This window comes from Acinonyx jubatus, chromosome A1, assembly GCF_027475565.1.
Source record: "Acinonyx jubatus isolate Ajub_Pintada_27869175 chromosome A1, VMU_Ajub_asm_v1.0, whole genome shotgun sequence".
NCBI lineage: Eukaryota > Metazoa > Chordata > Mammalia > Carnivora > Felidae > Acinonyx > Acinonyx jubatus.
This window is the reverse complement of record NC_069380.1, coordinates 92,242,236-92,386,414: the sequence shown is the minus strand read 5'-3', so window position 1 is coordinate 92,386,414 and position 144,179 is coordinate 92,242,236.

Sequence of the window (144,179 nt, the reverse complement as noted above, 5' to 3'; positions counted from 1 at the left end):
GTCCAGACTTCATTAGGATTTCAGTAGCATTTCCACTAACACCTTTTTCTATTTGAGGGTCCAGTCCCGGAGGCCACAATGTGTTGGGTCATCTTCATAGTAGTATCTCCCTTGGTTTTTCATGAGCTTGAGAATTTGGGGAAGTACAGATCAGATGTCTTGTAGAATGTGTCTTAACTTGGGCTTGTCTGAGTTTTTGTTTCTTATGGATAGACTGGGATGGTGGGTTTGGGGAAGAATGCCATCAAAGTACAGGGCCCTTCCTGTCATTCTATATTGAGAAATCACAGTATCTACATGCTTTGTCATCAGCAGTGTTAATCTTGATAGTCCAGCCAAGGTAGAGCTTGTCAGATTTTCCACTGCAAAGTGACTCTTCCTCCCTCTTTCCATTCTCTGTTTGTCACAAGCTAGTCACTAAGTCCAAAACACATTCAGTCAGGGTGTGGGGGGTAATGGTGGGATGGAGTAGATAGATCAGTAACAGTAAGGTCCATCTCCTTGAGGGGGCTGTCTGCATACATTTCTTGAATTTCTTCTGTAAGGTAGATTTTTCTCTTGTCCACTGTAATGATTCAATCATGTATTTATCAGTGGGGACTCGGGCTTATTTATTTTATACTTTGGCGTATAATCTGTCAATATATCATTTATTTTTAGTCAAAATGTTCCTGTTTTGGCCATGGGGAGATCTTTGGGGTTGGCTCTGGTCCCTTTCATATTTCATTATCCTTGTGTTTTTTTGAGTACTTTCTTACTTTGTGCTCCGTGTTCCACTTGTATTTTCTCTGCCCTCGACCCAGAATCAGCCATTTTCCCAAGGTTCTCTATTTCCTCTTAGAAGAAAATCATATTTAGAAACCAAGATCTGGGCAACCAACCATCTTGTGACAATTTCTAAGCTCAGTTATAACATTGTTGCTTGAAATATCTCTTGAGTTAACTCTTGGCACATATCCATCATGATTCCTTGTGATCAATGCCCTAGAGATGGAATTGCTGGATTAAAGGGAGTAACGTCACATTACAAGTTTTCAACATATTGCCAGGTTATCTTCTAGAAGGAAAATTTTCATTTATATTAATGAGTGGTATAAACACTTTTGGTCTTGGGTTTTGAACACCCAATGAACTTCTCTTCGCTACCAAATGTATACCTTAACTCATGTTCACTGCCAATACTAGTCTGGGCTACACTTGGTAGATTACTGCAGCAGACTTTTAATTAGTCTTCCCTTCTTGTATTCTCCTTATCTACATTCTTTAGAGAAAAATCGGAGCCGTGTTTTTACAATATAAATAAATGAGACAACATTGTGATTCTGCTTTGAAATCTTTTAAGAGTTCTCGATGCAGAGATAATATAAAATGTTTAATACGGATATAAGGCCGGGGTGCCTGGATGGCTCAGTCGGTTGAGTGACCGACTTAAACTCAGGTCACGATCTCACGGTTTGTGAGTTTGAGCCCCATGTTGGGCTCTGTGCTGGCAGCTCAGAGCCTGGATGGAGCCTGCTTCTGATTCTGTGTCTCCCTCTCTCTCTGCCCCTTCCCCACTCATGCTCTGTCTCTCTCTGTCTCAGAAATAAACATTAAACAAAATATATGGATATAAGGCCACGGGTCTGTCTGGGTCCTGTTTACCTCTCTGGTATCCTCTTAGGCCCTTGTCCCCCTTACAAGACTACATCAAGGAAGCATTGGCTTTCCTCATGTTTCTCCACTGTGCCAACCTATTTCCTGCTTCATGGCTTTTTATGAATTCTCCCCCTTGCCTACAATCTCTCTCCAGCACTCACGTAGTAAATTTCTAGTAATAATTCTGGTGTCAATGTAAGTGTTAATTCCTTAATTCTATCTGAAAAAAGCAATTTTCACAGATTATAATTGTTTAGTTATTTAATATCTAACCCTCCAATCTATTTTAAATCCATAAAAGCAAAGATGGTATCCAGTTTGATCAACACCTAGAAGAGCTCCTGGCACATAGTAGGAAGTCAGTGGTTATTTGTGGGATGAATGTATATAGCTTGAGTCTTGAATTCATTCGGTTAAACGTATTCCAGGGAAAAAAAATCTGCATTAAATGAGGTGTTATAAAACCTCACTTTAAAAAAAAATTTTTTTAATGTTTATTTATGAGAGAGAAGGAGAGAGAGACAGAGACAGAGCATGAGCAGGGGAGGGGTAGAGAGAGAGGGAGCCACAGAATCTGAAGCAGGCTCCGGGCTCCGAGCTGTCAGCACAGAGCCCGATGTGGGGCTTGAACTCGTGAACCTTGAGATCGTGACTAGAGCTGAAGTCGGATGCCTAACTGATCAAGCCACCCAGGCACCCCTCAAATATCACTTTCTTATACTTGCAAGATCATTAATTGATGCATTTGAGAAGTGAAATAGACCTATTTTTTATTTAGAATATGATCTAGAGGCAAAAAGTTTATTTTAGCAGGTAACGGCCAAAACAGGAACATTGATGACACCACTGGTTCACATTGCCAGTTTTACCTTCAGAAAGATACCAGTTTACATTTGGCATTCTTTGAGAGCACGCATCTTTTTTCTATGATTTCTCTGTGGCGAATTATATTTCCTAAGGATGGCCATAATAGAACCTCCCTTCTCACCTGGGCTTTATACAATGACATTTTGACACTCCTCCCAGAGTAACGGCCTCTCTTCCTTCCCCGTGAATCTGGGCAGGTTTGTGACTTCACTTGATTTGATAGGTGACTCCCAAGGCTGGGTCATAAAAGGTGGTCAGTGTCTACCTGCTTCCATTGGGACCTCTGTGTTTGGAGGCCTCCACACCAAGCATCATGGGTATGACACATGTGGTATTTGGGCCCACAGCCCCAGATCATTTTTTTTCACAGCCATGTGAGAGAAGACCACTCCAAGAGATTCCTGGCCCCAGCTTCCAGTCACCTCTAGCTTTTGACTCTTGTCAGCTGGGGCCCCACATACCAAGCTGCTCTGCTGTGCCCTTTCTGAATTTCCTGGCCCACAGAATCTGGGAACAGAATTAAATGGTGGTTTTAAGTGGCCAAAGTTTGGAGGAATTGGTTATGCAGCAGTAGGAACAGAAAGAAATTTCAATATTGTGATTTTCCATTTTTCTTAGTCTGAAAATAGAAGCCTATCATTTACATTTTTATCCCTTTGGTTACTAGTAAGATAGAATGTGTCTTTATACAAGTATTAACCAGCTATATCTTTTCGCCTCATAATTACCTTTCCCATTTTTCATGGATACTTCTCTTTTTGGATTTGAAAGAGTTCATTATTTATCAAGGATAAACTTCTTTTCTGTTACGTGCTCTGAATATTTTGCTGTTATCTTGTGTTAGGTTGTTTTCACTTGTGTTCATTCTTTAAAGTCAGACTTGAATATTTTCTAGTTGTTCTTTCTTGTGAACTCATGGCCTTTCAGTCACTGTCTCTCTCATCCCAAATCAGTTATTTTTAATCTTCGCTTGTGTGTTAAGAGCACCGCTTTTCCTCAGCTAAGAAGATGATCTCCCTACCACTTCTTATTTTTCTTACAACTTTAGTTAAGTGTATTTTCAAAGTTATATTTTAGTAAAGCTTATATTTATTTATAATAGTGAGACCCTCTTTGAGAAGAGTGATTTAATATAATCTTACAGTAAAAAAAAGCCTCAGTTGTAAATTGACGGAAGCCAGATATTAGTTAAGAGTGTTGTGGGAATGCAGAAACTTATAAATGGAGTTGGTAAAGGGCACCTTGGTGGCTCAGTCGGTTAAGCACCCGACTTCGGCTCAGGTCATGATCTCACGGCTTGTGAGCTCGAGCCCCACATCGAGCTCTGTGCTGACAGCTTGGAGCCTGGAGCCTGCTTCAGATTCTGTGTCTCCCTCTCTCTCTGCTCCTCCCCCACTTGCGCTGTCTCTCTGTCAAAAATAAACATTTAAAAATTTTTTTAAATAAATGGAGTTGGTAATATGCTTCTAAATTTAAAAAATGATCTATGAGGAAATTATTGGTAAGAAAGCAAAAATCCAGAGGAGGTGTGACTGATCTCTTCTTATAAATGATGAAATGGTGGGGGAAATCTAGGTGCAAGGTGGGCAGAGCAAGCATAGCAGAAATTTGGAGGATGATAAAATCCAAATATAAAAGTCTGTTCCATTAGTAACGTTTTTGGAGTCACTGGATAATTGGTGAAAGCCATAGGCAGATATGAAAGGTAACTCCTTTTGATACCAAAGTACCTGTATCCCTGAGTTGTAGAGTTAAAGCCATGGGTGAACTCTGGAGATGTATCCACCATAGGATATTTGACTGCAGGAAGAATGATCAGAGTTGGTAGAAAGACACATACAGTTCAATTCTGGCTCTGAAATTTGGGCATATGTTCTACCATGAGTATTGGTAGTTGGAGATTAACAGCAAGACATATTAACTACCTGTGAGTTTATATTTCTTTTTTTAAATGTTTATTCATTTTGAGAGAGAGAGAGAGAGAGAGAGAGAGAGAGAGCAAGTGAGCAGGGGAGTGGCAGGAAAATCCCAAGCAGGCTCTGCACTGTCAGTGCAGAGTCTGACGTGGGGCTCTATCCCATGAACCAAACTGTGAGATCATGACCTAAGCCAAAACCAAGAGTTGGATGCTTAACTGACTGAACTACCCAGGGATCCTGAGTTTATGTTTCTTTAAAATCATGTTCAAATGAATCTTTGCAAGAGTGGTATTTTCTGGGTCTTGGCTGATTGCTTTCAGTTATAGAGAAAAACCAATGTAATTGAGACAAAAGACAGCATTTATTTTGCCTTCAGATAATGTTACAGGAAATCTAGGTCTTTAGACCTTCAGGTTTTAACAGCTAAGGATCCCTGCTATTTCCCTACATCAGTTTATCCTAACTGCAAACTGGATTCTTGGAGGAACTAGCTATGTCAATGGACACACTAAGAATCAGCAAGTATCACACTCTTGAGACAAGCATTAGCAGTAGCATCAACTGCTACTCAGGAGAAATCCATCCAGAGTGAAAGGGTGATCCATTAGCACATCGAATTCATTTGCAAAATTAGAAAGAAATATAACTGACAGTAAGCATGTATGTAATTTTAAAATCCATTTCTACATGATTCAACATTTGTTGATTTAAGGGTGTTTTTGAAGACACTCAAATAGCGTAATTTCTGTTTCATTTAAGGACTTTAACCATGTAGTATTCTTAGGAACAATGGACAAAGAATTCTCTGTGCTTCCCATTATATTAAAGGAGCTTCATCTATCAGCCATGATTCCTTTTAAATAAAAATGTTTTCCCAACAGTGGCTAGTTCCCAGCAGGTGTGAAGTGGTATCTTGTGTGTGTTGCTTTGCATTTCCCTGATGGCTAATGATGTGGAACATCTTTTTATGTGGCTTTTGACCAGTTGTATATCTTTTTTGGAGATGTACCTATTCAGATCACTTACCTATGTAAAATTTTTAGTTTTTATATCTTTTTATTATTGTGTTGTGAGCATTCTTTATCCGAGATAAAAGTCCCTAATCAGATAGGTGATGTGCAAGCATTTCTCTTATTTTGTGGGTTAGCTTTCTACTTTCTTGATGGTATCCTTGGAAGCACCAAATTTTTAAGTAGTGATAATGTCCAGTTTATCTTTTTTTCCTTTTTAAAATATTTTTTTCTTCTTGTTGCTTATATTTGGTTTCCTATCTAAGGAGGCTTCGACCATGCTCAGATCGTGAAGATGTTGTACCATATTTTCCTTATAACTGTTAGCAAAGTTGTTGGGGAATAGCTAACCCTCACCCATCTCAAACTTTTGGGAGACTACCACTGTCTTCCAAAAATAAAAGTTATGCTTGATCAAATTGCCTAACGTGAGTTTGGAACACCTCTTTGAGCCATAGAATGGAAACTTAATGAATAGTTTAAATCAAAACTCAAGGTCCAGATGTGACCAGTAACATGGTTTTGGGAAGAAATGGAAACTTATAATTTGCTGCTCACTCAGGTTGCCATCAAGTTACTAAGTAATACCCGTCATACTTGCGTGGACCATCTTGTTATATTCCCCACACAAACTCCCACGGTCCCTTTCTATATATTTAGGTGAACAAAAACTGATAAAAAAAAAAAAAGGAAAATGTCAATGGCTACCTAGGGCTTAGGTTGAAAAGGTCCTAAGTAGCCAGCACTCTTGTTAATCAAAATTATCATGGCTTTAACAATTCACAACAGGGATTTTCAAATGAGTCCAATGAGTCAAAGCCTTTTTTTTTTTTCTATGTGAGCATAAGGGACTTTTGAGATGAGGTCACTTCCCTGCATAACTGATTAAAATCCAGGCCTTACTGTGGTGACAGTCTAATTTCCTTGATCTTAACCCTTCCCCAGGTATCCTACATGGGAGAGTTGCTATGAATATCTGCAATTATCAGATATGTTAAGCCTCTGAGCACCATAGAGGGAACACAGGTGAGGCCACACTGATAGTCTGAGTATGAACACTAGAGCAATCTCTTCCCATGACCTAGCTGCCATATATGAAGCCCATGGGTTTCCTATCAAGTTAGACTGAGCTCAAAGTCACCCACTCACTTATACATTAGAGACCAGTTAGTTGGACCCTCCGACTCTACAGATGAGGAGATTAAGAATCTGAGGAAGTGAGGAAGTACAAAAAAGACAAATACTTTTAGTTGACTCTTGAGCAGCATGGGTTTGGACTGCGTGGATCCACTTATGTGGATTTTTTCCAGTAAATTTTGTATGGTACTGTAAGTGTATTTTATCTTATGATTTTGTCAACATTTTCTTTTCTCTAGCTTTATTACAAAAATACCGTATGTGAGGGGCGCCGGGGTGGCTCAGTTAAGCGTCCGACTTTGGCTCAGGTCATGATCTCGTGGTTTGTGAGTTTGAGCCCTGCATCGGGCTCTGTGCTGACAGCTCAGAGCCTGAAGCCCACTTCGAATTCTGTGTCTTCCTCTCTCTGCCCCTCCCCTGCTCATACTCTGTTTCTCTTTGTCTCTCAAAAATAAATGTTAAAAAAAATAAAAAGAATACTGTATGTGATGCATATAGGCATACAAAATATGTGTTAATCAACTCTTCAGGTTATCACTAAGGCTTCTGGTCAGCTGTAGGCTATTAGTAATTCAGTTTTGGGGGGAGTCAAAAGTTATGTGTCGATTTTCCCACAGTACAGAGGACATTCCTCTTAATCCTGTATTGTTCAATGAGTAACTGCGTGTACATGTATATTATGTATACAACATAACCAACTTATTTGAACTCCATCTTATTTACACAGTTTTTACATTTCAAATCCCATGAAATCTCCCTCTCAAAAAGGATGTGAGACAATAGAAGAAAATTATGTAGCAATATTCAGTCATCAAATAGTCCAATATTTTGAGATACATACAGTATTTTATAGATATGTAACATATATCCAATGTCAATATAATTTATGATTAATGATGCCCTACCAATTTACTTTTCTTTATGCTTCCGGAAAGTGATGAACTTAGTGGGGTGCCTGGGAGGCTCATACAGTTAAGCATCTGATTTTGATTTCAGCTCACATCATGATCTTCTTGGTTCATGGATTGAAGCCCCATGTCGGGCTCTGTGCTGACAGCATGGAGCCTGCTTGGGATTTTCTTTCTCTAACCCTCCCCCACTCATGCTTTCATGCTCTCTATGAATGAATGAATGAATGAATGAATGAATGAATGAAGTAGCTTGGAAAAACTTTTTAGAGATTTAGGATCTTCACAAACGTGGATGTCTAAATCTCTCCCCAGATTTGGGAAGTTCTCAGCCATCAATTCTTTAATTAACTTTTCTGTACTGCCCCCCCCTTTTTTTTCTTCTTCTTAGACTCCAGTAATACGTGTAAATTGTTTCTCTTAATGGTACCTCGTACTTCACGTAGTCTTGACTCTTTTTCATTTGTTATTATCTGACTGGACAATTTCTTTTTTTTTAAAATATAATTTATTGTCAAATTGACTAACATACAGCATGTACAGTTTGCTCTTGGTTTTGGGAGTAGATTCCTATGATTCATCACTTACATTGAACACCCAGTGCTCATCCCAACAGGTGCCCTCAATGCCCATCACCCACCCACCTCTCCCTCCCACCCCCCATCAGCCCTCAGTTTATTCTCAGTTCTTAAGAGTCTCTTATGGTTTGTCTCCCTCCCTCTCTAACTTTTTTTTCCCTTCCCCTCCCCCATGGTCTTCTGTTAAGTTTCTCAGGATCTACATATGAGTGAAAACATATGGTATCTGTCCTTCTCTGACTGATTTATTTCACTTAGCATAATACCTTCCAGTTCTATTCATGTAATTTCAACTCACCTATCTTGTACTTCACAGATTCTTTATTCTGCTTGATGCAGTCTGCTGAGAGATTCTTTACTGCATTTTTCATTTCATTCATTGTATTTTTCAGCCCAGAATTTATTTGGTTCTTTATGATTTCTGTTTCTCTGTTTAACTTGTTTTGTGTGTGTATTGTTTTACAAATTTTGTTAAATTATCTTTGTGTTTTCTTGTAGATCACTTACTTTCCTTAAAACAACTCTTCTGAATTCTCCATCAGGCAAATCACAGACCTTTGAGGTAAGAGACTCGGAAATTATATTCGTTTTGCTGGTGTCATATTTCCTTGATTTTTCCTGTTCCTCAAAGCCTTGCTTCGCTGTCTTACATTTAAAAAGCTGTCACCTCCTCCAGTCTTTACTGATGGGCTTTGAGAGAGAAATACCCTCCATCTACTGTGTTAGGGATTCTGAGGTTTTCTCAGACCTTTCTTTGTATATTCCTGCTCTACACTTCTTATTCCCCCTTGGCAGGGAATTCTTAAGATTGTATGCCTTCTCTTGATCCAGTAAAGTCAGGCCAGTTGCTGACAGCCTCCTGTTTGCTTTCCCTGTGGTGGTAATGAATGCACCCTGTGTGCTTTCTCCCAAACTGACAGAATCAGGCCACCTTTCTTTCCTCACATGCTCACCAGTCGCCTGCAAAGACTTACTCTCGTTGCCATTGGGGTGTGCTTAGGGAGCTGGCCACAAGATCAGGGTGTGTGTCGGTCAGTTGTGCAGAATGTTGGGTGCCTGCAATGCAGGTGGTGGGATCTGTAGGGGAGGCTTTCCCAGTGGTTTGTGGATGGGCCTCCTGATGGAGTTCATGAAAAGGTTACTAGGATTTGTGTCTCTTTGATCTCCCAGCCAGTCTGTGTCTCCCGGTCACTTGGCACACCTTAGAATTCTGGATGGGGTGAGAAAGAAATGGGACTCTTTGGCAGCATCCTGCACAGCTGGGGAAGCTGGGTGCTCACTTACACACCCTTGCTTCCCCTATGGGAGAAATCATGAGACGTAAAGGTGTCTCTCAGCACTGCAGTGCCTTGGGGGAGGAATGGCAGAAGTAAAATGAAACGGTTGTCTTTATCCTCTTCAGTACATGCAATCTTGAATATTTTTTTGCTCCAATGCTGTGCTGGAACTTCTCCACTAGCCTCCCTGCCTTCCACAGAGGCACTCTCTGGGTAACTGTTAAAAGTGACATTCTTTGTAGGAGATGGTAGAAAACTCCTATTCTGCCATTTTGATGACATTAGCTCACAAGTCTTAATATCACTCTTTTCACAGTAAAAGTGTAATATTGAAATTGCTTGTACTCGTGCAGAAAGCCTCTGGGATTGGCCAAGATAGGGATGCAAAGCTGATTCTCAGATGAAACATAGCTGTCCTCTGGAGAGTGTATCAGCAGTGAGGGCAGTCAGGTGTTTTTTGGAGTGTTGATTTAACTCTCATGTTCCTTATGTAACACTGTAGTGATTTAAAAGTGATTTACAAACACTGTAACTAGGTGGTTGGAAGTTGCACAAGATTGAAAATGTTCTTTCTCAAACAGCTTATGAAATTAGAAGGAAATACATGAAGTTGACATTTAAAAAATTTTTAATTTTATTGTTGAAGTTACAGATAAGGGAGATCTAACAGATTCCTCTAAATCTAATAAAGAGTAGAATTATGCCTCAAACTTAGGCACATCTGCACAACTCTGTAAGCAAGTGAGACTTTGGGGTCAATGGACTAATACAGAAGCCTGATTATAGCTTATATTGTGTTTTCTCATAACAGTTAAATTTCATCTTCATACAGTAAGATGCCAAATTGTAAATGCTCTGATTCTCCAAACTTTGATCAGGATGCAATTATTAAGATTCTTGGGTTTTAAAACATCTCCATTTACAGAAATATATTTTAAAAATTTTTTAAAGTTTAAAGTTTATTTTTAAAGTTTATTTATTTAGAGTACAAGCAAGATAGGGATAGAGAGAGAGGGAGGGGGGGAGAGAGAATCCCAAGCAGGCTCCACACTGTCAGCACAGAGCCCGATATGGGGCTTGAACCCTTGAACCATGAGTTCATGACCTGAGCTGAAACCAAGATTCTGACACCCAACTGACTAAGTCACTCAGGTGCCCCTAGAGAATAGTTCTAAAGAGTATTTAAGTGTTGCATCAGATTAAGTCTTTCAAACATTTTTAAAAATTCTGGTGTAGTTAACGTATGGTGTTATATTAGTTTCAGGTGTACAATATAGTGATTCAACACTTTCCTACAACACGGGGTGCTCGTGACAACAAATATCTTCCTTAATCCCCATCCCCCCCTCATTACTCCGCTGTGGTAACCATGAGTTTGTTCTCTATTGTTAAGAGTGTATTTCTTGGTTTACCTCTTTCTCTCTCTTTTATTTTTCCTTTGATCATTTTTGTTTCTTAAATTCCACATATGAGTGAAATCATATGGTTTTTTTTTTATCTTTCTCTGATTTATTTTGCCTAGCATTATGCTCTGTAGCTCTATTCATGTTGTTGCAAATAGCAAGATTTCATTCTTTTTTTATGGCTGAAAGATATTCCATGGCACATATGTATATATGTGTATGTATGTATGTGTGTGTGTGTGTGTATATGTATATATATATATATGTATATATATTACACATTATATATATATAAGTTGAAGTTGCAGATAAGGGAGATCTAACAGATTCCTCTAAATCTAATAAAGAGTAGAATTATGATTCAAACTTAGGCACATCTGCACAACTCTGTAAGCACAACTCTTATATATACAATGTGTCATTTACACACACACACACACACACACACACACACACACACACACACACACCACATCTTTATCCATTCATCTATTGATGGACACTCAGGCTGCTTCCATACTTTGCCTATTGTAAATAACACTGCTCTGCACATAAGGGTGCAGGTATCCCTTTGAATTCATGTTTTTGTATTCTTTGGGTAAATACCTAGTAGTCTGATTACTAGATCACAGGGTAGTTCTTTTTGTAACTTTTTGAGGAACCTCCATACCGTTTTCCAGAGTGGCTCCACCAGTTTGCATCCACACCCACAGTGTAAGAGGGTTCCTTTTTCTCTACATGCTTGCCAATGCTTGTTGTTTCTCATGTTACTGAATTTAGGCGTTCTGACAGATGTGAGGTGATACCTCATTATAGTTTTGATATGTATTTTCCTGATGATGAGTGATGTTGAGCATCTTTTCATGTGCTTGTTGACCACCTGGATGCCTTCTTTGGATAAATGTCTGTTTGTGTCTTCTGCCCAATTCTTAACTGGATCATTTGGGGTTTTGGTGTTGAGTTGTGTAAGTTCTTTTTATGTTTTGGATAGTAACCCTTATTGGATATGTCATTTGCAAATATCTTCTCCCATTTGGTAGGTTGCTTTTTAGTTTTCTTGATGGTTTCCTTCATTGTATAGAAGTTTTTTATTTTGATGTAGTCCCAATAGTTTATTATTATTATTTTTTTTGCTATTAACATGTATCACATGCTTTCTATGGAAGAGAATTCATTAGTAAGCACTGGGGATATGGAGGTAAATAATATGCTAGCCATGCTTTCAAGGATATCACCCTCTAGCAGAGGAGAAGGATTGGTGAACAGATCATTAAAATGCGATGTAAAATGTGAAATGCACAAAGCACATCGGTATGTAGAGGAGCCAAAATTGCCATGAAAGGGCAGATTGGGGAAGCCTTCTCAGGAAGACACCTGATTCTAGTTTTGGAGGCTAGGCAGGAGCAAAGGATAATCCAAGTAAAGGGCCAGCACAGTGAAGGCAGGGAGTTCCAGCACACAGTATTAGAGGGACCAATGTTAGTGTAGGGTTGCTGGGTCATGAAGCCCTGTAGAATCATGGCTAGAAGTTGGGTAGGTAAGTGCTAGGTTATAAGTGGCTTTCAGGGTCCATGAGTGAATCCAAGAAACAAGAAAAACTATTTCCATTATTTCACTTAGATACTGAGGATGTCTTTAGAGGTACTGGCTTTCCACTGAGTCATAGAATTTTCTCTTCTAAACAACTACGGTGCAAAACATGACAAACAGTCATGATGAAGAAAGTTAAGGATCTTAATTGAAACAATCAGTGGTACAGTTGAGAAGGTGGTGGGATTTGACTTCAGGTAGTTTGCCACCAGTATTTCCAGGACCCTTTTACAGCTTCCTGAGCTCTGGTGGGTGGTTTCATTTGGCTTTCTCTTCTATGAAAGCTCAGGTTCCCATTTCCTTCAACTCTCCTCTTCTTTACTGATTTTATCAAGCAGGGTGTCAGTATCAGTGGCTCACTTGATCACATTAGGCTGTGAAGGTGAAGAGGTGAACAAAATATTGACCAGAATTCCTGCAAGAGAAAGCCTTGACTTTGGAGGAAGTACTTGGATATCCTACATGGAAATGGTATAACCACAAGGGCATGTTCAGGAAACACAGTGAACTTAGAGTCAGCTAAGGCTAAGAAAAGAGGAGCCATTAGTTTTGTTCCAGAGAGAGAACGAAAGGGAGGGAGGGAGGGAGAGGGGAGAGAGACAGGGAAGGAATGGGAGATCTAGGTTGGGGGAGAGAAATGGAGGATGTGGGAAGGAAACATGGGGTTGGAGAGAAGGTAATAGAAGACTCTATCTCTGTGAGGTCACCCAAATCTTCAAGTAAAAGTTGACTGAACTCCCAAAGTGCTAGGTAAGTGGATTGTGTATGTGCAACTTTGTAAATCATTGTAGAGGATCACATGACAATCCATGTTGGAGGAGGAGAGGAGATTTAGCCAGAAGGACATAAGCCCTTTGAACATTAGTTAGAAATCTTCAGAACATTACCTTCCTCCTGACTGCATTACAGCCAATCCCACTCAGGTTTAAGGAGGGTTGGAATGGCGAGGATTCTCATCTAACATCTGGACTGCAGTTGCATTTTAAACATGGCTTCCTGGAAATAACATACCAAATGAAAGAATAACTATAAAGTTGAGAATTTCAGGTTGGGGGCAAGCAGGCTTTTCAAAACTCCTTTGTTCAAAACTTGGCTCACATCAGCAGACTGAACATGTATTTTCCACTCATTACAGCCAGCCTAAAGTACTTGAACTAGACCCTCAGGTGAACTTTGGTCCTGGGGGATTTTGTGTTCTTTGGTAACGGTATCTCTGTATTCTACAAGAAACTTGTAGGACAGCCCTCTCCTCTTCTTGTGTTGCTCAAATGGCGTGACCTTGAACCTCTGCCTTCCCAGGGCAGATACTTCACAAGTAAGAGGAAAAACTATCTGATCAGGTATCCCCTTCTCTGCCCCCTCTCTCCTGCTGCAGAGAAAGTGATCAACCAGCAGCAGGTACCAGCCACAGTTAAATGTACCTGCTTGGAGCTTTCAAAAAGCTATTTCTGCAGTAATGAAGAAATTCGCATTTCACCTCCCTCCACACAGGACTCACTGGAGAAAGAGGTAAGGAAGTTGATATATGATCCTTTTAGATGCGCTCTGTTATACCCAACTGCTTTCAAAGGATGGATTTTGAAACTAGAGAGTGAAAGAAGAAAAAGAACAAAGACTTTAAGGTTCTGAGAGATACAAAAAAATACACTTCGATTCTTGCCCTCTGGCTGGGGAATCCTGCTGGCTGACTTATAATTTGAAGAAGAGATTTCTTTTAGGCTTTTCTTATGAGATTTCCCACATTTTCTTGTACTTCTGTATGACATGGTAACAAATAGAAAAGTTTAAATTCAAATTCCATGAGAATAAATGAATATAAGAATCATTGTTGCAGTGGTGATAGTTCCAAATACAGTTCATAAAGTAGCTTAATTTTTTACTGTGTTACTTTAATACTATAAATAAGTGAACCATTAATTATGCTTTGATAAGTTGGCCAAATACATTCCTGATGAAATTGTATTTATTACTGTGGAGTTTGGCATATGTAATAAAGATCAGGACAGCAAATAACTAGAATTTGTGAACTTGCTAAGTACTCACCATTTTGCTGACTTTTTCCATTATGAAGAAATAGGAGATATTAGATCATATGTTCATGAAATATGAACATGTTTTCATTTTTTGTTGGGGAGAAAAATGTAAAATGTAAACCACATAGTGCCTGATCTGAAGGGAATCCCAATACAGAAGAATCAGTGAAGGCTGAGATCATCAGGGAAAGAGGGAATTTGAGCTGACCTGGATTTGGAAAAAAAGGACGTTTTGAATGAAAAAAGAGTATGTGATAAAGAAATACTATTGGAGGGCTTGTAAGACAGGATAGGCAGGTACCCTTGAGTGGGAAGCATGTCTCCAGGAGCAGAGAATGATACAGGATTGTAGGGAACATCAGATTCACAGGTGCCTTGAAAGACCGATTGGACTCTGGTAGGATGTTGGTGTCATTGAATGTTTTTGAAAAGAAAACTCACTGAATTAAATTGATGGGGGTTTCCCATCAACAGAAAAGTCCTTTCACACATTCAGTGAACTTTAGTGATGCTGAATAGTTCTGCTAATAGGTATCACATGTGGTCTCTGCTGCTACTTAAAACATTTGTACATTGGAGGAGGCAGGACATCCCTGGATTTATGTATTTTCCCAGCCAAAACTCTCTCTCTCTCTCACGTGTACTGTATTCCTTTTTTTCTCCACTTTTTAATTTAAATTCTAGTTAGTTAACACATAGTGTCATATTAGTTTTAAGAGAATTTAGTGATTCATTACTTATGTATAACACCCGGTGCTCATCACAATGTCCTCCTTAATACCCATCACCCATGGAGCCCATCCCCCCCACCTCCTCTCCAGCAATCCTCAGTCTGTTCTCTGTAGTTAAGAGTCTGTTTTATGGTTTGCCTCCCACTTGTTTTTTTTCTGTCCCCTATGTTCTTCTGTTTTGTTTCTTAAATTCCACATGAGTGATATCATATGGTATTTGTCTTTCTCTAACTGACTTCACTTAGCTATTATCACTAACTCCATCCATATCATTGCAAATGGCAAAACTTCATTCTTTTTGATGACTGAGTAATATTCCACTGTGTGTGTGTGTGTGTGTGTGTGTGTGTGTGTGTGTGTGTGTGTGTATTTCTCCATTCACCAGTTGATAGACATTTGGGCTCTTTCCATAGTTTGGCCATTGTTGATAATGCTGCTGTAAACATTGTGGTGCATGTGCCCCTTCAAATCAGCATTGTATCTTTCAGGTAAATACCTACTAGTGCAATTGCTGGGTCTAGGGTAGTTCTATTTGTAACTTTTTGAGAAAGATTCATACTGTTTTCAGAGTGGCTGCACCAGTTTGCATTCCCATCAACTGTGTAAGAAGGTTCCCCTTTCTCTTTACCAATATCTGTTGTTCCTTGTGTTGTTAATTTCAGCCATTCTGGCAGGTGTGAGGTGGTATCCCACTCTGGTTTTGATATATATTTCCCTGATGATGAGTGATGTTAAGCATTCTTGATTATACTTCCAAACTCACTCCACATGGAATTATCATATAAGAAGAACTAGGTTTCAGTGCTGAGGAAGGACTGGCACAGAGTGGTTAATAGGTTGAATGCAGGATGCTTGATGTACATTCGGTCTGAGGACATTGCCATTTAAAATTTTTATTTATTTTTTTAAAATATTTATTGTGAGAAAGCATGAACACATGTGTGTATGCACACACTTGTGTGCATGTGAGTGGGGGGAGGGGCAGAAACAGAGGGAGAAGGAGAATCCCAAGCAGGCTCCGCTGTCTTGCAAACCCATGAGATCATGACCCAAGCCAAAATCAGGAGTTGGATGCTCAACTGACTTGAGTCACCCAGGTACCTGACTTTGCTTTTTTTAAATAAAATATTTAGAATTAGAAATGCCAACACTGATTTCTCAGACCAACAGTCTCCTTGATTTGGTTCATTTATGGTCCAAAAAGAAAGAAGATTTTTCAAGTCATAAAGATCGTGTCGTCCTCTGATTCCAAACCAGGAACACAGAGTGATTGAGGCTCCTCCAAGTGTACTTCCCAAGTTTTGCCTCGAATTCATCATTATTGCCTCTGTTGTATTGTCTCCCCATGGAGTAGCTTCATTGAGAGCCAAGGCTGCAGGAAGAGCCTGTTACCCTAACTCTTCTGACTGGATCCTCTCTTCTCCTCAAATCTGCATACCTTGCTCCATTTTCCACCTGAACTGTAGACAGAGGACATGGGTTTGAGTTTAGTATGACACTGTTGGGATTTCAGTTAGGCAAAGTACCACTTCGGTACTATAAAGGTGGTTGGTTAGTCAGTCTCCCTTTTGATCTCCTACTGTGTTGGAATCCTGACAGGCAGTGAAGAGGCTGACAGCCTGGGAGACTTCACATCATGAGTTAAAAAGACCCCCATTTTTCTACTGGAGTTTGAGATTGCAAACACTTTCCAGTCCTGTGAATCTCTAATGAGGCTGTTGCTTTGTCTTATGAAGGAATTGTCCAAATCTGGATGCACGCCCCCACTCGCCAGCCCCCACTCCTTTTTTGTTTGTTTGTTTTTTTAAGATTAATGTCCCTGGAGAGGTGAACATTTTCCTTTTTAGTAGACTCTTCTCTAATTCTTACAAGAATAAACTTTCAAGTTTACCTCACTGAGACAACCCATTTCCTTTTTCAACTTTATTTGGTTATTTCTCTCCCTGTATGCTAGTAGGCTACTAGGCCACAGTTCTTGGCTTTGAATACAGCTCTGAGTTTTTGTCAAAGAGAAGATTGATACCATCAGCTTCCAGGGATTCATGTGGCCCTGGAGTCATTCAGGATTAATTTACTAAATTAGCAAACCTGTCAGTTAATTGCCTATTCATTGGAGTCTGAGAAAGAAAATTTAAACTCACTAGCAATTTGACATCTTAGGAGGACAAAGAAATTATATACGTTTAACTCTAATAGCATTGCTATTGCTATATTGTGAGTCTTCCTACTATAAGTGGTTGAAGCACCATTTGGCATGCTAAATAATTGCACTGCATGCCATTTCTTTGAAAATAAATATTAATACAAGCACAGCTAATAAATATTGCATTCAGTTATAATAGTAAATGTAGTAAAATTGAGTCTCTGTTGATGAGATTGATCCTAAATAATTTTTATTGAATTTAATGAAATCATTAGACAGCCTTTAGGATCTGTCAGAGTATGCATTTTCTTTGAAGAGACTTTATCATCTAATACGAATGAACACACATTATTATAAACATATATTAGCATATAATACATACTTATATATAAAAATACATAAATATAAAAATGTATATTTGTCGTGGCGATGGTGGTGGTAGTACAGTCTTACAAAATGAAAATCTTACAAAGACTGACAAAATAAAAATATGGCTCACCATTTTTACCTTTCCATTATCTTCTAAGCATCCCTAGTAAGATTTCTCTTTTACTGACCTAAGGAATAATAAAGAAAGTCCTGGATTGATTTTAGGAGGTGTGGATCACATGAGGAGTTCTGCCTCTGATGAGCTGTGGAAATTTGCATGAGCCATATTCTCTCTGTAAGTCCCATTTTGTCACCTATGAAAGTGGGTCATTTGGCCAATGAATAGCAAAGAAGGGAGACATGGGCCCTGTTCTCAGGGAGACAATACTGCCAGGGAGTGATGTAGACAAATAATGAGCAAGATGATCTCAGATGTTAGTGCTGTGTAGATCAGAAGAATAACAAGCTGGTTAGTAACTGAAAGATACTTCTAGACTGGGTGATCAGAGGAAAGCTCTGTGGCACAGTGACATTGGAACTGGGACTCAAATGACAAGGAGGAGCCAAAGCATGAAAGAGCTGGAGGAGAGGCATCTGGGACAGCAAAGGAGAAAGCCCCATAGCCAGAACACACATGGTTTGTTCATGAATAGAAAAGAGATTATTGTGCTTGGTGCTCACCATGGAAGGGGGCAAGATGGGGGGAGAAGACTCATAGGTCAGAGTGGGGCAGTAACTGATTGTGTAGAGTCTTGGAGGCCATGTGAAAGATATTATTTTAAGTACAAGAGAAGCCATTGGAAAGTTCTGAACAGTGAACACCATCAGATTGGTTTTACAGAACCCCTGCCTGCTCTGTGGGAGAATGGACCACAGAGGGACATGGAGGCAGGGAGGAGGCTGCTGAAGACGATTGCACCCTAATCCCATTGGGAAGTAATGGGATCAAACTCTGATCAACCCTTCATTATCCTTGAGGGTCCAGATCTTCTCTCTCTCTCTCTCTCTCTCTCTCTCTCTCTCTCTCTCTCTCTCACACACACACACACACACACACACACACACACACAAGGCTCAAATCCACTTGCCTAGCTTTAAAAATTCTCAGGGCATTATTGTACATCTTGAAGGCCATCCATGGCTTGCTTCCAGCCAGGAGTGGACACTGTACGTTGCCTGCATCTTCTGATATGCTGTTTAAATATTTTCTGAAAGGGGGGTTATTGACATCTTTCTGCATATTTAGATTCCCATGAATATCAGAGAAAAAAGAAACAGAACAAAAAACAAACAAACTAGGTTTGTTAAAAGTTCTTTTTGTTCTTTGACTTGATTTCTTTCATTAATGCATAAATCACTACTAAGGTTTTGCGTGTGACATTACAGCAAGTTAATTTTTTAGGGCCTAAGGCATTTTACCAAGGAGTTTCATCATTTCTGGTACTCAGACACTTTGTAGTCAGTTTTATTACTGCCCCTTTTAGAAGTAGGTGATACCATAAGGGCAGGTAAGGAAGACATCACGTTTTTATGATGAGATGAAAAAACATATTCACTGTAGTCCCCTTCCTTTAAATACACGAAATAATAAAAGTAATAAACAGAAAAAGTAACTCCAAGAAGCTCAAATAACAAAAAACAGAGAAGAAAATCCACCTTGAGTGAGGAGGGAAAAAAAATAGAACACAGCCACAAACCCCAAACATAAAGCATAAAAATGATCTGCCAGACAGAGTACAATGTGGACTCAGGGAAAGATGATTCAGGCAACACAGTACAGCTCCTCTAAACCCAGGGGCCAGGGGACCGGCCAACTCTGAAGGGGGCTGACTGCAAGGCAGTAGGGAATAGGGAGGGTGGAAGTGAATGGTACCCCCATGTAAAGAGAACAGCCATAGCTCAGATCTAGCCAATTTTTGCCATGCAGAAAAATTACCATTGAGGATTGCCAGATATCTGATTTTTTTTAACAAACTGGAAAGATGGATTTTTATATGAAATGTTCCTATCTTTCAAACACTGTGTGGGCCAAACAAAATTATCTGCCAGCTGGATTCCATCTGTGGGCTGCCAATCTGTGATCCCTGCTCAAAAAGTAAGTGGCATAATTCTCAAAAGCCCATGTAATGATTCTTTGATTAGATGGATGAGACATATGAGTGGAAGAGAAGAGTCCCCAGAGATAGCTAATTCTCCATTACGATGAGATGGGGAGGTAGAGTTGTTTATGGCTGGGTTTCTAGGCAAGGGATTGCATTAGGTGAGGAGGGTGAGAGGGAGCCATAGCATTGATGGACAGACTTTCTGGGACTTTAAGGGCACAACGTGAGCTTCCCTGACTCCCCCAGGTATGAACACGGGGTTGGGGGGTTGGGGCTCATGGCAGAAGACACATCCAGCTTAGCTGAGTGTCGGAAGCAAACCCAAACCCAAGCTGGAACTGCTTTAGATCCTTGGCCTCACCCTTCCCGTCCCATTCTTTAGCAATAGTTGGCCTGGATGGAAGTGATGCAGCAAAGATTAATAACTGAAAGGCAGCAGCACAGCATCTGTGCAGAAAGCAAATGTGAGCAAGTCAACCAGCACACATTTCCGCCAACCTTAAATAAAGAAGAAGCAGAGGGAGGAACAGCATCTCTTAGGTCGGGACTCTTCCTAGAAAATAAGGAAGAATTCAGACTGATGCCCTTCTGTAGTTTCCAAGACACTCAAGACAACAAATAGCCTTCAAAACAACAGGATTTACCTTTCTGACTAGAACATTCTTTCCTTCCAGTTGTCTTGTTCCTTCTTTCCATAATCACTGGTCTTCCGACTCACAAACACTTTATTCCATTGATGTGTCTACTTCATTCTCTGCTTGCCTTCCTCTTGAGGCATATCTCACAAGCCATTGTTTCCACAATGCTATCATTTGGGAGATTAACGTTCCTTATATTACTTGTGCTTTGGATACCAACCTTACCCCCTTTCTCCAAAAACAGAAATTAATGATTATATTTTCTCTCTTGTCTGCATTCATTCTCTCCCTCTCGTCAGTAGTTTATCATCTTTGAAAAAGGCTCCAATATCTCTTGTTAAAACAACAACATAATGACCCCAACCAAAGTAACACAGGCACCCACATCCACTGCCAGCTACCAAACCTCTTCCCTTTTTACTGCTGTGCAATTGCCTGCCTCTTTGTCCTCAACTTTCTGGCTTTTTGTCCTTTGCCCCACCTCTCCACCATGTTGTTTCTGCTAAAACCAGCAGTGACCCTTATGTCTCTTTATCCAGGTGACATTTTTCAGTCAGCTTGTCCTCTAAGTTGGATTCAACATTGCAAACCACCCACTTGAAACCCTTTCTCCTCTTGGCTTCTCAGGCTCCACACATCTTGTCACTCAGCCTGTCTGGCCTTTCTTCCTTTGTCTCCCTTCTCAACTACCCATCGCACACTGAAGCTCTTTGAGGCTTCTTCTCAGATTCCGTCCTCTATCCCCAATTAGTGGAAACAATAATCACCACTTCAGTCATCATGCATGAGCTTGATACTCCCAGAGTCCACATTGCCAGCCTCACCTCATTTTCTCCCATGCTCCCCATCTGGGGGCAATTCACATTTTCCTTTTGGCTGGGCCAGTGCTCCACAGACTATCTGTGTTGAAAGAATAGTTGTTCTTTAATTTTCTAATCCATCACAGACTGATGCTTTTATAAGGATAATAAAAATGAAATACAAGAAATATAAAATGAATAAAAAAGACACAAAATACAAGCTTTGCATTTTATTAGATCCAAGAGATAGAAAATGACTCTGTCAGATTGCTCTGAAAACTTCTAAATGCTTCTTCTCAATTACTGTATTAATGTTGTTGCAGAATGGTAACAAACAGTTCGAAGACTGGAATGCGTTTGAAGGCTGGTTTACATCCAACTCTTGTCTTCCTTTGCCTGGTGCACCCATTAGACTGCAGCTCAAAAACCTCTAATATAGGAAAGCCTCCTCTGAGCCTCCTAAGTCACTTACACCTCTTATTTATCCTCAAAGCCCATGTGCTTTTCTCTTATAGGACTTTCAGCAATTATTACACCCGTAACCTTTTTATCCTCCATGTAAATTCTATGACTGCTAGAACAGAGTTTATTCTTTTTCTGCTCACTCTTGTGTTCTTGGCACGTACTGGGCACCCCAAATTACTTACTCATTGTGTAGAGAGAACAGGCACACACAGGACTAGGTAAATACAGAGGCAGTAGATAATTCTGCCCAAAGGTTTTGGGCAAATTGACATTTGAATAAGGGTTCCAGGTGCAGATGGTGGGAGGAAGCATTTCAGGTACAGATATTGGTGTCTGGAAAAGCACAGAGCTTGTCTGAGAAATGGTGAGTATTTTCAGGCACTCAGAGCATGGGATATGTTGGGGTGGAGAAAAGGCTGTGATAACGTAGTGTGGGAATAAAGAGGAGACAATAGAAAGTCCACTGTTAGAGTCTTCAGATGCCAAACTAAGGAGTTTAAATTTTACCACCTGAAGATACAAAGTCATTAAATAATTTCTAGCAGTAGAATTCATTATTACATTTGATTGTGTCAAACATAATTGGTGGTGATGTGTGGAGGCAAGATTGAAAGAGTCAAGGCAGGAAGCTCTCAGAATGGTCTACTTCCTGAGAACCTGGGTACCCATGGAGAAGGAAGGGCAGAGATGGGCTGGGGAGGTGTTTAAAAGGTGAGAACTCCACGATGAGGCTCCCAGTGTCTTGAGGATCTGGGGACAAGGAGGGGCCACTCTGGATTCATATTCGCAGTGCTGGGATGATAGCATTGTGGGTTTCTGCTTTATGACTCCAGCTCTCTAACCATGGTAGTCATTGCCTCACAGCATGAAGAAGTGAGTTCTTGGAATATACCTTTCATAAACCCTTAAGTCAGAATCCTAGCACAATTAACCTTACACCAGCTGATTGGTAATGTTGACAATACCTTATGCTTCTTCCTATGAATGTGACACACATCTTTATCAAAGATAATTTCCTCTGAGTAACAGTAGGCAGTGGCCAAATTAGTCTCTTATGCCTGGTTGATACTCAGATCTACATTTGTCTATGGTCCCACAGCCTTTAAAATACTGGCATCAGAGTGGTGAATTGTACCTCCAAGATTTGAGGACTTTGTCCCTTTTCCCCCTAGATAATCATCTCATCTTTGTCAGTCATCCTGTGCTGCTCCAGAAGAGCTGGCAGGGACTTTGACCAGCCATGGGTCCCCAGACGAAAGCCAGGATATCATCTGGGAATGCAGCCTGGGTAGAAGTCATGTTGAAGAGGGAATCTCTGAACTCCGGGTGCTGCCTTCTTGATCTCAGATAGGTGGTTAATAATGCTCCCCTCTAGCCTGACTTTCAAGATACCTTACTGCGACTTTTTGATTTCCTATTTCAGCTGCCTTATTCAATATGTGTCTTTTATTAAAATCCACTTCCTGCTCTCTTAGAAGTTAGTGGGGGTGAGTTTCACACATAAATATCTGCGCCATCAAAATTTTCATAGAGGTTGTGTGTAAATAACTCTAAATCCTTTGACACAGTCTGCTGTACTGTTTTTTTGAAAGGATGGTTATTGTTCTCACTCCCATGTTTGATACCTTTCATGAAAACTGGAAGAAATGGACTGAACATAAGAGGCATTTTCAGCCTCGAAGGATATTGTTGTGGGAAAATTGGACTGACACAGATGAGCTGATGCAGCTTGGTGTAGTAGTGAGAAATTTACTGTGCCTTACCTAAGCGATGTTCCATGCATCCTTATGGACTTGTCTATCCTCGTAGAACCAGATCTGAGTTTGCTTCCCTAAAGAGGAATGGCAGATATTAAGATAACGTGCTGAAGGTGGGGGGAGTGAGAGCAAAGCCTAGGAGTCCAAAAAAATGTAATTTTTTTCTCTTTTTTATTTTTACTACTTGAATTTCTGTTTCCTGGGAGGGGGCTTAACTCTGGAATTCTTCCTGCTCTTGTCCCGGTGGACTCTTTAGTTGTTTGCATTTCCCCCCGCAGGTCAATGAGGTTTTTGCTTTGACTTCCTACTGCTTCCAGATGGAGACCCATCCTGAAAAGTAAACCAAGCAGCTTCTCTAGCCTTGGGAGGCAACAAGCTCTAGTTAGTTTGACCTCAAGGAACAGAGTCAGCAGATTGAGTGCTGATGGGTTGGCTGGGAGCCCTCACTCCTGTCTGGGCAAAGTCAGGGTTGAAGGGGAGAAAGGTGGGAGCCCTCCCCACTCTCTATAGCAGCAGCTACACTGAAGACTGTCAGCTCAGGTGAAAGTCTCTGGGAGTGGCAGGCAGTGTTCATAAGGTGTAGAAAGTCACAGCTGCCCATATGTGCATGCTGGGAATTCTCCCATCTCCTCATGCAGCTAATATCAAGTAGCACTTGATATTCAGGTTAGGATGAAAAACATCATAGAGAATACAGACTCAATAATAAAGCCACACTTCTTGGTTTGGGGATAGTCTGTCCAAAGCAAACACCATTAGTGATCTCTATCAGAAAAGGCTGAGACTCAAGTTCTCTGTCTCCAGCCATTCTCCTTTGGAGCCAGAGCTATCTCAGAACACACTGCAGAAGTAAACCTTTCTTCCTCTCCTCCCCACAACACTTGGTCCTTGTGTTCATGGGACACTTAGCACATTGTAAGATTATCCCTTCTTCTCTGATCAGAGTCCCTTGAGGGCAGCAAGAGCTACTTCTTACTCATCTTTATGTACTCGGGTTTTATGGGGAACAAAGCCCAGAGTTTGCATTCTAGAAGCATTTGTGTAATTATTTTAATGATATTACTGCTCTTGAAAGTTTCTTGAGGGATATTAAGACCACTTGGGTTGTTGATAGCATGTGGCCTCTCTGTGGGAGGGAGTCCTCAAGACTGTGTCTGGAAGTAGGGTCATTCATCCGTGATGACTCACCCTGCGTTGAAATGAGTCATGTTCACGTGCCCTGATCATTTGTTCTGAAAAATCTACTGGGTTCTTTCCTAGCCACTCAGAGTCCGTATTGCTAGCCAAAGCAATGTGTATTTGCATGCTTAGGAAAAAATGGGTCTCTCAAAGTTTTGTGGCTGGTCTAATTAACTTGCTGGTGATGGAACACAGGAGTTGTGTGATACAGATAGTATTTCTCTGATGGCTCTTTGTATCTAGGCCTAAAGCAGCTGGAAATCATTGATGGTCACATTGGTCCTTCTTCATTAGTTTATTTGTGTTATTATTTTATTAATGTTAGTTTTCCCTTCACCACCCCCCTCCCCCAGTGGGATGTATGCTCCATGAGAGTAAAAACTGTGTCACTTTTTGCTCACCATTGTTGTACAGTGCTTCACACAATGCCTACAGATAGTGGTCACTCTAACTCTTGGAAAGAAAGGGGAGGAAGGCAGGAAAGGCACATGATAGCATACTTTGGCTCAATTCTTTGCCATACATCCACTACCTCTTTTTCAAATCCAGCCACTTCATGTCCTTCTATCTCACAGAATTCCACAGATCTTACTTGTACTTAAAGTGGGATTTTCTCCTAGTATTGTCTATCCACCAGATGTACATATTATTTAAGTAATCCCTTTGATCCCTTTCAATGGGACAGGGTTGTGTTGAGTTACAGTCTTTCTTCATAATTAAAAAAATGAGGAGGAGACCATGACTTTCCATCATGCAGAGTTAATCTGTTCATTCTAGATAAGGAGATAGCGGGTTTGGAGATTGACATCTTTGAAGAGAGCACATGGCAGCTGTCTAATGTAATAGTATTCAATAGGGATGCTCTTGGTGCTACTTCGGTTAGGAAATTCTCCCCTGGCAGCTTGCTTTACTGGCACATTGCAGGACATTTAGCATCACTGGCTGACATTCACTGAGTGCCAGCAGCGCCTCTCAATCATTGTGACCACTGATGAAAGTTTCTCATGTAATTCCAATTGTCTCTTAGCGGGAGGAACGTGGTATTTACTGTGCTGGGTTGAGAACACCAGGGGGAGACTCTACAGGAAATAGAGATGCTTTTGCTTCCGTTGGATAAATTGTATATTTAGCATTACCTTCTGGAAAGTACATTTCTCATTCCAAGTATGTGATTCACTTCAATGAACTCAAAGCCATATTGTAGGGCAGGAAGTTCTCTTGCTGGATTTTAAATACTGAATACTACAGTTCCCTCTGAGTAAACAAGCCTCCTCATTTTCTGACTTAGTGCTTTCCGGCATTAACAGTATACTGAGAGAGATTGATGATAGTACATGTGCCATACTCTTGTCTTCTCTGACTATACCTTAACTTGGATTTGTATTAAATTAGTCTAAGTGGCTAGATCTGTAATGGTGAAAGTGATTTCACTTGCAGTTTTGAGCTCTTTTCCCACCTTACCAAAATGGTTCCCTCCATGCCTTCACCATGTGAAGAAGAGGATGTATGTGTTTGAGGTTGATCGAGGGGTGAAAGGAAGAAGAGAAGTAGAGAACATGAATAAATGAAGATTAAGATCATCTCTAGCAAGAAATAGGGACAGGTATTTTCTCAGTGCTGGCCCTCAGATTCACCAGTGGTGTATGGTCTCACAGAGAGGCCACCTGACTCCTTACAGGGTCAGACCAGTCAGAATGCCATCTTCTGAGGTGCCCGGGGTGTGTTCAGTATGCCCAGGCTTTAGGCAGTTTGACTTTGTGACACAAGCTTTGGTTTTATGAAAATCAGGAAAGAAATGAATACATCTCAGAGATAGAGATTTATTTTTCCGGCAGTTTTTCATTACTCCTTGACTGACCATAAATTCTGAGTCACTATGAGTAAATGTCAGAAAAATAATTTCCATATGTTATTTTGGAAGGAAACACATTATTTTAATACTGCGTTTTACTTTTAAATGTAAAGCACATACAATAAAAATTCTAACAATGCTAGTAGTAATTCAGTAAAAAATAACAAATGTCAGAAATTCCTTTCTTAGAGGCCAGTACTGAAACAGTTCCTTACTGTTTTAGCATATTCTGTGCATAAACTCTTGGGTACATGATGGTCTCTGGCCAACATCCCAGCGTAGTGATAAAGGATAGAAACTCGGAGTTCTAGTATTCAGACCACCTGGGTTCAAATTCTGGCTTTCCCATTTACTAGTCATGAGACCCTGCACAAGTCATCTTACTTTCCTGTCCTCAGTTTCTCCATCTCTACAATGGGGATAATAAGAGCCCCTACATCACAGGACTTTTATGATGACCAAATGAACTCATGTATGTAAAGTTCTCAGAACATAATAAAAGATAAAATATAGTTGGCCTTTGGATAACATGGGTTTGAAGCATGGATCCACTTGTATATGAATTATTTTTTGATAAATATGGTATAGCACTCTAAATATATTTTCTTCTCCTTATGATTTTCTTAACATTTTCTTTTCTCTAGCTTTATTGTAATACAGTATATAATGTATATAACATACAAAATGTGTGTTAATAGACTGTATGTATTATTGGGGATGCTTCTGGTTACCAGATTATTAGCAATGAAGTTTTTGAGGAGTCAAAATTTCTGTACAGATATGTGACCACGTGGCAGTGACACCCATAACTCCTACATTGTTTAAGGATCAGCTATATAGGTAGTAGCTATTTTTGGTTTACAATCTTCTCTGTACCTTTCATGAGTGGGTAAAACTTAATGCGAAATTTCTTCTTTGAGTTTTTTGTTATCCACACTGATTCCTTAATGTCTTTTCAGTATTGTCTTAACAATCATGATATAAGAAATATTAATATAAAAGATGTCCAAAAGGTATGTTGGGGAAGAAGGTACTCCAAATGTAGTCTTTTGCTTTTCTTTCTCTCTGTCCACCATGCCTTCTCTTTCCCTCCCACATGCAACTTCAGGACATCATGAAATGGGGGAGAAGTTTCTTATTTCTTCATCCATCTCTACCCTTGGGGTATTCCTACCTTCAGGAACATACAACCTGTCTACTGATGATACACCCACCTTTCTGGACCTTAAAGATCCCCAGACCTGCTTGGTTTTTTCTTACTGTTCAAAATCCCTGGCTCAGTCATTGACCCTAGGTTGGGAAGCTGATCGATGATGGTGGACACCATGTGTTCCCATATCCTGGGGTCTTTGCATTCTGTCCTTGTATTCCAGGAGAGTCAGCACCATAAATGAATGAAATGGATCTCTGTGGTGGAATCTGAGGCATCATGTCATGGCAGCTGCGAAGATTATTTTTGGGCAGGGCGCCTTCTTAGCGTCCCTCAGAATGTACCACGTAGGCAGCTGCCCAGCCCACTCATCTTTCCCTTATGCTTCACATGGTGAATGAGGCAAAACGAAGAGCTGGTTCCTTTAAGAGAAGGTGATAATAGTGTTAAATAAATAGCTCTTCGCCTCTGGTCATGGCTACGTCCAGCCTCAGAGGCAAGTTGGATTGTTGACAAGGAGAAAACTTGCTTAGTCCTTGGGAAGGAGGGCAAGTGAGGAATGAAAACATGAACTGAATTAGAAGTTTAATGTACTTGGTTATTAACCAAGTAGCCAAGGAATACAATTTGTCCATAAAAGCAATTAATGTTAATCCAGAATAAATTATTGCAGTCATTTAAAAAGAGTTAACCTGGGGCACCTGGGTGGCTCAGTCAGTTAAATGTCCGACTTCGGCTCAGGTCATGATCTCGCAGTCTGTGAGTTCAAGCCCCGTGTCAGGCTCTGTGCTGACAGCTCAGAGCCTGGAGCCTGTTTCGAATTCTGTGCCTCCCTCTCTCTCTGACCCTCCTCCATTCATGCTCTGTCTCTCTCTGTCTCAAAAATAAAAAACCGTTAAAAAAATTAAAAAAAAATAAGTTAACCTTTGAAAGTGAGAGAGTAGAACAAGTTAGGTGCTCATTTAATTTGTGTCAACTGGAGTCCAGTAGGAGTCCGTAGTCATGCTTTGCTTTTGTTTTTCTAAATGAATATATAGATCTAGATAAAAAAGGACCAACTTTAGGATTTGTTCTCATAGCACCCTCTTTTCCAGGAATGATGACTTTTTTTCTGTTTACCACCAACTCAAGTTGGGGAATGTGTAGCATTGGATATTATGGTAGATGGTTCTCCAGAAATAACCATCTGCAGCCCTCCTGTCTCTCTGTGTGGATGCTTCCCTCCCAGCAAGAGGTGAAGTTTGGACCTTTGAATCTAGGCTGGCCTCGGGACTTGCCTTCTCCAATAGAATGCATCCCAAGTGATGTTCTGGGATTTCTCAGCTGAAGCCATAAGAGAATTGGAAGCTCAACTCCCCTTCTCTTGGGGTCCCAGTGCCCTGTTGTAAGTAAGTCCAGGCTAGACTCTGTAATGGCATGGGAGACCAGGGTAACGATATCCCTTAAATATTCCAGCCTCAGGGGAACCCTCAGTTGAACACAGCCACATAAATGGCTTCAGCTGCACAAAAGAATTTCATAGCTAAGATCAGCCAACTCACAAAATTAGAAACAATAACAAATAATTGGCTTACACCTGAGTGCTGGGGTGGTTTTTAATATAGTGATAGCTAGCTAAAACAAGAGTTGATCTTCCCTGATTCCTTCCTTACACTTTTCACTTCTTTGCTTACCCTTTGCCTGAACTGAAACACAGGTCTTTCAAACCCAGGGTCCACAGGGGTTCAGCCAAGGGTAATCTGGGCCAGTGATCCTCTAGGAAAGGGCTGCTGCCAAGGTCAGTTTCAAGCATGTCCTGTCTTTCCATTGGATCTGAGAGATGTGAAAAGGATTTGTTCTGTTGTATGGCTGGGGTTCAGAATACAAACTATTATAAATCAGTGCAGCCTCCTTCAGCTAGGTATAATAATGCTGCAGCCTACTGGTTTCTGCTATGTTTGGCTCCTCAGCCATAACTGTAGTAATTCATACATGGTAGCAATAAAATGGAACCACTCAAATGTGTCTGTAGGAGATTTACTTTATCCCTCTTCCCTTCCCTTTCCATTAGCATTTGGATAAGACGTGAGAGGTCATCTATACCTGCCTCCAAATTCCTTGTGCCTGTAAAGCTCTGAGAGAATTTTCCAGTATATGCCCTTTTGAATGTCACTTCTGTGATATGGGATGTTTATAGCTGTTACATGGAAAAGAAATATGTATGGGCATTCAGGTTGGGGCAACTATTAAGTGAAAAAATGTTAATCATAGGATTTTGTTTTGTTTTTTTTCTTGCTGGATCTTTCAGAGTCTTTGGTGTAGTCACATGCCTTGGGAATTTCCAGGAGGGGTGTGTTATTTTGCTTTTTAAAATATCTTTGACCATTGCAAGTTCTCCCTTCACTTCCAAAAGGAGGAGGAAAAAAACTTCTCTAGGGATCCATATTGCTTAGGAGATTCTGCGGGTGCTGCTTGTTCGTAACAGGAGACTTGATGGCATGTGGAGAGTTATTGCTGAAAACTCAGCCACACATTTGCATGAAGGAAGTGCAGATGTTAATCTATTATCTCTTGAACTAAGACAACAGTAGAAGTGATATCCTGCCAGAATATCGGATGAACACCTTGTATGGAAATCAGTTCTTTTTCCATATGGAGAGGGGGAGAGTAAAGAATCCTTTAACACATGTTTATTTCTCATTGTCTTTTTCAAATATCCTGCTCTATAGCAAAATGTCAAGAAAATGTTTTCATGGTCTGTCTTGCCACCTAGAATGTTTGGGTGTCACTTGATGGTAATCATACTGACTTCAGACCCAGGATTCCTTTTTGAGACTTCTTTCCAGGGCAAGAGTCAGAGACCCCTGTGACTATGGTTTCCATGCCCTATCATCATGCTCACTGAGTGTTTGCTTCCATCGCCCTGAGTGTTTGACATTGACAAACCCTTTAATGTTTGGTGGTAGATCAGAGGTTATCCCCAAGCTGGCTGATCATGCCTCTTACCTGATTTCTGACCCTCAGCTGTAGCCTGATATTGAATTCTGTCTTGTGGTGATTCTGGGTTCAGACCCAAACTGTTAACAGTCTCACTGTATTCCCACATTTCCTCAAAGTGGGAGAGTGTAGGCTTCTAGGGAAGACCGATCATATCCAGCTACAGGCTGTGACAATGGTAAGGAGAGTCTGCTCATGCTAACTGAACTTTGGCCTTAACTTTTTATGCAAGAGATGCTTCTAGAGGACATCTAAATTTTATGAAATCCCATTGTTGCATTATCTGAGAACATTGCCCAGTGCAACGTGGGATTGATCTAGCAGTGTATGCTGCACGAGTCTGACTTTTTATCTCCAAGAAGATACTTAAATTGACTCTAATTTGAGGCTGTAAATCTGCCCTTTTAGAGGTCTGTCTGATGAGAATATATATAGAGTTCTAGACTAATGGAAAACAAGTACCCTATAACTCTAAATGCAGAGATGTTTGGTAAAACTGGGCTGGAGACAAGGCAAAGGATAGAGGCTGTGAATTCAAATAGTCTCTTTTCTCCTCTGCTGAATTGAAGACAACCTGGTCTGTGGTGTTGGCCTGAACTGAGTTATTTGTCCAAATATACTGATTAGGACTAAACCCCTGCTTTATAAAGGAGGACAGAAGGAGACAGAATAGCCAAAGTGTAGTGACCATGCCTGCTAGTCAAAGGGGATGCTCTGAAACATCATATTAGTGACTCTTCTTCCCTTCGTAAGAATTGTGTAAAAGAGTGAAAAGAGAATTAAGCAATGGGCACTCACATTCCTACCTTGTAGGAAAGGAAGTTTGAGCTGAAAATCAGTAGAAATAGAAGATGGGGTGCCTTTCAAATAGATACACATTTTAAAAAATGTAAATCCCTCCAAATGAGATGAAACAGGAAATATCAACCTGCTGATTGCAAGTGCTGTGTTGTCATGGAAGGAGAAGCTAATAAAGTTGGTCAGTTTTATTGCAGTGTGGTTACAAAGCTTGCAGTCTGGTATAGGCTGTGGCATAGCCTTAAGGCTTGGAAGTATTTCCTTACTTAGGACTCACAGACACCTCTGTTCAAAACTTTGGCTCTAACACCATCCTGATGAATGGTATGACTCAGTAATATCTGGTTAACTGGTCTTTTTTTTTTTTTTTTTTTTTGAGAGAGAGAGAGAGAGAGAGAGAGAGAGAGAGAGAGAGAGAGAAAGTCGGGAGATGCAGAGATAGAGGGAAAGGGAGAATCCCAAGCAGGCTCCACACCCAGCACGGAGCCCAACTCAGGGCTCAATCACATGACCATGAGATCATGACCTGAGCCCAAATCAAGAGTCGGACACTTAACCAACTGAGCCACCTAGGCACCCTGGTTAACTTGTCTTTTGAAAGGTGCCTGTCCCCTGGTGATCTGCTTATGAATGGCGCATATTCACTTCAACCAAAATTTAGTCAGACACCAAAACTGAGAAGTCCAGAAGTGGAAAGATTCAAATAACCTGGACATGTCATAGTGTGTTATAAGGATATTAAACAGCCTGTTGAGAAAATGGGAAAAGAAATGGAAGAGATGAAACCCACATGCAATGACTAATGAGCATATAGGGAAAAGAATAAAATCAAACTTAAAGACATAGTAGTGCGTTCAAGGCTTTGGGCTAATAGGTGAGCCAACAAAAGGCATTTTCTTTCACTGCCTTATGCCCGTGTAATATTCCCAACTTTTCACAGCATAAAACTCTTGCATGAAAGTGACATATTGCCTTGCTCATTGTGCAGAGAGAAAAGGGACTCAGAAAGGTTAAGATGTTCATGGTTCAAAGGTTAAGACCTATTCATGGTTGCTCAGCCCAGCAAGTCAGAGTTTGAACACAGAGCTTCTGGCTCGTAAGCTCATTGCTGTTTTCACTATATCATCCCTGCCACTGTCTTTGCATGTAGCTCTTTGCCTACATGTCCCCTTGAATCCATCTTTGATGTCCTTTCTGGCCCCCTATTCTTATTGGAGACTAGAGCTAGGAGAGAATTGGAATCAGTGGAGGTCAGGGACAGGTTTACAGAGAGTAACATTGTGGAACCCGACACAGGTTGGATGTATGATCTGTATCTATTGAAAACTGTCAGTTGATTCTGTCCTGTATCATGAATGATCTTCCACTCTCCAGGAGGACGCAGAGAAGGGCAGAGGATTTCCAGTCAGTCTGTGTTTGATATAAAAGAGGAAGCCATTTCTTAAATGGAGGTGAGCAGAAAGCTAACAGAAGGGTAATGAGAAGCCCTAGTATTTCTGGTAGTTTCTTATAAAATTGAGCTTAGAAGGTGAACGGAAAAGTGAAAATCAACTGTTCTAGCTTGGTGTCTGCATTTGAAGATCTGTCATACAGAAGCGCTTGAAAGTGGGAAGTTAATCTTATTTATTATCTTTTCTATGATTTGGGATCAGTGAGAAGTGAACAGAACCCCTTGTAATTTGTTTTTCGAGGAACATCAGACCTTGATGGAGACGCAGATGGGCAGGATATTTTTTTCCGAAGCTTCAGTTTCAAAACCTATAATATTAAAGAAAAGCTAAGACAAACTCTCCTCATTTTGCATGAAGTTCTCAAGCACAATTGAAGGGCTTGTTGCAAATATCCTCTTTTGTTTTGGCAGGGAACCATGGTGAAGTCTCCCAGAGAAGGCGGGGCTTTATAACATTTCACGGGAGGTGTTGATGATTGTGTGGGTTGTACTGTCCTCTTGGTGGATCAGATCTTAGCTTCAGATAACTCTTACTGTTGTTGCTGTTGTTGTTTTAAGTATGAAACATTTGAAAGAGAAAAGTACAGAGTAAAACAATAAACTGTTTTCCCACTGCCTGCCTCCATCGAGTTTTACCATTTTGTCCTGTTTATTTCAGTGTAATTTAAAATGAATGAAGCATCACAGATTCAGGAGAAGCCCTTTGGTACCACTTACCATCCTCTTTTTTTTGTTTGTTTTATTTTAACCTTATTTATTTATTTTGAGGGAGAGACAGAGAGAGTATGAATTGGGTAGGGGCAGAGAGAGAGGGAGAGAGATTCCTGGGACTCAGACTCACAAACCATGAGATCATGGCCTGAGCTGAAATCAAGAGTCTGATGCCCAACTGACTGAGCCACCCAGGCACCCTTCCCCATCTTCCTTTTATTCAACACACCAGTATCCAGAAGTTCATGATCATTTTCTAGTGCTTGCTGGGATTTGTTTTTTTTTTTGTAAATTTTTTGATTGAATCACATAGAGCAGTGAGAAATCGCAAGTGATACCTAATGCTGTACACATAAAACAATCCTGTCTACCTCAATCTGTGTTCAGTAGGGGAATATACCCATGTATTTGCCACCTAATCAAGGTGCAGACTTTTACCAGGACTCCAGAAGCCTCCTTTGGGCATCATCACAATGAATATCCCCTCCAAAACTATTCACTATTCTGACAACTATTGAACTTGATTAGTTTTCCTTATTTTTGAACTTTATATTAATAGAATCATGTCCTGTTTTGTGATTGGCTTCTTATGCTCTACATTATGTTTGTGAAATTGACACGTTATGGATTGCCACTTCATCCTTTCCTCTGCCATACAGTGAATTTTGTAAATACAGGCATACCTCGGAGATACTGCAGGTTTAGTCCTAGACCACCACAATAAAGCAAATGTTGCAATAAAGTGAGCCAAATGAATTTTTTGGTTTCCCAGTGCATGTAAAACTTATGTATATACTATATTGTAGCATGAGTGTGCAATAGCATTATGTCTAGAAAACAGCATACATACATGAATTAAAAAATACTTTATTGGTTGATGGGGGGTGGGAGGGAGGAGAGGGTGGGTGATGGGTATTGAGGAGGGCACCTTTTGGGATGAGCACTGGTGTTGTATGGAAACCAATTTGACAATAAATTTCATATATAAATAAAAAAAAATTAAAAAAAAATACTTTATTGCTGGGGCACCTGGGTAGCTCAGTCGATTAAGCATCTGACTCTTGATTTTGGCTCAGGTCATGTTCTCACGGTTGTAAGATGGAGTCCCGTGCCTAGCTCCATGCTGGATGTGCAATCTGCTTAAGATTCTCTCTCTCCTCTATTGCTCATACTCTGTCTCTCTCAAAATAAACAAACAAACAAACAAACAAATAAATATAAAAAGAATAATTGAAAATACTTTTTTGCTAAAAAAATGCTGACCATCATTTGAGCTTTCAGCAAGTCATAATCACTGATCACATATTGGCGTAAAAAATACAACTATAACACAAACCTATAACACAAACGCTTGAAATGTTGCAAGAACTACTGAAATGTTACAGAGAGAGACAAGTGAGCAAATGCTGTTGGAAAATGGTTCTGAGAGATTTGCTTGATGCCCGGTTGCTATAAACCTTCGATGTGTAAAGAATGCAGTGTCTGCAAAGCACAGTAAAGGCAGGTGCACTAACATGAGGTTTGCCCGTATAAGAGTTTACTGATCTCTTCTCCCATCAATGCATATTTGGGTGTTTGGTTGTCATCAATACTGACTGCTGCCAGGATGGGAGGGAGCTGGGACTAGGGTAAGGGAAGAAAGGCGCCTGAGGTGTAAAATTTAAGGAAGCACCCACTCTTCTGAACCCACTGGCAGTTTCTTGACCTGAGAGGGAGTGGCTTCTTAAATTTTGAGCACTAGGAATCTCTCTTACTTCATTCTACTTTTGTTACTGTCCAGGAACCTATTGCCTGTGTCTTTGTGTGCGTGTACTCCTGCCAGTATATACCTAGGAATGGAAGTGTTAGATCAGAGGATCTGGAATGTTCAGCCTTTAATGAATGGCTGAATGTTCAGCCATTAAACTGTTCCAAAGTGATTAAACCAATTTTGCATTCAATAATGCATGACGACTCCACAAGCTCCCCCTGCTCTGCAACAGTTAACATTGTCAAGTATTTTTATTATTTTTTTAAATTTATTTTTGAGAGAGAGAGAGTGAGCAGGGAGGTGCAGAGAGAGAGAGAGAGAGAGAGAGGGAGACACAGACTCCAAAGCAGGCTCCAGGCTTTGAGCTGTCAGCACAGAGCCTGACTGGACTCAAACTCACCAGCTGTGAGATCATGACCTGAGTCGAAGTCCGGCGACTGAGTCCCCCAGGAACCCTTGACATGGTCAGGGATTTTTGTTGTTGTTTATTGGCTATTTGGGTATTTTTGAACATGATTTAGCCTTTTTCCCATTTTTAATTGGGTTATCTGTTGTTCTTGTTGTTCCATTGTAAGAATTCTCTGTATTTTGGACACGTAGTCTTTTTTTGGAAGTATGTGCATGTTAGTGGCTTCTTTCTCTCTATGGCTTGACTTTATATTCCTTAATAGCTTGCTTTGATGAACAGAAATGGTATATTTTTAATTAATTCCAATTTATTGATCTTTGATTTATGATTATAATGTCTTTTTCTCCTTTGAGGAAACCTTTGCCTAACTCAAGGTCACAAAGGTATTCTTCAACATTATCTCCTAAAACCTTTAATTTTTTATCTTCAATATTTTTATCTAGAATTTATATGAAGTTAACTTTTGCATGTGATGCTAGGAAGGGGTCAAAGCTAATTTTTTTCATATCTTAGCCAACTGATTTAGTTTTTCATATGTTAGCCAGTTAATTCAGTATTATTTATTGAAGAGATTGACCTTTCCCTGCTGGGTTCCAGTGACAATTTTGTCATAAATTATGATTTGCTTTTAGATATTATATTTAGTCCACATGGTCTATTTGTCTGTGTTTGCCTCATTTAAAGGAAATTTTACTTTTTTTCTGTCCCATTTTTATGCCTCTTTATTTCCTTCTCTTGCCTAGTTTTAATGGCTAACCCCTCCAGTACAATGTTGATTAGAAATGGTGAGAATGGTTATCATTGCGTTACTCTGGTTTTAAGGACAAGGTGTTGAATAATTCAAAGTTAAGGATCTTATCAGCTATAGGTCTTCCTTGGATGCTCTTTAGGACATTGCCAAACTGACTTTTGAGTTTTCATTTGTATCATGAATGGGTGGTAAATTGCGTCAAATAGTTACTTAACATTATAGCCTATTTAAATGACCATATGGCTGTTCTTCTGTGATGTTACTCTTGTGAATTACACTCTTTGAGTTTCATAAAACAAGTGCATCCTGTATTCTTGAAACAAAAGCCTACTTGTTGATGATATATTGTCCTTTTAAAAATATATTTGTATATTCTATTTGCTAATATCATGGAGTCTATGTTCCTGAGGGATACTGGTTGCTAATATGCTTTTCTTAATGTCCTTTTGTGATGTTGATCTCAGAATGAAGCAGGCCTCCTAGAATGAGTTGGGGAGTATTGTCTCCTCTTCCATTTTTTAAAAGTGAATATAAAATTAGCATTTCTTAAATCTTTGATAGAATTCACATTTGATAGATTGTTTGAAACCATTTTGGAGTGGACTTTTCATGGTGGGAATGTTTTAAATTTCTAATTTAATTTCTTTAACAGCTCTAGTAATACTTACCTACTTACATTCTCTGTTTCTTGTCATGCCAGGTTTTTAAAGGTTTTTCAAGCAATTTATACATTTAGTGTATGTTTACATATCTACTGGCATAACATTTTTCATGATATTTATCTGTAATCCTTTTAATTCTATAGTGTATATAGTAATATTCTCTTTAATTCTTGATATTCAGAATTTCTATTTTCTCTATTTTTCACTCTTTCTAGAAATTTTAACATTTTATTCTCATTCAAAAAAGAATAAAGTTCTGACTTTTTTCATTTTCTCTATTTGTTTTCAATCTTGTGGATCTCTGTTGTCATGTTACTATTTTTTTTTCTTCTACTTCTTTTGGGTTCCATTTGCTCTTCTTTCTATATATAGGTTACTAAAGTAAAAGCATAGCTCACTGTGCTCTTTTTTCTTTACTAACATAGGCCTTCAAGTTATAAATTTCCTTCCAAGTACTATATTATTTGCAGTCCCCAAATTTCGATGTACTGTTTTTCATCATCATTTAGGTCAAAATACATCTTAACGTTTTCATTGTGGTATCATGTTTTAAAACTCTTTCAGTTGTTGGGGTACCTGGGTGGCTCAGTTGGTTAAGCGTCTGACTTTGGCTCAGGTCATAATCTAGCAGTCAGTGAGTTCGAGTCCCACATCGGGCTCTGTGCTGACAGCTCAGAGCCTGGAGCCTGCTTCAGATTCTGTGTCTCCCTCTCTCTCTGCTCCTCCCCCACTCATGCTCTGTCTCTCTCTCTCTCAAAGATGAATAAATGTTAAAAAAAATTAAATTCCTTCAGTTATTTTATTTGGTTTACTAAATTCAAATGCCATTTTGAAACATTGCAGAACAGAAGAATTATAGTCACAATTCCATGATACCATGACAGCGTTATTATGGTAGTACTGGATGGATGAGGGAAGTGGTATCATCCTTAACTCCTTTATAAGCATTTTATTTCATGTTTAAGGTTTATAAGTGTTTTGTTTAATTTATACATATTTGAGGGGGCTTCTAGGCTTCTTCAGATGAGAAATCAGCCTTCATTATTACCATTGTTTTATGTGTAATTGTCTTTGAATGCTTTTAATATCTATGTTCAATTTTCAGCAGGTTGAATATGTTATGTCTAATTGTGGTTTTAAAAATATTTATCCTTTTTTGGCTCTTCTGGACCTCTTGGTGTGTTTGATTTCTTTCATCAGTTTAGGAAAATTGTTAGACATTATCTTTTCAACATGTCTTCTGAGTTATTCTCTTTCTTCATCTCTGGCTGCAATAACACATATATTAGGTATTGTTCCACATAACTCTGATGTCATTTTATTTTATTTTTTTTTTACACTCTTTTATCCATTTGTGTTTCAGGTTGAGTAATTTCTACTGAATTATCTTCAAGTTTATTGATTTTTCCCCCCTAGTGCTGTATCCACTCTAAGTCCATAAAAATAATTCTTATCTCAGAATTCACTTTTGGTTCCTTTTTTATAGCTTTTATTGAAATTACCTATCTTCTCATGCATGTTATCCACATTTTCCTCTAGATTCTGTAATGTATTCGTAGTTCCTTTAATGTCGCTGATAAATCCAACATGTGGGTCATTCTAGATCTGGTTCTATTGACTATTTTCTCCCTTGATGATTGGCCACATTTTCTTCTTTTTTTCACATGTCTCATAATTTTTGAGTGAATTGAAAATATTGTGAGTAAAGGGACAGAGACTCTCAGGGAATGATATCTATACCCTCTTGTTAATTGAATTGTGTCCCCCCAAAAGGTATCTTGAGGTCCATATGTGAATGTAAGCTTATTTGGAAGTAGATCTTTGCAGATGTAATCAAGTGAAGGTGGAGTCATACTAGATTAGGATGGGCCTGAATTCTAATGACTGGTGTCCCTATGTGGAGAGAGATTCAGAAAGAGAGAGACACTCACAGGAAAGAAGTCCATATGAAGACAGAGGCAGAGATTGGAGTTATGCTCCACAAAATAAAGGATGCCAAGTATTGCCAACAATCACCAGAAGCTACACAAGGCAAGAAAAGATTCTTTCCTACAGCCTTCAGAGAGAGCATGGACCTGCCAATGCCTTGATTCCAGATACATCTGTCCACCAGAACTGTGAGAGAATGAGTATTGGCTGTTTAAGTCACCCAGATGTGGCAAATTGTTACAACAGCCCCAGACCCAGAAAAGAGCATATGCCTCCTCTTTTTTGAGTCTCTTGCACGAGGTTAAGCTAATTTAGTCCATAGGTAAACTAGATCTGTTTGTTGCTAGGGTTTTGGGTTAGGTTGGGTTGGGTTGGGGTAAGTTTGGTTAGATTCAGTTAATCACAATTTTCAAGTTCGTTGAGTATATTATCAGAACTTTGCTTTCATCAGGACTTGGGATATGATTGCCTGGAAGGCGAATGTGCTCTCTCCTGCCTTTTATCTAGTCATTGACTGTTATTTGGTATTCACTGTAGGGCCTGCACTGCCATGGGGGTGTCTTTGACTTGTGCTGCCTTCAGTCATTAAGCCCTTTATGACTTTGACTCAGGGAGGGTCTATCTCAGTGCTCAGGCTCTGCCACCAATCTGGAGCAGTTGATGAACTGTGGACAGGAGTTGACAGGCGACTGCGAACTAAACCATCCTATCAATCCATACTTGTCTTGGAAAATGTGTTAAAACTTTGGCTGTTTTCTTTTTACCATGCTTGTAATAGCGTTCTCCTCCTTCTGTTGTTCTGCCAAAGATGAAAGCAGTGGTCGACCTATTTCTTCCTAGATAGAACTTTCTGGGATTTTAAGTCATTAGTTTTCTTTGTGATCCTAACTTTCTTAGGAATTTCTTAAGAACTGATTTTTATAAGTTAGTTTATTTTCGTTGTTTGGGTATCGATCAGAAGTCCCAAAGGCCACCCAAGGTTTGGTGATTCAGTTGAAAGACTCACAAGTCTAAGAAGTTGTTAAACAACTGGTTACAGGTTTTATGGCAAAATGACCCACAAAAAAAAAATCAGCAAAGGGAAAAGGCACATGAGGTGAAGTTTCAAAGAAACCAGGCACAAGCATCAGCCATTCCTCTCCAGGGGAGTTGCACAGAATATACTTAATTCCTCTAGCAACTAATATTGCCCAACACATGAAAAATGTTGTGTACTGGGGAAGCTAGTCTGAGCCTAGGTGCCCATGGTTTTTGTCACATAAACACGGTTTTGTCTTCATGACTGAGTGCAGTTCCTGAAACTCTAGGACCCAGAAGGAAAACAAGTATTTACCACAAATCGCATTGTTGCCTTTTCATTTTGTTGTTTTCCTTTGTGTGCAAAAGCTTTTTATTTTGATGGAGACTTAATAGTTTATTTTTGCTTTTGTTTCCCTTGCCTGAGGAGACACATCTAGAAAATTGTTGCTAAGGCTGATGTCAAAGAGATTACTGCCTATGTTTTCTTCCAGAAGTTTTACTCTTTCAGGTCTCACATTTAGGTCTTTGATGCATTTTGGGTTTATTTTTTGATGTGTGGTATAAGTAAGTAGTCAAGTTTCATTCTAGTGTGTGTAGCTGTCCACCTTTTCCAACACCATTTGTTGAAGAGACTGCCCTTTTTCCCATTGTATATTCTTGCCTTCTTCATCATAGATTAATTGACCATAGAAGTGTGGATTTATTTCTGGGATCTCTATTCTGTTCTATTGATGTATGTGTCTCCTTTTGTGCCAGTGCCATACTGTTTTTATTACTCTCACTCTTCTAGTATATCTTGAAATCAGAGAGCATGATACTTCCAGCTTTGTTTTCTTTTTTTTTTCTCAAGATTGCTTTGGACTCGGGATTCTATACAAATTTTAGGATTATTTGTTCCAGTTCTGTGAAAAATGTGATTAGAATTTTGATGGGGATTGCTTTGAATCTGTAGATTGCCCTGGATAGTATGGACCTTTTAACAGTATTAATTCTTCCAATCCATGAACATGGTATGTATTTCCATTTGTTTGTATCATCTTCAGTTTCTTTCAACAATATTTTATGGTTTTCAGAGTATGGATCTTTTATCTCCTTGGTTAAGGTTATTCATAGATATTTTATTATTCGTACCTTTGTTAATGGAATTGTTTTCTTAATTTCTCTTGCTGTTACTTTGTTATTAGTGTATAGCAATGAAACAGATTTATGTATATATAATTACGTTTTCTACAATTTTCCTGAACTCATTTATTCTAATAGGTTTTTGGTGTAGTATTCAGGGTTTTCTATGCATAGTATCATATCATTTGCAAATAGTGACAATGTTACATCTTACTTACCAGTTTGGATGGCTTTTCTTTTTTTCTTTTTTGTTTTCTTTTGTTAGATTGCTGACTAGATATAAGAGTGCTGACAATACTGACTCCATCTTTGGCTCTCCATTTTGTTTATATCTCCTTAATGACCTCTCTTGGGGTTACATATTCTGGGCCCATTGGAGATTAATATACATATCTTAGAAATGCCTGTCAAGGCTGGAACATGAATATCTTGCTTTGGCCTCCCACTAATCTGTTAGCAGTAAGTTTTTCTCCTTCCTGACATACAGAGGGCACCTTGAGGTCTGTTCATTGTTAGCAGTCAGTTAGGTTCACGTGAACCCTTTGAAGTGCATGAGAACTCTTTGATCTACCAACCGCGTGCTTTTGCACATTCTCTCACTCTGTAAGATCAGTAAACTAAGGTCCAGACTTTGCAGAGAATAGCTGCACAGCTACCCGGGTTGTCATTTACCCCATCCTCCTTGTTAGTAAGTTACCATGAATAAAACTCTGTGTAAACTGTATGGAGTTTTCGGCTTCATTTTCTGGACTCAAAGTGCCTCTCAGTTTAGAGGCTACTTTAGTATCCTTCCCCTACCTTCTAACACTAGGACTTCCAATACTTTGTTGACAAAAATGGTGAAGGGGACATCCTTGTCTTATTTTCAATCTTATAGGAAAAGCTCTTAGCTTTTCACCATTGAATCTGATGCTCCCTGTAGGTGTTTCATAAATGACCATTATGTTGAGATACATGCCCTATAAATCCACTTAGTTGACAGTTTTTATCATGAATACATGTTGAATTTTGTCAAATGTTTTTTGTATGTCTGTTTATTGTATGATTTTTATCCTTCATTTTGTTAATCTAGTGCATTACATTGATTTGTGAATATTAAGTCATTCCTGCATTCCTGTAATAATTTCACTTGATTATGGTAAATGATCCTTTTAATGTACTTTTGAGTTGGTTTGCTAATATTTTTTTGAGAATTTTTGCATCTGTGTTCATCCGGGATATTGACCTATAGTTTTCTTATTGGTAGTGTTTGTCTGGCTTTGCTATCAGGGTAGTACTGGTCTTATCTGGAAGCTGTCCTTCCTTTTACTAATTTTTGGAATAGCTTTGGAACAATAGGTAATAGCTCTGGAATCATTTGGTTGAATTCACCTGTGAATCTATCTGGTCTGGGACTTTGGCTTTTTGGGAGTTTTTTTGATTGTCAGTTCAGTTTCATTACTAGTAGTTGGTCTATACAGATTGTCTTTTTTCCTGAATCAGTTTGGGACATTGTATGTTTCTAGAAATTTTGCCTATTTCTTCTTAGTTGCCCAGTTTGTTGGCATATAATTTTTTATAGTTGTCTTTTAGAATCCTTTGTATTCCTCTGGTGTTTGTTGTTACTTCTCTTTGCTTTCTGGCTTTATTTGACTTCTCTTTTTCTTGATGGATTTGGCTAAAGGCTTATCAGTTTCGTTTGTCTTTTCAGGGAGGCAGTTCCTGATTTTATTTTTATTTTTTATTGTTTTTGTTCTGTTTTGTTTAGTAGCTTTCGTTATTTGTCACCGATCTTTATTATTTCAAATTCTTCCACTGACTTTGGGCTTTGTTCTTTGTCTAGTTACTTTAGGTGTAAGGTTATGTTTATTTATTTGAGAATTTTATTTTTCTGGAGGTAGGCTTGTATCTCTATAAATTTCCCTCTTAGAACTACTTTCACTGCATCCTAAAGATTTCGGACCATTGTGTTTCATTTTCACTTATCTCCATATATTTTTTGATTTCCTCACTGATCCATTGGTTATTTACTAATGTGTTGTTTAAAACCCCGTTTGTTTATTTTCTAGGTTTTTTTGGGGGGGGGTAATTGATTTCTTATTTTATACCACTGTTGTCAGAAAAAGATGCTTAATAGGATTTTAAGCTTCTTAAATATATTTAGTCTTGTTTTGTGGGCTTATATGTGATCTCTCCTGGAGAATGTTCCATGTGCACTTGAAAAGAATGTATATTCCATTGTTTTTGGATGAAATGTTTTGTATATCTGTTAAGTACCTCTGGTCTCATGTGTTGTTCAAAGATACTGTTTCCTTATTGATTTTGTCTGGATGATCTATCCATAGATGTAAGTGAGGTGTTAAAGTCTTATTGTCTTACTGTCAATGTCTCCCTTTATGTATGTTAATATTTTCTGTCTGTATTTAGGTGCTCTAGTGTTGGGTGCATAAATATTACAATTGCTATATCCTCTTGTTGGACTGATCCCTTTATCATTATGTAATGTCCTTCTTTGGCTTGTGTTACAGCCTTTGTTTTAAAGCCTATTTTGTCTGGTGGAAGTATTGCTACCTCATCGCGTTTTTTTTATCATCCCATTTGCATGCAATGTCTTTTTCCATCCCTTCACTTCCAGTCTGTGTGTCCTATGTGTCCTATGTGTCCTTAGGTCTGAAGTAAATATCCTGTGGGCAGCATATAGATGAGTCTTATTTTCTTAATCCATTTCATCACCCTATGTTTTTTATTGGCACTTTTAGACCATTTACATTTAAAGTAATTATTGGGGCAACTGGTGGCTTAGTCGGTTCAGTGTCCATCTCTTGATTTCATTTCAGATCATGATCTCATGGTTGTGAGATCGAGCCCCATGTCGATCTCCACGCTGAGCATGGAGCCTGCTTGGGGTTTTCTCTCACCCTCTCTCTTTGCCCCTCCCCCACTCGCATGTACTCTCTCTCTAAATAAACACTTAAAGTACTTATTGATAGGTATGTACTTATTACCATTTTGTCTTTTCTGCTTGTTTTTGTAGTTCTTCTGTGTTTCTTCTCTTTTTCTCTTTCCTTGTGATTAGTGACAGCCTTTAGTGTTATGCTTGGCTTTCTTTCTATTTACTTTTTGTGTATCTATTAAAGGTTTTTGGAGTGTGGTCACCATTAGGTTCATATATAACAAAAGGAAATGTTTTTATGAATTTTGAAATATATTGTGAAATTGTTTACCTAAAAGGTAAAATCTTAACATTTTAAGACTGTAAACTCAGCCTACTGGCGTTTCAGCTATTAGAGCCATCTCCTCTTCCTGATGCTCAGTCTTTAGTCTTTTTAGGCTCTGGGTTATTTTCTGTCCATTTTTTTCAGGTTCTCACTATCTTCAAATTTGACTATCCTCCAGATGAGATACAAAGCTCTGAATGCTGACAGCCTAACAACACACAAAGTGAGGAGAATTTGGGGTCCTACAGACCTTAGTTCAAATCCCAGTTCCAAATCCTGGCTGTGTGATCTTGGGCATGGTCTGTAACCTCTTGGATCCTCAGTTTCCATATTTGTAAAAACATGATAGCTTCTAACTCACAATACTGCTGTGGATTATTTGGGTCAATATATGCCAGTGCCTCCATGGAACCTGGAAGTGTCCGTGGTGTTTTTCTAGTGCAATTGGAAGTGTAAAGTTTTGGGGAGATTTTTTCTTCTTCTTTTTCTTTTCTTGTATTTTTTTGGGTCAGTTGTGATTGCTGTTACATGCTGTGCACATGCCAGATAAAATACACAAAAATAAGTCTATTATTGAAGAAGCACTATGGTAGAGGTGTGGACCTTTTTTCTGGGATCTGAACGGAAGATTTTGTTGGATGGACACTGTTGGTGGATGGTACTATCAGCTGAACTGAATTGCCAAATGCATATTTCTTTTTTTGTAAATTGTCTTGTTCATCTTTTATTATTGAGTTTTTATTTTTTTAAAGAGTTTATATTTTTAGTAGTTTTAGGTTCATAGCCAAATCGAGTGGGAAGTACAGAGAGTGCCCCTGTACCCTTTGCTTCACAAGTGTACTGTCTTCCCTACTGTGAATATCATGTGTGGATGGTACATTTGTAATTGATAAACCTATATTGATGCATAATAATTACCCGAAGTCTTGGCTTATCTTAGGGTTTGCTGTCAGTGTTTTACATTTTATGGGTTCAGACAAAAGGATAATGACTTGTGTCCATCATTGTAGTATCACACAGAGTGTTTTAACTGCCCTAAAAATCCTTTGTGCTACACTTAGAGATCCCTGTCTTGCCCCCCTCCCCCCATGCCAGCTTGTGGCAACCACTTATTTTGTTACTTTCTCCATTGTCTTCCTTTCCCAGAATGTTACATGTTTGGAATCCTAGGGCATATAGCATTTTCAGTTGGCTTCTTTCATTTAGTAATATGCATTTAAGGTTCTTCCATGTCCTTTTATAGCTTTGTATCTCATTTCTGTTTAGCACTGAATATTATTCTATTGTCCGGATGTACCCCAGTTAGTTTATCCTTTCATTGACTGAAGAACATGCAGGTTGCTTCCTAGTTTTGGCACTTATGAATATAGCTGCCATATGTGTATCCACATGTAATTTTTTGGTGGGCATGAGATTTCACTTCCATTTGCTAAATACCAAGGAGCCTGATTACTGAATTGTAAGATAAGAAACCATCAAACTGATTTCCAAAGTGGCTGAACCATTTTGCATTTCCACCAGCAATGAATGAGAGTTCCTATTCCTACACATCTTTGCCATCACCATACCCAAAATTACCTAGGTTTTATAGAGCCCAGAAATAGATCCACATAAACAGAGTCTGCTGAGCTTTGATGGTGAGCAAAAGCGATACAATGGAGCAAAGAGTGTCTTTTCAAAAAATGGTGCTGGAAAAACTGGATTTCCACATGCAAATAAATGAATCTAGACAAAGACCTTACACCCTTCACAAAAATTAACTCAAAACAGATCTTAGACCTAAATGTAAAATGCATATTGCTTTTGCAAGAAACATTTGAATCACTTATTTTACCAGTGTTATTGGTACAGCTAATATTATGTCCAAGTGACACAAAGCAGTTTTATTCTTATTGAAAGTCCTTTGCTCAGGTGTGGCTTCCCTCTCAGGCCTGTTTCCTTATCCATAAAAAAAGATAACATATAATATTACTTGTAAAATATCATACTCTCACTTTCTCCTTCCCCTTTAGAGCCAAGTCTGTCACCCTAGAAATAAACCACATACATACTCCTAGTCCTGACTATAGAAATCCCACTCCTGCGGGAACTCAGTATGAATAACAAAGTACAGAATGTGTTCTGTGCCATCTGAAACCAACCTCACAAACCCACAGGTTTTTGCAGGTTAGTCAGAATTTGTAGAAAATAGGAAGTTAATAGCAGTTCTTCCTTCCTTCCTTTTCTTTCTTCTTTCTTTCTTTAGAGAGAAAGCATGAGCAAGGGAGAGGAGCAGAGGGAGAGAGAGATAGAGAATCCCAATCAGGCTCCACACTCAGTACAGAGACCAATGTTGGGCTTGATCCCATGACCCTGGGATCATGACCTGAGCCAAAATCAAGAGTTTGACCTTCAACCAACTGAGCCACCCAGGGACCCCAGAGGCATGTGCTTTTATAAAGTCGTACCCAACAAAACAAAAAAATTGAGTGCCTTATGGGTAATGGCACTAGTGTTACCAAAAAGAAAACAACATCCCCATCTTCGAGTAGTTCTGTTTTGTGAGAGTCTGACTTGAAAACAGATCACTTCAACTCATTGAGGTAAATGCTGTCACAGAGGGATGCATAATGTTCTGTGAGATCACAGAGGAGGGTCACTAAGCTTGGTAGGAGTGGGAGGTGATCATGAAAGATTTGGTTTTCGAGCCATGGCTGGCCCATCACAACAAAACCAGACATTGAGAAGAATTTTTGACCCTGTCAGCAATGTGTTCCTCAGCCAAGCAATTGACATGCATTCTTTTATACTTTTAGCCCTTCCTTTACTAACACAGTCTCATATCCTCAGGGGGTTTTGTGTTAGCATGTGCATGTATATAAAATGAAGGTTTCGGTATATGTAGAGTGATCATAAGTAGCCTTTCCTAGATTTAGCATGTCCATCCTACTTGAACGGTAATAGTTACACCGTCTACCCCAGTGGCGATGAACCATAGCTCTTTCAAGGGTGACTTTTTGTGGAAGTCAAGTTCTGCCAGAGTTCCTTTGCATTGCTAAGCATTAGGTGTTTCTTTTTTTTTTTTTTTCTAAATGCACTGACCTTTCAGCTGGCTCAAAGATCCTTGAATTTCTGCTTTAATGGTTTATAGTTGATGAACCTAAACCATCAGTTGATCAGTTGATCAACCTTTTACTAGCATTCCTTTGCATGGCACCTTTTAGAGGCTGTTCACCGAGATCCTGGACTAAGCTACCAGTGTAAAAACCCCTCGAGTAATGCAAGAGCTGTTGCTAATTACATCAGTTAGTCTTCTAGCAGAAGAGAATGCCACAGCTTTGACAGGGAGCTATAGACTTCTGAGAATCACCCAGACAAAGTTGTCAGCTGACTAATACTCTTTTCAAGTCTATAGGTATCAATGATGTGGATAGGAGTGAGTTGTTGAGTAATAGCTAAAAATAATAAATGAATTAGGTTCTATGGCTAATATTATCTTCTATGACCATCAAGAATATTAAGTGTATGGGATTTTCTGAGACTTCCTGCCCAAGAAATTCTCAGCAATAGTCAATCTGGCCCAATAAGTAAGTCCTGTGGGTCAGGCAATATATCAAGTGCTGGGGATACGATGATGAACAAGACCATAATAATCCTGGAGTTCTGGAAGCTTCCAGTATATAAAGGGTAGAGGAAATGGAAGAGTAACAGTTTTTGTATGTGGTGGGTAAGGGAAAGAGGGGCTATGAGATGATCTGGGGAGAATGTTCAGGGTTCATTTATGTCTAAGTCATTAGACAATTATCAATGCTAATGATAGCCAGCTGAGACTTTCTGGAGCTGATCTGAGGGAAGGGCTGTGTTTGGTATAGCCATAGAAACTAGGTTTTTTCAAGTATCATTTGCTTGGTTTCATTAAAGAGGAAAAGTAAATGGTCCTAATTAAACGTTGTTTTCTAAGATGTATCGTCTGTTAGTATTGGTGACTTTAAATGTTCCTTTTTGCTGGAATGGAGATGGGAGTTGCTTGGGTAAATGACCTAGCAATTAATGCCTTTGGGTGAGATGGCCTTGGCTTGACGTTAACCTCCAACAAGAAAGTGACCAGACATACTAACATGCTTCTTGCCATGCTGAAATACTCGCCCCCAAACACCCAGGGAGGAAAAGTCCTTTTAGAGTCAGCCTACTGGGCAGTCATTTATTCTGAGACTCATGCCTCATCATTTTTAGTGGCATTCACACACAACAATATTTGTTTCAACTTAGCAGGTTAAGGTCTGCTTCTCATCATAAAAATTTACCATTTTTTTGGAATGTCAAATAGCCTAAAACTTTGCCCTGAAGAAAAGGTTCCGTCTCCAGCCTTACTTGTTCAGGCTAACTTATTTTGTTGAGACAGACCAATGGACCAATTGGAAAGGCTTAATGTTGGGCCTGGCCATGTTATGGATACCTGTGTGGATGCATTTCCTTTATACATTCTAACTTTAAGTGCCTGTCAGGTTGCTAGCAAGAGATCTCAAGATAGGTAAGGGTAAAACCAATTGCCCAGGCTCTACAGAAGATAGGGGTATGCCAATCATACATTTGTGTGACATTCAGACTCTCCAATCCAGAGGTCATCAAAGCCAGTGTCTCTTTTTAATTATTTTTCTGTTTTTTGTTTTTTTTTTTTTTGTGATTTGTTTTTGCTTAGATGTCTGAAATATTACAAATCCCATTATGCTTGGAGAAATGTGCTTTCTCAACCTTGGTCTGCTTTTATATTTGCCTGGATAGTCATTTTAGTATGTACTTCCACTTTAAAAAGTAGGGGATGGAAAAAAGATAATTAATAAAGTGGTGTCTTGGAAGAGGCAAGGTGGGCCATACTGTACGACAGGAATACAGGGATTTGCTTTGGCATAGTGGAAGGGGACAAAGATGAATGTGTTTGTTTCAAAAGCAAATAATAAGGGAGTGATTGTAGCAAGGAAGTGGGGGAACAGAGCTAATCTTTGTTTTCTCAGTGAACTGTGTAGTTAGATCATCTAAGGCTAAAGTAAGCTTGGAGAATGGTCACAACTCTTGAAGAAAATAAATGTCATTATAATTTATACATTTTTGAACTGCATCCATATCAATACACAAGTAGTCTGTATTGCTAGAAGATGTTAGGTGACTTAAATTGCAAGTTAGATTTTTTTTTGATTGATTGTCAAAGAGCATTAATGAAAAGGCTCTTTATTATTATCTTAGAAATGTGTATGTGAATTAGAACTTTTCACTGAAACTTCCTTTCTTATTATGCATTATATATATCTTAATATATTTTATCTGATTGATCTTCAGTTGACAGTGACTTCTTTTTTTTAATGTTTATTTATTTTGAGACACAGAAAGAGAGCAAAGGGGAGGGGGGAGGAGCACAGAGAGAAGAGAGAGAATTCCAAGTATGCTCCACGCTTTCAGCACAGAGCCCATTGCAGGGCTCAAACCCACAAACTGCGAGATCATGACCATAACTGAAATCAAGAGTTGTACAGTTCACCGACTAAGCCATCCAGGCACCCCCCCCCACCCTAAATTACTTGAACTCTTTACAACATTTTAATTCGTTGTTTGATATTTATTGATCAGTTCCCATTAACCATAGAAACGTTGTTTCCTTTTTCTTGTGACGGATAATATTTAACTGTAGAAAGCTGTTGTTCGATAAGCTGTCAGAAACAGAACCCTAAATAATGAGGATGTTGCACATTCCAGTGATGTTTCATTTCTGTGTATTTTTGGTGCAGGGATATTCTTGGAGCAAGGCAAGAGCACACGCTTCTGAACTGGACATGAATTGTTTGTCATAAATTATCACACATAATGAACTCTGAAAGAACCAGATGTTCAGTACACTTTTTATTTTGGGCATCCTAAAACCAGTTGGGATACAATGAACTTTTGGAAAAAAAGTTACTTTTAAGAACAGTATGAAAAACTTGCACCTTCGTCATTAAATTTATGTTTATTCTTTGCAAATTAAAATATTCTTCTATAAGCCATTTACATACCTTTTCATTTTTAAGATACATATTAATCCTAATAATTATCTAGCTAACTTCTTCATGATTGTAATGTACTATATGTCTATGTAGATGGTTCACATTCTTACACGTGTTTTAAATGGAGAAATTTATCCTGACTTTTCATCTAAAAGGCAACATAAACACTCGTACATACAAATACAAATGATGATTCTCTGCTGTCTCCATTCATACCCTTCATCCCCCTTTGGGAATGAGGAAAATAGTACATCCTACAAAGCATGAGGATTCTGTTCATTTTACAGCCTGTGATCCTTGCTGTTTTAGTAAGAAGTGCTTTTAAGAATCCATCTCTAAAACTTTTGAAAGTCTAAAGAATGGAAATCTAGGGTATTAGTGCAGGAAGGTATCTGTGGTCGGCAGAATTCTAAGATGGCTCCATGATTTCAACCTCCGGATGTACATGCCCTGTGTAATTTCATCTAATTGAGTGTTGGCGTAACTGTGAATATAATGGATTTTACTCTGTAATTAGTTTACATTCTGTGACAGAGGAGAAGGGATTTTGCAGATACAATTAAAGGTCTGAAAACAGATGACTTTGTGTAAATAAAAAAAGGAGATTAGAGAATAGAGGATGAGGAAGGCCTTACCTAATGAGTTGAGTTCTTGGAAGGGACCCATCAGTCTTGGGAAAGAAAGAGATGCAAACAATGATAATAACTCTCCCGCTGCCCTGGAAGAAAGCAAACAGGCATATTGTGAACTGCAAAGGATTGTGGGTGTCACTAGGAGCCGCTGGCCAACAACCAGCAAGGAAACAGAAATCTTAATCTCCTACAAGTGCAAGCACCTGAATTCTGCCAACAATCTGAAGGAGCTTGAAAGAGGACTCCAAGCCTCAAGTGGAATTAGAGCTTTGGCCAACACCTTGATTTCATCCTGGTGAGAGACCCTAGGCAGAAGATCTTGGGAACCTATGCCTGGATTTTGGACCTCCTGAATCTGTGAGATAATAATGAGTATTTTAAATCTTTAATTTTGTGGTCCTAGTTACACAGCAGTAGAAACTAGGAGAGTACTTAAAGCCCAAGCATCTTATTCCATATTTGAATCACAGCAGTATGGAGTAGGGTCTTAGGACCTTCTGTTTCACTCTTTGAGAATCTTCAGATGGCATGTAAAATATTGAGTGAAGACAGGGTCTTTTGTGGATAATTTATATTTTGGCACAGTAGCAAGTGCCTGTGGGGTACAGAGTTGGATAGCTCATAGTAGGCAACAGTGAAAGAAGAAATGGAGCCACGGAAAGGGATTGGAGAAAACCTTGATAACTTAAGCAACTTGATGTAGGCCTATCCTATCTGTAATTGAGTGTATAGAAACCAGTTAAAACTGCAGGCTGACTAACCAAGCTTAGTGTTTCTAGTAAAAGTAGTAATCAGTTCCAGGATTGTATAGTGTACACAGTGTATATAACACCTAAGGAAAACTTGGTATCTTGATACTGATTTTGGTCTTTAGATAAAGTGGTCACCTCATGTTTAAGAGTTCCTATGCTGTAGAATATCATTCTGAATTTAAGATGGGAATCATTAAGATGCCAGTGTATTTTTATATCTTTCTTCTTGACTTCCATCCCTCAACCTCATTTTATAAACTGAGGGAATGAATCACATTTCACCAACGACTAATTCCTTGCAGCCAGAATTATTTACGGTGCTTTAGGACAACACATTTTGTTTGATTGTTTACCATGATTAGGTCAATTCCAAACTTGAGAAAATTGTCTTAAAAATGTTATACTATACTGTTGGATTTATGCTGTATTGTTGGATTACATACGCAGACATTGGCAAACCTGAGCTTCCTTTCTTGGTGTGACTTGATTGCTGTGGTACTTCCTTTTTATTCAAGGAATACTTGGCATAGTACAGTCCCTCATGGAGCTCTATAAAGTTCCAGAATAATTTAAACAACAACCAAAACAACAACACTGTTTGGACAGTGATGTTTATTCAAATAGAGTTAAAGGATGCATATCCATATGGAATATTCCATCCAAATGGTATGGAATGCCCACGAATGTTAAGGAATATCTAAAATCAAGTGGCATTATTCTATTTGGGTTACTAGTAGGATGAAAGCCATTATTCTCAGCCCTTTGGATAATTCCGAACCCCACTTGTTATGCCCATTCCCTCTCTCAACTAAAAAAACAAAATTAGAGATTGAGTTTTTTGATACATTTCAAGCCTAAGAGTGACCACACTTTGAGAATCTCTCCTGTAAGAAATAGTACTTACTCCTGGTAAAGAGGTGGTACAGAGAATATAGAAAATAGCATGCTAAGCCAATGTTAAATCATAGGTCACGCAAAAGATGATCCTCAGTATGACATAAGTGTGTTGATGACATTAAGACGAAACAAAAATTAGGATCCTCTACAGCTTTATAATATCACAGAAACTTAGAAAATCGGGTGCTGAAATCTGTAGAATTATTTGACCAGCCTTGAAATTGACCAAGTCACCTAATTTTCTCATTTTTCTTTGGCAAGTGGGCATTGACCTGAAAAGGTCTTACATTACACTGGAGAGGTGATAGGGCTTGAATGTGGGTAACACAATTTTCTTATGTCTTTGCTCTTGAGTAGTCTTCTATACTAATTCCAGGCAATGGGATCCATCAAGGGCTCATAGTCCAGTGGCTTATAGACTGTATACCACTCCCATGTTGTTGGCTAAAAGTCGAAGGCCACCTAGAAACCCTAGTCCATCCAGGGTTCGTTGTGATATATTATTTTTAAATGGTAACCAATTGCAGAGTACATTCCAGAAAATATCACTTGCTGAATATTTTTCATTACAGCTGTACCACTATATACGTTTTCTTTTGGTAATGAAATGTGGCAAGTTGTTGGGGCAAAGATGAGACTGATCTATCTATCTATCTATCTATTTATCTATCTTTCTCTTTATAGTTTTTATTTAGAGGTGCCTGGGTGGCTCAGTCAGTTAAGCGTCTGACTTCTGCTCAGGTCATGATCTCACGGTTCATGAGTTCAAGCTCCGTGTCAGACTCTGTACTGAGCTCAGAGCCTTGAGCCTACTTCCGATTCTGTGTCTCCTTCTCTCTTCACCCCTTCCCTGCTTGCACTCTGTCTCTTTCTCTCTCTCAAAAATAAACATTAAAATTTTTTTAAAGTTATTATTTAAATTCGAGTTAGTTAACATGCAGTGTAGTATTAGTTCCAGGTGTATAGTACAGTGATTCAACACTTCCATACAATACCAGGTGCTCGTCATTGCAAGTGGACTCCTTAATCCCCATCACCTACTTAACCCATCCCCCCACCCACCTCCATTCTTGTGACCAACAGTTTGTTCTCTGTATAGTTGAGAGCCTTTTCCTTGGTTTGCCAAAGACGAGACCCATTTAATATGCACCCTGCCCCCAGCAGCATGAGTATTCGTTGTCAGAAGTGAGTTTCTTTCGAGTTCTGCATGCCCTTGCTTGTCTGATGAGGACTCAATCCCTCAGCCATTTTTTTTTCCTCTTTCAAAACTTCCATGACCCTTCTCTAGTATTATTTGCTGTGAGATCATTTGTCCTTCATTTGTGCCACCCTGAGAGTGAGCACAAATACAAATGTGAGAGCTGGAATGGAATATTTGACATCAGTGCTATTATTAGAATTTTATGTGTTCTTCTGGAGAGGAACTTCAAATTAACATCATATGGGCCAGCTTATGGTCCAAGACTGTGGCATAGTTGTAATTCCCATGTGAAGAAAAAGTGTTTTCATTTTGTCTTGTTTTTTTTTTGTTTTTTTTGGTTTAGTTTGGGAAATCATTGCAAATGCTTTGAGGTCCCTCATTTGATGGTAATACTGAACACTCAGAAATTGTGTGCAGGGATAATACCATACCTCCAGGTGCAGTAGAACCACACACCACACACACACACACACACACACACACACACACTCTCACACTCCCACCCACAAATTCAGATCAGCTCACTTGGAGGGAGAGTTAGCAGGCTCCTTTGTCTATTTTGAATGTGTATTAGAAGCGCTTCTACCTCCAAATAGCTTGCCTTTCCATAAGGTCAAAGTCTTGCTTTTACATTAAGTCCACTGTCTCAAACCTGGCATATTTTATTTTAAATGCAAATGGCCCTTGGAAGAGGCAAAGTGTTCATTCATAGTCCCTTAGTACAAGGGATTTTATGTTACGATTTGCCTCTGGTAGTGAAATAAGAGGAAACAGGAGTGTTAGTTTTCTGGGTCGGAAAAGCAAAAATCAGTGAAGTGAGTTTGTCACTTCATCGTATGGGCCAGCTTCTGATCCAAGATGGTAGCGCATTCATTGATGAGTGAATTTTTACACTTTTCCCCGGGACCCTCACATGCTGCACTCACGTGTGATCTCTGTGTATTTGGCTGTGTTTGTGATATTACTATTCTTCAGCGCCTTAATCCCAGTAGCACTGTCAAATGGGAAGAAAGGGAGCACTCCGGTTTGAATCAAATTTTATGACCTTGTGACATTTTCATGGGTGCCTCTTATGACCACAAGTTAGACTTGAGGCTCTTAAAATTCAACCCTGTTGATTGAAAAGACAAGAGGCAGGGCTGTGTTCCTTTCTTTCAGCTTTCATGCAGCACTCAGGACACTGTAGGGAGCTTCTGGAAGAAGGCACCAGCTCCCCTGGGTATCAGATAAAGGGAGGATAGAGTATTTTGAGCCGTGCTGGGCTCCTTCTGCAAGCCCAGGCTTGGTTCTGTCCCTCTGCCATCCATGGCAGGCTCTGGAAGTGAACTGTGCCAGAGACCTAGCCTGCATCTTGGAAGGAAGTCCTGGGGCCTGTGACTCTTCCACGTCATAGTATTTCCCAGGCCTCCTGTTCTCCCTAGCATTTTCTTTACTAGCATATCAGCTTTGGTTTCTATGTGTGAAAAAAGACATAAAAACAAAAAAATTACTAGGATTAATTCATCCCGACGGTGGCATCCTAAAGGCACCGCCCATTGCTTTCTGTCTTATGTTTCCATGGATCTGGTTCCTGGCTTTCATGAGGACTTCTCTTCATCTCTGGGAACTTTTCTGTAGCCTTCTGATAAACACTTTCTTTTTGACCAAGTTCGCCGCTTGCCTGGAGTCCACATAATTTCCTCTGAGCCTCTTTCCCCAGAGGCTGGGTTCACCGTCTTTCCATTACCTGCTCTTTCCAACAATGGACTGCTCAACTGACTTTACATGTTGTGTACAAACTCCACATTTGTTCTCTCTTGCTAAATGGAAGGGGCTCCTCCCCGCCCCCTCCCCACATCAGCTTTTCCACCTGAACCAGAACTGAACACATCTGTTGGGCCCTCTACCTTGGGACACTGGTGTCCCACAGTGCATGGTCTCTGTCTCTGAGATGGTGAAGGCAGCTTTCACGCTGCATCTTCTGTCTTCCAGTGTCATCTTATTGTACACACTGGGGCTCACCTATCTCATGTGAGACAGAGATCACAGGGAAAATGTGGTCCTTTTATCCTGCTGATAGGATGGGGACATGAAGAGGATGTGATGTAAGTCCAGAGCAGAGCAAATGATTCCCCAAAGAGGGATAAGAGGAGAGAAAAACACGAAAAAAGCAAGGAAAACTAGAAGCAGGAAGAAAGAGAGGGTAAAAAGTAGGACGTTGCAGGAAAAGAAGTGTAAATGACAACTTTTAAACAGGCTTGCTTGTGACTCTCTTGGGTGCTGCCTTCTCAAGAAAGCCTTAATAAAGAAGACCTTTGCTTTCCAGGGTTTAGCCAGTACAATTTATTTTTATTTAGAAAGTATTTCTGTGCTAGGATACAGCCGAAGGCAGGAGCATGTAGGGCTAGTTTAAGCTGGGATGCATTTCTTACTGTGCAGCCTTCTCTCCAATGATAGAAGGGTAGTAACAGGGAAGAATATCTCCTGTTCTGTTACTATAGGCTGTCATTCCTGCCCAGGACATCCAGGACATTGCGTGCTGCTGAAAGTTATGAACAAACTCCTACCGTATCCCAAATTACATTCAGCTTTAGACATATTTTATTTTTATTCCTGCCCATAAACTCAGGACCAGTGGTGAATGTAGGCCTAGGCATGGTGCCTCAGTACTTCAGGAAGGAAAACCATCTCTGTCCCAGCCTCCCTGACCTCAGGCAACCTGTAAAACTCCAGAGATACAAGTCTCCTTTGAGGTAGACATGGGTGGCATTATCATCCCTGCATTTCACCGTGAATTCGTTTATTGGGTTGACATTCTTCTTCATAGCCCCCTGAGAACCCAGTATCATGGAATGGGACTCAAAGAGAGGAGATGTTTTTGGAATTTGGAGCATATGATACCCACATGAAGTCCCTGAGCATCTGGGGATGCAGAAACATGGTGGTATCAGGAAGGACCAGAAGCTCTCCCAAGAAAACCAGTCCTGTGCAAGATATCTTTACCCCAGAGTAGCTGTGGGCCACTAAAAGTTTACATTTCCTTTTGGAATCCTGCAAAGGGTAACCAGTGTTTTAGTGATGGTTTTCAGAAATGTGTGTCTTGTGGTGATTAGGGCAGGAATGGTGAGATTTATCCTTGTGGGGCTAAGCTTGGAAATGGAACAAGGAGACATAGACTTTTAAAGTTTTTAAGGCTCAGAAAAGCTTCCTGAGAAGCCCATTTTCCATTTTAGTGAGAGAAAAACATACAAAGAAGATCAGTTAAAAAATTCATAAAGGCTGTATTATGCGCAGTGGAAACAAAATCTTTGAAAAAGGAAGAGGTTGTTGCTTAAAGGTAGAGTCACAAACATTTTATAGAAATATTCTAAGAAACAGGACCAAGCCTCTCCCCAAATGGAAATGAGTTTTAAACAAACAGGGAGTGATCGATTTATGATATGTATATGAGAACAGGGGATACAATTAGGACTTCTATGACCAAAAGCAGGGATGTTTCAGATAAAAGGATGTGTATTACCATTTACTCATATTGATGGTTATTTGAGGGCATTCTGCCATTATGATGAGCCATTCAGTCCATATGGGCCATTCAGGTGGCTTTGTGAACAATCAAACCAGCATTTCCTGGCCCCTGATTCTCAAGAGAAGTGAAAAATCACTGTGGGGCACTGTGCTACATTTGGGTTGTACATAACACAATATGAACAGATAGCTACATTATGTCCACCATGACTTGTGTGTCATTGACCCAAGTCAATGAAAGCGAGCTGCCAACACCCAATCTAAACAAGAATCAGGTAGGTAGGACTGATTGATCAACACTTTCTTGATTCCAAGTCTTTCATTGGGAAAAAAAAAATCTGGTGCTCCCTGGAACTCCTCTGTCATCCGAATTTATTCCTGTGTCAGTAGCTGAGCCTTCTTAGACCACAACTTAGCCCATAATGCTGTCTCATGGTTTCTGTTTGAGTGTTTCGTTATCCATCACAGCGTTGTCTTGTATGTTGAACGTAAGTAAATCCCCACGAAATCCAAGGGCTGAACATATCCTAGGGATCATCTGTGACCTTATCCTCTTCATGAAGGTGAGAGATTGGAGACCCAGGGAGGGGAAAGGACTCCCCTAATCACACAATAGTAGGGTTAGTACACAATAGTACACAGTAGTAAGTAGGGTTGCTGATATGGGCTAGATCTTTATAGATTGTTTTGGCCATTTTATACTATGTGTTAAACCCTAAACTTTTTGTTACCAGTTTTTACCTGGGATCTGAAATTACTTAGAACAAGAAGGCCTTTGTTATTAGGTTAAAGAATCATACAAGATCGGAGTGAGGCAAGGCTGCTCTGAAATGGAATTTTGCTGATTATGTTATCTAACATCAAACAAGAAGAGCTATCTAATAGCTAATGATTCTGTCTTTGAAGAGATTTATCCGGTGGAATATTGCCAGCAACATCATGATTTTGTGATTACAATATCTATAAGCAGTTCCTCTCCCTACTCTTATGCATTGTGCCTCATAAGGGGCCTTTCCAGAAAGTCATTTTGAAGGGGCTCCCTTTTTATAGAGAACATCTGAAACATGAAAACAAGAACAACATGGTTTTCCTAATCTTCTATCCTAAATTGAATACACTTATGGGGAGGGTATTTACATTAATCTTCAGAATGCATTAATACTTCTCTCTGAGAACATAAACTCTTTTCTACATCAAGGACATTCGCTCCTTGTAAAAATTAACAATGTTGAAATATAGCTATATTGTTGAGATCCTAGTATAAATTATGAATATTTTTTCATTATTGGCTTCCTATTCCTCTATGATATGATCCCACCTAATCCTGACAGAGCCTGAGGCATCCCTGTGCTTTTACATGAATGGCACTCCCTTTTTAGGGTTTTGCCTACAGATGTTTTGTGGGGTTTTCACAGTGCCGGTGCTGACCCTTCTCCTTGCCTGCCTTTATTGGGTTTATTCATTGAACAGTTATGGAAAACCTCAGTTGATGCTTATACAGCTTCTCCACCTTATCTCTCCCACTCCCTCTCATCATCTTGACAGAGCAGATTCTTTTCCAGGCACTGGAAACATAGCTATCATAGGGAACAAAGACAAGTAAAATTCCTCATGCCAGGGAAGTTATATTCTAGTAAGATAAGACTCATAAGAAGTAAGCAAACAAATCAATAAACATATAGCTTTAGAAAGTTCTAAGAAATAGGAAAAAACCAGAGACCTCTGTGAAGGGATTGCATTCCTACTGAGATATGAATGAAAAGAAAGAGCTCCCCAGAAAAATCTGGGGAAAAAGGATTCTCGGCCAAGGATATAACAAACACTGAAGTACTTTTTGAGGTCTAGTTATTGAGAGAGATGCTGAGCACAGGGGTGTGAGGTATGAGACAAGGTCAGAGATGCAAGGAGCAATCAGATCACATTGGGTTTGTAGGTCATGGTAAGGAGTTTTGGATTTATTCTAAAGGCATTGAGATTTTGTCAGAAGGATTCAGAAAAATGGGCATTTTGACTTGCTTGAAGGTGAAGGCACATTTTTCTCAAGAACACCTTGGCATCCTGTTTTTTTCCCTTATGTGTGAGTTCTGCCTTGGTGGTACATAGTTTGGTTCAAGAACTAGACAAATTTGATGGCTGCCTACATTTTCTTAAATAGAAACCTATGGATGGTCCATGTTGTTGGCTGAAAAATGGCGCCACAAAGATCCCAGGTCTCCTGGTCCCTAGAACCTGGATGTGACCTTATTTGGGGAAAGCATTTTTGCAGATGTGGTTAGGTTAAAGATTTTTAAATGAAAAGATCATTCTGGATTATCTGAATGTACCCTAAATGCCATCACAAGTAAGTGGGAGGTGGGAGACTGCCCGTGCACAGAGGAAAAATGATGAGAAGACAGAGCAGAGAGACAGTTGATGATGCTGGTTTTGAAGATTGGAGTGATATGGTCACAAGGGAAGGAGTCGCCCACAGCCACCAGAAGCTGGAAGAGATCAGGGTCGGATCTCCCCTGGAGCCAGCAGAGAGAATGCAGCCCTTCCAACACACTGATTTCAGCTCAGTGATACTGATTTCAGACTTCTGGCTTTCCAGAAGAAAAATTGCTGCTGTTATAAGTCACCGAGTTTGTGGTAACATTACAGCAGCCACAGGGAACTAATACAGTCCTTGTAAGTATTTCTGGAATGGTGGCTTAAGCCTCAGGTACATATGGAGCTTTCCTGCTTTCCCCTGGCATCTGTGTGCAGCTCTTCTAATGGGGATTCTGGAGACCAAGGGAAGTCAGTATAACAGATGGGGCATTTGTCCCTCCCCTTTATGGCCACCTAAATTCCAACACGATTTCATGTACTATCTACCTATATCCTACTGTAAACTCTGTAGAGTGTCTTAAGTAGGGCATCTGATCTGTGAGCTAAATAAAAAAGATCTCTCTGACTGCTGCATGGAATGGATTGAAGAGAGTCCTAATGGAAATACTTAGAGAGGGTACATTTGGGTTTTTTTTTTTTAGTTTATTTATGTTTTGCAAGAGAGGGCATCCGAGTGCCAGAGGGACAGAGAAAGGAAGAGAGAGAATCCCAAGCAGGCTCCACACTGTCAGCCTGGAGTCCAATGTGGGGCTTGATCTCACAAACCATGAGAACATGACCTGAGCCGAAATCAAGAGTTGGATGCTTAAACAACTGAGTCACCCAGGCGCCCCAAGGGTACATTAGGTTGTAGAGACAGAAATGATGATGGCTTGGATTAAAGACCTAGATATAATAAATGAGCTTCTTTTGTGCATCAAGTGTGTAGAGAGGGAGGTAACCTATTTCTGCAAGGGTATCTTAAGATTTAGATTTGAAGTATCCACCTAATTAAATTGAGATGACCTGGATTGTGATAAAGCCACTGTGTACAACAGTAATAGGGAGAGAACTTGGTAATAGGGAGAGAAAGTTAAATCCTTATGTCTGGCAGTCAAACAATGCCATGAAAATAAGCCCTCTAGAGTTTGGGGACGACACAGTGATAGTAGGTGGAAGTGCTCAGTAAAACCTTGCCAGACACGTTGAAATGCGATTTGGGAAAGGAGGGTTTGGAATGCATCCAACCCCCCTTAGAACCAGCTTAGTGTAAGTATGGACAAGGTCTAAACCTAGGGTTTTGGTGGTATTGCCTCCAAGTTCCATTTCAGAAAATTGCTGTTGCCCTACACACTTTCAGATATAATAAATGAGCTTCTTTTGTACATCAAGTGTGTAGAGAGGGAGGTAAGCAATTTCTGCAAGGGTATCTTAAGATTTAGATTTGAATTATCCACCTAATTTAAATTGAGATGACGTGGATTGTGATAAAGCCACGGTGTATGACAGGTATATTGAAATTGTAGAAAGTGATGCAGCGAGTGAGAAAAACTGCTTGTTCATGAATGCTTCTATTTATGCATTTGAGGAACATATGAGAAGAGGTTCTGAGTACGGGCAGAAAAGTAGTGTTTTTAATCGTGTGAGTACTTAATACAGAAACCAGAGGCATGTCATGAAAACTTTCATTTTAACGAACAGCATGAATCAGAAGAAGCTGAAAATGTAAGAGATCAAGGATTTTGAAGGAACCAGCATAAGCCACCAAAGATTTGGGAAAAAGAGGAAAAAGCAAGGTGGAGAGTTGTCTGTGCCCACAAAGACCAAAATGAGATGAGTCAAGAATACAATTGAATTTCAACCAACTAACAGCTGAACTGTTTCTAGTTGCCCACAAAATAGGGCTCTCTTCTCATGATGAAGACAACATGAGAAAAGCTACATGTAAACGAAGTAATTGATAATTGGCGGTAGAGCCTCTACCTTGGTGGACATTCTAGGGAAGATTTTGGGAGGACTGAGTCTAGAACATAATCATTTCAGCTAACACCTGTAGGATATATGATTTTTATTTCCCCCATAGACTTCAGTCAAAGTCTGTGTAAATGACACGTCATTGAGATGCATATCCACCTCATCTCCTTTCATCTACTTGTCGTCCCCATTATCTGGAAGGACCTTTGGATTGACAAATGTTGGGAGTTCACTTTCCTGGCTTGGGATGGAGGTGACTCTGCAGTGTGCTTCTTAGATCATTGCCAAGCTGGGAGGATGAGGGCAGGCCACAGTGGGTAACTGATGTAGAACAAGACAGGGAGTCAAAGTAGTGGTTATCATAATTGTATGAAAAGAAAGCTTCTGAACTACCAAGCTCCAAAGAGCTGATTTTTCAGGTCTGTCTCTCCAAACTTTGATACTTCTGGTGTCCTCAGTCTTTCTCTGGCTTCAGCAGACTCCAGGAAAGACCTCGTCAGCAGAGAAAATACAATTGTGCCATTCAGAACTTGAATAGTGTTTAGCTGCTGCAGGCATCCTGTAAATTAACAGGGTATTCAATTGCTAGCTTTGTGTTTCTTCCTGATTTTTCTCAAAAAGGAAAAATATAAATAAGGAAATCTTCAATTAATCTTGACCCACATTTAGAGTTTCATCACAGTTTAAAAAGTCAGAAATTCAGTCTTCTTGGAGCTTTTTGCAAATAACATTATTAGACATATGGGTTTAACTTAAAATACCAGGTCCTTCCTTGGGATCTATTATAATGGTGAGAAGGACAATGGGAAAATTTCCACCACCTCCTTTTTCAGGATTTTTATAGTGAGAATAATAGAAAGTCAGACTAACACTTACAAATAAAAATAATATAAACACGTTATAAATTCCTAAGCAAGCAGGTACTTATTTAAATATGTGTTAGTATTTTATAGGAATATAGGGATAGAGAGAAGCTAAAATACCCAGGGAAACTAAGTCACAGGTCAAAATAGCCAGACACCTGATGAATACACTCACTCACTAGAGTGGTCAGGGGGCTGCAGTCCATTAGCCAGATCCAGCTCTCCACTCTTTATATACAGTCCCTAAGCTAAGAGTGGTTTTTACATTTTAAATGGTTGAAAAGGAAAATAAAAAAGAAGGATGGTAATTTGTGCCACATTAGAATTATATAAAATTCACATTTCAGTGCCCATAAATAAAGTTTTATTGGAACACAGCCATGCTCTTTCATTTATGTATTGTCTACGGCTGCTTTCACACCGCAGTGGCAGAGTTGAGTGGTTGTGACAGAGACCATCTGGCCCCTGCAACCAAAAATACTTACTATCTAGCCCTTGACTGAAAATCAGTTTGCTGACCTCAGGTTTGAGAGAAAGACTAAAAGCTAAAAAGCATACTCAAACTGAAGGAAGATTATTGGAACAGAGCTTAAAATAAGTGTAATAAATAGATTCAAGAGATAAAGGAAGCTGTAAACACTAGGAAAGGACAGTTAAATTTAAAAGCCAAATGGATATATTCAGTATGAAAAATGTAATAGTTGAAATAAGGGGCATAATAGATGAGATAATCACCAAGGTGGACAGTGTTGAAGGAAGGAATCGGTAAGTAATACTCCTATTTAGTTCATTGAGATAAATGCTTGATTCTTTCCCTCTGATTACTGGTTTTCTAAGTAATGGATTGGTTCCTTGTCATCCTCTAAAGTCAATCAGTTAGTTTGTAATTATTATGAACTCAAGGATATAAACATATTTGATGAGTTTGAATCTATCACAATTACTATCCTTTTTGAAGTTCAAATTTTCCTGTATTTGGCCAGTGGGGGAAGCCTCTTCAAGGTGGCTCCTGAGTCTCTTGACATGATTGGGGCAGTCACAGGAGAGCATCCTCCCTATGTGCTATGATGTCATCTTGTCCATTTCCTGCTTTTGACCTGGAATTTGCTCTTGTCCAAGAAGACCTGGTTTCTTGTGATTGGAACTAGGGTTTCAAGAGTACAATATTTGTACTAGGAATAACCAATGCAGCTGTATGGGCTGTTATTCTAGCCTATTCCTCTAGTCTGAACTACAATGTGTGTGAGCGAGCATGTAAAATAGATCATGAAGTAATGCTGATTCTCCCAAGTCAAATTGAGGACTATGAGAATTTTAGAATTGATCAATTGTTTTATCACCCATTATATACACAATAGTCTGAGATGAATGATACAAACATTCCCACCATCAATGTGCTTAATATAAATACACGCATATTCTCTTCCTATTCTCCCCCTATTTTATAAAATTGTACTACCTCTGCACTGTCAGACCATTTGTTTCATTTTCAATCCTCATTTAGAATTATATTTTAATATATTTAATGCTCAACACCAGCCTTTATGTCAATGTCTCTCTAGATATTATTTGTTGGAACCACTTTTTGTAGTCAACTTCTTACACAGTGTCCATGGTCATAATATTCCTTGAATTCATGTTGTCAATAAGTTTGGCCCTTGATAGTTGGAAGTAACTTTGTGGGGAATTAAAATCTTGGCATACCTTCTATTTTTCTTTTCTTTTCTTTTCTTTTTTGTATCTTTAATATACTACTTCATTATCATCTGGCATAAAGGATTGCTGTCAGTGTCTGATGATAATCCAATTTCATTTTCATTTTCCTTATAAGTTGCTTGTTCTTTCAGCCCAGTTAACAAAAGGATTTAAAGTTTCTTTTTTTTTAATTGAAATTCTAGTAATTTTATCAGTAGAATTCTGTCAGTGATTTTATGCCTTTCAAGAAATTCTCTTGGGTTACACTTTTTTGTGTTCTCATTCCTTGCTTTGTCTTTCTTCTTCTTTAGGGAGTCCTGTTTTCTAGACGTTAGAGATTCTTTATCTTCTGTATTTTTACTTTCTCATGTATTTTTAAACTCTATTTTCATGATTTTTTTTTCCTTTTGCTCTTTCTACCTATCTTAAGCTTATTGTTTTATTTTCTCCTCTATTCCTTCTAGTTCACCCTTTATTTTGGAAATAATACTTGCTTTTATTTCACATTTTCTGTATTCTTTCACCCCATTTCCAAGGGTTACTATTTCAGATTCAGGCTCTGTCTCACATCTTGTATCACTTCCTAAATTAATTTTATCTTGTTTTTAAATAGGGTTTTATATTTTTATTTTTGTTAGCGTGCCTTGCAGTTGTACATTCATTTTAGACAGGCTATTTGGCTTCTTTCTTTCTTTCTTTTCTTTCTTTTCTTTCTTTCTTTCTTTCTATGAGAATTCCTGGCTCTTTTCCCTATCCTGACATTTATCTGGAGCTTCTCTTCCTTTGTCTATTTTTTTTTCTTAATTTCCTCCCACACAGTTGCTGATGTCATGCATGTCCTGTGGCTTTTGGTAGTTTGTCCTCAACCATTTGTTTTTGGGGATTCCCGGAAATGGATACCTTGTTATGTAATTGTGCTGTAAAAGCTGTTCATGGGTTTTAAATTTTCACATTGATTTGAATTTACTTCTTAAGTGCAGAAGAGAGAAAAATAGCAAAATAAAACACATAATAAAGGAATCAATAAAGACAAGCACAAATTGAAAGACAAAACAACAAAAGAATTAAATTGGTTATCAAGACCACCGTCTTATTCTTTGGGAAGAAAGACTCATAACAAGGTAAACTTGATGCAGGACTGATTTGTAGAAATTAACCACCATATAAGGAACAAAGGTATCATTTGATGGACATTTTAGCCTTGAATTTGAAAGCCCGAGCAAAAGAAATTATTTTCTAGGTAAATATAAAATAGAAAAAGTAGCTCAAAAAGTAGAAAACTAAATAGACCAATGTGTAAAACAGAGTTGACATAGCAGGCCTCAATCTACTCTCCTTAGAAAATCCTACTTGCAGGTTGGCTCGTGACTAGCCTCTGAGATCTTGGTGCTAGATACATTCCCTACATTGATATGAAAATGTTCCCTGTTGAAGGTGGTTCACTGTGCTTCAGACTGTGAAACCACTCTGATTTATGCTGAATACTTGCTTTTCTTCTAGGAATCTGGAATTTTTGGAATGTGCTAGACAGTGGGTAACCATATGATCCATCCCCCATAAAAGAAGCTTGGGTGCCGAGTCACCAATGGGCTTCACTGGGCCGACATATTGCACACAAGTGGTTGCATTTTTCGTTGCTGGAGAACAGAGCATGCTCACTGTGAGTGCCCTCTAAGGAAGGAGAGAGCATAAAGGAGCTGGTATATGGGTTTCTCCAGGCTCCACCCAAGTGTCTTTCCCTTACTAATATCCTTCTACCATAACAAGCCTTAGCTGTGAGTACAGCTGCCTGCTGAGTCCTGTGGTTCCTACCTGTGAACCTGTGAATGTTTCCTAGTGAATGACATATAAGCAATTTTAAAATTTATGCAAAGGATGGTCAAATTTCTAACCCCTCCCCCCAAAAATGTACCAAGATCCCATTTGTAAGGACATGGTCTACCAAATCTTTAAAATACTAGACTTGTAACTTGTCTTTAAAATTTTTTTTAAGTTTATTTATTTTTGAGAGAGTGCATGTGCATGTGCAAGGTGGGGGAGGGGCAGAGAGAGAGAGGGAGACAGGATCTGAAGTTGGCTCTGTGCTGACAGCAGAGAGCCCAAATCAGGGCTCAAACCCATAAACTGCAAGGTGATGACCTGAGCCCAAGTTAGATGCTTAACTGATTAAGCCACCGAGACTCCCCAAACTTATAACTTGTCTTACTGAAAACCTTTATTGTCTTGGTTGTTTCTTGATGCATGGGTTTCTGAGTAGTATATGTGGATTTGTCACATTCTCGAGTATTTTTTTTTATCAGTTAACTAGTTTTATCTAGTTTCTAGTTCTTCTCTTTATTTCAAATCTGTTGTTAAGCATGGAAAGATTCATGACTGTTATATCTTTTAATAAATTTAATTCCCTCTCAGCGATCAAAATATCTTTTTATAGAACACGTGCTCTAAAGGTACATTTACTAGATGTATATTTTCACTCTTTTCCAAGCTCTCAGATCTTGTACAAATTAAGTTTTTTTGAGCTTCACTTTATTTATATGCACCAAATACTCCTAATATACTTAGAGTGCATTAATATACTTACCAAGGATTCCACAAGGTTGATGTGAGGATTATAGTAGATTGTGTAATTATAAAGTGCTTACAAAATGGTACTTAGAATTCATTTGAATGTTAAGTACCATTGACCCTTGAATAACTCAATGGTGAGGGGTGCTGACCTTCCACACAATCCGTGTATAACTTTCGAATCCTCAAAACTTAACAGAAGACCATGGGGGAGGGGAAGGGGGAACAAAAGTTAGAGAGAGAGGGAGGCAAACCATAAGAAACTGAGAATAAACTGAGGGTTGATGGGGAGTGAGAGGGAAGGGGAAAGTGGGTGATGGGCACTGAGGAGGGCCCCTGTTGGGATGAGCACTGGGTGTTGTATGGAAACCAATTTGACAATAAATTTAATATTAAAAAATTAAAATAAAAAAATAAATAACACTTAAAAAACATTTAATTCCTAAGAGCCTAGGGTTGACCAGAAGCCTGAGTGATAAAGTTGATTAACACATATTTTATATATGTATTATATTCTGTATTCTTACAATAAAATAAGCAAGAGAAAAAATTTTTTTAGAAAACCATAAGGAAGAGAAAATATGTTTACCATACCATACTGTATTTATTGAAAAAAATCCACATATAAGTGAACCAGTATAGTTCAAACCTGTGTTGTTCAAGCATCAAGTGTATAGATGTAGTGGAGATTCAAACTCACTGGCATTTATTCTGATTACTGATGATTAGAATAATTTCAACCAATGAAGAGTTATCCTGGAATGAATGAATTTATCCATTCATTCAGTCACCCATTTATTTACTCATTATTTATTCACTGAGTCTGAAGTGCCAGTGGTATTCTGGGCCATGGTATTCTGTGGCAAATAAGAGAGATGGGATTGTGCTTTCATGAAGTATACATTTGAATGTTATTAAAGCATAGCTAAATAAACCTGATTTTTATCAGCATCTAGAATATTTGTCTCCTCCAGTGAAGCCAAGATTTGACTTCCTTATGGATCCCTTCCCTCCAGTTCATCTACTATTTTAATATCCTTGGGAAGTTTTACTTCAGGGTGTGGTTATTCTTATTTACAAATAAACTCTTTAAACAATAATAAGTACACCTTTTTTTCACCTAAGTTCATCCTTCTAAATTTATTCTTTCTTTCTCCTAGTAATCGTGGTAGTGACTAGACAGTACACTATCAACCAATTCTGTAGATCAACTCTCAGATACACGAAGCAAAATTTTACATCCTAAAACTGTGTGTGAGATTCCCGGCAGGCAATTTTTTTTCTATTCTTTATATGTGAAAGTCTTTATTTTGTCCTCAGAACTGAATAGTTCTGTACTTGGCATGAAATTCTAGAATCAAAATTATTCTCCTTCAGAACTAGGCAAATTCTTGCTTCTAGTGTAACTTGGAGAAATTCTGTTAATCTATTTCAAAATTCTTTTTAAAAAGACACTCCCCTCCCCCACCCCATGTTAGAAGCTTTTGTTGGTGTTCTGTAACTGCCGGTAACCACCACCGCCATCTCTATGATTTTGTTACTTTCAGAATGTGACGTAAATGGAATCACACAATATATGACTTCTGGAGATTGGCCTATTTCAGCCGTTCAGCATTTTTGCCTTATGACTCATTCAGGTTATTGTGTTTATCAATAGTTCCCTTTTATTGAGGACTGTTCCATTCACCTATTAAAGGTGAGTTGTGTCCATTGTGGGGCAGTAGTGAATACAGCTGTTATGGGCATATATGTACAGGATTTTCTGCAAACGTATGTTTCATGGCTCTCGTATAGATTCCCAGAGTGCAGTTACTGCGTTCTATGGCAAGGACACGTTCAGTTTTATAAGAAAGTGCCATATTCTCTTTTAGTGTGGTTTTGCCATTTTGCATTCCCACCAGCAGTGTATGAATGATTCAGTTCCTCCACATTCTTGCCAATATTTGGTGTTACTTCTGTATCTTAGCCATTCTAATAGGTATATACAGTGAGATATTATTAGGGTTTTCCTTTGCATTTCCCTATTAGCTAATGATTTTGAACATCTCTTCATAGACTTGTCATCTATGCACCATCTTCAGTGAAATGCCTATTTCTGTCTTTTGTCCTTTTTCTTTCCTTATTTAAAAAAAATTAGCATTTATTTGTTTTTGAGAGACAGAGACAGAGCATGAGTGAGGGAGGGGCAAAGAGAAAAGGACAGACAGAATCCGAAGCAGGATCCAGGCTCCGAGCTGTCAGCACAGAGCTGGATGCAGGGCTTGAACCCACGGACCATGAGATCATGACCTGAGCTGAAAACAGATGCTTAACCAACTGAGCCACGCAGGCACCCCTTTTTATCCTTTTTCCAATTGAATTTTCTGGATTTTACTGTTGAGTTCTGGGAGTCCTTCATTCTAGATACAAGTCCTTGGTTGGATGTGTGGTTTGCAAACACATTTTCATAGTCTTTCCATTCTCTTGGCAGACTCTTTGGTGGAACAGCTTTTACATTTGGATGAGATCCAACTTAGCAATGTTTCCTTGTAGGGGTCATTCTTTTGGTGGCAAGCTAAGAACTGTTTTCTACCCCCGCCCAGACCATGTCCTGTAGACTTCTCCTTTGTTTCTCTGCAATACATTATAGTTTTACATTTAGGTCTGTTACCCATTTTGAGTTAATTTTTATGTAAAGTGAGGTTTTGTTTGAAACTTTATTTTGCCTAAGGATGCGCACGTGTTAACTTCTTCTACTTAAAGAGTAAATAGAAACATGTGAATATGTGTACAGCTTAATGAATTTCCACAAACTGAGCACAGGTATGTGACCAGCATTTGGACCCAGAAGCATACTATTATTTCCTTTTGTTCCCTTTCTGGTCTACTGATGTGGGTCACTTTTCCTGTTTTTGAACTTTGTGCGGTTTATTTTATTTTATTTTATTTTATTTTATTTTATTTTATTTTATTTTATTTTTACTATTTATTTGTGAGAGAGAAAGAGACAGAGCATGATCAGGGGATGGGCAGAGAGAGAGAGGGAGACACAGAATCTGAAGCAGGCTCCAGACTCTGAGCTATCAGCACAGAGACTGACGTGGGGCCTGAATGCATGAACTGTGAGATTGTGACCTGAGCTGAAGTTGGATGCTTAACCGACTGAGCCACCCAGGCACCCCTATATGGTTTTTTTAAATTAATAATTGTTTAATGTTTATTGATTGAATTTGAGAGAGAGGGGGGAAAGCGCAAATGGAGGAGGGGCAGAGAGGGATAGACAGAGAATCTGAAGCGGGCTCTGAGCTGTCAACACAGAGCCTGACACGGAGCTTGAACTATGAGATCATGACTTGAATGGAAATCAAGAGTCAGACATTTAACCACCTGAGCCACCCAGGCACCTCTGAACTTTATGTTAATGGAATCATGTAATATGTGTTATTTTGTTTATAATTTCTTTCATTAAACATTGTTTATGGGCTCACCTGTATAGTTTCAAAGCATTCACCTTGTGAGCTATGAGCATAGCTTAATTAATTAATCCCTGGAGGATCCTGGGAAGATGGTGGCGTAGGAGGATGCTGGGCTCACCGCGCGTGCTGCTGATCACTTAGATTCCACCTACACCTGCCTAAATAACCCAGAAAACCTCCAGAAGGCTAGCAGAATGGAGTCTCTGGAGCCAAGCGCAGACGAGAGGCCCACGGAAGAGGGTAGGAAGGGCGGAGAGGCGGTGCACGTTCCACGGACTGGAGGGAGGGAGCCGGGGCGGAGGGGCGGCCTGCCGGCCAAGCAGAGCCCCCGAGTCTGGCTGGCAAAAGCGGAGGGGCCCGACGGAGTGTGTTCTGACAGCGAGCGGGACTTGACATCTGGAAGGTTATAAGCTTATAGCTCAGCTCAGAGAACGGGAGGGCTGGAGGACAATGGGAGGGAGAGTTGTTGAGCCCCAGACGACAGAGCTCAGCTTGGCGGGGAACAAAGGCGTTCGCCAGTGCCATCTCCTGCGCCCATCCCCCAGCCAAAATCCCAAAGGGAACCAGTTCCTGCCAGGGAACTTGCTTGCACTGCGCAAACACCCAAGGCTGTGCTTCTGCAGATCCATCCCTCCGGTGGGTCTGACTCCCTCCCGGTGCCAAAGGGCCCCACCTGAAGCGGATCTCTGAAGGAAAAGCGAGCTGAGCCTACCCCTCCTGCACCTGTGCACCTTGCCGATCCACCCTAGCTAATATGCCAGATCCCCTGCACCACGAGACAGGCAGTGTGCAAGTAGCCCAGACGGGCGACGCCACCCCACAGTGAATCCTGCCCCTAGGAGAGGGGAAGAGAAGGCACACACCAGTCTGACTGTGGCCCCAGGGGTGGGCTGGAGGCAGACATCAGGTCTGACTGCGGCCCCGCCCACCAACGCAAGTTATTCAAGACAGCACAGGGGAAGTGCCCCGCAGTCCCGCACCACTCCAGGGACCATCCAAAATGACGAAATGGAAGAATTCCCCTCAAAAAAATGTCCAGGAAATAACAACAGCTAACAAACTGATCAAAAACAATTTAAACAATATAACAGAAAGTGAATTTAGAATAATAGTCATAAAATTCATCACTGGGGTTGAAAACAGTGTAAAGGACAGCAGAGAATCTATTGCTACAGAGATCAAGGGACTAAGGAACAGCCAGGAGGAGCTGAAAATGCTATCAATGAGCTGCAAAATAAAATGGAGACAACCACAGCTCAGATTGAAGAGGCAGAGGAGAGAATAGGTGAACTAGAAGATAAAATTATGGAAAAAGAGGAAGCTGAGAAAAAGAGAGAGAAAAAAATCCAGGAGTATGAGGGGAAAATTAGAGAACTAAGTGATGCACTAAAGAGAAATAATATACGCATAATTGGTAATCCAGAGGAGGAAGAGAGAGGGAAAGGTGCTGAAGGTGTACTTGAAGAAATAATGGCTGAGAACTTCCCTGATCTGGGGAAGGAAAAAGGCATTGAAATCCAAGAGGCACAGAGAACTCCCTTCAGACATAACTTGAATCGATCTTCTGCACAACATATCATAGTGAAACTGGCAAAATACAAGGATAAAAAAAAATTCTAAAAGCAGGTAGAGATAAACGTGCTCTAACATATAAAGGGAGACCTATAAGACTCGTGACCGATCTCTCTACTGAAACTTGGCAGGCCAGAAAGGAATGGCAGGAGATCTTCAATGTGTTGAACAGAAAAAATATGCAGCCGAGAATCCTTTATCCAGCAAGTCTGTCATTTAGAATAGAAGGAGAGATAAAGGTCTTCTCAAACAAACAAAAACTGAAGGAATTCGTCACCACTAAACCAGCGCTACAAGAGATCCTAAGGGGGATCCTGTGAGACAAAGTACCAGAGACATCGCTACAAGCACGAAACCTATGGACATCATAATGACTCTAAACCCGTATCTTTCTATAATAACACTGAATGTAAATGGACTAAATGCGCCAACCAAAAGACGTAGGGTATCAGAATGGATAAAAAAACAAGACCCATCTATTTGCTGACTACAAGAGACTCATTTTAGACCTGAGGACACCTTCAGATTGAGAGTGAGGCGATGGAGAACTATTTATCATGCCACTGGAAGTCAAAAGAAAGCTGGAGTAGCCATACTTATATCAGACAAACTAGACTTTAAATTAAAGGCTGTAACAAGAGATGAAGAAGGGCATTATATAATAATCACAGGGTCTATCCATCACAAAGAGCTAACAATTATAAATGTCTATGCACCAAATACAGGAGCCCCCAAATATATAAAACAATTACTCACAAACATAAGCAACCTTATGGATAAGAATGTGGTAATTGCAGGGGACTTTAACACTCCACTTACAGAAATGGATAGATCATCTAGACACACGGTCAATAAAGAAACAAGGGCCCTGAATGGTACATTGGATCAGATGGACTTGACAGATATATTTAGAACTCTGCCTCCCAAAGCAACAGAATATACTTTCTTCTCGAGTGCACATGGAACGTTCTCCAAGATAGATCACATACTGGGTCACAAAACAGCCTTCATAAGTATACGAGAATTGAAATCATACCATGCATACTTTCAGACCACAATGCGATGAAGCTTGAATTCAACCACAGGAAAAAGTCTGGAAAACCTCCAAAAGCATGGAGGTTAAAGAACACCCTACTAAAGAATGAATGGGTCAACCAGGCAATTAGAGAAGAAATTAAAAAATATATGGAAACTAATGAAAATGAAAATACAACAATCCAAATGCTTTGGGATGCAGCGAAGGCAGTCCTGAGAGGAAAATACATTGCATTCCAGGCCTATCTCAAGAAACAAGAAAAATCCCAAATACAAAATCTAACAGCACACCTAAAGGAAATAGAAGCAGAACAGCAAAGACAGCCTCAATCCAGCAGAAGAAGAGAAATAATAAAGATCAGAGCAGAAATAAACAATATAGAATCTAAAAAAACTGTAGAGCAGATCAATGAAACCAAGAGTTGGTTTTTTGGAAAAATAAACAAAATTGATAAACCTCTAGCTAGGCTTCTCAAAAAGAAAAGGGAGATGACCCAAATAGATAAAATCATGGATGAAAATGGAATTATTACAACCAATCCCTCAGAGATACAAGCAATTATCAGGGAATACTATGAAAAATTATATGCCAACAAACTGGACAACCTGGAAGAAATGGACAAATTCCTAAACACCCACACGCTTCCAAAACTCAATCAGGAGGAAATAGAAAGCTTGAACAGACCCATAACCAGCGAAGAAATTGAATCAGTCATCAAAAATCTCCCAACAAATAAGAGTCCAGGACCAGATGGCTTTCCAGGGGAGTTCTACCAGACTTTTAAAGCAGAGATAATACCTATCCTTCTCAAGCTATTCCAAAAAATAGAAAGGGAAGGAAAACTTGCAGACTCATTCTATGAAGCCAGTATTACTTTGATTCCTAAACCAGACAGAGACCCAGTAAAAAAAGAGAACTACAGGCCAATATCCCTGATGAATATGGATGCAAAAATTCTCAATAAGATACTAGCAAATCGAATTCAACAGCATATAACAAGAATTATTCACCATGATCAAGTGGGATTCATTCCTGGGATGCAGGGCTGGTTCAACATTCGCAAATCAATCAACGTGATACATCACATTAATAAAAGAAAAGATAAGAACCATATGATCCTGTCAATCGATGTAGAAAAGGCCTTTGACAAAATTCAGCAACGTTTCTTAATAAAAACCCTCGAGAAAGTCGGGATAGAAGGAACATACTTAAAGATCATAAAAGCCATTTATGAAAAGCCCACAGCTAACATCATCTTCAATGGGGAAAAACTGAGAGCTTTTTCCCTGAGATCAGGAACACGACAGGGATGTCCACTCTCACCACTGTTGTTTAACATAGTGTTGGAAGTTCTACCATCAGCAATCAGACAACAAAAGGAAATCAAAGGCATCAAAATTGGCAAGGATGAAGTTAAGCTTTTACTTTTTGCAGATGACATGATATTATACATGGAAAATCTGATAGACTTCACCAAAAATATGCTAGAACTGATACATGAATTTAGCAAAGTTGCAGGATACAAAATCAATGTCCAGAAATCAGTTGCATTCTTATACACTAATAATGAAGGAACAGAAAGACAAATAAAGAAACTGATCCCATTCACAATTGCACCAAGAAGCATAAAATACCTAAGAATAAATCTAACCAAAGATGTAAAAGATCTGTATGCTGAAAACTATAGGAAGCTTATGAAGGTAACTGAAGAAGATATAAAGAAATGGAAAAACATTCCCTGCTCATGGATTGGAAGAATAAATATTGTCAAAATGTCAATAGTACCCAAAGCTATCTACACATTCAATGCAATCCCAATCAAAATTGCACCGGCATTGTTCTCGAAACAAAACAAGCAATCCTAAAATTCATATGGAACCACAAAAGGCCCCGAATAGCCAAAGTAATTTTGAAGAAGAAGACCAAAGCAGGAGGCATCACAATCCCAGACTTTAGCCTCTACTACAAAGCTGTAATCATCAAGACAACATGGTATTGGCACAAAAACAGACACACAGACCAATGGAATAGAATAGAAACCCCAGAACTAGACCCACAAACGTATTGCCAACTAATCTTTGACAAAGCAGGAAAGAACATCCAGTGGAAAAAAGACAGTCTCTTTAACAGATGGTGCTGGGAGAACTGGACAGCAACATGCAGAAGATTGAAACTAGACCACTTTCTCACACCATTCACAAAAATGAACTCAAAATGGATAAAGGACCTGAATGTGAGACAGGAAACCATCAAAACCCTAGAGGAGAAAGCAGGAAAAGATCTCTCTGACCTCAGCCGTAGCAATTTCTTACTTGACACATCCCCAAAGGCAAGGGAATTAAAAGCAAAAATGAACTACTGGGACCTTATGAAGATAAAAAGCTTCTGCACAGCAAAGGAAACAACCAACAAAACTAAAAGGCAACCAACGGAATGGGAAAAGATATTTGCAAATGACATATCGGACAAAGGGCTAGTATCCAAAATCTATAAAGAGCTCACCAAACTCCACACCTGGAAAACAAATAACCCAGTGAAGAAATGGGCAGAAAACATGAATAGACACTTCTCTGAAGAAGACATCCAGATGGCCAACAGGCACATGAAAAGATGCTCAACGTCGCTCCTCATCAGGGAAATACAACTCAAAACCACGCTCAGATACCACCTCTCGTCAGTCAGGGTGGCTAAAATGAACAAATCAGGAGACTATAGATGCTGGAGAGGATGTGGAGAAACGGGAACCCTTTTGCACTGTTGGTGGGAATGCAAATTGGTGCAGCCACTCTGGAAAACAGTGTGGAGGTTCCTCAGAAAATTCAAAATAGACCTACCCTATGACCCAGCAATAGCACTGCTAGGAATTTACCCAAGGGATACAGGAGTACTGATGCATAGGGGCACTTGTACCCCAATGTTTATAGCAGCACTCTCAACAATAGCCAAATTATGGAAAGAGCCTAAATGTCCATCAACTGATGAATGGGTAAAGAAATTGTGGTTTATATACACAATGGAGTACTACGTGGCAATGAGAAAGAATGAAATATGGCCCTTTGTAGCAACATGGATGGAACTGGAGAGTGTTACACTAAGTGAAATAAGCCATACAGAGAAAGACGGATACCATATGGTTTCACTCTTATGTGGATCCTGAGAAACTTAACAGGAACCCATGGGGGAGGGGAAGGAAAAAAAAGGAGGTTAGAGTGTGAGAGAGCCAAAGCATAAGAGACTCTTAAAAACTGGGAACAAACTGCGGGTTGATGGGGGGTGGGAAGGAGGGGAGGGTGGGTGATGGGTATTGAGGAGGGCACCTTTTGGGATGAGCACTGGGTGTGTATGGAAGCCAATTTGACAATAAACTTCATATATTGAAAAAAAATTAATCCCTTTCCATGTTGAGATTTATTGGGGTTGTTTCCATTTGGGGGCCATTATAAAAAGTGCTCTTTGATTATTTTTATACATATATTTCGTGAGCAGATTAGGACCATTTATGTTGTGTATATACCTGGAAGTAGAATTGTTAGTTCATAGGGTGGGCATGTGTATTCAGCTTTAGTGCATGCTGCCAGACATCTTTTCAAAAAGGAGTTCTATTTACCTGACCTACCTGTCTATGCTTGCTGTTTTCAGTCTTCTTGGTTTTGGCCAACCTGATGGATATGTGTCCCATTGTCACTTTCTCCCTCCCCCACACACACCTGTTTTTAAAGTTTATTTATTTATTTTGAGAGCAAGAGAGAGAGAGAGAGAGAGAGCCAGGGAGGGAAAGAGAGAGAGGGAGAGAGAGAATCCCAAGTAGGCTCCACACTGTCAGCACAGAGCCTGCCATGGGGCTTGAACCCATGAACCATGAGATCATGACCTGAGCCAAAGTCAAGAGTCAGAAGCTTAGCCAATTAAGTCACCCAGGAGCCCCTTTCCCTTTTTAAAATATTTCTGAACTTTTAATTTTGAAATAATTTCAAACTTCTCAGAAAACTTCTAAAATGAATGAAAAGAATTGTCATATATCCTTCACCTGGTTTTCTCAAGCAGTAATACACATGCACACACACGCACGCGCGCACACACACACACACATACACACATGAGAGGAAATTCCAGGCATTGTTTTTGCACCCCAAAATACATCAGTGTTTATTTCCTAAAAGTTAGGACTTTCAATGACATAACTATAGTCCAGTGATCAAAACTCAAAACATTGACGTTAACATAGTACTATTATCTTATCAACAAATCTTATTCAGATTTTATGAATTGCTGTTTTTGGTTTGCTATCAGTTTCGTATCTACCTCCAGGAAAATGACAGCTCTGTGTGGTCAGGGATCCTGTTCTTGCCTAATTTTCCATTGCTGAGGATAATGCTAGACCTGTAGTAGGTTATCAGTACACATATACTGCTCACATGAATGAACTGATCGATGTCATCTATGGATGTCATACCCCAAACTCTTTCTCAGATACCACTTTACCCTTTCATGACAGTCTTCCCCAAAATGCTTGAAATGGATGTACTAGATTTAATATTATCAATAACAAGCCATTAACATGACCTCCCAGAACAAGTAACTTTGCTCTACTGAGAAAGACTCTACTAGCAAATGCAGAAGACTACAATATGGTGAAGGCTGGACAATGGAAATTTGTTCAGGCGACCAGTTTATGGGAAGGGTGTGAAACTGCTGTACTGAAGAGAGCCTAGATCACGTAAGACTGAAACTTGAAGGGAGGGTAGGTGCAATTTTCTCTCTGTCCATGCTTCTCTCAGGATAAGTCTACTTTTAAAATTAAGTACACTCTTGCTGAGAAATGGCATTTTAAAATCAAAAGCAGCAGCATTATTTCCAGGCTTTCCTTTACTTACTTTCGGTCCCCTCTCTTCCTTTCTTGTTTTGAACACTGTGTGGCTAATCAAATATTCCAGAGTATTTAAATCTCCCTGTTTTGATCATCTTAGGGCCAATTATCAAAGCTTATTGCTGAGGTACCAACTGTGGAGAGAGATTTGCGGTGTTGTACGAAATTTAATTGTGCATATTGGTACATATATAATACTGAGATTGTTATTGCTTTAGCCTTACACCATGCTTGTGAGTGGAGGCAATACCTTCGTCACAAGTCACTCTGCAAATGAGCAGAAATGTTAAAAGACTTTCCCAGAGTTACATAGAAAACCTAGAAGGTAGATCTTATGGGGCAGTCACCTCCTTGGCATGGTTTCCATCAAAATGCAAGTATTACAAGTTCTGTTCTTGGTGATCAGGACCTGGAGTCAACGTTGCTTTAGTTAATATATTGCCTTCACGTTGACTCAGAGTGCAGCATTTTCTGACTCATTAAACTGAGTCACACTATGAAAACTCTGCACTATGTTTGTCTTAGGATGTGAAGCTTTCCCCCTAGATTCCTTGTTCCTGGTCTTTATGTACACCAGAATCACCCAGGGTAATGCTGATTTATGGGGTCTAGAGCAAGAACCAGGATTTGTATTCTTTTTTTTCTTATGTTTGTTTATTTTTGAGAAAGAGAGAGAGAGACAGACATACGGCGAGCACAAGCAGGGGAAGGGCAGAGAGAGAGGGAGATACAGAATCTGAAGCAGGCTCCAGACTCTGAGCTGTCAGCACAGAGCCCGATGCGGGGCTCAAACTCACAAATCTCGAGATCATGACCTGAGCTAAAGTTGGACGCTTAACTAATGGAGCCACCCAGGCACCCCCAGGATTTGTATTTTTAACCTCCCCCCAGATGACTCTTACTAATATTGAGAAATATTTAGCAGTAAGTCAGGATCCAGGGGCGGTTGTCTGATCCACTGAGAGAGAAATAAAACATGTACTAGGGAAAGGGGTTTATCTCTTAATTTATACAAGCCCTGCTGAGAACATTTTGGCTCTGGCTTGGTACCTTCCATGTGCTAATTAGCCTGTTTTCCTGTCAGACATATAATCAAAACGCTACCTAAGTGTTTTTTTTTTTTTTTAACTTACTCTGGGATCAAAAAAGGCCACAGCTACAGAAAAGGCTAAGCAGTTAGTAGATCATAAGCATCAGAAAGACTTATGAACTTACAAAATTGTGAAATTTCGGACCTTCACAAATTAAACTGTCTGCTGAAATCTCTATTTAGACACACCTCAGGAAATAGATATTCAAAAGTAGCTTTATGGTTAAGCTTTTGCTGGGAAGGAAAGAAAAAAAAAAGGAGAGGAAACCCATTGCATTGGGTTCTGTGTTTTTGTTTGTTTCAGCTCTTATTCCTCTCTACCAGGTCTGAAGTTTTCTATTACCCACACTTCATTTTTATCAGCATGATGAGTATTTTCATGTGCACCCTTAGTGAGCCTATGAGATGGAAACTTCTAAAATGCTGTGAGAGGCACACCAGGAAATAACTGTGCTAGGCCGAGCTTGATGGTAAGATGGGATAATAAAAACCGTTTACTTCCAGTGCCTCTTGGGACACATTGTAAAAGTTTCTGGAAGTAGACCCTCTTAGCAGCTGAAGATTCAGCGAGTACTTTCAGGTGGAGAGAAATGTATGCTCACCTTTGCTCTTCCTTCCCCAAGGATCAGAAAGTGGCATTACTCGGCCCACACACTGCATTTCCAGGAGACCGATTATGTGAGCTGCAAGGAAATGTTTATGTTCTTGAGAGTGTGGTCATGTGACAAGCAAGACCAGGCAGGTGGAAAAGAATGAGAGGCTTTGGAAGGAGGAAATCTGAGTTCTGCTTCTTGTTACTGACACGTCCTGTTTCTTCTGGTGTAAATGTCCACATCTGTGAGAGCAGTTGGTAGACTGGAACGTGCTGGAAAATGGTGATTCCCCAGACATATTTTGCCTTCCACATTTTCCTTTCTTCCCTTTGTTTTCTCCCTGTTTTTCTTAATTTCCTTTTCCTTTCCCTCCATCAAATTCAGCACAACATGTAAACCTTGAGAAAGCCCACATAATAAGAGTACCTGTTGTTTAAATTCTCTTAGGAAATGGTAAGTGATGGCAGCACCAGATCGGTTTCCCATAATGCCCCTGCCAACTCCCAACACCAACGCCCAGCGTCAGCTTCTATTCATCACCACATTGCTGTTGGTCGTGCATGGAGACGTAATATTCTCTACTCATGTCTCCGTAAAGAGAGTGAAGAGGAAAGATCATGAAATCTGAATTTTAACGAGTATCGAGATAGAAGATGTGGTGTCGCTCTCTTCTCTATTAATTTGGTAATGTCCATAATATTTTCCTCAAAAGAAACAAACATGATAAGTATGTCAGATACGCCATTTCCACTTAGCGCATGTAAGATACGTGAAGTGTCTTGTGAACGAATAAGATTCTATCACACCATGTCTGTGCGCCCATCTGACGTGACCTCTGCCCTAATTACCATGCGGCATGGCTGAGGTTCCTTGCTGTTCCCATGCCTCCCATGCCGCTCTGTATTCTTTAAAGTGAACATGCTTGGCATTTTGTTCTGTTCCTGTGTTGTTGTTTTGTTTTTGTTTGTTTTGTCTTGTTTTGTTTGCCTTTGCTTCTATTCTTTCACTGAGAAGGCAAAACAGGTGGACTAAGGTATTTAATGTCTCATTGAAACCAATTACACGCTAAACTCTGGATGCTACATTTTAAGTCTCCCCACTTTCTTTCTTGAGTAAACTCAGACATTCAGTAAGCATTTACTCGGGGTCTACTGTATTCCAGGATTTGTGTTCCAGTTGGTGAAAGAGAGGAACAAAAAAGTGAGAGGGAAGAAAAAAGTACACAGTAGAGTAAAGCCCACAGCCCTGCCAGAGACCACTGGGGGACCCCTGGATCATGCAAAGTTGGGTTCATTGGAGTAGCACCTTGACACAGTCTCAGCAATGTCTCCCAAAGGGGAAGTTAGAGAAATGCTCTTACAGAAACAGAGTGGGGTGCAGAGGAAGGAGGACTTGGTAATGTCGTAAGGTGGTTTTAGGGCAGACATTGGTAAGCAAGTTCTGGGTAGAACATGGTCAGAACATACAAACTAGGTGAGTTGCTGGGCTAGTGAATGCTGGACCATTTTCTGTTCTTGTATGCAGGTTCAGGGAGCATCTGCTAGGTGGAAGGTTCTCATACCTGTTAGGGCTGTGAAGCTCATGATTTTTGAAGCTACCGCAGAGCTAGAGGTAGAGCCAGCCACCAAGCTTCCTGTTCTTACTGAGATTCAGCCAATTTTCTTCAATAAATGCTACATGGACTTTTTGCAGGTCTTTGTCCAGGATTTGAAAGAAGTTGACGTAGATCATTTTTGCCAGTACGACTGCTTTTATGGAGGAGCTGATGTTTAGAGTGGATTTCCATCTTGGAAGCGTTTCTCTGACTTACTTTTAAATTAGTTGTTCTGGGGATTATATCTCCTACTATTTGGATCTGAAATGAGCCAGTATTAAAATCTCTACAGTTTATTTAGTCTTGACATGATGCCTTGGTACAGATCATCTCCTTTGTGAGTGACACTGTGTTTTCAAAGTTGTGATCCGTGTCTTTTCTTAGTGACCAGTTGCTTTGGATGGAGAGGTAATAAACTGAACTCAGGGAGAGGTAAAAGTGAAAAGGTCAACAAGGCGTCCTTGAGGAAATGATGCTGAAGAAGAGGTGGAATGAGACAAGAGGTAGTGTTAATGATGTATTGGGGTGTGGCAGGATCATTCAGTAAATAATTATTGAGCAGCTGCCATGTGTGAGGCTCCACTGTAGACCCTAGGGATATAGCAAATGAACAACAACAACAACAAAAATGCTGCTTTAATGGAATTTACACTCTGGTGCTAGAATGTGGGTAGGGGGACCCAACACAAACAAATGTGACATGTAGTAAAAGGTACTATGAAGAAAGTAATCTGGCAGCTGAAGGAGACTGAAGGCATGCTGTTTTTCATAGGAAGATCGGATAATTCCTTTCCAATAAGAAGACATGAGAGGGCAGAACTGAATGAAGTAAGGGAGTGCGCCTTGTGATTTTCCTGGGGCAGGGTGTTCTCAGCATAAGCAGTGGTTTTAGAGAGTTGGCAAATTTGGGGCTTGAGGTCTCAGGGGAGAGGAGAAATCCTTGAGAAAAAGAGCCAAAGCTGTGAACTTCTCAGGGAGAAGGGGGGCAAGGATGATCAGAATAGTAAAGAGCTCTGAGGTGTTTGCATTGCTAAATTTAAGGTGCATCTGGGGAAGACAAGAGTGAGAGGCAGTGGCAAGTGTCTCTTGCCGGAAGAATCAAGTGTTGTGGGGGCACCGGGGTGGCTCCTGTCGGTTAACGTTCAACTTCAGCTCTCAGTCATGATCTCTCAGTTCGTGAGTTCGAGCCCTGCATCAGACTCTGTGCTGACAGCTCAGAGCCTGGAGCCTGCTTCGGATTCTGTGTCTCCCTCTCTCTCTACTCCTCCCTCACTCATACTCTGTCTCTCTCTCTCTCTCTCTCAAAAATAAATGAATAAACATTAAAAAATTAAAAAAAAAAAGGTATTGCAAGATTGCCTAAGGCTTCCTGGTTTGAAGTTGTTTGTCATGTGTGTGACCCCACTCTGAGGGGCGGAAGTCCTGAGCAATGTGCTTGGTTGTTACCAGTGTCTTTGCACCTGTTCTGTGGAGTCTTTGTAAAGATTCTGCTCTGCCTTTCAGAAACAAATGGAGGAAACATCAAAGGATCACATACACAGAAGCTTCTCTATATAGTCCTCTTCTGATTTCCTAATCTTAAAACCCTCTGCTTGGTCTCGGAGAACCCAGAATTATGCCCCTCCTAGGAAAGAAGCCACTAGTGATGCTCTTACCTCAGGGGACTGTGCTGTGAACAAGTATCCAAACAACCATGTGAAACAGATCCTTAAATGCAGAGAACAAACTGATGGTTGCCAGAGAGGAAGGGGTTACGGGGATGGGCAAAATGGGCGAAGAGAACTGGGAGGTACAGGCTTCCAGTTATGGAATGAAAAAGTCACAGGGATAAAAGCCATGGCCTAGAGAATATAGCCAATGATATTGTAATAGTGATGTATGGCAACACATGGCAGTAGTTGCACTTGTGGGAAACGTAGACCTGTCAAATAACTATGTTGTATACCTGAAATTAATGTCAGATATACTTGAATAAATGAAAGGGTACATAAATAAATTTTTTTAAATCAGGGGAAAAAAAGGCACATGAATATGTATTTTTATTCTGAGAACTTTATCAGTGCAAAAATGCCTAAGGTTTTCCATATTTTTTTAGAAAGACCTCCAATTTCTAGAGCTTTAAATAAAAGGTGTATATTATTGGCTTATTTGAAGTAATCTGAGTTGCTGTGATGTTTTACTAGAAAAGTATTGGTTATCTGTTTACTCTCTGCTTTATCACTAGTGCCAGAATAATAGATACTCAAAAAGAATTGTTGAGGGGCACCTGGGTGGCTCAGTTGGTTGAGTGTGTGGCTCTTGATTTTGGCTCAGGTCATGATCCCAGGGTCGCAGGATTGAGCTCCACATTGGGCTCTTTGCCAAGCATGGAACCTGCTTGAGATCTTTCTCTCTTTCTCTTCCTCCCTCTGCCCCTCTCCCTTGCTCATGCTCTCTCTCTCTCTCTCTCTTTCTCTCTCTCTCTCTGTCTCAATAAAAAAAAAAAGAATTTGTTGAGTCAATAAGTCTGTTAGATGATACTTAAAAAAAAATTGACAGTTAGTTGTGATCATTACCTCCTCTTCTGGTGCTTTTAAACCTCTTTCTCTCTAAAGGCTCCTGTCCATATGCTTGGGTTTCTCCATCCTCAAAATAAAATGTCCTCCTGTGATTCTTACTCCTTTTGATACTCCAGTACCCCTGGTTCTTGCTCCCTTAATTTACACCCTTCCCTCTTGAAGCCACTGCAATTTTATTTCCACATCTGCAATGCTAGATCCCATTAAAGAAACTATTTTTTTCATTGCTAAAACCAGTTGCTGACTTCAGAGCCTTGGTTTATATAGCATATATGCTTTCTCCTTAAATATTTATTTACTTAAACTGCATGACCTATTTCTCTCCCGCTTCCTACATCTCTTTCTGAACACTTCCCTTGCTCTGTTCCCTCCTTAAATGTTGGTCTTCCTCAGCTCTGCCCTTACCCATTCTTCTCTTCTCTTGCTCTGTTCTCTTCCTACAGAAAGATCGTCTAGAGAAAGCAGCTGACTGAACTCCAGACAAAGACTCAAATAGGCATCTCACATTTAACTGTCCAGCAACCTGGGTTTATTATTTTTGTCTCACTCCTCTCTTTCTCCTCCTCCATCTCTTTAAACTCCCCTTTCTTCTTTACCATCTACATCCAATGTGTCACTAGGAGATGCCAATTTTGCCTGCTGTGTATGTCTTGAACCCTGAATCCTTCTCATCATTCCCTGTTTTTGTTTTTACCTTGGTTCAGGATCTCATTGCCTCCAGTCTGTATTGTTTAGTCAGTCTCCTGACAGGTCACTCTGCTCGCCTCATCCTCCGCTCCAATGAGATACCAGGAGGTTATGTAGGAAAGATGAAACTGACATCTTTTATGTTATTATTTGTTTTCTTTTCCTACAGATCCATCTGAGACCATAAAAAGGCAACAATCCTCCTTGGTATTATTACTTCATTTGCTAAGCATACCCTTTTTAGATAAGTGGCAAATTGGAACAGTATCCAATTTTATATTAATGGATCATCGATCCAACTAATTCCTTCAAAACAATGTGTTATGGTGATGGTTCGGAGACCTTCCCCATGTAGCAATTTTGGTTCCTTCTGCAAAAGCCATTCCCCTACTTTTCTAATAAGCATTTATTTTCCACACAATCACGAATTTTAGGGGAAGCCAGCCACATTTCCAGGGCCAGGCCATGGATCTGGAATTGAACTAAGCCAACTCTAGTGGTACTTTTTTCACCTTCAAATAATTAGTGTAGGCAAAGGTATATGTCAAAAGTCTGTCTGTCCCTTGACTGGAAATCTGCTGAGGATCTCTGGGAATTGTTTTCTTGCTGATAGATTGAGACATTTCTCAAAACTGGGAAAACATGGCTTCTGTTTCTTCTGCTGGGCAGTGTCCTGAAAGTGTGATTGCTGGAACTGTTGCAGCCATCTGGCAAGCATGAGACGAGCTAGTAGGAGGAGCTGCTGAAAGTGACAGTGTGGCAAAATGTAAAGTACCTGGGTCTTAGATAACGTTTTTCAGTTGCTCTATCCCTGAAAATCTTCTACTGAGAAAAAGAGAAGAAAAAAAATCCCCCTCTTATTGAACACCATTGCACTGAGAATTTATATTTCTTCTTTTTAATTTTTATTTATTTTAAGTTTTTATTTAAATTCCAGTTAGTTAACATGTAATATGTTTCAGGTATACAATATACTGACTCAACACTTTCATCCAACACCCGGTGCTCATCACAAGTGGACTCCTTAATCCCCGTTATCTATTTCAGCCATTCCCCCTCTGGAAGCCAATAGTCTGTTCTTTATAGTTAAGAGTCTGTTTCACAGTTTACTTCTGTCTCTCTTTTCCTTTTGCTGGTTTGTTGTGTTTCTTAAATTCCACATAGGAATGAAATCATATGGAATTCATCAGGGAAATACAAATCAAAACTGTAATGAGATATCACCTCACAGAATGGTTACAACCAACAACACAAGAAACAACAGGTATTGGCAAGGATGTGGAGAAAAAAGGAACCCTCTTGGACTGTTGGTGGGAATGTAAATTGGTGTACCCCTCTAGAAAAGAGTATGGAGGTTTCTCAAAAAGTTAAAAATAGAACTACCCTATGATCCAGGAATTGCACTACTAGGTATTTACCCAAAGGATTCAAAAATACTAATCCAAAGGGATACATGCACCCCTGTGTTTGTTTACAATAACCAAATTAGGAAAGAGCCCACGTGCCCATTGACTGATAAATGGGTATAGAAGAAGTGATGTGTGTGTATACACATACACACACACACACACACACACACATATACACACACATACATACATACACAATGGAATATTATTCAGCCATAAAAAAGAATGAAATCTTGCCATTTGTGATGATGTTGATGGAGCTAAGGAATATAATGCTAAGCAGATTTATATTTCTTGAGGTCATACTCTTAACTGATTTCCTAAGACCCTTTGTTTTGGTGGCATGTTCTTGGTCACTAAGGGTCTCATTTGTCATCATAGAAGTCTTGTCTGAAGAACTATTTTTTTCAGTTAATTTGATTTGTTTAAAAAGATCAGAATCGTGAAAGAGTTAAAAGTAAATTTAGAAATCTTGTAGTTCAACTTCTAACAAACTCCATTCTTTTTTTTGGAGCTGGAGAGGCATAAAACATAGTTCAATCAGTATGAATAGGTCAACTTTATTTTTATGCTTCAAGAAACAGGACCCAAAGAGCTTGAAAGACTTACTAATGATCTCACCACAGTAGCAACCCTGGGATTAAAATTCTCATTCTCTACGCTTGTGTCCACTTGGCATCATCGATCTTTTTAAATATTGAGTCATCCTGTGGTCATTTCTGCTTTCACTCAGGAAGGGTCTACTTGTTCAGTCACCCAAGTTGCTTCTTCTTATACGCCTGCAGATGGCCACTGTCAGTCTCCCTGACACTGAGAATGCATATGTGTAAATGGGTTTGACCCCACACAAAACCCTTTTTGGATTTTTGAAAAGTGACAGCTGAGTCACCGAGTGCAGGTCACGTCCTGACACCTCAGAGTTCAAGAAGGTTCCTGGATTTACTTTTGAGTAGTCTATACTGGTAAGTGAATTAGCAAATCCAGGCAATTACCCAAATAATTTAAGCCAAGAAAATGTGCCTGACTTTCAGGTTTTTGATGTTCCAGACCTTGGGCTTCAGTGTATTTGTTTTTACCTCTAATATCATGTGTTAGTGTAGTCCTGGATCTAGTGGTAGGTGTGAATCTCCTTGTAAAATCCCTGTTGGAATCTTTAAATGGATAGAGTAAGAGCAATCTAATGATAGGAAGCCAGAATAGGCTGAGTTTATGGAAAAGGAAACAGAGTCCCGTGGCGTGATCCCTGAGCTCCAGGCACAACCCTTGAGTTGAGGCTATTCAGTGCCAGCCTGATTTTCTTTTGGTTCAGATTTCATGGAGGTCCCAGCCAACCCTTATCAGCAGCTGCTGTGCTGAGGAAGCCAAGAGGTCTTGCTTCTGACCTTGTCTGGGCTCTCCTTCTGCCCTGCCGACTAAACACTCCCTCTAAAACCCCACATAAATTCCATCATGACCTCATCTGCCTATGTCTCCATTCTTTGAGAAGGGAGTGGGGTGAAAAAAATGTTAGAGGGACAGTGTTGGTGTGACTTAATTGAATTGTACACATATTTAACATTGAGATCCTACAAGAACCTAATGTAAGCTTTCATTTGTTCAAATGGATGAGATGCTCATTTAGTTTCAAGAGGTATTTTGAACCTCACTGGAGGTTTAGTTTCCTTGTCTAGAGATGTCTATGTTGAATACCATCTTGCCAACTGTTGTGACAGCTCAGTGACCAAAACTAATGCATGTAGAGGAAAAGAGAGGGGTTGGGGTACAAAGTAGTCATTCTGTTTTCTGTGATGGTTCTGCATTTGGAGTGTTGTTGAGAAGCTAGAATGGTAGTTTTCTTCCACAAAATAAGCATTCAGTGGTTTGTAACTAAGCACATCATTGTGTGTTATTGGGACAAAGCAGACCTTCATAATTTTAGTTTCTTTTGGTGTAAGGTAAAAAGTGCCCTTTGACTTTTATTGGCGATAGCATTTCCTTTTCGTTCCTGGGCACATGGCAAAGATGTTTGTGGGACAGAGGTAGATGAGAAGGTGTCACATATTAGTGTTTCTTTCTGATTCTCTAAGAAGAAAGTTGTTTTCCCTTTCTCTCTAGTCATACATAGTAATAAGTTGTTTGTCTTCAAGAATTAAATCTTAGGTCAACTATACTTCAATTTTTCAAAGTTTGTATTAGAAACTTTATCATATGTATTAGAAATTAGTCAAATACAATATGGTATTCTAAATTGGATCCTGGAATGAAAAAAAGGACATTAGTGGGGAAAATGGGTGAAGTATGCATAAAATCTGTAGAAAAAAAATGGAAGATTTTTCTTTTCTTGCTTTCTTGTGCACAATAACCTATTGCCAATCATTATAGTTATGCTAATAGGTGTTTCTAGAAAAGTAAAATACAATTTTAAGGTTTTTTGCTTTATGTTTAGTTTAGGTGGATTTTTCTTTTTTTTAATTAAAAACATTTTTAACGTTCATTTATTTTTGAGAGAGCATGAGTGGGGGAGGGACAGAGAGAGAGAGAGAGAGAGAGAGGCACAGAATCTGAAGCAGGCTCCAGGCTCAGCTGAAGCTGAGCTGTCAGCACAGAGCCCTACACGGGGATCGAACTCACCAACTGTGAGATCATGACCTGAGCCAAAGTCGGATGCCTAACCTACTGAGCCACCCAAGTGCCCCTAGGTGGATTTTTCTTATTATTTGTCTTATGTTTGTTTATTTTTGAGAGAGAAATGGAGCATGAGTCAGGGAGTGGCAGAGAAAGAGGGAGACACAGAATCCCAAGTTGGCTCCAGGCTCTGAGCCGTCAGCACAGAGCCCAACACAGGGTTCAAAATCACGAACCATGAGATCATGATCTGAGGTGAATTCGGACATTTATTAGGTGGAATTTTCTACTGCAGATTCTGATACCAAAGAATATCAAAGGATATAGTGGTGGGAAGTGTTCAGCTTCTATCAAGTCCAAATTCTGTCCTGTTCTGGTTAAGCACCATCTTTAAAAACGAATAAAGGAAAATGATTGTGAGTTTGGAGGAGAGAATGAGAACTATTTAGCTGTGACATTCGTGACTGAGGTCTCAGGGGAGAAGAGGATTAAGGTGCCTACAGACTACTGTTAAATATAACTCCTATCCCTGAGAAGAGTTGCTGGGCATGCCAACGCATTCTTGAATCTTAAATGAGTCAGACTGGGCTCAACTGACAAGTTTTTTGTTATTCCTTCATCATGAGCCTGATCATTTCTTCTTCACAGTCACATGTCAAGCCCTGTCTTCATAGTCCGCTGGGTATTCTTTTGGGTAAGGTTCTCACTGTGCACACTGTTCCTATATTTAGGAATCATTGGTTCCTTTAGGGATCTAGATGCCATCTCATGTGCTGCCACATACAGAGCTATGCGTTGATTGTTTCCTTCTTTCCTTCCTTCCCTCCTTCCCTCCCATTCATTCATTCATTCATTCATAATGAGTGTCTTCTATTTGCAAGGCATCTGGGATAAATAAGAAACCCAAGCCCATGGTCTACTAAGGAAGGTTATGTCTTTTTTTTTTAAGTTCATTTATTTATTTTGAGAGAGACAGAGATTGCATAAGTGGGGGACGGGGGGAGAGAGAGAGAGACAGAGAGACAGAGGGAGAGAGAGAATACCAAGCAGGCTTCACGCTGTCAGTGCAGAGCCGGACATGGGGCTCGAACTCACGAATGGTGAGATCATGACCTGAGCCAAAACCAAGAGTTGGATGCGTAATGAGACGCTTAACCAACTGAGCCACACAGGCACCTTGGTCACATCTGTATTCATATCATTATAATGCAGTGGGGAAAATGAGTGGAGTCATGGGAGAGGTATGAGGGCCGGCAGGAACTCAGAGTATGGAGAAGCCTCTTCTAGTAAACAGGATCAAGAAGGGCTTTGTAGCTTTGCTTAGAAGTCTCAAAGTGTTGAGACAGAGAAGAAAAGAAAATTGATTGAATGAGAAACACAATCAGAGACTGGCATTCCATATGCTGATGGCCTTAGAACTCTTGTCCTTTTCTTTCTACCTGAAGACATAAAGGAATTCTTGACTTTTTATTCTTTTATATTTTTTAATGCTTATTTAGTTTTGAGAGAGAGAGACGGAGAGAGAGAGAGAGAGAGAGAGAGAGAGAGAGAGAGAGAGAACGAGTGGGGTAGGGGCAGAGGGAAAGGGGAACAGTAGATCTGAAGCAGGCTCTGTACTAACAGCACAGAGCCTGATGCAGGGCTCGAACTCATGAACCATGAGATTGTGACCTGAGCCGAAATCAGACATTCAAACGACTGAGCCACCCAGGTGTCCCAACTTTTTTTTTTATTATTACCATGAAACCACCTTGATGGCAATTAATCTATATACATGGAAATTGGTTTTACAATCTTCTTCTCTACCATAGATATTTGCATGACATCTGTGAAATCAATGCCAGAAATTTTAGCAGGGAAACCCTTCTTAAGAATTTTCTTATAACCCTTGGAATTTCTCCTAACTCGAACAAAGAATCTTAAAAACACAGGGATCTTCAGAAATTTTAACCTAGGCTCACTAACTGTCCCCATTTTCTAGATGAAGAAACTGGGGCCCAGAGAGGGATCTGGATCTCTCATAAATGACCAGGTTAGGAGAGTATGGATTAGAATTAAGACTTTTAGAAGTTTATATAATTTGGATCAAGTCAGCATGGGTAATATATGAGGGAGAATTGGAAGAAAAGGTAGCAATGAGAAGATCATTTGGAATTTCTCTAACTGGGGTGCCTGGGTGGCTCAGTCGGTTGAGCATTTGACTCCTAACTTCAGCTCAGGTCATGACCACAGGGTGATGGGATCAAGTCCTGTGTTGGGCTCCATGCTGAGCATGGAGACTGCTTAAGATTCTCTCTCATGCCCCTTCTCCCTCTACCCCTTCCCCCTGTGCGTGCTCTCTCTCTCTCTCAAAAAAAAAAAAAAGTTCTCTTACTGCAGAAAGTGTAGACAGAGTTTTTGGAAGTAGCTTCCTTATCTCCCTTCCTTCGCTTATGTCCATCCTTCCACATTTTTGCCACAACCTGGGAAATGGAGCTACTCCCACCATTTTAATGAAACCCAACTGGATAAACCTTCTCAGTCTCCTAGACTGCCCCCAACAATCACACTTCCATTTCACTCAAGGTCTCAGCATGGACTTTGCTTTACCTTCACTTGGTCCTTCTCTGCTCTTCAGGTCTTTATGTAGATCTGGGGCTTCCAACCTGTATTAATTTCCTTCTCCCTAAAGAACTCTTACCATTTGTTATAAGGTAGGTCTACTGGCACCACATTCCCTCCATTTTTGTTTGTTTGAGAAAAGTCCTTATTTCTCCTTCAGTTTGGGGGAACCATTTCACTGAGTACAAAACTCTAGGTCATTTTTTCTCCCTGCTCAACGTTGTAAATGCTTCACTCTACTTTCTTCTTGCTTGCACGGTTTCTGAGAAGTCATATGTAACTCTTATCTTTGTTTCTCCATGGGTAAGTTGCTTTCTTGCCTTTGGTTTTTTTTAGGGTTTCTCCTTTACCTTTGATTTTCTTTCATTTGAAAGTGATACACCTCGGTGTCACCTTTTTGGCATTTATCCTGTTTTGTGTTCCCTGAGCTTCCTGGATCTTTGGTTGGGTGTCTGAAATTAATACAGAGAAATTCTCAGTCACTGTTGTTCCAAATACCACTTCTGGTTCCTTTCTCTCTTTCTTCTCCTTCTGGCATTCCCATTCCTTGTGTAATTGTCCCGCAATCCTTGGAGGGCCCCCTGTCTATGCTTTTCTTCAGTCTTTGTTCTTTTTGCTTTTTGGATTTTGTGAATTCTGATCATCCTCTTGTGCAGAGATTCTTTCCTCAACTGTGTCCAGTCTCCTAATAAGCCTGATCAAAGGCATTCTTCATTTCTGTTCGTGTTTTTGATTTCTAGTAACTCTTTTCAGTTTTTTTTAAATAGAGATTTCCATTTTTCTGCTTACATTCACCATCTGTTCTTGCATACCATCTACTTTATCCATTAAAGCTCTCACATATTAATTAATCTTAGATATTTTAAATTCCCCATTTGATAATCCCAACATCCCTTTCATGTCTGGTTCTGATGTTTGCTTTGTTTCCTCACACTGTGGTTTGAAGTTTTGGGGATTTGTTTGTGTGTTTGTTTGTTTTTTGCTTTTTGGTATGCCTTACAATTTTTTTTCCTTTTCTTTTTTTCTGTTGGGGGGAAGACAAACATTTTTAGAAAATATTGCTTTATGATCATTGTCCTTGTAATTTTTTCTTGGTAGCTGGATGTGATATACTGGGTAGAAGGAAGTACTATAAATAGGCTTCACTAATGTTGTGGTAAAGTGTGGAGGAAGGAGAAACCCTTGACAGCCCTATTGTCAGGTCTCAGTGGTCTAGTGAGCTGGTGCCTCTAGATTGGAACTTCACAAGTGTTTCTCAGATTTTTCCTCCCCACTTAGGTGGGACAGACTGGCTAGAAGAATTTGGGTTTTCCACTCCCTGGTCAGCAAGGCATTGATAATAAGCCAACTCATTAGGCTTATTCACAAGTTTCCCTTTGTTGAGAACAAGAGTGATCCAAGGTATTGGAAAATGGTTCCTTTCCCCTCTTCCCCCGGCTCAAAGCACAAGGTGACTTTTTACTCAATATTTACTGTAGGAGTCTGGTTGAGCTGCTAAAGGTAAATCTCACAATATTGTGGGGGGGCTCCCTAAAACTGGGTCTCCCTGGAAATTTTAGCTCTCAGAGTTGTCTCTGCTGAGCATCCAGCAATTCATCAATTACAGTTCAGACTTTTCTGTGCCAGTACTGGTTCCCACAGTGGTTTCTGCTTGCTGAAGTCTCTGCTCCAGTAAGCTATGTCTCTCTATATTTGCTTGTCTGTCTTTCCAGTCTTGGGGCAGTGATATGCCCTGTGTCCTCTCCTATCTTATGGATCCAAGAAGAATTGTTGACTTTTCAGCCTGCTCAGCTTTGAATTGTTAGAGTGTTGACTTCCAAGCTCCTTACATGTGGAACCAGAAACCGGAAGTCTTAATTGTGAATTTTTAATTAAATCCTTATTTATGTTTTATTTCCTTAAGCTCCTCTTTATGCTTTATTTAATTAAGCTCATGGTAGCTAGACCCAAAATAGGCACAATCAATCTCCTCATTTCCCATTTATAAATGTGTGTGTGTTTGTGTATGTATATATATATATATATATATATATATATATATATATATATATATATATATCTGTACATCTCTACAGATGGTCCTTGACTTATGATGGTTTGACTTAAGATATTTTTTGACTTTGCAACGGTATAAAAGTGATATGCATTCATTAGAAACCATATTTTAAAGTTTGAATTTTTATCTTATTCTAGGCTAGTGATACGCCTTACAATACTCTCTTTTGATGCTGGGCAGTGGCAGTGAGCCACAGCTACCCATCAGCTGTTTGATTACAAGAGTAAAGAACTGATACATTTACAACTGTTCTGTACCCATGCAACCATTCCGTTTTTCACTTTCAGTAGAGTATTTAATACATTACATGAAATATTCAATACAGGCAGCTGGGAGGCTCAGTCAGTTGGGCGTCAGATTTTCAGGTCATGATGTCACGGTTGGTGGGATTAAGCCCCGAGTCAGGCTCCGTGCTGACAGCTTGGGATTTTCTCTCTGTGTCTCTCTCTCTCTGTCTCTCTCGCTTGCTCTCTCTTCCTCTCTCTACCCTTTCCCTGCTCACATTTGCTCACTCTCTCAAAATAAATAAGTAAACATTTTACAATATATTTTATTATAAAACAGGCTTTGTCTTAGATGATGTCGTCCAACTGTGGGCTAATGTAAGTGTTCTGAGCTTGTTTAAGACAGGCTATGCTAACCCTACAATGTTTGGTAGGTTAGGTATATTAAATGCACTTTTGACTCATGATTTTTTAAATTTACAATAAGTTTGTTGGGATATAACCACATCATAAATTGAAAAAGATTTGTACAAATACATGTGTGTATACGTCCTTTTCTAATTTCTTTAATAATCTTTCATTTCTTTTTATTTTTAATCCAGAATATCTTAATTTGGAGTTAACCAGGTTTCTCCTATGTGTCTTACCCTGTTTTCCATAGGATAAGCTCCAACAAATATTAATGCACAAAATTCTAATTAGTCCAACTAGGTTTTTTTGTTTTGTTTTGTTTTGTTTAGCCTATTCACTCGTAATAAAATGCATGGATGGACATGACATTTCATATTTAAATAGACATGACTCTGGCTTTCTCAGATGGAAGCACACACAGCAGTGGGATAGGAGGCAGCTTCTCCAAGGCTCTGGTGGGTAAGGACCCTTCTGCCCTCCTCTCACCTGCCAGGAAGGTGGTGCTCATCTCTTTTGGTAGGCAAAGCATGAGAGATGCCAACTGAGCCCCTCAGTCCCTACCATTTAGCCCTGAGATTACAGGAGAATCTCTCAATTTGGGAACTGATTGATAATGATCTGTGGCTTTTATTATGTATGTTTTTAAAACTCTATGTACCTTGTTTCTGTAGCTTTGTGTTTATTTTAATTTTTAATTTTTTAATTTTTTTAATTTAATTTTTATTTTTATTTAAATCCAAGTTAGTTAACATATAGTGTTAACTAACACTATAGTTTATGTGTTACGCTTTCAGGAGTAGAACTTAGTGATTCATCACTTACATATAATAGTTGTTACATCTTAACAAGTGCCCTCCTTAATACCCATCACCCATCTAGCCCATCCTCCTGCAACACTCCTCCAGCAATCCTCAGTTTGTTCTCTTTATTTTAGAGTCTCTTATAGTTTGTCTCCCTCTGTTTTTGTCTTATATTTCCTTCCCTTCCCCTATGTTCATCTGTTAAACATTTGTTAAGAAACAAAAGTTTCTTAAATTTCACATATGAGTGAAATCATGTATCTGTCTTTCTCTGACTGATTTATTTGGCTTAGCATAATACATTCTATTTCCATCCACATTGTTGCAAATGGCAAGATTTTATTCCTTTTGATTACTGAGTGGTATTCCATTGTTACATATACCCAAGTAATATTCCATTGTTTTATATATCACATCTTTTTTTATCCATTCACCTGTCAATGGACATTGGGCTCTTTCCATAAATTAGCTACTGTTGATAGTGCTGCTCTAAACATTGGGGTGCATGCACCCCTTTGTATCAGCAAATTTTTGGTATCCTTTGAATACTAGGTATTTAATCTAGTAGTGCAATTGCTGAGTTGTATAACTTAACTCTATTTTTAATTTTTTGAGGAACTTCATACTGTTTTCCAGAGTGACTGGATCAGTTCCCACCAGCAGTGCAAAAGTGTTCCCATTTCTCTGCATCCTCAACAACATCTGTTGTTTCCTGAGTTGTTAATTTAGCCATTCTGATGGATGAGGTGACATCTCATTGTGGTTTTTATTTGTATTTCCCTGATGATGTGTGATGTTGCGCATCAACGTTCTTTTCGTGTGTCTGTTTGCTATCTGGATATCCTCTTTTGAAAAGTGTCTGTTCATGTCTTTTGTCCCCTTATTCTTTGGATTTTTTTTGTTTTCTGGGTGTTGAGTTTGATAAGTTCTTTATAGATTTTTAAATACTAACCCTTTATCTGATATGGCATTTGCAAATATCTTCTATTCCATTGGTTGCCTTTTAGTTTTGTTGATTGTTTTCCTTTGCTGTGCAGAAGCTTTTCATCTTGATGAGGTCCCAATAGTTCATTTTGTTTTGTTTCCCTTGTCTCTATAGATATGTCTAGTAAGAAGTTGCTGTGACAGAGGTCAAAGAGGTTGTTGCCTGTGTTTTCCTCTAGCGTTTTAATGGTGGCCTGTCTTACATTTAGGTCTTTCATCCGTTTTGAGTTAATTTTTGTGTATGGTGTAAGAAAGTGGTCCAGGTTCATTCTTCTGCATGTTGCTGTCCAGTTTTGCCAATACTGTTTGCTGAAGAGACTATTTTTTCCAGTGGTTATTCTCTCCTGCTTTGTCAAAGATTAGTTGGTCATGCATTTGTGGGTCTCTTTCTTGGTTTTCTATTCTGTTCCATTGATTTTTGTGTCTGTTTTTGTGCCAGTACCATACTATCTTGATGATTACAGCTTTGTAATAAATAAATCTCCAATTGTGATGCCTCCAGCTTTGGTTCTTTTTCAACATGACTTTGGCTATTCGGGATTTTTTTCTGGTTCCATTGAAATTTTAGAATTGTTTGCTCTTGCTCTGTGAAGAATACTGGTGTTATTTTGACAGGAATTGCATTGAATGGCTTAGATTGCTTTGGGTAGTATAAACATTGTAGCAATATTTGTTGTACCAGTCCATGAGCAGGGAGTATTTTTTCCATTTCTTTGTGTCATCTTCAATTTCTTTTATAAGATTTCTATAGTTTTCAGCATAGAGACCTTTTACCTATTTGGTTAGGTTTATTCCCAGGTATTTTATGGGTTTTGGTGCACTTGTAAATGGGATCGATTCCTTGATTTCTCTTTCTGCTGCTTCATTATGGGTGTATAGAAATGCAATTGATTTCTGCATGTTGATTTTATATTCTGCAATTTTGCGGAATTCATATATCAGTTCTAACAGTTTTTTGGTGGAATCCTTCAGGTTTTCCACATAGAGTGTCATGTCCTCTGTGGAGAGTGAAAGTTTGACTTCTTTCTTGCCAGTTCAGATGACTTTTATTCTTTGTGTTGTCTGATTACTGAGGCTAGGACTTCTGGTACTATGTTGAACAACAGTGGTAAGAGTGGACATCCCTATCATGTTCCTGACCCTAGTGGGAAAGGTCTCAGTTTTTCCCCATTGAGTATGATATTAGCTGTGGGTCTTTTGTATATGGCTTTTATGATGTTTGGGTATATTCCTTCTATACCTACTTTCTTGAGAGTTTTATCAAGAAAGTTTGCTGTATTTTGTCAAATGCTTTTTCAGCATCTACTGAGAGGATCATGTGATTCTTATTCTTTCGTTTATTCGTGTGGTGTATCACATTGATTGATTTGTGGATATTGAACTACCCCTGCTACCCAGTAATAAATCCCAGTTGATCGTGGTGAATAATTCTTTTAATGTATTGTTGAATTTGATTTGCTAGTATCTTGTTCAGAATTTTTGCATCCATGTTCACCAGGGAAATTGGTTTGTAATTCTTCTTTTTAGTTGAGTCTTTCTGGTTTTGGAATCAAGGTAATGCTGGCCTCATAGAATGAATTTGGAAGTTTTCCTTCCATTTATATTTTTTGGAATAGCTTCAAGAGAATAGGTGTTAACTTTTCTTTAAATGTTTTGTAGAATTCTCCTGGGAAGCCATCTGGCCCTGGACTTGTGTTTGTTGGGAGATTTTTGATTACTGATTCAATTTCTTTACTGGATATGGGTCTGTTCAAATTTTCTACTTCTCCCTATTTCAGTTTTGGTAGTTTACAGGTTTCTATAAATTTATCCATTTCTTCCAGATTGCCCAATTTGTTGGCATATAATTGCTCATAATATTCTCTTATTGTTGTTTATATTTCTACAGTGTTGGTACTGATCTTTTTCATTAGTAATTTTATTTATTTGAGTCCTTTTTCTTTTTGATAAGTGTGGTTTAGGGCTTCTCAATTTGTTAATTCTTTCAAAGAAACAGCTCCTAGTTTTGTTGATCTACTCTACTGGTTTTTTATTTCAATATCATTGATTTCGACTCTAATCTTTATTATTTACCTTCTTATGCTAGTTTTAGGCTTTATTTCCTATTCTTTTTTCCAGCTACTTTAGGTGTAAGTTTAGGTTGTATGTTTGAGACATTTCTTCCTCCTTTAGGAAGGTCTGGATTCCTATATACTTCCCTCTTATGACCACCCTTGCTGCATCCCAAAGGTTTTGAACTGTCATGTTTTCATTTTCATTGGCTTACATGTACTTTTTAATTTCCTTTTTAATTTTTTGGTTAACCCATTCATTCTTTAGTAGGATTTTCTTTAATCTCCAAGTATTTGTGGTCTTTCCAAATTTTTTCTTGTGGTTGATTTCAAGTTTCATAGAATTGTGGTCTGAAAATATACATGGTATGATTTCAATCCCTTTCTATTTGTTGAAGGCTGATTTGTGACCAAGTCTATGATCTTTTCTGGAGAATGGTCCATGTGCACTCCAGAAGAATGTGTATTCTGCTTTAGGATGAAATGCTCTGAATATATCTATTAGGTCCATCTGATCCAGTGTGTCATTCAAAGTCATTGTTTCCTTGTTGATTTTTCTGCTTCAGTGATCTGTCCATTGTTGTAAGTGGGGTGTTAAAGCCCCCTACTATGATAGTATTATTATCAATGAGTTTCTTTATGCTTGTGATTAATTGATTTATATATTTGGGTACTTCATGTTGGGAGCATAAACATTTACAATTATTAGATCTTCTTAGTAGATAGATGCCTTAATGATGATATAATGTCTTTCTTCATCTCTTATTATAGTCTTTGTTTTAAAATCTAGTTTAATTGATCTAAGTACGGCTACTCTGCCTTTCTTTTGACCTCCTTGAGCACGATAGATGGTTCTCCATCCCCTTACTTTCAATCTGCAGGTGTCTTTAGGTCTAGAATCAGTCTCTTGTAAGTAGTATATAGATGGATCTTTTTTTTTTTTTTATCCATTCTGATACCCTATGTCTTTTGATGGAAACATTTAATCCATTTACATTTACAGTGATAATTAAAAGATAGGAATTTAGTGCCATTGTGTTGCCTATAGAGTTGGTGTTTCTCATGATGTTCTCTGGTCCTTTCTAGTCTTTGTTGCTTTGATCTTTTGTTTTGTTTTTTCTCCACTCAGAGAGTGCCCACCCCCCCCTTAAATTTTCTTGCAGGGCTGGTTTAGTGGTCAATAACTCCTTTCATTTTTGTTTGCCTGGGAAACTCTTCATCTCTCCTTCTATTTTGAATGACAGCCTTCCTGGATAATGACTTTTTGGCTGCATATTTTTCCAATTCAGCATGTTGAATATATCCTGCCACTCCTTTCTGGCCTGCCGAGTTTCTGTGGATAGATCCGTTGCGAACCTGATCTGTCTTCCCCTGGAGGTTAAGGACTTTTTCCCCCTTGGTGCATTATTATTCTTTCCTTGTCTGTGTAATTTGTGAATTTGGCTGATATGCCTTGGTTTTTGTTGAATCTAATGGGAGTTCTGTGTACTTCTTGGATTTTGATGTATGTGTCCTTCCCCAGGTTAGGAAAGTTTTCAACTATAATTTTCTCATATAAACCTTCTGTCCCTTTTTCTCTCTCATCTTCTGGGACTCCCGTAATATGAATGTTATTCCTCCTTAATAAGTCACTAAGTTATCTAAGTCTTGTATTGTGATCTTTTGCCTTTGTTTCCCTCTTTTTTTTTCTGCTTCATTATTTTCCATAATTTTATCTTCAATCTCACTGATTGGCTGCTCAGCTTTGTCCATCCTCACCATCGTGGCATCCATTCAAGACTGCATGTCAGTGCAGTTATAGCATTTTTAATTTCAGCCTGATTAGCTTTTAGTTCTTTTATCTCCACAGAAAGGGATTCTCTGGTGCCTTCTATGCTTTTTTCAGCTACATCTAGTATTCTTATAATTCTTATAATTATATAATTACGAGTATATAATTATATATTCTTATAATACATCTTACTTGTATCTATGTTGATTAAATTTCTGGCTATGATTTGTTCCTGTTCTTTCTTTTAGGGTGAATTCCTCCATCTGAAAGTTCTCTGGCTCCAATTATGCAGATTGTTGTGTTAATCCTTAGATAAATTTCCTAGGTGTTCAAAACGGTTTGGTGCTGGTCTAGCTGCATTTCAGGGACAAGACAAGCTCAGGGTCCCCGTACTGCTCTGCCATCTTAACTCTATCCTCTGTATACATGTTTTTAATTAGAGATTCAGAGAGCATAGTTGCTTCATCCCACATTGGATTTACTGAGCAACTATTTTCTAAAAATGATAGCGTTATTCAGAAATGTATTTACATTCACCAAAACACATTGAATTAAGGCACATGCTGTTGCTTGCTGGTGCAGCTGTAAAAAATCTAGGCAGGACAAAGAATAGGAATGAAGTAAACATAAAACTTGAAATACATATTTTTGTGTGAGAAATGTGTTTTGTTTCTCCTGGTCTGAAAAGTTTCTGATACTTTGACTAACTGGGTCCACTCTCATGATACTTAAAGAAAGGTTGGCCTCGGGTAAGTACATACTATTTAGCTCAAGAAATTTAGTTTAGTAAAATGTAGTAAATTCATTCTGGAACTCATACCGCACCCAGTGAGTATAATGAATGCATGGCACCGTTAGCAGGCATTATGGTAATTTTGCCAACTGCAAAAAAATGAAGTCTTTCTCAAGGATACAAACATCTATATATAGTGGTGAGAAAATAGCAAACCAAGCTCTAACTTTTGTAAAACATAAGATGCAGTGTTGCTCAGCACCTAATAAGCACTTAGTAAGTACTTTTCCTGTTTTTTATTGACCGAAATCTACTCTACAGTGGACTGTTTGGTCCTTTATAAATTAGATTGAACAGTCTGGGCTGAAGCTTCAATCAATCATTTCTGAATGTATTCTAATCTTCTTCCTTTTCTTTTGTGTATGGTCTGGTGACAGTCTGAGACTAGCTTTTCTATTTATTGACGTTTTCCTCCCTCCTAGTCACCAACTTAGTTTGTCTGCTATTTCTAGCATTACCTGTTAATCCCCATCTTAATTTACTGAATATATGACTCTTCCAAAATCATTTCTGCTGTGTCCCGGTATATAACACCATTGCCTCTAGATCACAAAGCCTTGTCTGTTCCTTCATTTGTGAGTTTCTTTACAGCCTATTTCCTCCACAAAGTTTACTTTTACTTTTCTTACACATCTCGTCCTCTGTGCCTGAGCATGTGATAACTGCCTATAACGTACAATGAAAGTTCCATTTAATTCTTTATCCCCATAGCTCATTGTTACTGTATTTTTACGCCTTTCCTGGTGGTAAAATCAGACTAATTTTTATGTAATTGGAAATTTTATTTTCTAATAATCATATATGCATGCATATTTAATATTTAGTATGAACTTTTTATACACATGTTGTTTTTAAATGCCACAATTTACAGGTTTACTGGGAAGGGTGCAAAACTTTGGACAAATATAGATTTATAATCATTGAATTCACAACACAGTTTGGTAAGACAGCCAGAGGTACTGCCCGTGAGTTCATTTAAAATGGATAGGGACAAGATTTACTATTTCACAAGTTTCATGTGTGGATAAGTGGAGGGGATGAATTATTTGCCAGAGGGTGGGCTTAGATCACAGCAAATAGTTGTTAAGAATCATGATACACAGGAAGTACCTCTGTCTTGTATAAAATACCATAAGTGCTAGGGCCTGGATCAAACCCCATTCTCAGAAGGGTAAATGTAATTTTGAGGCCACACCTCATTCTCATAATAATTAGTGACCTTGTTTATAGTCAAACTCAGCCAAACATAAGCCCTGTTTTAGTGTATTCTGGCTTTCAAAAGTTTCTTACTCACCATTGGACCAGTGCAGCCACACATATAGGGAATTAAAACTTTTCCAGATTGTATCTATTTTTAACTATCTTGGGGTAAGAAAGCTTTCGTTTTTTGTTTTTTTTTTTTTTTAAGACAGAACACATGATTTTAAAACGTTGGTAAATGTTAGTAACACCAAGTTCAACTTGCCATGAATTTTCCCAATGGGGTATTCCTGGAGTCAGAATCTTGTTGGCATTAATAAAAATCAAAATTCTCATGAGGCCATTGCCCTTTTATACTCAGGCTTATACCATCCTTCTCAGAAGTGCTCACAGCAAAAATCAAATACTCTTATTCAAGAGAATGTTTAACACACAGGTTTTTCCCGTTCTTGAGTCATGCTGAGCACCAGAAATGCCACCCGTTCATCATTAGAGGCAGGAAAGAGGCAAAGAGGAAAGGTAGCCTCACTGTCCAGGTGTGCCTGGGTCCCCTCTGTGCCTCTAGCTTTCCAGATGTCCAGAAATGCCATCTCTCTAGAACATTTTATCTCTGATTTGATTTTTTATAAGGTGAATTCTCTTTCACTTCAAATTCAGATTTTCCCCCATGATTCTCTATTGCTTTCTCTCACCCTTCTCCATGCTTTTTTCTTTTTCTCCATCTTTTTCCCTCCCTCCCTTCCTTCTTCCCTTTCCTATCCCTCCTTCCTTGCTTGCAGAAGGTTGACTCAGTCAGCCATCTGACATCAGTACTCATCACCTACATCAGTCCCTGAAAATTTTCTTACACTGATTGTACACTCTCATTTGACATCACTACCCTACAGGCAACACCTTTCAGTATTTTATGCATATCCTTTATTTGTACACATTATTGGAAAATACAGACTATTCTTTCATGTGTATGTGTGAGGGCAAACTGCTTTATTTTTTTTACAGTGTTGACTGTTTATAATCCATCCATTTTACTATATGTTCATCTAGTTAGTTGCTTCTTTTTTGCTGCACACTATTTCACAGAATGCCTCTATGTAGTCTATCCATTCCCCTGTGACAAATCCCTAAATTGCCTTCCAAATCCCAAATGTCACAAATAATGCTACCATAAACATCTCAATATAATTAGAATGAATCCCAGCAAATGGTTACAAAGAATCACAATGCATGTAGAAGGACCTCTGTCTTAATACAAAATATTTTAAGTAACAAGACCTGGGTTAAACCCCATTATCAGAAGGGAACAAGTGATGTCAAGGTCAAAATTCATTCTATAAAATCTTGATTCCCTACAGTGTGTCACTATAGAAATCTCTACTCTGTAGCTTAGTAGTCAGTTAATGATCGAAAAAGCGTCTCTTAAATGTGGAAGACGTGTGTGTGTGTGTGTGTGTGTGTGTGTGTGTGCACGCACGCACGTGTGCACTCACACGCTAGGGGATGCATTCAATCTTAAGACAGCTTGCAAGTCTACCTTAGTCTTTACTTCCTGCTTGTGCAGGTTTAGGGTCATCCAGAAGAGAGTGGCTAGTGCCCTCTCAGGTCTTTCTGGGGCATATGCATAGCCTTGAACATTTGTGTGATCTTTTATAACCCCAGGAACAGGTCGGAGCTCTCAGAACAATCTGCGGGCATCTCGTTCTCCAGATTTTCCTTTTACATTTTTGGACAGGCTCTTGTTTGCCCCAACTAGTATCCCAGTCTTAGGCATTATTAAACAATAGCTCCTTAAAAAAAAAAAAAAAACAACCCTTGGGATGGGGCATTTCCCACAGAGTAAGCTCCATGTCCAGTCAAATAATGACCGTGTCGTGCAAAGGGTTTTTTTCCAGGGACCCAGGAGACAGACAAATAGTGACAATACCTTGGCAATGGGGTTTGTTGGGGAGTACCACACCCATTTAACCCCCCTGTGTTATCAGCTGGACCTGCTGTTTTTCACAGCTACTGTGTTTGCAGGGCTGCTGGTTTTCAAGGTTCTGTGGAATGGAGAAGAAAGGAAAGGAAAAAGGACTAGTTAAATGCTACAATCCCTACCATTCTTACTGAGGTTTTGTAGTTTTTCTTCAAAAGATTGCTCTTCTGGCTGTTGCAAGCCTTGTGTTAATTCCCAGAATTATAAAAAAGTTGCTTTTGATGAATTTACTTGTACTTTCATTGATTTTATGGCAGAGCAGATTTATGGAGGCCCTCATTCCACCCTTCCATATGTCCAACCCTTGCATATTTATCTTAACTGCAAATGACTTCCCGAGACTCCTGTGGCTTCATTGAATCCATGTTTTGTATATATCAGGGTTGTGACTCCAAACTCCTACAGGGGTCAGATGGGTGACATACATGAGAATCGAGTTGTGTGATAAAGATCCGACCAGCGGTGAGTGCATGAGCCCATCTGAGGGATGGCGGTTCCTCAGTTCCAGCTCATTGGTCTGTACATGGAGACAGGGACCAAATACTTCCAGATCTCTTCGTTTAACAAAAGAAGCAAGAAATCCACATTTTAAAAAAGGAAATGCCTGTAATTTACATATATAATACACATTGTTTGGTGGAGCCAAATAGCACACTTCTGTGGACCAGATCACCCTGAACTGTGTCCCTTATTAAAGATTAGTGCTGATACAGGGGTGCCTGGGTGGCTCAGTCAGTTGAGTGTCTGACTTCAGCTCAAGTCATGATCTCATGGTTCATGGGTTTGAGCCCTGTGGCGGGCTCTGTGCTGACAGCTCAGAGCCTGGAGCCTGTTTTGGATTCTGTGTCTCCCTCTCTCTCTCTGCCCCTCTCCAGCTCATCCTCTGTCTCTGTCTCTTTCTCTCTCTCTCAAAAATAAACATTAAAAGAGCATTAAAAAAATAAAGATTAGCGATGGTATGAACTAGGGATTGTGTTCATGTTTCTGTCTTCTTACACAAATTAATACCAAACCACATGCTTTTCTTCATGATAGTTGTTCTTTTTTGTTGTGTGGGGGAACTTTTTTATAAACCCCATCTTAGAGGTTTCGTTTTTAATTCAGTTTGATAAGGAGAGGTCTTTCCTTCTGGGATTTTCTGATAGGACGCATGGATTTCTTCTAGACAATTCTCCCTACCTCCAGTCTCTCAGTATGGTATGAATGTGTAGACCTGGATGAGACTTTGTGGGTTTTTTTTCAACAAAGTAGTTCATTTTATTATGAGTCTCATATCATTTTGATGTGAGCTTAAGATATTTCTTTGCTGTTACCAGCCAAGCTCACCCTGTTGAAATATCCGGTGCTCAACTGCAGCCAGTACCAAGGACCACACCTCTTGTAAAGAAAAGTGAATTTAGGACAGAGGATCAGTGTCTTTGTCTTTAAGCAAGGCTTCATTTAAACCATCTGATACCTGACAGATCTGTTTTCTGAGCTCCTCTCACACACTTATTCTAGGAAATAATGAACATTGCCTTGTGTTTACCTAACTCAAAGATGTGGCAGTTTGCTCTCAAGCCTTGTAAGTATTCAGTAAAGACAAGCAGTTGGTTTTCACTCTAGGCAAACTTACATGAGGTTATTTTCCATCTGACCTTGCCGAGGCTGGGGAGGGAATCCCTGTGAGTTAGTCTTTATTAATAGTGTTGTTCCTTACTGTGGTCAATGCCATTGCTCTTTGTCAAACCTTCTTGAATGTTCTAATGGGACACTGTAAAATAGGAATTGTCCTCTGTTCTCTTCCCTACCAGAGATATATGGTTTTCTCTTTGGAGTGCATAGCATTAATGATAAGTAATATTTCTTTGTGGCTGTCCCACTAATAACCCTAAGAAAGTGTCAGTCCATAAAGTCACACATAGCTGGGTATCTGGGGGAGATATGCCTCTTTCTTCTGAAAAAATGGGACAGAAATTTCCTTTCCAACTTACTTTTCCTCTCCTAGCCCTCTCTGGCCAAGATCAATTTGTTGCTGATTTCCAGCAAAGATCAGCTGGATATTAAAACCTACCTATCTTGAAATTTTGAAATGGGTAGGATAAGAGGAATGAAATCATTGAGAAATAAAAGGGAGTTTGAAGGGTCAGGTCTAATCAAATAAATTTGTGAACAGGATCATTATAGGTTGGATTAAACACCTGCTTTTCAGAATGAGGGAGGAGGCAGAAACTATTTCTTACTTCCTAGAATTATAAATTGGATATCGACAGCATAACTTGCAGAGATATACTACCAAAGACATACCCTGTTTTCCCAAATAAGCACCTTTTTCTATGAGAAATAAAACTGAGTGTGTCAAGAGAAAATAAGGCTGGCCACAGATGAGGAGAATGTATTTGCTGGAGACATAACCAAGAAAGGACAGTTACCCCAAATATACAAAGAACTCTTAAAACTCAGCAGTAAGAAAATGAGCCCCATTTAAAAATGGGCAAAAGTCCTAACTCATATGCTACCAAAGAACATACACAACTGACAAATAAGCATGTGAAAATATACTCAACAACCTGTCTCATCAGGGAATTGCAAATTGAAACAATGAGATACCCCTACATACTAATTTAGCCTAGCCAAAATCCAGAACACTGACAGCACCAAATGCTGGCCAGGATATGGAGCATCAGGAACTCTCTTTCATTACTGGCGGGAGTACAAAATGGTACAGCTACTTTGGAAGACAGTTTGGCTGTTTCTTAAAGAATTAAACATACTCTTACCATACAATCTAGGAGTCACACTCTTTGATATTTACCCAGTGGAGTTGAAAACTTATGTTCACACAAACGTGCACATGGATGTTTATAGCAGCTTTGTTAGTAACCGCCAAAACTTGGAAGCAACCTAGATGTCCTTCAGTAGGTGAATGGATAAATAAACTGTGGTACATCCAGACAATATTATTCAGTGCTAAAAGGAAATGAGCTGTCAAGCTATGAAAAGATGTGGAGGAAACTTAAATGCACATTACTAAGTGAAAGAAGCCAATCTGAAAAGGCTACACACTGTATGATTCCAACTATATGACATTCTGGAAAAGGCAAAACTATGGAGACAGTGAGAAGATCAGTGATTGTCAGGGGGGTTAGGGGAGGGGAGAGGTGAATAGGCAGATCAGAGGATTTTTAGGGCAGTGAAACTCTTCTGTATGATATTATTGTGGATACACGTCATTATACATTCGTCCAAACCCACAGAATGTACAATACCAAGAAAGAATCCTAATGGAAACTATAATTCTCTAGGTGACAATGACTTGTCAATGTAGGTTCATCACTTATAATGAAAGTAGCATTCTGGTGGGGTATGTTGTTAATGGGGGAAATTGTGCATGTGTGAGGGAAGAAGTATGAGGGAGGTCTCTGTACTTGCCACTTAGTTTTGCTGTGAACCAAAAACTGTTTTAAAAATTAAGTCTATTAATAAAAAAAGTGTGCCACAAAGGCATATTGTTAGGTTCAAAAAATGGGGAAGCAATTATTAGCATTCCATAATCTCCCAAAATCTTGCTTGTGTCTCCATCCCAAGTAGGTTTAAGTTTCAGTAAAAACTAGGATAGTGAATATAAGTTGAGCAAATGGGCAGGAAATCTGCTAAACATCTTCCAAGTAGGAAATACCAAGCTCTTCTCCCACGGGGTATTTGAAAAGGTTTCTCTTCTCTCTTTTCCGTCTTGAAATGTGAGTACATTCATCATCCCTCTTATTTCTTCACATTTTGCACTCATGTATTTTTTATAAAGGTAGTGGAGCCAAGAACAAAGCATTAATCTATTGGTAACTGATGTGGGGGCATTTAATTAAAGCTTTTAAGTTAGGATCAATTTCTCAAAACCCCACCCTCTGTGATGAGCTCTTTATTTCACTAGTGTTTCCAAGGCTTGAATCTGCCCATTTCAGAAGAAAAAAAGGTCTAGCTTCTGCTTATAATTTGACATTATTACATTTGGAAATAACAGTTTCAGATGAGGACATATAAGCCTCCTCTGTGAATGCCTCCTTGTCCTCCTTTAGTTGATCAGAAGACTGTGAGTAAATCTTTTTGTATAACTTAGAGGCAGCAGTATTACATGACGTTCTGAAAGCCCTTGAATTGGTTGTGTCTGAAGTTAGATTCATCTCACTGGGGTCTTTTTTTACCCCATGATGATTTCATTTGCCACTCATCTCAGACTTTATCTACCACTCTAGTTAAACTTGAGGCTTGAGATCTACAAGGTATGTTCCCAGTACACTGAGAGTTAGCCAAACTTTCACAAAAGATTGGGTCCATTCTGACATTGAGGCACCTAGGAAAGAACTTAGATTCTTTGATGTATTTTACTCTCTAGCATAGAGGGGGTAAAATAGGTGTAGGAAAGTTCTAGCCACTGGGGACTTACAGACTATAACCAGACTGGAAAGGGAGCATTTTTTTCATGATGGCACTAGACCTGATCACTCTTGGATGATTCAAATCAAAAAGAGAAGAAATAAGAAGTGTTGGCAACGATGTGGAGAAAAAGGAACCCTTGTGCACTGTTGGTAGGGAGGTAAATTGGTGCAGCCACTGTGGAAAACAGTATGCAAGGTACTCAAAAAGTTAAAATAGAAATACCATATGATCAAAGCATTCCATTATTGAGTATTTATCAAAAGAAAATGAAAACACTAATTTGAAAACATATATGCACCCCTATGTTTATTGCACCATTATTTACAGGAGCCAAGATAAGGAAGCAACCTAAGTGTTCATCAAGAGATGAAAGATAAGAAAAATGTGTGAATACACACACAAATACACATATATACACATAATGGAATGTTATATAGCCATAAAAAAGGATGAGATCATGCCATTTAAGACAGCATGGTTGGATCTAGAGGGTATTATGCTAAGTGAAATAAGCCAGACTGAGAAAGACAAATGCCATATCATCCCTCTTATAAGTGGAATCTAAAAAAAAAAAAAAAAAGAAAAGAAAACCCAAAAGTAGAATCAGACCTATAAATACAGAGAACAAACTAATGGTTGCCGGAGGGAAAAGGAGTGGGAGATTCGGCAAAATGGGTGAAGGGGAGTGGGACATACAGGTTTCCAGTTATGAAATGAGTACGTCACGGGAATAAAAGACATGACATAAGGAATATAGTCAATAATACTGTAATAATGTATAGGGACAGATGGTAGGTATACTTGTGGTGAACATGGCACCACATCTAAACTTGTCAGGAGAACGCTAAGTGGTACACCTGAAACTAATGTAACATTGTGTGTCAACAATACTAAAAAAAAAAAAAAAAGTGAACACAAAAGAAAAAAGTCTACTGACCTTTAACAACAATGACAAAAGATATTTAAAGACTATAATATTTTTTTTAGAGGGAGAGCATGAGCGAGCAGGGGGAGGGTAAAGGGATAGGGAGAGAAAATCTTAAGTAGGCTCCACGCTGAGCTTGGAGCCTGATGTGGAGCTCAATCCCACAACCCTGAGATCATGACCTGAGTCAAAATCAAGAGTTGGATGCCTAACCTACTGAGCCACCCAGGCGCCCTTAAAGACTGCCTTATAAAACTGAAACTCTGAATACAGATTTGCTTTGTATTTAGGTAAGTCTTCTTGTTCAATCACAGTGGGGCAGTTCTGTTCACTTCCTAGGGAAGATGTAAGAGCACAAGTGCACAATGGTCGCCATTCAGATACTCACAAGACTTGTGGAACCTAATCTCTGGACTAATACTAGACTTTACACTTCATAAAATTATGGCCAGAATCTGCTTATCAAAATAACCTCACAGAAAATCTTGGGGCTGTGGTTTTCTTACTATGTTGAGTGTCTCTGTACTTTTATGATTCAGTACATGTAATTGTTCATGATCACTCATATAATGGATGAGAGCTTAGTAAAATATATAGAAATGTTTACCTAGCTCACATAAGGAAAAGGTGGCCAAATGTTTACTGGCTATAAAGTGCATTAGGCCACACATTTTCCCGTCATCTCAATCCTGCACAACCATTTAAAACTTGTTAAAGTAATAAAAGTGAATATTTTAATGAAAGACTAAAAATGTTAAAATAGTATCATCCAGTGATGAGGCAGGGGGAGATGGGGTTTGAAGGGTTTTATGTGGAGGAAGCAGAGTTCCTATTACTGCCTCACTTTGTGCATAAACTCTCTATTCTTTTGGTATTTTATTTCCAGTACTTGAAAAATGGATACAAATAATCCTGTCTTCTACCTACTTGACAAAATCATTCTGTATTTTGAATCCAACACTTTGAGTACCCTGAGGAAAAGTGATTGCAAACAACCCTGTCTCCTTCCCCAATCTTTGTTACTTTTTTCTTGGTTCCTGGTAAGACTCTTGCCTGGTGATTAAATCCAGAGAAACACCTACACATGTTCTGTTCAAATGTATTTGCCATTGATCATTTTATATATGGTACCACCCAAGGCAATCGCTCCCCTTTCTTCTTTTTCATGATATATGTGCTGTTGAATAAAAGAAACAAATGAATTATATATTAGGCTTGGAACCATGTTTTCTAAAATGTTCTTAAGTGGGAAAGAAAGCCTAAGAAAAATGTGAAAACCTTTTTTTTTTCTTTCCTTTTCCAGTTTCTAAGCTATGGACAGAGGCCTGGTGCTTTAAAAATGTTTGATTTGGATAATGCGAGGGGAGAATTATATGGTATATTTCTTTTTAAGTAATACTCTTGTTCTCCCATTCTTGCTTTATCTTATGGTGGATCTGTCTATGGTGGATTTCCTCATTGTCAGCTGAATTTTAAGAGTAGAGGTCATTTGCATAATACTGAGGCATGGTTGCAATTTCTTCTCTTGACAGGCCCCAAGAATGCTCATCTGTGAACTTCTTCCTTCCCTGTCTTCCCAGCTGTCCAGCCATTCCTAAAAAGAATGATCTTAATATTTTAGATCCAGGGGATGTTCGTGGGGTAGCTTCCAAAATGTTGAGACTTCTTACAGAAGAGAAGAGAGGAATAGAGTGTCTGGGGCTTTCTTTATTCTGAAGAAAATCACTTTCGAGTGATGGGATGGTCCTCCCTGCCACATTTACTCACTTCTCTACCTAAAGAATCCTTCACTTCTCTGGTCTAGTTCTATTAGAGAGTCACTTTTTCTTTATATTTAGATAGAAGTATATTAAAATTGGAAAAGTTGGCTCAAATACAAATCATTTTTCATATCTTCAAGAAAGCAACAACCAAAAACCAAATAACCCAGTTAAGAAATGGGCAGAAGACATGAATAGACAGTTTTCCAAAGAAGAAATCAAGATGGCTAACAGACACATGAAATGATGCTCTCCATCACTCATTATCAGGGAAATACAAGTCAAAACCATGCTGATATCACCTCACACCTGTCAGATGGCTAAAATTAAGAACACAAGACACAACAGTTGCAAGGATACAGAGAAAGGGAAATCCTCTTGCACTGTTGGTGGGAATGCAAACTGGTGTAGCTGCTCTGGAGAACAGTATGGAGGTTCCTCAAGACATTAAAAATAGAACTGCTCTATGATCTGGAAATTACACTACTAGGTATTTACCCAAAGGATACAAAAAATACAAATGTGAAGGGGTACATGCACCTAATGCTTATATCAGCATTATCAACAATAGCCAAACTATGGAGTGAGCCCAAATGTCCATCAACTGATGAATGGATAAGGAAGATATGGTGTGTGTGTATATATATATATATATATATATATATATATATATATATATATATATATATTTATATATACGCAATGGAATACTATTCAGCCATCAAACAGAATGAAATCTTGCCATTTGCAATGACGTGGATGGAGCTAGAATGTATTATCGTAAGTAAAGTAAGTCAATCAGAGAAAGACAAATACCACATGATTTCACTCATGTAGAATTTAAGAAACAAAACAGATGAACATATGGGAAAGGGTCAGATAAAAAAGAAAAAAAATGGAAAAGAAACACAAGAAACTCTTAACAATGGAGAACAAATTGAGGGTTGATGGAGGGAGGTGGGTGGGGGATGAGCTAGATGGGTGTTGGGTATTAAGGAGGGCACTTGTGATGAGCACTGAGTGTTGTATGGAAGTGATGAATCACTGAGTCCTACTCCTGGAACCAATATTGCACGGTATGTTAACTAAAATTTGAATAACATTAATTTTAAAAAAAGAAAGCATTTTCTGAACTTTTAGACTGGACCCTCCTAGCCCCTGGTATACATCTCTGACTTAGACAGTCACCATTGTACTGAAAGGGTCTGATGTGTGTTGCCAATTCCTAGGGTATGATGTACATTGGGCGCCGTATTACTCCAGACTAACCATTCATACTATAGTCATCTTAGACGTGTATATTTCTCACAACGTTTTTCAGTTAGATGGCAGCAAAACATCTTGTGAAAGGGGTGGCAACTTCTAGATCTTCACATGGTGTCATTTGGACTGGTGACAGGGTTGGTCTTTTTCTTTGCTTTATCCTTATGGTAGTGAACTCGGTAGTGTACTGTGAAATTTAAACAAAAGATTTACAGGATAAATAGATAAATGAACATATGTGATCTCAGTAAGAACTTTTCAAACCATATTAAGGTGTCTGTTTTTTTCCAAACCTATGTTCCGCTTCCAAATATTTCTCCAAGTGTCTATGTGAGTATGTATACTTATGTCATTTCCTGTGGGTTAGGTGTGTCTAAACAGAGTCACGTCTTCTCAAGCTTTGGTTCTTTTTACCATATTTATATACCCCATGCTCCTACCAATCATCCATCCACAACAAAAGGCTATAAATTGAACTGACTTCTGGCATTGCTAAAAACTGATCCAGCTCGGCCTTGAATTTTCCTCTTAAAATGTTGGTTTGTTAGTAGAACATCAATTAAGATCCCCTTAGACCCATTAAAGCTAGTGTGTTTTAATTAGGTTCAGTCAACAGGATTGATTAAAAGTCAACAAGAGCAGCTTTGGTGAGGAGAACCCATGGTTAGTATATTGGGCTGTTTCCAAATGGTGTTGTGAATTTAATGAATATAAGCCTACATTTGTTCAAAAGTTTTGTCACCCTTCACTGTCAACCTGCAAATGTAGCATTTAATTAAAGCAACACGTGTATAAAAAGTACATACTAAATATTAAATAGGCATGAATATATGCTTCCCAGAAAAAAAAAACTTTCCTAATTACTAAAACATCATTTTTTTAATAGCAAATGAAGGAGGTAATATGGCATACCCTTAAAATAAGTATGCTCTTTCTTGCTATTGAAAAAAAATCATTTTTAATGTCATGTTCTCTTAGTTAAAGAAGAAATACAGGGTTATTATAAGTAAAATAATATAAAGAATTACATAACCATCTCCCCTTTGACATCCCTGAAATAACCTGGTGTATACTTTTGCCATTATTCTTACTCATGTAAATGAGTAAAGAATGTAAATCTGGGTATAAGATTGTTTATAAAAATGAGGGGTGCCTGGATGGCTGAGTTGGTTAAGAATCTGACTCTTGATTTCAGTTCAGGTCATGATCTCACAATTAGTGAGTTCAAGCCCTGCATAGGGCTCCATGCTGACAATATGGAGCCTGCTTGGAATTCTCTCTCTCTCCCTTTCTCTCTGCCCCTCCCCTACTCTCTCTCAAAAGAAATAAATAAAACTTTTATAAAAAGATTGTTTGTAAAAATGAGATCCTACTGTACATGTTTTTCTACTGCTTGCATTTTTTATGTATCTGTGTATAATAGATAGCCATCAGGGGAGTGGGTAGAGATCTAAGTTGTTTTTTTCTCTGCTTACATTCTTTAGAATGGATGTACCATAATTTATGGAACTATTTTCTTACTATTGGGTATTCAGATTATTTGCCACTATAAATAGTGATTCAATAAATATCCTTTGTCATTATGTATTGGTACTATTTTTCCCCTCTAAGAAGCTCTAAAATGGAATGTCTGGGTCAAAAAATATATGTTTAAAAATTTTTAAGTACTCTACTGAAATAATTTCTGCAAAAGCTATACCAGAGACAGTTTTAGACTGATTCTTTTCTTAAATTTTCCAGAGAAGTCTTGATCACTTGAAGAAATTGCCATTTTAAAAAGAGCTGTTTTTTTTTCAAAACAACACAAAATATAAAATGAAGCACTGATATTTTTCTCTAAAAATCTGTATTTGTTGTTGTTTTTCCTATGAGACTGAATTATCTAGAAATGTAGAAATAAATGTAAGTTCTGTAATTCTGATTTGAGATACATAATTTTACCTCAAAATGTTAACAAAAATAAGGTTTAAGATTCACAAAATCAAGCAAACTAAATACAAAGTAATAAATATTCTACTGGGTTCCAAACATTATTATGTATTACTTCCATATTCATTATTAGCAAGTAATGGTATTATAGTAAGGAATTCATTGGGCCTCACTCTGATGGTTAAGTGGAAGTGAACTTTGTTATCTCACTGGGGTGGATTTATTTCATGACCTCAAGGGGAACAAAGTACTGGTGGGTTGCATCATAAGCAAGCTGAAAACATTAAATTGGTGTTTCTGAATGTGTACTACCTCTGGTGGTACGCAAAATTAATTAGTTGTGAGAATATATTCTAAGTGTTAATTGTGCTGGAATTTTAGCTTTTTAAACACAAACTAGAAGAAACATAACTAGATATCAAACCACTGATTTCATATGTATTTGTTTTTATATATACATATGTGTATGTATGCACATACTCTCATATATATGTATATGTATATATGCATAATGTGCAATTTACTTAACACAATATTAAAGTGGGTGTTTAAGTTTAAAAATTAACTTATTGAAAGAAAAATATTAAGTACAGATGATAATGTGTGTGTGTGTGTGTGTGTATGTATATATTTTCTTTTAGAGACAGTGTGTGTGTGCATATGAGAAAGAGCGGGGGAGGAACAGAGAAAGAGAGAGAGGGAGAATCTCAGTCAGGGAGATTGCAGAGCCTGATGCAGGGTTGCATCCTACAACCGTGAGATCATCACAGAAGCCAAATTCAAGAGCCCAAGGTTCAACCGGCTGAGTCATCCAGGCGCCCATATATGTATTTTAACAAAATATCTTTTGAGTACTTTCCATGGGCCAGATGTTGTGTCAAGTGCTAGGGATAAAATGATAACTTCAGTCCAGTAAAAATTGTGAATCTGGAATAAAAATAACAAGTTTGGGGGGAAACTCTGAAAGCACACATGGCCATAGTTTCATTTGCAACTTGAATGCTTAACTCTCATTTGTATCAACATTTTATTACACATCCACTCTGCAGAGGTAGTGATCTAACTTTTGCCTTACAGAATGCAATAACTGATATAACTGTGCACAAGTTTGTGTTGTCCAAACACAGTAGTTTCTTTTTCACTGTTCTTACCAGAACCAGCAGGTGGTAGGTGGGCATGCCACCCTACTCCATGCAGAATCAGGGTGGGAGCTCATAGAGGCTCTTCCGTCTTCTCCACGTGGTTTCAAGAGAACCCCGAGGGTTGTCTTCATTCTGGCTGCTGGGAAAACAGCATGGTGCCTGAGCATGGGAGGCTTTTGCCATCGAAGCCTGAATCTGACACGCAACTCTTCTACTCCTCATCCTTCTGATCAAACTCACTTGGGAGGCCACTGCTAACTTCAAGAAAGATTATAACAAGTAGGCTAGCTATGGACATGAGAAGAGAGGGAGCAGCCAGCAATTTCTGCCACTGTACTGTCTTGAATGTTAAGGCAGTCTTCAGAATTGGTCTTTGACCACCTAATCCTGGAATAATTATATAGGTACATTTGGGTTATGCATATAAGAAGTAACATAATACACATATATTATTACCATTTGGTCCAGAGTGCTAGGGAAGTGTTTTTTTTTTTATGATAAACATAAAATCTATAGTCCAAGATGTCTTAGGACTATTAGCCCTTTTTTCTACAGCCAGAATCTCTAGTGATGAAACTCTTCTTCCCCTACATTCTCATCCCCTGAATCCCCCACCCCCATTCACCTGTATGAACTGTTTTCAATCTCTGCCACCTGGTTGTAGCTTGACCTCAAAGTCCATGAGGACCTTCTCATTATCAAATCCAGTGGATTCTTCTTATTGGTCATTCTCGTTTTCCTTTTTCCATTAGTGACTCCTCTTGTTAGGTTTCTAGGAAATTCTATGGATGTTTGGGTAGTACCAGTAGCATCAAACACCATATAAAGCTCTTACTACCTGCTAAAAACTACTCTGTGTAGTATTCAAATATTAACTCACTCAATCTTCATAACAATATTATGGGGCACATCTATTATTAACTGTGCTTATAAATGAAGACCCTGAGGCATAGGGAAGTTAAGTGACTTGCTCAAGGTCACACAGCTCATCAGTGATGGGACTGAGGTTTGAACTCAAGCAGCCATTCTTCAGAATCTGTGCTCTCATCCTATAAGATATGCTGAATCTTCACTTTGTTTCTATAATAAGTCAAATTCTGCCAAATCATGGAAAGTTAATCAGAGCGAATTTATGGCAAATTCGTTTAATTCAGATTTTTCTCAAATTAGAGCTCCCATCTTCTTCTTGTCCTCTGGACTTCGGGTAGTTTCCGTGGAATTTTATGTAAAGTCAGGGCATAAAGGGAGTGGGGAGCATCTGGTGCCCGTTATTCACCAGCTCATGCTGGCATTAGACAGTAACCTGAATGTATGCAGTTCAGTAGGCTGAACTATTCTTCTGCACTGCAGTCTACACTGCATTCTATCACCCTGTGGCTCTTTTCCACACCCCAGCAAAAGAATACACTGCTTGAGACTCAGAGGCCTCTGTGTTTTCTCCAATTCTCTGCTTTCTCAGACCTACCTTTCTTGATGCACCTCCTTCTCAGGGTACTATGCAGACGTTGGAAACCCTGGAAAACCAACTGCCTTCCAGACCCCTACACAGGTTCTCTGTGCCCTGAAATTGATGAACATAACTGGTGGTATGTGCTCTTCCCTAGGACTCAGGTCATGGCAGGAGGCAACTCTGCCTCTCCAATCCCATGGTTCTAACCCTCTGTCCTTCCTTCTCCCCTCATCTGCCTTTTTTGGGAAGCTCTCTTCTCCCTCCTCTGACCTTTGAAAGGTTTTCCTCTTTTGCCTTCTTTTCCATCCTACCCTCCATACCCTGGTCTTCTGTGTCTCTGGCAGGTTGTGTCATTTCTCCTTGACTTCTTTTCTTCTTGCTGTCTCTAAATCACATACCTCTCTTAACCTGCACTCCTCTTTCACATAGTCTGTTACCTCCTCTTTATGGCTTCACCACTCATGTCTTTCTGATTCTAAAATCTAAATCTCTATTCCTTATTTTTCTCCCAGACTCTAATCCCAATCCCTATCTATGTACTAGACACCTTCATCTAAATACTCTGCTTCGCCTTAAATTAGATCTGTCTCAAACAAAACCTCCCATCTTGTTTCAAAACCTGACGGAAAGTTCCAGATTGTTGTTGTTCATGGGTACACTTCCAAGATGAGTATGACCTTGTAGTTAATATGTACTTGATATTTGTTGAAAGGATGAACAAACGCTTATTGAAGACTTATTGAAGCCTTATTGAAGTCTTCTATTTTTCTGCTATTCTGACGACTTTGTTATCATCCCCTTCTCTCTCACCATTCAAGCTGGTTATTATAATGGAAGGAAAAAAGCTTTTTCAGTTAGTCCCCTTTTTCTTGTTTGATTTCCTGAAGCTGACAATTTCTATCTTACCAATTTCTCATTGGTCATCTAATTTATTTGCTCATTGAATTTTGTTTATTTGTTGAAGATTGGCTTACTTGTTTTCAAAAGCTCTCCTTTTGGTTGCTTCTGTGGGATTAGAGATCAGGTGCCTCAGAGGTCTCTGGTTTCCTCACCCCAAGACTCTGGGCCACATCTTCCTCTAGATGCTGATTCCAACAAATGTCCAGAAAATTTCTGGAGTGTATTAGTCAGCTTGCACCACAGAACCAATAGAGCATGTGTGTGTGTGTAGAGAGAGATTTATTATAGGGAATTGATCCATATGATTATGGGGGCTAAGAAGTCCCAAGATCTATAGTCGGCAAACCGGAGACCCAAGAGAGCCACAGGTATAGTTCCAGTCTGAGTATAAAGGTCTTAAAAGCAGGAGAGTCAATGTTGTAATTGTAATGTGAGTCCAAGTCCAAAGACAGGAGGTGACCAGTATCCAAGCTGGAAGACTGGGAGAAAGAGAGAATACACTCTATATTACTAAGCCTTTTTGTCCAATTCAGGCATTTAGCAGATTGGAAAAAGCCCACCCACACTGGGGAGAGCAGTCTGTTTTACTTGTCTACCAATTCATATGTTAATCTCATCCCAAAGCACCCTCACAGACACACCCAGAATAACATTTAACTAAATATATAGGCACCTTGTAGCCCAGTCAAGTTGACACATAAAATTAGCCATCATGGTTACACATATGATAATACTAGGATTATATATGATAATAGCCTGAAAGGCCTTCATTTTATTTTAATGTGGTAAGCTGGTTTGGATTCATATTTATTACTGTATTATATGTCATTTTTAATCAGTGTACTCTAGGGGTGCTTGGGTGACTTGGTTAAGCGGCTGCCTTTGGCTCAGGTCATGATCTCACAGTTTGTAACTTCAAGCCCCGCATCAGGCTCTGTGCTGACAGCTCAGAGCCTGGTCTGCTTCGGATTCTGTGTCTCCTTCTCTCTCTGCCCCTCCCCAGCCTGCACTCTTTCTCTTTCTCTCAAAAATAAATAAACGTTAAAAAAATTTTTAAAAAATCATTGTAATTTATTCAATCTGCTATCAATGCACTTGTGATTGTTTCCTTATTTTTATTTATCTGTTTTTATAATTATGAACAGTGCAGCCATGACCCTCACTGTTTCTATTCTCCTTTTCATGCTTCATTTCTTCATATTTGAGTTTCCAAAATCATCAGAAATTGATTTATTGGATCTGTAATGTAGAGCCTAAGGAAGTAGAACTTCTTACGGAAGCGACCACAGCACCGGGCAAGGTGTGATGGGACGTCATACCATTTGCAAACACAGTCCAGAAGAAAAGAGTAGGTAGAATCATGGAAAGAACCGGACCTTGTGCACTGAAAATGGGTTTCGTCTCTGAGTAAATTGGTGATCTGGAAAATTTGCTTCGCTTCTCTGAATCTCAATTTCCTCACCTGTAAAATGGGACAGTAGTGCTTGCCCCACAGGATTATTGGAGGAATTTAAGACCTAATAGAATATTGGTATATACAAAGATATTCACTGACATAGTCTATTTTTCTTGCCTTTTTGCTCTATTTCCCAAAAAGTAATCGATGTCAAAGCGTTTTAGATCATGGGTAGAGTAAGGTGGAAATGCTCTCTGTATGTATGGTCATATATTAGGACCAATAAGTTTTGAGCTGAATTATATCCAGGCACCTACTATCTCTTTGTAAGCAGAATGTAAATCACTTTCCTTGAGATGTTTCTCTTTGTTTGCCAGAATTCATTACCAGAGAGTTTCCAAAGTGCTATCCATTATGTCAGGGCCAGTAAGTGCATATATGGCTTTTGTAAGGAGGTATACTATCCAGAGTCGAGCAAGGTTTTAATAACTCTCTAAAATCATCACTGCTTGGGGCGCCTGGGTGGCGCAGTCGGTTAAGCGTCGGACTTCAACCAGGTCACGATCTCACGGTCCGTGAGTTCGAGCCCCGCGTCGGGCTCTGGGGTGATGGCTCAGAGCGTGGAGCCTGTTTCCGATTCTGTGTCTCCCTCTCTCTCTGCCCCTCCCCCGTTCATGCTCTGTCTCTCTCTGTCCCAAAAATAAATAAACGTTGAAAAATAAAATAAAATAAAATCATCACTGCCAAAGTGGCTCCAGACTAGGGGAGTCATGGCCACATTAGCCCCTAGGAAGGGGCTGTCAGTGTTAATTGGGTGACTGGCACTCAGTCATGTGCCCATTTGATGGTGTGGCCTCACTCTGATCATGGGCATTATATTGAATGGCTAAATAAAAGATCATTTTTTCCTTCCAATCTGACTGGAAAAGAGAAAAGCACATAGTTAATACTATGTTATGCCATCAGGGGACATGAATCCGGGAAACTGACACGTTGAACTTTTAAACTCTGATTTTTAAGCTTTTAATAACTGTTTTGTGAATGTGATTCCCCGGTTTGGAAATGGGGAAATGATTTGTTCACTCAGAAGTAAATGTGTTATTTCTTAAAACCGAACAAGGATTGGAACCGTGTTTTCTCCATGCTGTTCCCCTGAAATTGGTATAGTTCTCCTGCTAATCTGTGATGGTGGCGACTTAATTCATCATTATGTTTTGTCATGTATATTTTGAGCTCTTCTGGGGAGTAGAGGTAGCATTCCTCTGAGATCCTGAATGCTTAGTATTTCAACAGCAGGATCATGATATAGTTGGTAGAATACTGGCCTGGGTCTTATGGGCCAATCAGCAAAAGAATATTACTGAGTGTTTACCCCACTCCATGAGATAGTTAGATGGTAGAAGCATAATGGTAAGTAAAATATCCTTGAATCTGTGGACCTTCAAAACTAGAGTCTGTGATGAAGGAAATAAAGGAAATACACATATATACACACATATTCATATACATGCACACCCACACCTACACATGTATACACATATGTACACGTACACACACACATGTACACATACATCCACACCCACCTACACGTGTACATGAATGCACACACATTTACACAAATGCACACACACATCTACATACACACACTCCACACATATACATACATGCACACACATACATCCACGCATATGTACCCATAGATATACACATACCCAAACATATACATACATACACACAAATGCACACACACCTATACATCCACATCCACACACACATCTTCACACATATGCACACATCCACACTTATCCATGTGTCCGCACACATCCACGCACAAACACATACACAAATGCGTACACATATACACATAAATACACACATGCCCACATACACACATACACACACAGACACACACACTAAAAGTTGTATAGTGTGGTGGAATTGACCAACTACTTGGAATTAGTTAAAGCTGGATTCAAATCCTAACTCTGTGTCTTATTAGTTATGTCATCTTGGACACATCAATTAACCTGTGATTGTTTTCTGTTATAGGGAGAAATGTGACAATTAAAATTGAAATCCAATGCTACATAAAGTGCCTAGTCCCATTGATGGCAAAAATAAACCCTCAGTAAGTTGAAATTATTAATAATGAGACTGTGAAGTTACTGAGAAATGCTCAATAATATTGACTGTTTTACAAAGTTGTGATCCATTTCATGTAACAGATAAAGGTCTGAAATTGGGGGTAAAGCAAGTTCTATCTCTTTGCATGTGTGTACGTTTGTAAATTCAGTAATACTTTTTCTGTTGATTTACACTGTGATTTTAAGAATATTTATCTTCTTTACTGATTATTTGTGGATTTTATCTTACCTCACCCTAATTTTTGACCTACCCCATTCTTCCCCCTGCCTAGTTACCTACTGTATAACAACAGTTGATTCTGGTCACGAGGTTTTCACTAGAGTGGAGAATTTTAATGTAATGCAAACCATCATTTTATTTCCACAGATTTACTTAAAGTAAGGCACACCATTGTATTTTGTAAAGTAATTTTTCCTTCACTGTGAGTTATACTTAAAACTGTGGCATTGAGGGGAACCTGAGCATCTGACTTTTGATTTTGGCTCAGGTCATGGTCCCAGGGTCATGGGATCAATCCCTGCATCAGGCTCTGTGCTGAGAGTAGAGCCTACTTAGGATTCTGTCTGTCTGTCTGTCTGTCTCTCTCTCTCCCCCCCCTCCCCTACCCTGCTCTCACTATCTCTCTCTCTCTTAAATAAAAACAAAAACAAAATAAAATAAACAATTTAAAAGAATTTAAAACTGTGGCATTGAACATGAGTATATTTAATATATTTCTTAGAGATTTTTTTAACATGGTATCATTTATTGAGGAATAAAAAGTTTTGCTTTCTTCTCTAAGATGTTGTGATTTTTCTTTCAGAGATTTTACAAACTATCCAAATCTGGACTTGGGAGGTAGAGACTGTACATTGGAAAAATTTAAGCATATTTTTAATGGGAAAAAGAAATCTGGTTTCATTTATGAAGTATATAGGAAGTATCAAGAAGACAGTTTCTAGAGATTTGAAAAATAAAATACATTTTAAAAGTTGGGAAAAAATACAGATTGGGAAACAGTTTTATCTAAATTATTCTTTATTTTTTGCTCTAAGTTGAACATAATAATATATTGAACTAGCTACTTAGGGAATATAGATTTTTGGTTAATACATTTTCATTTAGTTATTTTTATTAACACACTAATCATTTTATTAATGACAGGGAATCATCTATATTTATTTTTGTTGGAAAATCTTTTCAATATGCATAATGTATTTTTTTATCTCAGGAAAATATGATAATTAATATAATTGAGATATTTAAGGTTTTTTTGGTCAAGAGTATTTCCACACTTAAGGATCATCAGCCTTATTATCTATCTATTGTACAGGAATCTGGACTGACAATAAACTTCCCACAGGATATTTATATTGTATATTCAAGAAAGTCAAACTAGCTAAATTCTTAGGTGTGTGATTACTAGTTTAAATTACTAAGAGTGTCTTGGGATACCTGGGTGACTCAGTAGGGCATCTGACTCAATTTTGGCTCAGGTCATGATCCCAGGGTCATTGGAAAGAACCCCGTGTTGGGCTCCACACTAGGTGTGGAGCCTGCTTGGGATTCTCTCTCTGTGTCTCTCTGCCCTTCTCCCCTGCTCTCATACTCTCTCCCTCTCTAAAATTAAAAAAAAAATGTTAAAATATAAAGGTTAGGAGTATCTTTATATATTTATGTATATGTGTGTATAATATCTGTATAATTCCAATAATATCTAAAAGCAAGATATTAAACCTCTCTCAGCCTTAGCTTTTTCTGCAAAAAGAGGATATTGGTAAGGAAAGCCTTAGATCTCCAGCATAGGACATTGGGGAATAAAATCATCAGCATCAAAGACTTTGTAAAGCACAGCTCAGTTTAAGAGTGTGAATCATTGCTTGAAAAGTTATTTACAGTTAGGTCTTCATTTCCTTGGATATCCACAACCTTTGTATGAATCTTAATAACAACATGTGTGGCATTGCTAGAGCTGAGGGGTCATTATGTGTGAACTCATATGCCTACTGGATTCTGTACCCTTTGAAAGAAATAATCTTTGCATTCATTTGCTGCCTGGTTCTAGAAATGTTTGAATGAATGAATGAATGAGTGAATGATATTAAAGTAGAGGACAGAGGATTTATGGTACATCATTATTTCTGTCATTGACCATTTATCCATTTATTGTTTTATAGTCTCCAACCCACAAAAGGAATTGTGCAGGTTAAGATGGACTGAGTAATGGGAAGCATTAGGTTCCTAACTGGAGAGTTGGAGGATTCGTTTAGGAAATTAATAAATGAAAAGAGGATGAGAAGAAAGAACAGGTTCCCTCTGAGAAGTATTAGTACCTCTGTTCTTGTCCAGGATACCATAACGGCTGGGTCTTTTCTTCCCAGTGAAATTTGAGCACCCACAGTGGGCACTGCATCATGAGTTCATCGTTGACTCCATAAATTTGGAGATAAATAGCAGGACTCATGGAAACTGTTCAGTATAATTTGGTTTAGATAAGGAAATGGAGGCTCTATGACCTAATATCTCACATCACCTTAATGGTACAGCTTAATTTGGTTACTCATCTCCCAGCGCCAGGGCTGTGTTCCAGCCATCCCATCTAATTTGACCAGGATATTTTTTAGATAATTGCTTCTGTCTATTGAGCTAGAATGGTCAGCTGTGACAGCCAGTATGTACTTGTCTAATTTTTCAGAGCCTTGAAAATTGACACCTTAGATGTATACACATCATTTCACTTTCTCTATGGATACGAAATACGAAGAGAGCAAGAGATGGTAGGTATTGCTAGGAGTTTCTTTCCTATTGGACAGTCCCCTACTTGAATGACCAGGTAAGAACCTTAGAGCAGGTGGAAATAGGGAGACTATATAAATCTGTCTCCATAAACCCAGCACAGAGAGTACAATGATGCAACTTTGATGGCTTCTGGAACATTTCACTGAAGTACATGCGAGATTTCCCTCATTATTAATGGAATATGGTTTACACAGTTTGGGAGAAGTCCATTAGCTCTGTCTTTAAGGAAAAGTGTTTCTGTACCTCAAGCTATGCTTGATTGTTCCTGCCTCTGTTTCTGTTGTCTGTCCATGAAAAGGCTGAGCAGAAAGTGAGTGTTCTGTAACAGGCAGCAGAAGAAAAGTTGGGCTTGCACACACTTTGGGGACTTTCAGCCTCACTCATGTGCAGTCAATGTACAGAATTAGAGGCAGGGTTCTGAGAGAAAAGCATCACAGCTCTACCAGTGTCAGTCTTATCTACTGGGCTTAGATGCTGAAGCCAGATAGCTTCAGCTTGTGATAACAGTCATCTCACATGGTCCTACAAAAGATACCACAGGGTAATGTGACTGGTAAAATCATCTTTCCAGCTTGCAATGTTGAAGATCTCCTTCATAGACTTCTCAAACACGGTGGCCATTATTGGCACTCATGAAGAGCTATAGTAGAGAGCATCCTCCCTGTGTTCAGATTCTTTGCCATATGACTTCGTAGCTCCTTCCACTAAAGACATAGAGTATATTTTTATGCCCCTTAACTTGGAATTTCTGTGTGGTTTGCTTGAGTCAGTGAGATGTTAGTGGGCATGATGTCATGAAAAGCATGGGGAGTATTATGCATTTGGTCTTGCTCTTTGCCATGATGGGAGAAGATGCCCATGTTTGCCATTGGGTCTGAGGAGGATGAAGAGAGACATGTGAAGTAGTCACCTTGGCTTAAATTAGCTAACTGCAGTCTGTGCACGTTCTCATGAGATAAACAAATACTTACTGTATGCTCCTGACATTTTGTGGTTGTTACACAACGTTATTGTGACTATAACTAACTGGTACAAATACAGGGAAGTAAAGTAACTGTTTGAATTTCTGTCCTAATTGGGATTTTTAAGCAGAAGAGTGACTATTAATAGTGACGTAGGATAACACATATATACAAGGACTGTCCTGGGTAAACCATCACACGTGACTGCTCAAAACCCAAGAATTTCTTCGCTTTTGCTAGCCCTAGAAGGATTCTTGATGTGTCATAGTAAATAAGTGAAGAATAAAGAAACATACTCCATTTTCATTCATTTTACTTATTTTGTTAAAATGTACTCAAAATGTATTTGGCAGGAACAGAGCTGATCGCAAATGGCTTGCACTTGATTAGGGGAGGGGAGAAATGAAAAAAATATAATTGTCTCATCTCTTGGCATGTGTGGATTTTGCAGTCGGAGTTACAACTTGGTCAGGCAGCCATGTCCACAACGTGTAGAAATTTGAAATCATCCAGGGGCATGGTTCACAAGTGCTTATACCTTGCTACTGGTGTGCAGAAGTAGTTAATGACTTAGTAAGTGGGCCTCACCAGCTACTTTGCACTTTGTATACAACTTGGCCTACATGATCTTTTCAATTCCTTGTAACTCCTGTAAAATAGGTAAAAGGCTTCATTGTGGAAAACTGTGATCACCAAGTGACAAAAACTGTAATGGAAAAACTGAAGAGGTGGCTCACTTGAAGTAGGCATGTAGAGGTAGGAAACAGAAAACTCTCCCCCACCCCCCGAAATAGAATTTTGGAGAAAGCCAGAAACTATAGAACTCTTTCTTTACAAATGTAGGAGTTAATCACTCAGGAGCAATGAAGATTTATAATTCTAACCAGTAGTGATACGCCCATGCACACTCGTATACACACAAACATATACATATGTACATATACATACATATCTGTGTTCCATCATGGTAGGCAGAGAGCCCTACATGCAAATGAGAAGACTAAAGATGGGACACACAGGCTGGTTCATGGTATTAAGCTTTTTCATCAAAGTAAAAACACATCCCCCAAAGTACACAAATAAATGAATCATCACAAAGCAAACGCATGTACGCAACTTACAATTAATAAGACCACTTGAGCGGGTTATAGGTTTGAATTCCCAGATATAAGATGTGCAATTAGATGTATGCAGCACCAGCTTTACTTAGCTTTAAAAAAATTTTAAGCCAATCTGCAACTTCATTACAGAGACCTCAGACACTCCGATGTAGCTTCTGATGCCCCAAATCATTGCATGAGGATCCATGTAGGTCACCAGTTTGACAAAGACTAACACAAGTATGGATCACATCCACATAGGGAGACACCCAAGCTTGGGGACTTTCAGCTGAACTACTTTGCTAGCCATGTAGCTCTATATTCTTTTGTCCTTAAATTTTAAGTTACACAATGAACAGTCCTGACAGTCATGCACACTGGGGTAAAGATATTCATGTATCAATATCCAATATATAATATTAATATAACATCAGGGTTGATGTTATAGAAAATAAAAGATTCCTCCCTGTCTCCCAAAAGTCCTCCTAATGCTTTTTTTAAAAGTTTATTTTGAGAGAGAGCACACATGTGAATGGGGGGCAGGCAGAGAGAGAGAGAGTCAGAGAGAGACAGAGAGAGAATCCCAAGGATGCCACGCTGTCAGCACAGAGCCCAACTCCGGGCTTGAGCTCACCAACCGTGAGATCATGACCTGAGCTGAAATCAAGAATTGGATACTGAACCAACTGATCCACCCAGGAACCTTTTTATGCTTCTTGTTAATAGACTGCTCCTCCTGGTGATCACCATCATGACTTTATTCCTGCAGGTTATTTTCTAAGTTTACATAAAAGAAAACTACACTGCATACCTTTGTGGCTGGCATCTTTTGCTTATCATCATACTTTTCCGATCTATCATATATTTTTTATCATATTTATGGTTAGTGCCTTATTGTATGCATATATTATAATATATTCATCCTATTGCTGATTGACAGTTGGATTGTTTCTAATTTATATAGCTTGAATAAATCACGTTTCCATGCATGTTCTTGAAAATATCTTTCGGTACATATGTACATGCGATTCTGTTGGATATCTGCCTAGGAACGGCATTGTTTGGTCCTAGGGCAACCCCATGTGTAAGTAGCTATTGACAAACTTTTCCCAAGTGGCTACACCAGTTTGTAGTTCTATTGATCCTAGGAAGTAGCGGATGAGAGTTCATCTTGATCCATATGTTCTACACGTAGGGGGCAGAAAAATTTTCCTTTTACCTTTCCAGGTTCTTTGGTTGGCCTAATTAATTGACTTAAGACAAATTAACAAGGGAAAAACAAATTTAATTGCATACTTATGGGAGCCCCTTAAAAAATACGAGACTCCAAAGTTATCAAAGCAGGAGGCTTTTATAACTTTTAGATGAGGAAATAATAAATTTGTGAAGAATTGACAAGACTAAGGGGCTTGGGGCTTGCAGTAGTAAATTAGTGAGGAAGGAATAGGTTTGTTTATACAGCCTTCTCAGTCCTAAATTCCTATCTCTGATGATAAGGATGGCCTGTACTCTCTTTGTGCAAGGGGGGCACCTTTCACATGGGAGACACATTTCCTGCTTCCAGGGAGACCAGGACCAGTGTCCTTCTTGCACTGTTTCTCAAGTAACTTGAATTCAGAATAACCAATATCACAATCATCTGCATATGCTGCTCCCCTGCATAGAACATTTGATATTATCCATAATTTTTATTACTGCTACTCCTGTGGGTGTGTGGTGGTAATATTACATTTCTCATCTCCAGTTCTCTGTGAAGTCCTGAGGTCTAAGACCTTTTCAAATATATATTGCCATTTGAATATCCTCTTTGGCGAAGCACCTGTTCACATGTTTTCTTTATTTCTATTGGAATATCAGTCTTCCTCTTTTTCATTGGTATGATGTCTTTCTAGATTCAGAAGGGGAATCCTTTGCTGGTTATAATAAGTACAACAGACATTCTCCTCTCTCTGGTTTGCTTTTTCACTGTCTCAGTGGCATCTTATAATGAACAGAATTTCTTCATTTTAATATCATTCATTTTAGCAAAATTTTCCTTTATGGGTAGCACTTTTATTATGTTTATGGATTTTTTTTGTAATTCAGATTATGAAACTATTCTCCAGTATAAGCCAAGTGCTTCATCGTTTTATTACTTAAAAAAAAAATTAAACCCTGATAGGATAATAATCCCTTCTTGTTACTTTTCAAGAGTGGCTTGAATGTTTTCACATTTTGTAGTTTTCTTGTGAACTTTAGAATTAGCTTGTCAGTTTCCCCAAACGATGGTTGCTTGGATTTTTACTGAGTTTGCTTTGAATCTATAGATCATTCTAAGGACAAATGACTGACAGACACTTATTCTCACAGAACTCAGTTAATTGATTCATGAACATAAATATCTCTATGTCACTTTTTAAAAATTAATCTTAGTGATGATTTTTGGCTTTATGATTAGGGATCTTACATATGTTTTTATAGATTTTCCTAGGTATTTGATATTTTTGGTGCTGCAGTAAATTACATCTGTTTTAAAATTTTATTTTCCAATTGTTGCTGCTATAGAAATACAAATTAATTTTTGGATATCACCAGTACATTTTTGGATATCACCAGTACATTTATTAACTTGATCATTTGTTTTCTTTTGAATTTTTATATAGTAATCTGTCACTTATAAATAACAGTATTATTTCCTCCCTTCTGGTTCTGTTACCTTTTTTCTTCTTTTCTTGACTTATTACACTGAGAAGGAACTTCAGTGCTCTTCCTCCTTGCTCAAATCAAGAAATTTCCCTTTGGTTCTTAGTTTGCTCATTGTTTTGTTTTTCATTAGTATGAATGGGTGTTAAATTTTTTCAAATGCTCTTTCTGTATGTATCAGTTGAGATGACTTCCCCCCCTTGTCTATTCTCTCAATGAAGTGAATTAAATTGATTATTTTCAAATGTTGAGCCAACTTTTCTTTTCCAGAGTAAGTCTGATCTCTTTATGACATATTAGCCTTTTTATATATTGCTGATTTTGATCTTTCACAAATATTTTTCAACCAATCATTATTAAATATGTATCTTAACTTTGCTTCCTTTTAATATGCATGACTAGTTTTGATAAGATTATGCCAGGCTTTTAAAATGATCCAGAAAGTTTTTCCTCTTTTTTCTGTTTGGAAAAGTTTGAGTAAGATGGGTGGTAGTTTTTCCTTAAATAGTTGTTGAATTCATTGATAAAGCCATCTGGACCCAGATTTTTCCTCATGGCTATGTTTTTAATTATAGATTCAATTACCTTATAGTTACAGGGTAGTCATTTTTTTTCTTTTTGTTAAAAGATTTTTCCAGGAATTTTTACTTATCTGAAATTTGATAAGCATTGGTATCAAAATCTTGGTAATATCCTCTTCTTATCTTTTTAATATTTGCAGTATCTGACCCATAACCTCTTCTCATCCTCTGTATTGCTTTTTTTCTTTCTCTCCTATTTATTAATTCACTTTCACTAAGCGTTAATCACTTTGATTCATGTTTTTAAGACACTATTTTTTAACTTTGATTATCTTCATTATATTTTTTTACTTAATTTTTTTGAGAGAGAGAGCACACAAGCAGGGGAGAGAGGCAGGAGGTAGAGAGAGAAAGAGAGAGAGACAGAGAGAGACAGAGAGAGAGAGAGATATTCTCAAGCATGCTCCATGCTCAGCGTGGAGACCAATGGAAGGCTTGATCCCACAACCCTGGGATCTTGACCTGAGCCACAATCAAGAGTTGGATGCTCAACCGACGGAGCCACCCAGGCGCCCCTGATTATCTTAATTGTAATTTTAGTTCCTATTTTATTTCTTTCTGCTCTTTTTTGTGACCTGATTTCTCTTCTTAAGTTTGATATGCATGCATGACTTTTCTAACTTCTGAACATGGAGGACTATAATGCAGATTTTTTAAAGCATGTTTCTTTTCTAATGAGAGCTATACATATATGAAAAAAATGTAAGGCTATATACATGAGAAGCTATATCAATTCTTTTTCTTCTAAGATCCCTTTGCCTGTATTCTATAAATGTTGTTCTTTTTTATATTAATTTATTTTAAATAGGCTTCATTTCCATTGCGATTTTTTAATTTTATTTTATTTTAGAGACAGAGAAAGAGAGTTCAAGTGGGAGAGAGGAGCAGAGGGAGAGAGAGAATCTTAAGCAGGCTCCACACTCAGCACAGAACTCAGTGATGGGCTTGATACCATGATCCTGGGATCATGACCTGAAAGAAAATCAAGAGTCAGACGCTCATAGGACTGAGACACCCAGGTGCCTCATGATTTCTTTTTTGTTTCATGGTTTATTTATCCATGTTTTGGTTACCCTCCAATGAATGGAGATCTTTCAGTTAACATTTTTAAAGTTATTTCTGGCTTAATTCCACTGTGATCAGAGAGGATACCCTGTATGATTCCAATCATTTGACAGTTCTGGAGACTTTTTGCAGGCAACGTAAGATAAGTGTTCTCCAGTCTTTGCAAATAATGCCTACTTCTTTTTTTTTTCTAAAATTTTTTTAGTTTATTTATTTTTTGAGAGAGAGAGGGAGCAGAGGAGGGGCAGAGAGAGAGGGAGAGAGAGAATCCCAAGCAGACTCTGTAGGGCTCAAACTCACAAACTGTGAGATCATGACCTGAGCCAAAATCAAGAGCCAGATGCTTAACCACCTGAGCCACCCAGGTGCCCCAATAATTTCTACTTTCAGTACTAGGCATTCACTTCTGTCTGGCTTACTCATTGTGTTGGTCAAATCTTTCATAGGATTTTTGAATTATTTTTTTCAATCTGCTTGATCTCAGTGACTACTAAGTGTGTTAAAGTCTCTAACTACAATCACAGATTTTTCTTTTCTTCCTATTTTTATTTTATATGTTATAGGTTTAGATGCTCTCTTATTAAAGGCACATGTATTTGTAATTATTAACTCTTCCTGGTAACTTGATGGTTTTATCATTATAAAATGTTCCTCTTTATCTCAACTAATGCTTTTTCCCTTACAGCAAACTCTCTTTGGTTAGTATAGGTACACTAGCTTTGTTAAGTATTCTTTATGGAAGATTTTAAAAATATTTTTAGTTTAATTATCTGATATTCTTTCACTTTTCAGTTGTATCTAAAAGCAGCATATAGTTGGGTTTAATATTTTGAAATATGTTGATGATCTTTTTAAAATTTGGTTGTTTAGGGGCACCTGGCTGACTCAGTCAGTAGAGCGTGCGACTCTTGATCTTGGGGTTGTGAGTTTGAGCACCCACTTTGGGTATAAAGATTGCTTAAAATTAAAATATTAAAAAATTTTTTGGATATTTAGCACACTTAAATTTAATGATTATTTTTATGTGTGATTTTAAATCTTCCTTCTCATCCTTCATATTTGATAAGGTTCACTTTCTTTTCTCTAGACTTCTTCTGGATTAATTATTATTATCTCCTTTTATCCTCTATGAATTTGTTATTTATCCTTGGTTTTATTTTTCTTTTAAGAGTTAACCCAGTGATTACAGTGTGTGTCATTCACTTCTCAGTCCTTATTACAAATTTGTACTTTCACTCTTTCCTGAGAATGTAAGGATTTTAAAATTCTTTAACTCTCTTTATTCCCTTTCTGTGTTACGCTATTGTTTTGGGTATGTATTCATTAAATATATGTTTAAATCCCACAATGAATCATTATTAATAGTTTCTCCTGTTAATGGTAATTCAAGTTCCCATGCATTATTCTTTTACATTACTCTTCATTCTTTTTATCTTTGAGTTTCTCCCTAGCATTGAACTTTTCTTCAGTAGTATTTCTTTTATTCTTTCTAGAAAAATGTTTTCTTTTACATTTATCTTTGAAGGAAAACATTTGCTTATTTTGAAATATTATATTGGCAGTTATAGTTTCTTTGCTTCCTTCGAAGTGAGCTATCAGTTATCTTTTTACTTCTTTGAAGATAATTTATCTTTTATAACCCCAGCTTTTAAAAATAATCTTTTCAAAAATTGTATAGCTTTATGTGATGCATTTTAGTGTTGTTTTCTTTTAATTCGCCTTCATCATGCTTGACATTCAGAGGCTTCTTAGATTTGTGACTGAATAGGTTTTCTTAGTTATTATATTTTAAAATATTGCTTCTCTTCCATTTTCTTTTATCTCCTTATTTGGGGTTCTAATTATATGTATGTTAGATTTTTTTAAACAATTTAACGTTTTTGCGGTTTTTTTGGTTTTTTTGCTTTTTTTTTTGAGACAGGGAGAGACAGAGCATGAACAGGGGAGGGTCAGAGAGAGGGAGACACAGAATCTGAAACAGGCTCCAGGCTCTGAGCTGTCAGCCCAGAGCCTGACGTGGGGCTCGAACTCATGGACTGTGAAATCATGACCTGAGCCGAAGTCGGCTGCTCAACCGACTGAGCCACCCAGGCACCCCCGATTTTTTTTCACTGCAGTACTCTTACATTCCTTTTTTGAATATACTGTCATATACTTTTTTCCATGTTTTTTCTCTTAAAAAAAATTGATCCTCCATTATGGATATTTTCCTGACATTTATTCCAATTCACTAATTCTCCCTGTCATAATATCTAATCTGCTTTTAGTTCTATCTTTCTATTTGTTAATATCAGTTATTTGGTTTTCCTTTTTTCAGGATTTTCAATTGATTCTTTTCTTCTTTAAGAACAAATCTTAATCTTGCCTTCAGTTTTTCAAACATATATAGTTAATTTATAATCTGTCTGATAACCCCTTTGTGGGTTCATTTCTATCACCTGTTGTTTTTCTTCACTTTATAATATGTTTTTTCTCCTCTATAGCTGGTGATTTAATTTTTTTTTTATTTTAGAGAGACAGTGTATACAAGAGGAGGGAGAGGGGAGTCATGGGAGAGAAAGAATCCCAAGCAGGCTCTGTGATGTCAACACAGAGTCCAATGCAGGGCTCAATCCCACAAACTGTGAGATCATGACCTAAGCCGAACTCAAGATTCAGACACTCAACAAACTGAGCTACTCAGGTGCTCCAGCAGCTGGTGGTTTTTAAAATTGTGTTCAATTTATGTGAAATTTGGTATATGAAATGGTTTAGAGATAATGTACAACCTAAAACTTATTTTCTGTTTTATCATCCTTTGCTCAAGATTTATTTTTCATTCTCACAGAAAGTTATAAACTCAACCACATCTGGATCATCTTAATCCAATTAGAATTAAAAATGATATCAATCTGGGACTTAGGTTCTGAAACAGGGTCAATTTCTAGTTCACCTCTCTTGCTAAGGTGTCACTCTCCCTTTCCTCCTTTATATACCCTGAAGTCAAATTCATGTCATTCCTTCCCTGTGATTATCAAAAGTTCCGCTCAGCTCTTCGTGTCTCAACAGACTCTTGAAGAATTAGCAGACAGCTTGGACAAAATCAGCTCACAATGCTCTGCTCAATTATCTACTTTTCCTTTGTCTCCCAGACATTAACCTATAATTCTTTGCTTTTTTTAATCCTTGATATCTATAAATGGATGTCATCTTATAATTTTTTTCTAGCTATAGTTTCATGAACAAGGTTGGTCAAATTTCATTGTCCCCCATTACTGGAAACAGAACTTGGTGTTTAGTGAGAGTTTGATTGTGAGAAAGAATAATGGCCTGAGCATGACATGAAAGGAGTCAAATTTGGTAATATTGGCAGAACTCGACTAACTGGTCTAGAATAGAATGCTGTTTGAAGAGAAAAGGAGAGCCACTGTCCACTGGAGCTACATGATGGGTGGGTTTCAGGTGCATAGTTAGAAGCTTGGACTTTATCCTGCTGGTGAGTGGTGAGACGCTCAGGATTTAGGAGTGGGGGAGAGAAATGATTTAAGTGGCATTTTAGAAGGATGAATCTTACAGATTACTGTCTTGCATGCACTGATATCACAGAATATTGAATCTGATGCCAAGAAAAGACCTTAGTCTCACAGGAAGAACTATATTTTGAATACCACCATCAGTTCTTGTAGCTATTCTTACCCAAAACTTATTTTCTAGAGGCATCCCTTATTTTAGACTTGGGCACCAGAAGTAATTTTGGTCGATGGGCTGTTCTCAATATTTATATCATGTTAAAAGTCAAATAGCCACTGGGAGAGAGGTTATGTGCTTCCTTACACAGTGGAAATCTCAAAGGTCCTAAAAACAGATGTGTCTAACCTATAGATTGGATCCTTGGACACCTGCAGCTGCCTTCACAGCACTGACTTAAGTGATTAAAAGAAAATCATTGAGCCTTTGTGATGCTTTGTGCCTCCCGCTCATGGCAGATTGTAAATCCTATTTACATTGCACATCTCCCTTCCTTCATCAGGAAGACTCCATTGCTTTGGAACTGAGAATTTCAGAGCTATAAGGAACATTAAAACTCATCTTTGTTCACCCGCCTTAGTTTACAGATCTGGAACCGAAGCCCAGATTGTCAGTGGAACTTATCCAAAGTCGCACAGCTGGTTAATGGAAGAGCTGGAAATACAACCAGAATCGTTTGGATCCAAGCCCTCTAGAGTACTTTTCATTCCAAAACAGATTTTAAAAGATCTAACAGGTTACATGCAACTATAAATATATAAATCACAAGGCTAAATAGCAGATATATAGTTCACAGATAGGAGACTACTTACTAATGTTTTACATTTTTGTACAAAAGAAATACATGGACCAGCTAAGGGCTTTAGGGTACGCCCCAAATAATCTACATTATATTGTAATGTGTGCATTTGTCTCTGGTCAAGGGAAGGTTGTTTTCCCAATTCCCAAAGGAGTTCATGAGTCAGAAAAGATGAAGAATCACAACTTAAAACTTCTTAGATGATTGGAGTTAACATGCAGCATCCATTCGTTCGACTCTGTGCCAGATACTTTGGGAGAGACTCAGGATTCAAAGGTAAATGTGAGAAGAACCGTACATTCTTCTGGGGAGATAAATTGTCGTGTAGCAAATAAGTGATACAAATTACTGGTTAGAGGGGTGCCTGGGTGGCTCAGTTGTTTGAGCATCCGACTTTGGCTCAGGTCATGATATCATGGTTTGTGAGTTCTAGCCCCGTGTCGGGCTCTGTGCTGACAGCCGGAGCCTGGAGCCTGCTTTGGATTCTGTGTCTCCTTCTCTCTCTCTGCCCCTCCCCCAATTGTGCTCTGTCTCTCTGTCTCTCAAAAATAAATAAATGTAAAAAAAAATACTGGTTAGATGATTTGTTTCCCAGTTCATTTCTTTATCAGACCAAGATCACTGTGAGAGACTGTATAGAAAACTGGAGCAGTCATAGAATTAATGTAATTCTGAGATTTCTACCTTGAGTCATGTGGATATATCTGACATTATCCAGATACATTTCACCCAAACTCTGCAGAGCCACAGTTCTGAATTCCTACATAACAGACCCATGTCTTCTCCATTTCTGGATCTCCTATCTGGTACACTGTAGGGCATACTGGAGGTTCCTAATAATGGGTTGAAACTCTTGCCCATGTTTTCTTAAATCATTGACCCATGGACTCCACCTTACTGCCTTACAGAGAAGTTAGCAAGTTAGTTGATTTTTTTCTTAGGGATAATTGAAGAATTTTTATTTTGCTATGGATGGGCTATGGCAGTCAAGAAGCTAATGGCTTCAATGGCGAATTGCAACATCAGAATGGTCATTCAGCACAGTGAACATGCTTGGGCAGTTTTTAACTACATCCAACACAACATTTCTTAAATCCACAATGCCAGTAGCTTCAGCTTGTTTGGGTGCCAAAGTATCCCAAATTGCTAGTTTTATGAAGATAATAAAAATAACACTAAAACCCAAATACTTTTCATGCTTTTCTCTGTTGCTGAAAAATACAGTGAAGGAATACATAACAAATGTGCATTTAATAATCAGAGTCCGTGAAATTGCAGAGAATTTCCCCTGAATAAAAGTGACATTTTCCTATACCCTTAAGGGTAAAAAGTATGGAGTAAAAAAGGAGAATACCAGTGAATGCTTTCAGAGAAAATTTTTTCCAAGAATGGTGCTGGATTCATGGTACACCTGGTAGAGAACTTGTGTAAACTTATGAGGACAAAAATCTTCTTTGGACTTCCAAACCCCATCCCATTTTGGAAAACTAAAAAAACAGTGCCCTAGTTTTCTTGCTATCATTTAACATCATGGAAGTAAAGAACAGCTGTTCTGATTTACCTTTATTCTGAGTTCAGCATGAGTCTGGCTCCTGAAACAAGCACCCATTGAGTAGTGCTAGCTATGAAGTCAAGGATTAAAAAAAACAAACAAACCCATATTCCACCTATTTTAAGACCAAAAATCCAGTGGCAATAAAGCGATTTCCTCAGCTTCATCATTAGATTGAGCTGCAATGCAATTACACTTTAAAAAAATTGAGTAAAGAGTAATTTGTATACAGTAAAATGCACCCGTGTTAAGTAATATAAATGTAAGACTTAGAGCAATAAAACTCTTGGTAGAAAACAGGACGGATCCTTTACAATATTGGATTTGGCAGTGATTTCTTGGATATGACACGAAAGAGCACAGGTAACAAAAAATGGACAAATGGACTTAGTGAAAATTTAAACATTTTGTGCATCAGAAGACACTATCAGCAGTGTGAAAAGACAACCCACAGAGTGGGGGAAAATATTTGCAAATCCTATATTTGATAGGAAATCATATCTGGAATATGAAGTGTCTGGGTTGCTCAATTGGTTGAGTGTCTGACTCTTGATTTCCACTCAGGTCATGATCCCACGGACGTGCAATTGAGCCCCACATCAGGCTCTGCACTGAGTGTGGAGCCTGTTTGAGATTCTCTCTCTCTCTCTCTCTCTCTCTCTCTCTCTCTCTCTCTCCCTCCCTCCCTCCCTCCCTCCCTCTTCTCCTTTCCCCTGCTCACTTATGCTCACTTTCTAATATATACATATATATATTATATGGAAGTTATAGACAACTCCTAAAACATATATATATATATATATATATATATATAATTACATATATGTGGAATGTATAGAGAACTCCTAAAAGTTAACAAGAAAACACAACCCAATTCAGAAGTGGAAAAGGACCTAAACAGACTTCTCTCGAAAGAAGACACAGAAATGGCCAGTCTAAGACTTGACGCATGCACTCATGTAAGCACCGTCCAAATCAAGATATAGGACATGTCCACCTGCCCAAGAAGGTTCTGTCATACCCCTTTGGAATCATTTCTTGTCCTTACCTGCCTTAGGCAACCACTGATCTAATTTTATCACTATGGATTAACTTTGCCTCTCATGAATGGAACCATAATATGGACTCTTTTGTGCCTGGCTCTTGCTGCTCAGCCTAATATATTTAAGATTCGTCCATGATTCTGTGCATATAGTTCATTTCTTCCTTTTGCCAAGTAGTATTTAATTTATGAATATACCACAACTTGTTTATAAATCTGTCTGTTGGTTGATTTTCCCTCCCAGTTTTTGGCTTCTATGAACATTTATATAAAAGTGTTTTGTGGACATATAGTTTTCATTTTTGAAGGTATATAATTAGCAGTGGAACTTCTGGATTATTTCATAACATATATGTTTAACTTGAGAGGAAAATGTCCAGACGTTTTCCAAGGTAATTGTACATACAAAGTTGAGTTCATCACTGTTTTATTTTATGGTTCCTGCTCTTCATGTCCTGTCTGTGAAATCCTCACCTAACCTAAGGTCCAAGACACTTTCTACTCTATTGTATTTGAGCCATTTCACAGTTTTATTTCTTGTGTTTGAGGACCTGATCAATTTCTAGTTAATTGTCATACGTGGTCTGAAGTGGAAAGGCCAGTATTACTTTTTTTTAATTTTTGTTTTTAATGTTTATTTCTGAGAGAGAGGAAGAGACAGAGCACGAGCGGGGGAGGGGCAGAGAGAAGGAGACATAGAATCCGAAGCAGGGTCCAGGCTCGGAGCTGTTAGCACAGAGCCCGATGCGGGGCTCGAATTCATGAACCGTGAGATCATGACCCAAGCTGAAGTCGGATGCTGAACTGACTGAGCCACCCAGGTGCCCCTCAGTGTTACTTTTTGAATGTGGATATCCAGTTGTTCACCTTCATTTGTTGAGAATTTATCCTTTCTTCATTTAATTATCTTTGTGCACATACATATATAGCACATGTACACGTGTGTGTGTGTGTGTGTTTACATCTATATATTACAGATATTGTCTCTGAATATTTATAAATTTATTTATGGATCCTGATTTGTTCCCTTGTTTTATATGTTATATTACAATGCTATTAGAACACTGACTTCACATAAACCTGTTCTTCTTTGTCAATATTATTTTGGCAGTTTGCATTGTATTGCCCTTATACATTTTTTAATCAACTCATCAGAAATACCTGGCTGGGCTTTTAATGGATTAGCATTGAGTCTGTAGATGAATTCAGGGAGAGTTAATGACTTAACACCATATTGAGTACTCCATGCATGAGTATACTATACTTGAAAGACTAGAGAACCAGAAAGTTGAGTGCTTTGGACAGTCATACAGTCAGTTGGTGGCAGAAATGGAGGGTGATGAACACACCAGACAGTCAGTAGTACACTGCTGGGTCATTCAGCCCAACATTCTTAGTGTAGTATATACTGTAGTATAGACAGTAATATGCCTTCAGCGGTTTCATGTCTGATTTGGGTATTTGTTCCTCTCTTGCCTCTTACAGGGCACTTGTCCTGGGCAGAGTATTTCTCCTTACCTCTTGGAGTCACTTTCGAAACATTATTTTAGTTACATTGAAAAAGTGATTTCTCTTTATGCAGCTGCACTAGGGTGAAATGAAAATATAGTGCTGTTGGAAGGGTTTCAAGACACACTGTTATCAGAATGTGTCTCCCATGGTCTTAACTTGATCCCAAAATAGATGGACTGGAGACAACTAGTGTAATGATAGTGAACTGCCGTGTGTGTTAGTGAAGAACTGAATTGTCCACACAAAGTTTTCAGCATTGCTTCACCTGCCCCTTATTTATTTATTTATTTATTTATTTATTTATTTAATCAATATTTATTTATTTCTGAGTAAGAGAGAGAGAGACAGAGAGAGACAGAATGTGAGTGGGGAAGGGGCAGAGAGAGAGGGAGACACAGAATCGGAAGCAGGATCCAGGCTTCGAGCTGTCCACACAGAACCCAATGCAGGGCTTGAACCCACGAACGAGGAAATCATGACCTGAGCCAAATTTGGACACTTAACTGACTGAGCCACCCAGGCACCCCTTCTTTAGATCTAGGGGCAGGGATGCAGGGGGATGAGAAAACACGAATTATCAATGCCATTGTACAGAAAAGCAACCTGCTTTCTTCTTCATGGCTGAAAGTTTCAGTTTTCACCCAAAGATATTTTTTTAAAAATATATACTTTCTTTAATTCATCTGATTAAAATTTATTTCTTAACATCCCAGAGAATCCTAGCTCTTCCCTTTTTTCTTTAGGTGGGCTTACTTGAGCACCTGATTTTTTTTTTTTTTTTTGTAATCTCTCTTCTGATTTTGGAAGAAACTCAACAAATCAGGTAGTTTCTCTGGGTTTCTGCTTTAATACCTTATACAATGATTGTTAGAAGGTGGCAGGGGGATAGGAAGCTATCCTCCACACTGGGAAGGCACTTTGAGGTTTCAAAGTAGAAGTAGAATTTAGAAATTGATCACTTACATACAATACCCAGTGCTCATCACAATAGGTGATGCCCATCACCTATTTCACCATCCCCCACCGAACTCCCCTCTGGTAGCCATGGTTGTTCTTTAGAGTTAAGAGTCTGTTTTATGGTTTTACACAGTTGTATTCAGGGTAATTTACAGGGGAAATTGGCCAGGCCACAAGCCAGGCACTGTGAAGCTATTCTCAGCCAAGTGCAGACCTTACTCTGTGGATTTTATAATGCAAGGGGATGTACAGAGGTCATTGTGAGTGAGGTCAAAGGGTAGTTATCTAAAGCGGTGTCAATTTTGCACCACATGAGAGATCAGAAGGAGCCTTCCCACATTCTGGTCACAGCAAACATTAACCTCCACAGGCCTGGAACATGTAGTCCTGAGGGAGTTCACTGGGCAGACATGGACAAGTTGGAGTGCCAATCATGGAGTCAGTATTGTTAGAATTCCTACAGTTGATTTTTTTTAAGTTTATTTATTTATTTTAAGAGTGAGAGAGAGAGAGACAGACAGAGAGAGAGAGAGAGAGAGAGAGAGAGAGAGAGAGAATCTTAAGTAGACTCTGTGCTGTCAGTGCAGAAACTGATGTGGGCTCGAACTTCATGAACTCATGAACTCATGAAATCATGAATTCAGGTGATATCATGACCTGAGCCAAAATCAAGAGTCAGATGCTTAACCAACTGAGCCACCCAGGCGCTCCTCCTACAGCTGAATCTTCAGTGTGATTGAACATGAAACATGCCACCAAATGGCCCTGAGCCTTCATGCTGTTGTTCTATGGAACATAGCATGTGACATATTCCAAAAAGACACAAAAATGGCTCCCCAGGCTTAATGGAGCCACAGAGCCCTCTACCAGAAGGTCTTCTTCAATGGAGGAGTGAGGCAAAGCATTTACTCCACAGAGAACAAAATTTCCTAAAACCTCTCTTGAACCATGTTGCTCACCAAGTCCAACATGACCCAGTTGTGTTTTCTTCCCTTCCCATCTTTTCTTGTCTTACTCCTGAATCTTTACTTCTCTGCATGCCTCCACGTCTACTCTTAGAACCATCTACCCCCTTCTCAGGGCTTGTTTCCTCATTTCTGCTTCTTTTCATTGCCCTTGGAGGCACAACAGTGGACCCACACATTCAGGCTCCTTCTTAGAAACTGAGAAAGAGAAAAATTTTGGGAAGTTTATGGATATTTTAACTTTGATACCTCCCTGATGGAAGAATCCAGCTGTACTCTGTGACTAAGTTGCCTAGAACAAAGGGGTTATTACCAGAAACTGAGTTCACCTCTTGTTGGGTGTCCAGCCAAAAGATACAACCAAGCCAAATTACAGGAAAAGAAAGGTTTTTACTTGCAAGAAGTAACAGAGGACATTGGGGATATTTTCCAAAGCAGTGTCTCCTCAGATAACAAAACTTGGGAAGTTTTCAGCAAAGTCTGCATGCATATTGACAAAGAGACTTGTGCACTGAGAGATTCAGCATGAAATTGGGGCAAAAGTCATCTTCTAATGACAGAGTCCAGGTCTTAGTTGATCAGAGTCGCAAGGGCCAGTGGGGATCAGCACCGTCAATTCTCTGGCTTCAGTTAGTCTGGAGTTTGGGTGCTCAAAGTGGGTTGAATTCTGCCAAAAAGGCTCAAGAATGTACGTTTGGTAAATCTTTGCTTTTGAGATAGCACTGGGGGTTCTATCACTGATTTACCATCTCTGATATGGTCAGGCTATCTCCTGGCCTGATAAAGACTGTATTTGCATCCCCTTGTTCCCTTAAAATCATTAACTACTGATGGTTTCACATTTATTTGTAACTCTGGCACCTCCTAGAAAGTTCTGCATGTAGTGTGCTTGGGTAAGTAATGCTGGTCAGGAATAGATCATGAAAATGGCCAAAGCCTAAAATGACTTCTCTGGTGTCCAGAAAGCCATGTCTCATCTTTCTTTTCCTAGGTGCTCCTAAATCCTTTTGTTTCTTAGCCTCTGAAAATGTGGGGATCTATGGGAGACCTGGTCTTATAGTTAGACATCCAGCCCCCAACCTGAGCTCTTGCCAGATATAAAGGTCTGTGCCATTGAATATGCATAACCAACTTGAGACCTGGTTTTGTCACCTGAAAAATGGTGATCATTTATCTAACAAATTCCACTAGTCAGTACATATACAGAAATTTTTAAGATTGACTTCTTCCATGGAGGGGACGATATTGTTGAATTGAAGGGCATAAACTATAATCACAATGATTTCATTGGTGCCATTGTAAAGGAGTTAAGGGTGGAAGAGAGAAACCAGCAAATGCGGCAGCCCCCATTCCTGGGGAAGCCATGACATGTTTTGAATTGGTTCTGATATTTGTCCCATTGTGAAAGGTGGGGATTTAATTACCAAGAGGAAACACTGTTCCTGTTCACCAGGCATACATTCAAATGCCTTTGGGGGCCAGGCAAGTGATATAAATAAGCAAAGAGGAGCGGGGTAGGCGGGATACTAAAGGAGCCTGTGGCAAACTGGAGAGTGTGTGCCCGTTCAAAGCTGTTCAAGCTCAAAACAATTTTTTAAAAACTCATCGGACCAAACAAACAGAAATCTGTAGGCAGAGAGTGGTAATTCTATGCATAATGTGTTCGAGGAACACATTGTAGGATGCTTGGGGGTGGGGCATAGGGGCAGTTAGCACAGTTGGGGGAAAGTGCAAAGGAGAACATACATCTGGAAGTAGATGTAAAGGGCCTTCTGTGTTGGCCTAAGGAGTCTGGATTTTATCTTGTATATAGCAGGGAGGCAGTTGAGTTCTTCAATTAGGTAGAGTGACATAATAAAGTTTGTTTTATAAGGTATCATCCTTAAGAGAATAAGGAGAGGGGCATCCGGATGGCTCTGTTGGTCAAGTGTCTGACTCTTGGTTTCAGCTCAGGCCATGATCTCACAGTTCATGGGGTCAAGCCCCATGTCGGGCTCTGTGCTGACAGCATGGAACCTGCTTGGGACTCTCTCCCTCTTTCTTTGCCCCTCCCCCACTTTTCTGTGTCTCAAAATAAATATTTTTTTAAAAAAGAGGAAGGAGGGGCACCTGGGTGGCTCAGTTGGTTAAGCGTCTGACTCCGGCTCAGGTCATGATCTCACAGTTGGTAGGTTCGAGCCCCATGAGCTGTGCTGACAGCTCAGAGCCTGGAGTCTGCTTTGGATTCTGTGTGTGTCTCTCTCTCTGCCCCTGCCCCACTCACACTCTGTCTTTATCTCTTAAAAATAAATAAACGTTAAAAATTAAGAAAATAAAGAGTAAGGAGAGTAGACTGGATGTTGAGAGCTCAGACACTTTGCACAAATCCATGTGAGCAGTGATGAGGCCTGAACCAGGGCAGTGACAGTGACATTGGAAGAGGGGGCTTAGGAAAAGGATAGACTTCTGATGCAGAATGAAGCCAGTCTCCCAGGGGCTCTTTCAAAGGGATAACGTGAATGAAAGCCGTTTGTAGCCCGCACAGTGTGGTGCAGGTGGGAGGTGATATTAGCCCCCCTGGAGTGTAGCTGGTATCAGTGTTGGACAGCCTTGTTGGACAGTTCCCTGCTCTCATTGTCATGGCCTCTTGGTCACTCAGGGGTTGGGGTGAGGAGGAGGTATGGGACAATGCCTCTGAGACTGACCTCTATTCTGCAGAAGACGGGTCCTGCCCAGCCTAGCCCAGCCTAAGCTTGGCCATTTCTCCTGGGTCTGAATGCTCAGGTCTTCCTGCTGCCCGCATGGATGGCTTTTTCTATGAGCATTCCATTTTCTTCACGAAGAGAAAAAGCTACAGAGAACAGACACTTAAATCTGCAGGAATGTTACTCCGTATACATAAAAAAAAAAAAAAAAAAAAGATAACAACACTAATACATCTTACAACTTCTAGCCAGGATCTGTTAGGTTGCTGCTATAGCAACCCCAACAGAAAGGATTCAACAAACCCCCACCCGATCCCCTCCTGAATCCGTATACCTGACAGTCACCCTCCCGGTGAGGCTGTCTCTCTTACATTACACCCACTAAGTGAAGATCCAAAGCAAAGAGACAGAAAATAACATCTTCTAACAATCTGCTTGTCATTTAGAAAAAGCTCCCCATATAAATGTCATGGAAACAAGCTGTTCTCGCAGAAAGAAAAGAAGAAAGCCCGGCCTCACTTGATTCCTTTTCAATTTTAATCTTCCTAATAAAAGGGTAACAGAAAGCAAATGTTAAGTGTTTGAAAGCAAATATCTCTGGAGCGTGGCCTCGGTGGGGTTCAGCCGTGTTCAGCCTTCTGGTAGGCTCCAAGCAGCAGGAGCCCCAGATCAAGCTCTCTGTGTGAAGATAAACTGACTGCTCAAGATGCCATCCATAGAACACTGAGAACTCAAAACAGGCTGACATGAGACAATGAGTATTTTTCTCCTAATTGGGACCAGGGATTCTTGCTAGGATACTGGCTTGCAAAGCCAATGCATTTCTGCTCAGCTAACAAACATTCATCACCACATAGTACGGACAATGCATAGTGCTTTGATTCTTTGAGGGATCCCCAGATAAACACGATATCGTTCTCTGTTCAAGGGTGAGAGATCTTCCATGTCTCAGCTACAGCAGGAGACAGGTTGTGTTAAGCACACAAGGACAGTGTTGCAGAAGCTGGGAGCCCAGAAGAAGGAGCCTCAATTTTCAGCTGGGATTAGTGGGGGATGCTACAGAGGAAGCAGCCTTTGAATTGAGTCCCAGAGGGAGAGTTAAGATTAGAATAGCAGGATTAGGGGAAGAGAAGAGAATTCCAAGAAACACATTAAATGAAAGCAAGGTCAAGAAAGTGAAAGGGTAAGATACGGGGTGAAATAATGGAAGGTCTTGAATAACCGATATGCACAGTCATATCTGGACTGCAATGGTTTAGATACATCTAGGGTATGTGTGGTTAGCCAATATCCACATCCTAGAATCCACTGATTTTCTTAGAGATATAGAAGCTTCTTGAGAAAGGAACTTGAATCTTGTTTCTGCTTAAAGTTGACCTATATAGATATGCATAGCAAAGAGATGGGAGAGACCATCAGGAAACTAGATTTTAGAAAGGAACTGCAGAGCTTTTAGAAAAGAAACCCCAGGAAGGTAAGCATGGTGAGTTAGACTCTGCATAATGTTCTGGAGGTCAGAGAGGAGACCTAAAAAGAACAAAGGAGATTGTCAAATTTTACATCATGAGAACCAAG